Below are 127,207 nucleotides of genomic sequence, written 5' to 3' on the forward strand. Positions count from 1 at the left end.
CCTTGCTTTTATCTGTATTTAACACCAATTTAAGATCAAATAAGCGAGCCTGGATGACATCAAAAGCAGCTTGTAAAAATTCAAAAGCCTGAGTGATGGCGGTTGAACAGCAATAAATAATGGTGTCGTCTTGATCTCTTGTCCTTTCTTCACCCTGAGTTCTGCCGTGAGACACTTAACTCTATAGTGGAGAATAAACTTTATTCCATTATGGAAAGTTTTATCAAAGAAATCAAATGTTCTAACAAACATTTTTACAAAGTCATCTCCGCAGACACAGGCATGGTCCGATTGTATTCCACAACCTGATGAAAATAATATTTTTAAGAGCCATTTCCTTCAACACACTTTTGTTTTTTCCCTGACTTTAATACCTTTATGAACCACTTATTTTGGGACCCTATGAAAGCTCTTCCCTGTTTGTCTATTTGAACGATTGGACCACCCAAGAACAGAACAGCAGTACAGCATATTTTGCTCAAACTACACTCACTCGTTTTAATGCAACGCTCAAGTGACGTCATATGCAACCCAGCAATAACTATTAACAATTATAGAATTGCGCTTTACGTTGCACGCATTTGCTGTGTGTTCTGTTGTTAGCTATCCAAATCGCTATCATTAGCTAGCGTTGCCTATCATTAAATGTATATTCTATCATAACAACAACATGACTGCAAATTGTTAGTTATTTCTCTTGGACTGTTTTTATGTCTGCATGCACTTCCCACATGTATGTGTGTACGAGATGACAATCCTGAACGCTAGACTAATTCCTCTGACTGACAAGCAATTTTTATTCAATATAATTATTGTGAAAAATGGAGACATCTTTCTTTCTTTTTTTACTGTTATTTAGGTTGAATTTTTTTATTGGCATGAATTAATGTGGCTAAGTGAGGATTTCAGCTGTTAATTGGACTTCATTCTGTAACTTTTAATCAAATCCAAAGGGGCTTGATAGGTTGGTTGAACAACAAAAGTGAGCGTTTTCTTATTACAGAAGTGAGAGACAGTGTCAGGAAGATGTCACAAAGTAAGAAGTGAGTGGCTGGAAGGACCTTTTAATTCAGGGAGGTGTCAGGAGATGTACAAGTCTTGAAGCAAGTATTTGCTGGTTGGCAGCTGAAAAGAGTCAGGCAAGGGCACATGAAGACGGCTAAATTTTGACCAAACCAGACACATGACATGAGAGTGGAAGTAACTGCATTGAAATTTGCATAATGACATCACAAGGTGGCTCCAGTACACAAAAAAGCTGGATGAGTGAGTTAGTGAAGTGAATTATATTTATATAGTGCTTTTTTCTCTAGTCTCAAAGCGCTTTACCTAGTGAAAACCATTATCAACATCTTTATGCTCCTCTTGAACCAGTGAGCTGGAAATTGCGCCTGTTTTTCATCAATTCTAGCCATATCTAAGTAACAAACAAACAATCTGGCTAACTGTACATGCGTTAGCTTATGACGTGATAACTCGTCTCTGACACTATTTAAGTCCTGGAAAATCGTTTCAGGAAAACGTGCAAACCCTGCATGAATTGATTTATTACAAATATTTTTGTGACATGTGATTTTTCCATGTGGAGTCGGAAATCTTTGTTTTTTATCTCTGTAAAAAAAATTATTTTCCGTTTTTCTTATTTTTTTAAACCTGTGTGTGTTAAAATCTTGATTTGTCTCTTTGCCATACCTGCCAACAACTACAATTTCCCGTAATGAGTACGGTTTTTAATAATCCATTGGTAAAAACTACGGTTTTCCAATAAAAATGATTAGCTTAAAAATTGAAGCTACGTAGCGAAGCAAGTCCTCGTGCATGGGGCAAAATATACGGGAAACAACAATGATGATTGTTTGGTTTACATATTAGGAAATCCATGTTTGGTTGGTTGTTTTACCATGATGTGTTACGATTCGTTAAGATTAATGCAAAACAGTACGGACAGGTCAATCACAGTGCGTCTACTTGGCCACATTTGGACAAATGTATGCGTCTGGATAAAACAATTCCCAACACATTCATTTTAGTTGTTTATCATGTAGCCCAAATTGGAATACACATTTAAGAACACACATGATTTTGGCAGCCGTGTGATGACTTTTGCTACAGTATAGCCTGTCTAAATGCTACATTTCATTTTCATTGGTGTTTTACAACAAGACCGTAGCGGATATTTTCTTAATTATTTCTACTGTTTATATTTTGACATTGAATAGTTGAATCATTTTTTAAACAAACAACTTAACTGCAATATATTTATTTCATGCTATAAATCACAAATGGCTATTCAGATAAAGGAAGTTAGCTAATAGAATAAACATTGTTTGTACTCTTTATGATTTTTGCATCTGGAGCAGTTAGAAGTGGAGAGGGAATCGAAGAGACAGAAATTGGGTATAAAATTCAGGGCAGAATCCTCTAAGCAGAAACAAAACGGAAAATGCAAGCTGCTCAAACATTTGCCAGGAAGGCTCATGTTAGAGCCAATAAAGCAAAAATGCCAAAGTAATGTGTAAATAATGTAAATAACTAGATGAACCATCTGTGGCTAGGTTGTAAATACTGTATAGAGTAGGCTAACCCATGTGGTTGTGAACACAAGTTGTAATTACTGTAGTGACTAACACTGACTAAATAACGTAGTGACTGAAACAGACATTGTGATTCATTTGGATGGATGGGATATATATCAAGGGACGGTGTGGCGCAGTGGAAGAGTGGCCGTGCGCAACCCGAGGGTCCCTGGTTCAATCCCCACCTAGTACCAACCTCGTCACGTCCATTGTGTCCTGAGCAAGGCACTTCACCCTTGCTGCTGATGGGTGCTGGTTAGCGCCTTGCATGGCAGCTCCCCCCATCAGTGTGTGAATGGGTGAATGTGGAAGTAGTGTCAAAGGGCTTTGAGTACCTTGAAGGTAGAAAAGCGCTATATAAGTACAACCCATTTATCATTTATATTTATGTAAACTCTGTTGATCATTTTTCAATTCTTTAAACACTGAACCATCTTTAAATGGTGCTGTTTTTTGTTCAGTTTTGCATGTTCAATTGCTGAAAAACCAGGAGCTTCAGGGGGTTGCCTCCCTTGGCCCCCCCCCCCAATGCCCCCCCGTCCTCCCCAGTTGCGGCCCTCAGACCTCTGGCTTATTTTCAGTCTTTTTCGTTAAGTTCAAATCACATGCCTGGTTTATTTATGAAATTACTTATGATTAACAAAAATGAATGCGTGGTTTTTCATTGGTTCTTTATTGGTTTTGCATTAGTATTCACATTTTGAGTGGAACAACTCATGCAGTATATATTTTTGAGAAATTATTAGTTTCTCTTCTGCTTCAGGATGAAGACTGCTCTGGAACTCCTGTCAAAGTGCAGAAGATGGAAACAACTGTGGCGCTCAACACCGCATAGCACATGTCTATTAAACAACGCTTTTACTTCACTACTCCCAATAGTACACATTTTACACAGAGTTTAGTTCTGTCTCTTCAAAAATGTTTTTACTTCACTACTCCCAACCGTACAACTTTTACACATTAGTTCTTTAAACAAATTACATTCTCAGGGATTGTTTCTTTACAATATTATAGAATCATAATTGGGTTTGTTCATCGAAGCATTTAAATCACACATTCAGTTGCAGATTTGGGCGCATTTAAGACCTCATTTTCTTTTTAAGACTGCATTGTAAGATATCATTGCTGTGTAGAATTTCAAAAGCTGAGTTGCATTGGGCTTTTTTTTACACTTGTGTTTTTTTTTAAATAGAAGTGTATTGTTTTGCTTCATGGTGAATATGTTGAAATAAAAAAATTATTATGTATAAGTAAGTATATGTTCTTGTATTGTTGAACTTGTTTTACATGTGAGTAGTGCTACAGGAAGTCAGTGTTTTTAAGGGCCCCCCAAATTTGCACTCCATTGTACCAACTTGACCACATTGAGCAAAACAAGCATCACCGGTAAACTACTGCTAAATGTTTATTTCGACATGTCCTGCTTTTAAAACAAACCAGTTACAGCATTTGTCAAAATAGTATTCTTTATTGTAATACAAAACAGGTCCTTCACGTTAGACATCAAGCTTTGAAGACAAATAGCAAGTTCATAATGTATTTCTCCACACGCATGGAGATGCCAAAGTAATTTTTCTACTGTCCAACGTAACTTCAAAAGGACATTTAGACAAAGCAAGGAGAGTGTACAAGGTGCGACTGGGGGAGAAACTGCAGAATAACAACACACGTGAAGTGTGGAGGGCCATGAGGACCATTACTGGCTACAAAGAGAAGGGGGTAAGGTGGCCAGTAATACAGAATACTTTAACCACTTTTACAAAAGGTTTGACTCCTACCACTTTGCTACTGCTGGGACCTGGACTGCATCACCCAGCGTCTTGTCCTGCTCAACCCATCGGGTACACCATCCCTGCTGCTGCTGTGACACCTTTCACTGTGGAGGAGGTCCGTGAGGAGCTAAGAAAGCTCCAGGGGAGGAAGTGTGCTGGTCCTGATGGAGTAACACCAAGGCTGCTTAAGGAATGTGCATCAGGGTTAGCTGTGCCTCCACATACCATCTTCAACAAAAGTCTTTAAACTGGATGTGTCCCTGCTGACTGGTAAACTTCCTGCCGAGTGAAGCTGGTAGGATGCAAGGACTGCAGACCAGTAGATCTAACATATGTCATTATCAAGACCTTTGAGAGGCGAGTACTCTGCTCAAACCAGAGATATAGCAGGCTTTTGACCCCCTACAGTTTGCCTACCAGTAGGACATGGGAGTGGATGACGCCGTCCTCTACAAGCTCCATCTGTCCATTTCCTTCCTGGAGGGAACTGGAAGTTATGTGAGGCTGATTTTTCTCTGCTTTCACCAGTTTGTTTAACACCATCCAGCTTCTCTTTCTAAGGGAGAAACGGGTGAGGATCGGAATTGATCCTATTTTTACCAACGGGACGGTCACAGTGACAGGCTAGGGAGGAGCGTTTCAGAAACTGGTAAGCAATACGGGTGCACCACAGGATACCGTTCTGACTCCCTTCCTCTTCACAATTTATACCGCAGACTTTGCACACAAATTTGCTGCATGCCACAGAGCAAAGTATTTTGATGATATCGCCCTTGTGACTTATGTGAGGGGATGGGATGAAACCAACCACAATGTCCTGATGGCTGCTTTCTCAGACAGGATCAAGAGAAATTGTCTAATCCTTAACGCATCAAACACCGGGGGGGGAGAGATTAACAGTCGAAGGAGTTCCTCCCATCAGTTGGTCTAGATCAGGGGGAAAAAGATGGAGAAAATAATGTTGTTTTTTAATGTTAATCTATTTTCTGTAGGACAATAGACATGACACAAACCTTCTTAATTGTTAGAAATCATACTGTTTATGTTATACATGCTTCACTGATGAGAGTATTTGGCAAGCTCCGTTTTGTCCTACTAATTTCAGCGATCCTTGAACTCATCGTAGTTTGTTTACATGTACAACTTTCTCTGATGCTGCCACAGAAAGACATGTTTTATGCCATTCCTTTGTCTCATTTTGTCTACCAAATGTATGCTGTGTGTGAATGCACAAAGCTGAGCTTTGTTGATTGTATTTGCTAGAGAGATTATCAGGCTTATTTGGTCAATCCTTGATTGTAAGCTAATCAATGCTAACATGCTATTTAGGCTAGCTGTATGTACATATTTCATCATTATGCCTTGTTTATAAGTATATTTGAGCTCATTTAATTTCCTTTACTTATATCCTCTGTGTATTTAAGTTACATTTGCATGTCTCATGACACAATATCTGTATGTACTATTGGCTGCATTTCTGATAGTTATTTTTGTGCCATGTTGTTCCAGACCACAGCAAACGTTACACAGCTTGGAACAATTGTAATAAATCTACAAGAAGAAGACAACCTGCAGTTTCCTTAAACTTCGGCAGGCACATCTATACCTTTGACCCTTCTGAGCCAGAAGTTATCTCATTCTGTGAGAAGTCTTCATTTTACTAATGATTTCCAATGTCGCGAAAATGTGTAGAATAAAATTTAAAATACAACATTTCTGTCAACAAAGATTTGCGTCAGCCTCTCATAGCAGGCTAATATAACTACTATATACACTTATAGCATGCGTTGCCTTCATTTTAACACTTATATACGGTTTTTAATTTTTTGCGGCTCCAGACAGATTTTTATTTTTGGTCCAATATGGCTCTTTCAACATTTTGGGTTGCCGACCCCTGGTCTAGATAAATGGACAGGACATTAAATAGGTCTAGTCTTTCAAGTACCTTGGAGTCCACCTGGACCACAAACTGGACTGGTCAACAAACAAATACTTTGTATAAGGGAGGGCAGAGGAGGCTGAGGTGTTTTGATGTGAGCAGTCTGATGTAGCCAGTGCCATTTTCTTTGGTGTTATGTGTTGGGGTGGTAGCATGATCTCGAGAGACAGTAACCTGTTGGAGGGACTGTTCAGGAAATGTGTCTCTGTGATGGAGAAAATGTGGACTCTGGGATCTGTGCTTGAGAGAAGGATGAGGGCTCTCATGCAGGGCATCCTAAGACATCCTTTGTGTGACACTGTGGCTTCTGAGAGGAGTAACCGTCGCAACAGGTTCCTTCCATTACACTTCAGAACAGAAAGATTAAAAGAGATCTTTTGTTCCTTCGTCCATAAGACTATAGAACAGATCTATGTGAACTATGCATGTGCATTTCATTACTGTCGTCTGTATCTTCGAGAAGTAAGTATTTATTATTGTTGTTGGAATAAATAGATGTGCTTTTATGCTACTAAACATCTGAATTTCCCTTATTGTGGATCAATAAAGTATTTATATATCTGTCTTTTGTTCAATCAATATATATATATATATTTTTATTACTGCATTTGGTACATATTCATCAGTTTGACCCAAAAATCACTTTGTAAGTTTTGAATATGCATGTGTTCACGTTACAAAATAAGAACTGCAGAAATCTAATATAATCCACTTTAAGAAACTCCATCCATCCATTTCTACCGCTTATTCCCTTTTGGGGTCGCGGGGGGCACTGGCGCCTATGTCAGCTACAATCGGGCAGAAGGCGGGGTACACCCTGGACAAGTCGCCCTCTTCAAACTTAAATTAAGTCATACAAAGAAGAAGAACCATAAACAGTCTAAATTGATTTCATCCATCCATTCATTTCTAGATAATCTTATTGATATCACCATATGAAATATACCTTACTGCACTAATTATTATTTATTTTTAATGTTATTACTTGCCCTGCGATGAGGTGGCGACTTGTCCAGGGTGTACACCGCCTTCCGCCCGATTGTAGCTGAGATAGGCACCAGCGCCCCCCGCGACACCAAAGGGAATAAGCGGTAGAAAATGGATGGATGTTACTACTTATGGAGTATATTGGGAATAAATTGAGAACAGGAAGTTAACAGTTTTAGCATACTGCTATGTAAAGGAAAAAGGTCAGGATTGAATCAGGTACTGATTAATGTGAAGGGCTACCAGTTTGGACAGGACATTAAATATATATAATGTATATATATATATATATATATATATATGTATATATATATATGTATATATATATATTAAAGGTAAATGGAGCAAATTGGATATTTCTAGCAATTTATTTAAGTGTATATATATATATATATATATATATATATATATATATATATATATACATATATATATATATATATATATATAAATTGGTATTTATGTCTGTCTTTCCGTCGTGCATTTTTTTTCCTTTTACGGAAGGATTTTTGTAGGGAATAAATTATGAAAAAAACAACTTAATTGAACGGTTTAAAAAAGGAAAAAACAGGGAAAAAATGAAAATCTTCAAATTTGAACCTTTAAAATTCAAAATTCAACCGAAAAAAGGAAGAGAAAAACTAGCTCATTCGAATTTTTTTGAAAAAAATTTAAAAAATAATTTATGGAACATCATTAGTAATTTTTTCTGATTAGGATTAATTTTAGAATTTTGATGACATGTTTTAAATAGGTTAAAATCCAGTCTGCATTTTGTTAGAATATATAACAAATTGGACCAAGCTATATTTCTAACAAAGACAAATCATCAGATCACTAGATTTTCCAGAACAAAAATTTTAAAAGAAATTCAAAAGACTTTGAAATAAAATTTAAATTTGATTCTAAAGATTTTGTAGATTTGGCAGAATAATTTTTTTGAATTTCAATCATAAGTTTGAAGAAATATTTCACAAATATTTTTTGTTGAAAAAACAGAAGCTAAAATGAAGAATTAAATTAAAATGTATTTATTATTCTTTACAATTAAAAAAAACTATTTTCTTGAACATTGATTTAAATTGTCAGGAAATAAGAAGAAGTAATTTAAAAGGCAAAAAGGTATATGTGTTTAAAAATCCTAGAATCATTTTTAGGTTTGTATTTTTTTCTCTAAAATTGTCTTTCTGAAAGATATAAGAAGCAAAGTAAAAAAATAAATGAATTTATTTAAACAAGTGAAGACCAAGTCCTTAAAATATTTTCTTGGATTTTCAAATTCTATTTATGTTTTTTCTCTCTTAGAATTAAAAATGTCGAGCAAAGCCAGCGAGACCAGCTTGCTAGTAAATAAATACAATTAAAAAAATAGAGGCAGCACACTGGTAAGTGCTGCTATTTTTAGAACAGGCCAGCGGGCTACTCATCTGGTCCTTACGGGCTACTTGGTGCCCGCAGGCACCGCGTTGGTGACCCCTGATGTAATACTCTTCCATATCAGTAGGTGGCAGCGGGTAGCTCATTGCTTTGTATATGTCGGGAACGACGACAATGGTTTGCAGGTAAAAAGGTAAAATAAACAAAAGGCGAGTGCCGCTAAGAAAAGGCCTTGAAGCCTAAGGATGGCTATGCAAAATGAAGCTTTTGATTGATTGAAACTTTTATTAGCAGATTGAACAGTACAGTACATATTCCGTACAATTGACCACTAAATGCATGGTAACACCCGAATAAGTTTTTCAACTTGTTTAAGTCGGGGTCCACGTTGATCAATTCATGGTGCAAAAATATACTCTCAGCATACAGTCATCACACAAGTTAATCATCATAGTATATATACATTGAATTATTTACAATCCGGGGGTGGGATGAGGAGCTTTGGTTGACATCAGTACTGCAGTCATATACAATTGCATCAACATGAGAAATGAAACATTGAAACAGTGTAGGTCTTACTTAGTAGGATAAATACAGCCAGCAGAGAACATAGTGAGTTCTGATAGCATAAAAACAAGTATATACATTACAAATACATTTGATTATTTACATTAGGTTATTTACAATCCGGGGGGATGGGATGTGAACTAGCTGCAAAGTAAACAAAACAGAATGCTGGACGACAGCAAAGACTTACAGTGTGTGGAGCAGACGGCTCCCACATCCTTACATGACATGACAATCACAACAAAATAGGAGCGCAAGACAAGAACGGGGTAGAGCGGCCGGCCAGAAACCTGAGGGTTGCCGGTTCGCTTCCCACCTATTGACATCCAAAAATCGCTGCTGTTGTGTCCTTGGGCAGGACACTTCACCCTTTGCCCTCGGTGCCGCTCACACTGGTGAATGAATGATGAATGAATGACAGGTGGTGGTCGGAGGGGCCGTAGGCGCAAACTGGCAGCCACGCTTCCGTCAGTCTACCCCACGGCAGCCGTGGCTACTGATGTAGCTTACCACCACCAGGTGTGAATGAATGATGAGTCCCACTTCTCTGTGAGCGCTTTGAGTGTTTAGAAAAGCGCAATATAAATCTGATTTATTTTTATTTTTTTAAAACACTATACACAGGAAAACAGCAAAAAACAAAATAAGTCGCGGTGTGATGTGACAGGTGGTGACAGTACACCTACTTTGAGACAAGAACTATAGTGATGCATGCTTGGTTATAGTTTGAGAATGACTTTTTACTGTCAATATCGGCTGCTGAGTTTCATTTGTTTCTGCTGGTGGTGAGCCTCGGGACTTTGTCAATGAAAAAAATGTGCCTTGGCTCAGAAAAGGTTGAAAAACACTAGAGTAGAGATACTGGAAAATGTGATGTATTATGTTGTATGCATGCATGCTCGAAATGAACACAACTCAACTCAACTATATTTAGTGCGTGCCATGTACTCATCCACACGCTTGGTGGGGCTAGATTTAAATGTTTGTTCAATGGTGACATGCTGACGAAGAAGACGTCAGCCCAGCAGGCTAAAGTCGAAGAAGAATAACTGCCACTGAATTCACTATCCATCTTAATTCAGTTGTCTTTAAGGACTACAGGGATCGAGGACCATGCTGAGAGTTTGTCTCAGAGGTGCGAATTCTACACTCCAGGTAAGACAGCCGCTTGACCTCACCTGTCTTTTGTCTGCTTGTAGAACGTTGCATGTTAGCATTAGCACGGTAGTGAGAGGAGTTGTCATTCAGTGACCCACAGCCGGACTCCTATGACCGCAGTGGATTTATTGTATAATTACCTACAAATAGATAAATAAATACCATTAACGTGGATATGCGGGATGACAATAATACGACAAGAGTTAATATTTACTTATTAAAATAGTCTAATGTTTTCGCACTGGTGCGCATGACGTCACAGCTAATTGTCCCAAGTCCAATCAACGTCCATCCATCTATTTACTTCTGCTTGTCCCTTTCGGGGTCAACGATGGGGGTGGGGTGGTGGTGCTGGAGCCTATCTCAGCTGCATTCGGGCGGAAGGCGGAGTACACGCTGGACAAGTCTCCACCACATCGCAGGGCCAACACAGACAACATTCACACTCTTATTCACACACTAGGGCCAATTTAGTGTTGCCAATCAACCTATCCCCAAGTGCATGTCTTTGGAATGCAATCAAAAGTATTGCAATATTTCGCAATAGGTTTTTTCCGATGTCAGTGAACCGGAAGTGAAACAGACACAGCGATAATGGGTAGGCTCATCCATCACTGTGTCTGTTTCATTTACACCATCGTTGTCTGTTTTACTTCCGGTTCACTGACATAGGACAAAACCTTTTTGCGAGATGTCTTGCAAAAAGTATTTTGCGAGACATCTCGTAAAAAGTGTTTCGCGAGATATCTTGAAAAAAGTATTGCGCGATATATCGCAAAAAATGTGTTTCGAGATATCTCGCAAAAAATGTGTTTCGAGATATCTCGCAAAAAATGTGTTGCGTGAAATCTCGCAAAAAGTATTGCTAGATTTCTCGCAAAAAGTACTGCGAGATATCTCGCAAAAAGTACTGTGACATATCTTGCAAAAAATGTATTGCGAGATATCTCGCAAAACATTTTTTTTCCCTCCATGTCTCTTTAGGGCAGAGATGTCAAACGTACGGCCCGTGGGCCGGATCAGGCCCGCCAACAGGTTTTATCCGGCCCGCGGGATGAGTTTGCCAAGTATACAAATTAACCTGAAATTTTTTGAATGAAAGAAACAGCTCTTCTACATGTGTCTACTGAATGTTGCAACAGCAATTCTTTGTATCTCTGTAGATCAGGTGTCGGCAACCCGCGGCTACGGAGCCGCATGCGGCTCTTGGATCACTCTGATGTGGATCAGCTGCATACTTGCCGACCCCCCCATTTTCCCGGGAGGTTTTCCTGATTTCAGTGCCTCTCCCAGAAATCTCCCCAGGATAACATTCTCAGATTTTCACCCGGACAACAATATTGAGGGCGTGTCATGTTGGCAATGCCTTAAACGTCCTCTCGACCATGTCGTCGCGTCCGCTTTAACACTATGCTATCTGAGTGCCGGCACGCCACATCTAGTGTGCGGCTGATGACTCAAAGTGCAAGCGACTGCAAGGCATAGTTGTTCAACAGCCCTACAGGTTACACTGAGGGTTGTGATATAAACAACTTTAACACTCTTACTAATATGTGCCACACTGTGAACCCACACCAAACAAGAATGAAAAACACATTTCGGGAGAACATCTGCACTGTAAAGCAACATAAACGCAACAGAACAAATACCCAAAATCCATGCATCCCTAACTCTTCCGTGCTACATTATACACCCCCACTAACCACTAAACCCGCCCTCCGTGCGTCGGTTGAGGTGGGCGGGGTTTGGTGGTGCTATTAACCGCAATTTGTAAGTGGGAAAAAAAAACATTATGATTTGTACATTTTCAGAATGTGCTTTTTCTATTTTTAAACACAGAAAACAATCTGAAGGTGTCTTTATTTTTAAGTTATCGTGCAGGGATTTTACCAGTCCGGCCCACTTGGAAGTAGATTTTTCTCCATGTGGCCCCAGATCTAAAATGAGTTTGACACCCCTGCTTTATGGGCTCTGTAATTTTCCCTGTTTTAAGGTTGTAATTTTTTTGTTTAACTACGTTTGTAGAACTATGGGAGAAACCCTGTGAACAACTTGCAGCACTGCAGACACTACACAAATGGAGCAAGCAGGTAATAATGTGCACATATGATGTTAATGCTAGTTGGAAAGTATGCACAGTGTAAGGCTGTTCTTCTCTTGTCATCTAGCAGTAGTGCTGCCAAGGTGGTCACGTTGGGCTTGGTGACGGTCGGCGGTGGCGTTGGAGGAACAATACTGTACGCCAAATGGGACCACAAGTTCAGATCAGCAGTGGAGAAAAATGTTCCCTATTCAGATTGGCTTTTAGATCTTGCTTTAGGACCTGCTCCCCAAGGAACTGTACTTCCTTCCAAAAAACAGGTAAGGCCTTGTCCGGATAATCTTTGGGTAAAGGTTAGCTAAGCCTTTATCAAATCCCATTGAATAACTGTTTGCCACAGGTGTGCTTTTAAATTGTGGTAATGGTCCAAAGATGTTTTAGATCAATTTGCATGATTGGCCATAGGGACGGACTGAATTACCTCAAATCCATATTGTGATACACATTCCTGCCTCTTGTATGAACATAACACATCAGAATATATTCTTTGGCATGTAAATTATATTGCAACCATTTCAAAACAGGCTACAGAATACACATGTCTCTCCTTTGGCTGCTGACACATGTGGTGATGAGATATTATTAATACTGCCAATATTTCTGGTTTAGGAAAAAAATAGATTTTCGCGTAGAAGTTTTTCAAGCAGCTGTCTCTGACTTTGAGCTCTAAAAGAGCAGGCCATGTTATCCAACAATTAATCAGTTTTACTATTAACCGTGATGAAAAAAGTATGTTATTTATAGGCAAAGGCTCTACTAGACTGTCTGTTTCTGTCCTCCTCACTCGCGAAAAACGGACATTATGCTGCATGGAACAAAAAAAAGTTACACCTGCGTTGCACGCGTTTATACTCATCTATCGAAAGACACTAGTATACTACATTATCTTAGAAATGGCAGCAGGACAAAGCAGTGTACTTTCACTACTCAAAAAAAGCTAAAGTCGGAACATTTCGGATAACTATAAAAATGACGAGGGAGTAGTCATTGTTGTGGAATTAATTAATTCATAATAATCGTGAAACCGTGATTATTACACAGACTACATATATAATTGTACAGTCAAAATCTATAATCGTTGCATCCCTAATTGTGACTGATAATATGTGTAATCGGGAAGTAGGGTGTGCACTAACCTGGATTAGAAGTGCCTAATAATCTCCCGCGGCACTCATGGCTGGGGAGACATGATGCTGCAGCCACAAAAACGAGACTGTTGGGTCTTCTCCCTTGCAAATACACTGGTAGCATGATGTCATCTTCAGAAAAAAATATAACCTCGCAGAACGTAAAGCCTAGGATTGTTCAGCTTGTAGAAACCCTCCCTCTGTTGTCCCTGACTTTGGAACATTTAATATAAAAGAAATGTAACTCATGGATTAGTTCTAACCGCAACGAGATTCTCCTTGTCTCTTTTAGTTCTAATGATTTACAGGCAAGAAAGGACGCTAACAAGTCAAGGTTTAAAATACGATCGATTCTCCGATGCATCACAATTAGAACATGGGCGAATTCATGAGTCAATGTACACATGTTCATCATCGGTTATTTTGGTATGTTAAATAAATTAATACAGATGGTTCTAAAATGCGGCATTATTACTAAGCTTGTCTAAAAGGTTTGTACGGCAGGTAATCTGTTTTTCTAGATGGTAGTTTTTTGTTACAGTTTTTTTTTTTGGTGTGGTCAATAAACAGTTTTGCTCAATAAAGTGATTTATGGACATCCCATCCTTAAAACGTCTTGACAGATGTTAAAATAATTGAACAGCTTTGACGAACATTATTTTATCTTTTATGGCCACTTGTTGTCACCTGTCATTTACAGAGTTGCATCGCCAAATTCCATCCATCCATGTTTATTTTGTTTAGAGTTTTGGTCGGATTTTATTTTGTGTGCGGGCCGTGGCATGGATTTGATATACACACAGGGCGCATGGGCAGTGCACACTTGCACAGGCACGCACCTTAGAGGGAACATTGATTATGGGGCTCCATTCCCAAATATACATAATAGTACCCACATGTCAGAACAGTTGGTTTTGCATAATAGACTCCCATTAATGGGAAACGGATCTTTTTGGGGAATTTTTCCTATGGTTCACAATCGTTATGAAAGGCATGAAGACGATGGATTAAAAAAAAAAAAGCATTCTATATATTAAATAAATGCGATCAAAAGTCCGCTTACAATGAAGCGTATTCGAGATGTTAAATTTTGCTAGTAGAGTCCCTAAAAAACAACCAAACACCTCGTTAAGATTTTATATACATGATGTAACTATACATGTAATGTAGTAATAGGCACATTTATAATAACATTTAATATTTATGTATTTCGCTAATTTTTAAGCGTATGCGGCGCATTAATTTCAAAAGCACATCAGAGCATTTGCCTTTTTTGTTTCTTTACTCGTTTTGGTTCACTGCAGACATGAGATCCAACAAATATTATAAAACATCACTTACTGTATATGGTCTGCTGTCATTAGGAAGCTGATTGCTAGGATGTTCATACCCGCATTCCCATTCAGATGAAGAATATCTCATAGTCGTTTGGAAAAAACGGGGGGATAAGCGTTTTTCATGTCGTCCTTGCCAGCTCCAGGTCCTATATGGCGGTCAAAGTGTCCCAACTTGTCGGGTTATCTCCTCAGCCTTCTACTGTCCAGGTGTGATGCATGATTTATGATCTACAATAAACTTACAGGGACCAGGGAAGCCAGGAAGCAGCAGACCACTCGATGTAAACATAGGGCGAAACGGACGTAATCACGGCAACCGAGGTGAATCATGGCGCCGCTATAAATAGTTTGTCTGCGTTAGCGCTTATAATAACAATATCACTAACACTTGGTTAATATTTAAGTCAAGAAATGTAAATCTAGTATAGTTGGCTCTTTTTTAATGGTTATTAATCAGATTTTATGGGCGGAATAGTGGGGCTCCCATTGGCTCCGCTTTAAGCAGACTTTAATTCACGTTTATTTAATATTTCGAATGCATTAATAAAAAATCCATCCGTCGTTATGGCTTTCAGAATGATTGTAAAACGATAGGCAAACTCCCCCAAAAAGTGCAATTCCCCTTTAAAGATCCACCAAGGAAATTGCTTAATCATATTTCCCGGTGAAAATAAAAGAAAACTTTAGTTTTACATGGAATAGCAAATTATTGAATTGTTGAGAAAATATAACTGTCATTACTGTGAAAATCAATCATTTGAAATACACTCATGTGCTTTCTGCTCAGCCATATTGTCAGCACATGCGCTGGGATAGGAACTTTCTAATAACACTTGGTTGCAAGTGTGATGGGAGCTCACTAGGTTTCGAAGACTATACACACTCTTTGATCTAGGCCTTTCCCTTAACCTGTCAAGATTAAGGCACTTTAAGCAAGTAGAGGACTGAAATTAGCCAAAGTATCTGTGGCAATCAATTGTTTTTTTACGTGGACTGGCCACCATAAACCAAGAAATTAATGTAGGATAAACTCTGGCTATTCATTTGTATCCAATGCAACTATTCATGAATTAGTTTGCTGTCAACTGCACCGTGTCATACACTCAATATTTCAAAATAATCAGTGACGTGCGGTGAGGTTCATGGCTGGTGAGGCACTGACTTCAGCACAGTCAGTTATAAACATATGAACCCTATAGAGTATCTTATTCACCATTTGATTGGCAGCAGTTAACGGGTTATGTTTAAAAGCTCATACCAGCATTCTTCCCTGCTTGGCACTCAGCATCAAGGGTTGGAATTGGGGGTTAAATCACCAAAAATGATTCCCGGCCGCTGCTGCTCACTGGGGTAAACAAGGGGATGGGTCAAATGCAGAGGACACATTTCACCACACCTAGTGTGTGTGAGACAATCATTGGTATTTTAACTTAATGTAGCAGGTACTTTAGCTAGTATAGTATAAATACATTACACTTATTATTATCATTATTAGCGATAATACTGCTAACATTAACAATATTAAATAATCACATGTATGTACAAAATAACAAACACGACAGTACACAGTGTTGTCACTATGACAGGTGTCACCGCGCTCCAGCGTTAGTGTTCATTCATTGTCTTCACGGTAGCATAAAAAATGCAAATGGCCTTAAAACGCCACAATACTCAGTCACCATATTTGAGTACCCAAAATGAAGACTCGACATAAATATAAATTCAATCGGATCAGAAACATTGGAGGAAACGAGATTAAAACCCGATGCTATCTGCCCATAGAAAATACATGGGTACGGCTGGTAGCAACTATTAGTAAACAAGTTCACTTACCAACTCGGCGTAATATCTTAACATCGACACACTCTTTCGTCGCAACTCGGCCCTGATGGTCGGCCCCTATAAGTTTACAATTAGTTTTAAAAGGTTGGACGATAGAGGTCGGGTGCTATGTGAGCTGGGCGGCAGCCGAAGGCAGGGCACTTGGCGGTCCGATCCTCTGCTACAGAAGCTAGCTCTTGGGACGTGGAACGTCACCTCACTGGGGGGGAAAGAGCCTGAGCTATTGCGCGAAGTGGAGAAGTTCCGGCTGGATATAGTCGGACTCACTTCGACGCCCAGCAAGGGCTCTGGAACCACTTCTCTCGAGAGGGACTGGACCTTCTTCCATTTTGGCGTTGCCGGCAGTAAGAGGCGACGGGCTGGGGTGGCAATTCTGGTTGCCCCCCGGCTTAAAGCCTGCACGTTGGAGTTCAACCCGGTGGACGAAAGGGTAGCCTCCCTCCGCCTTCGGGTGGGGGGACGGGTCCTGACTGTTGTTTGTGCTTACGCACCAAACAGCAGTTCAGAGTACCCACCCTTTTTGGGTACACTCGAGGGAGTACTGGAAAGTGCTTCCCCGGGTGATTCCCTTGTCCTACTGGGGGACTTCAACGCTCATGTTGGCAACGACAGTAAAACCTGGAGAGGCGTGATTGGGAAGAATGCCCGCCCGGATCTGAACCCGAGTGGTGTTTTGTTGTTGGACTTTTGTGCTTGTCACAGTTTGTCCATTACAAACACCATGTTTAAACATAAGGGTGTCCATATGTGCACTTGGCACCACGAAACCGTAGGCCGCAGTTCCATGATCGACTTTGTAGTTGTGTCATCGGATTTGCGGCCTTATGTTTTGGACACTCGGGTGAAGAGGGGCAGAGCTTTCTACCGATCACCACCTGGTGGTGAGTTGGCTGCGATGGTGGGGGACGATGCCGGACAGACCTGGGAGGCCCAAACGCATTGTGAGGGTCTGCTGGGAACGTCTGGCAGAGTCTCCTGTCAGAGAAAGTTTCAATTCCCACCTCCGGAAGAACTTCGAACATGTCACGAGGGAGGTGCTGGACATTGAGTCCGAGTGGACCATGTTCCGCACCTCTATTGTCGAGGCGGCTGATCGGAGCTGTGGCCGCAAGGTAGTTGGTGCCTGTCGGGGCGGCAATCCTAAAACCCCTTGGTGGACACCAGCGGTGAGGGATGCCGTCAAGCTGAAGAAGGAGTCCTATCGGGTCCTTTTGGCTCATAGGACTCCGGAGGCAGTGGACAGGTACCGACAGGCCAAGCGGCGTGCGGCTTCAGCGGTCGCAGAGGCAAAAACTCGGACATGGGAGGAGTTCGGGGAAGCCATGGAAAACGACTTCCGGACGGCTTCGAAGCGATTCTGGACCACCGTCTGCCGCCTCAGGAAGGGGAAGCAGTGCACTATCAACACCGTATATGGTGCGGATGGTGTTCTGCTGACCTCAACTGTGGATGTTGTGGATAGGTGGAAGGAATACTTCGAAGACCTCCTCAATCCCACCAACACGTCTTCCTCCATTGATTGATTGATTGATTCCTATGAGGAAGCAGTCCCTTTGGAATTAGTGGTGAACTCTCCTATTTTTGGGGATGAGGTCGCTGAGGTAGTTAAAAAGCTCCTCGGTGGCAAGGCCCCGGGGGTGGATGAGACCCGCCCGGAGTTCCTTAAGGCTTTGGATGCTGTGGGGCTGTCTTGGTTGACAAGACTCTGCAGCATCGCGTGGACATCGGGGGCGGTACCTCTGGATTGGCAGACCGGGGTGGTGGTTCCTCTCTTTAAGAAGGTGGGCCGGAGGGTGTGTTCCAACTATCGTGGGATCACACTCCTCAGCCTTCCCGGTAAGGTTTATTCAGGTGTACTGGAGAGGAGGCTACGCCGGACAGTCGAACCTCGGATTCAGGAGGAACAGTGTGGTTTTCGTCCTGGCCGTGGAACTGTGGACCAGCTCTATACTTTCGGCAGGGTTTTTGAGGGTGCATGGGAGTTTGCCCAAACAGTCTACATGTGCTTTGTGGACTTGGAGAAGGCATTCGACCGTGTCCCTCGGGAAGTCCTGTGGGGAGTGCTCAGAGAGTATGGGGTATCGGACTGTCTTATTGTGGCGGTCCGCTCCCTGTACAATCAGTGCCAGAGCTTGGTCCGCATTGCCGGCAGTAAGTCGAACACATTTCCAGTGAGGGTTGGACTCCGCCAAGGCTGCCCTTTGTCACCGATTCTGTTCATAACTTTTATGGACATAATTTCTAGGCGCAGTCAAGGCGTTGAAGGGTTCCGGTTTGGTGACCGCAGGATTAGGTCTCTGCTTTTTGCAAATGATGTGGTCCTGATGGCTTCATCTGACCGGGATCTTCAGCTCTCGCTGGATCGGTTTGCAGCCGAGTGTGAAGCGACCGGAATGAGAATCAGCACCTCCAAGTCCGAGTCCATGGTTCTCGCCCGGAAAAGGGTGGAATGCCATCTCCGGGTTGGGGAGGAGACCCTGCCCCAAGTGGAGGAGTTCAAGTACCTAGGAGTCTTGTTCACGAGTGAGGGAAGAGTGGATCATGAGATTGACAGGCGGATCGGTGCGGCATCTTCAGTAATGCGGACGTTGTACCGATCCGTCGTGGTGAAGAAGGAGCTGAGCCGGAAGGCAAAGCTCTCAATTTACCGGTCGATCTACCTTCCCATCCTCACCTATGGTCATGAGCTTTGGGTCATGACCGAAAAGATAAGATCACGGGTACAAGCGGCCGAAATGAGTTTCCTCCGCCGTGTGGCGGGGCTCTCCCTTAGAGATAGGGTGAGACGCTCTGTCATCCGGGAGCAACTCAAAGTAAAGCCGCTGCTCCTTCACATCGAGAGGAGCCAGATGAGGTGGTTCGGGCATCTGGTCAGGATGCCACCCGAACTTCTCCCTAGGGAGGTGTTCAGGGCACGTCCAACCGGTAGGAGGCCATGGGGAAGACCCAGGACACGTTGGGAAGACTATGTCTCCCGGCTAGCCTGGGAACGCCTCGGGATTCCCCGGGAAGAGCTGGACGAAGTGGCTGGGGAGAGGGAAGTCTGGGTTTCCCTGCTTAGGCTGTTGCCCCCGCGACCCGACCTCGGATAAGCGGAAGAAGATGGATGGAGATGGATGGTTGGACGGTAGTTTTTACGACATGCAGGCAAACGACAACTTTAAAACATACCGGTTTCAGGTGTCCCCATACAGGCCTAGCAGAGTAGTGCAAGAATGATCTCTTGGATCACTAACGTCCTTTACTACCAGGAGGCCGGAGAACAGGTGGCTCACATAGTGGGTCTTCACAACCGTTTTATGATTGCTCAGCACAAGAAATACGTTACACACATACAGTTGTTGACAAAATACACTGTACATTATATACCTCAGCTAACTAAACTATATAAATGTATAATATAATTCATATAGCAATACGGTCTCACTGCACCGCAGCCAGCAGTTAGCCGAGTCATTGCGCAATCCACGGGAGGGTCAGCTGGCTGTGACTCACCGCAAGTAATTCTCAGTATTTGAATGGCAAATGTGAAAATTAAGCGATTTTGAATAAAAAATTATTTAAAACTGGTGAAGTTAAATGGAAATCAACTTTATAGTATAATCACTGGATACACATAACAATATGATTTATTTTTTATTCTTTTTACATTTTTTTCTTTCCATGATGGCAGGTGAGGCCATCAATCTGTCAATCCTTTCCATGCACTTGCATGGCTTAATCTTTGAAACAAGCATATGCTACTGGCAGTATCAACCTGACTGCATGTCACTGAAATGAATAGCCTAAAGTATTTTCTTATATTTACCTGTTGTACAGACTGAGCAGCTCCAGCCTTCGTCAATGATGGACAAAACAATGAAGGCATCTAAATCCAAGCCAGAGAAGAAGGTGAAGGAGTCGTCTGAGAGTCCAACGAAAGATACACAAAGTCTGCAGGGTAAATCTTCTTAATCATGAAGTATTATTAGAAAATGTAGTGGTCAAAGAAAGTATTGTTGTTACATGTTCAAACTTGGAAAAAGTCTGTCTTTTCTGGTATTGAGAAGTATGAATGTTTCCACCTGTTGGTGGAGGATAGAGCAGATTCCTGCCTACAACATGAAATGGAGATAAAGTAATGTTGCTAACATTATGGATACATTGGTAATGGTTCAAATGTGTGAATTTTGTTTCGTTTTCAAGCAGTCACAGACATATCTGAGGGTAAGCGGTCCTCTGATGCTTTATTGGTTTATATATTTAGTATTTATGTATGAATAGTAACTGTTCTACTAGTTTGTGTTTCTTCCACAAATGTTAACGGTTTTTGACTGACATTTAAAACACAAACAAAACAGATTGGATCCTAATTTAAAAGTCAAAGAAGTCCTCTTAGAATTCATTGCTAGCATTACTATGTTATGTCATGTAGTAAACGGACCTGATCCAAGATCCAAATGTCCCGTGCTAAACAATGTGTGCAAACTATAAAACTGTGTGTACTGTTTGTGGGCTTGTTGCGTGGGATCTACTAAGACTGCATAATAACGTGTTAAAAAGTGTCTCAGCCAGCCCTATTTAAATGAGAATTATTTTGTGTACTACTTGCATTATGTGCTCATGAAAACACTCTTTTCCCTCTACATTTGTGTTGCCATGCTGTGTACCCTGCGAGGTTTTGCAGTGTTGAACAAGCAGCACACATCTATAATCTGCAACACATTTTATGCAATATAAAATCGCAATTTACAACCGAAACTATTTTAGGACACTGACCGCATGCTTTGCAGTGTTGCAATGGACCATCACAACACAGCAGCGCATTCATGAATCTAGAAGGATCCAAATCCAAAAAAATGCACATTGCAAAACGTTTTTTCATTTCGGAGATGTATCATAATTTATTTCCTACTGTACATGAAAATGAACGGCATACACAACATCAACAGACACCAAAACATGTCAATCGAGTTTGTTTTATTCAGCCCATTAAGTCATCCAGCAGCTAGAACATTATTAAATGATATTGCTGAAAAGGTGATATGTCTGATATTTTTATACCTGGCAGGCCAAATATGTTTTTGGGCACACACACGCAGGACAGTGGATTTTCTGTCCAGCTGTATTTACAGCGCGATCCCCTTCTTTGTCACAGCCATATTCGTAACTGTCAGTTTGCACATAGATTTCAGATGTGCTTAACAAAGACGCAAATGGCACCTGCAAAATGTTTTTTTCTTGATGATTCACTTTGCGCGTGCTAAATGATTAAATTTGGATCCTCGGCTCTTGTTTTGAGCGGTCTGATAATCAGCGTTAATTCTGCATATTCATAAAGACAGACACGCTAAATGGATTTTGCTCCTCCTTTTGCTCACTCAAAAGACAGTCCTCTGCACACAAACTTAGTAGATCAGCTTTGCGAGTGCTATCAAGTTTGCAAATGTTTTAGTACGCGGAAACCTTGGGTAGATCAGGCCCTTACTGTCTAAAATACCAAAGTCATCTATGTCAACGTTTAGATGTCGTAGCAGTAGGAACTAGTCTGGCTTTATAACCCTCATAAATGAGATTTTTATGAATGCATTCATACAATTTTTTTGTATTCTATCCAGAGTCATCAGCAGAGGCGACTCATATCATTTCAGCCATCAGTGAGGTTCCATCAGTCCCCGCTCCATGCGATACTGAGTTGACACCTGTCAAAGGTAGGACCTCTTCTCCATACAGTGACAAAGTATTCATAGCCCTTGAACTTTTCCACATGTTGTCCTGTTTTGACCACACACAAAAAATATATTATTTGGGGATTTTATGTGAAACACTAACAAAAAGTGGCACATGACTGTGAGGTAGAAAGAAAGCGATACATTTATTCATATATATATATATATGAATAAATATATATAATATATATACACACAGTAATATTATATACATTTATAAGGCGCCGTTCAAGGCACTCGAGGTCACCATACAACACTTACAAGCAAGTAACAACTATAATCAAACAGTTAAAAATGTAAGCATGAATAAAGCTTGCAACAGAGCAGTAATGAAGGCATAAGCATCAACAGAAAAAACTAAAAAAAACAAACTAATTTTTTCAGATCAAGAACTATGACTACGTTTACACTGCTTATACACTGATTATATTGGGAGATTATTTGATCGTGATTAATTCGAATTCAATCAGGCATATATTGTCTCGATCAAACATGGCAGAAATGTCTGTTAGAACAGTGTTTCTCAAATGGGGGTACGCGTACCCCTGGGGGTACTTGAAGGTATGCCAAGGGGTACGTGAGATTTTTAAAAAATATTCTAAAAATAGCAACAACTAAAAAAATCCTTTATACAGATATTTATTAAAAAATACTTCAACAAAATATGAATGTAAGTTCATAAACTGTGAAAAGAAATGCAACAATGCAATATTCAGTGTTGACAGCTAGATTTTTTGTGGACATGCTCCATAAATATTGATGTTAAAGATTTCTTTTTTTGTAAAGAAATGTTTAGAATTAAGTTCATGAATCCAGATGGATCTCTATTACAATCCCCAAAGAGGGCACTTTAAGTTAATGATTACTTCTACGTGTAGAAATCTATTTATAATTGAATCACTTGTTTATTTTTCAACAAGTTTTTAGTTATTTTTATATCTTTTTTTCCAAATAGTTCAAGAAAGACCACTACAAATGAGCAATATTTTGCATTATTATACAAATTAATTAATCGGAAACTGATGACATAGTGCTGTATTTTACTTCATCTCTTTTTTTTCAACCAAAAATGCTTTGCTCTGATTAGGGGGTACTTGAATTAAAAAAATGTTCACACTGAAAAAAGGTTGAGAACCACTGTATTAGAAGATGCCGCAGTACTAAACAGTAGGAAAGCAATGATGCTCGATGTTATCCTGCATGGAACAATTTTCCTTTATTAGCTGTTATTTTTTAATGTGTGTCTAATTGTGTACGTTTACGTGTATGGCGAAAGTTAGCCTTGTCACAATGTAATTAATGTTTAATCGGCGTTGTGCCTCCTCCCTCTTACACAGCTGGTAGTGCACCCCAGAAGAATAAAATAAAGATATTTGACCAACACACGCATAGAAGTTGAAACACAACATTTAGATGGACATAATTGATTTACCTGGACCCCGTCTTTAACAAGTTCAAAACGTTTTTTGGGTGTTACAATTTAGTGGTCAATTGTACGGAATATGTACTGAACTGTGTAATCTACTAATAAAAGTTTCAATCAATCAATCAATCAATCAAAGCAACTTCAGTGACCGACTTCCGTCTCACTGTCTGGCTGCAGCTCACCAGCAGTCTTGCCCTCAATGCGGACTCGCAAGCAGGCACAGAATGTCTTTGTGACTGAACTACTCTATTGGTCCAGTCTGGGAGAATAAACATACCAACTAATTTATTTAGATAAATACATTTTTATATCTACATATTTTTTAATCAAATTTTTTGTTTTTGTTCGCCAAGATTCAACTGCTACAAACCCCGTTTCCATATGACTTGGGAAATTGGGTTGGATGTAAATATAAACGGAATACAATGATTTGCATATCCTTTTCAACCCATATTCAGTTGAATATGCTACAAAGATAACATATTTGATGTTCAAACTGATAAACATTTTTTTTGTTACAAATAATCATTAACTTCAGAATTTGATGCCAGCAACACGTGACAAAGAAGTTGGGAAAGGTGGCAATAAATACTGATAAAGTTGAGGAATGCTCATCAAACACTTATTTGGACATCCCACAGGTGTGCAGGCTAATTGGGAACAGGTAGGTGCCATGATTGGGTATAAAAGCAGCTTCCATGAAATGCTAAGTAATTCACAAACAAGGATGGGGCAAGGGTCACCAATTTGTAAGCAAATTGTCGAACAGTTTTAGAACAACATTTCTCAACGAGCTATTGCAAGGAATTTAGGGATTTTACCATCTACGGTCCGTAAAATCATCAAAAGGTTCAGAGAATCTGGAGAAATCACTGCACGTAAGCGATGATATTACGGACCTTGCAGACGGTACTGCATCAAAAACCGACATCATTGTGTAAAGGATATCACCACATGGGCTCAGGGACACTTAATAAAACCATTGTCAGTAACTACAGTTGGTCGCTACATCTGTAAGTGCAAGTTAAAACTCTACTATGCAAAGCAAAAACCATTTATCAACAACACCAAGGAACGCCACCAGCTTCACCGAGCCCAAGCTCATCTAAGATGGACTGATGCAAAGTGGAAAAGTGTTCTGTGGTCTGACAAATGACTGCACACCAACCTACAGCTCCAACCACCTAGTCAAGTTTGCGGATAACAAAACTCTGGTGGGTCTCGTCACCAAGGGCGATGAGACTCGCTACAGGAAAGAGGTGGACTCTTTGACCACGTGGTGCAACAACCTCTTGCTGAATGTCAGCAAGACGAAAGAGATTGTTGTCAATTTCCAGAGAGGCCACACTCAACACCTGCCACTGACCATCGATGGTGCTGCAGTGGAGAGAGTAAGGAGCACCAAATTCCTGTTGGTGCACATCAGTGAGGACCTGTCCTGGACTACCAACACCGCATCACTGGTGAAGAAGGCCCAACAGCGCCTCTACTTCCTGCGAAAACTAAAGCGGGCAAGTGCTCCACCACCCATCCTGACCACTTTTCACAGAGGCACCATTGAAAGCATCCTTTCTAGCTGCATCACTGTGTGGGGCGGGAGCTACACTCAATACAACAGAAGAGACCTGCAGCGCATCGTGAAAACAGCTGGGAAAATCATTGGTGCACCACTCCCATCTCTTCAGGACTTATGCACCACCTGCCCGCAAGGCACTCACGTTTGAGTGTTGTTTAAAGAAAAGGTGATGTAACACAGTGGTGAACATGTCCTTTCCCAACTACTTTGGCACGTGTTGCAGCCATGAAATTATAAGTTAATTATTATTTGCAAAAAAAAAAAAAGTTTGAGTTTGAACGTCAAATATATTGTCTTTGTAGTGCATTCAATGGAATATGGGTTGTAAAGGATTAGCAAATCATTATATTCTGTTTATATTTACATCTAACAATTTCCCAACGCATATGGAAACGGGGTTTGTAATTTAACATGCATTAAAACGCTCTGCAGACACCTTTTTTTTGAGTTTGTGGATAAAAAAACATTTTGTTCCTTAAATATTTATGAAACGTGTTTTTTGTGTTAGTACATATTATATAACACTACCTCAAATTTAAGCTGCTCTTTAATGTACTTTCATTAAATGTATGCTAGAGTATTTGAGTTAAACAAAAAAATCCACAATCTGGGTCACTGTTTGTCATCTGTCAAACACTGGTGAAAAGCACTGATATATATATATATATATATATATATATATATATTATAAGTAGTCAAATAATACAAATAATAATTAACCATCGGGAGATGTTAAGTAAATGTTAACTTGTAATTAAAGTCTTATAGTATTCAGTGCACCACTGATTCTTTGTTTACTGCAGAATGCAATTTGTGATGACAAGCAAAATAACAAAGCTATTTTTAAGAGAAGTTGTTCGCTTTGCCCCCACAAAACCTACCGAAAAAGAAGCAAAACTGTGGCACTAAAACTGAAGTACGGACCGAAGCATCGGTTACATCTACTGTTGCTCTTTTAGTAAACACAATCGTAGATATGAACAAAATTACATTTGTCAGCTGTTAGCATATATTAGTTTGATCAAACATGGTGGAAATACCTGTTAACTGATACTGCAGTAGTAAATTGTAGGGATGAAACAATACTCTGTATTATCCTGCAAGGTACAATAATAAAAAAATAAAAAATGGCGATATTAATCGAGATTGGATGGTATGAAAAACATTGCAAAAATGTTTCCTTGCTATGTCGCCCAGCCCTACCTCGACGTCACTTGCATGATAAAGTGAAAACAAAGGAAATTAAAATAAAATAAAAGTCGTTAAATCTTAAAAATGTGTGTTTTTTGTTGTTGTTTTTTTTACATGAAAATGAATGAAAGTAATATAATGTATGGATGGATAAATGTAGGAACAACTGGATGTTGTGATGAAGTATCTACTTCCACTGGTGGGCTGCGTTTTGCCTTGTGCACATGAATGACATAGCTTGCCCAAAGTCGCATTCTAATGTCACATTTGAAAATATCAGATTTTAATCGGATTTGGACTACCTCTTGATGTGGCCCAAATCTGATGCGAAAAGATCAGATTTGGGCCACATCAAGGGGTAGTCCGAATCCGATTGGAATCTGATATTTTAAGCACAGTGGAGGGTTTTAGACTGGCAAAAAAATCGGATTTGGTGTGCAGTGAAAACGGGGCTTTTTGAAATAAGTGTCAATCTTTTCAGCATTGAAGGGATCCCTTTTTTAAGAATCAAAGGACCGACCCTTGCGTCAATCTCAACAGCAGTCATTAGAATGAAATCCCCCCTCGTTAGCATTCAACCCAAAATCACCTTTCAGCTGTATTAATGGCACAAAGGGGGCACCTGAAACGGAAAGTTGTTATCCCTGTTGTTTTTTGTAAGAGGCTAAAAGTCTATAGTCTTAAGAATGAATGGTTGAAAGTACTGTGTTGTATGTAGCAGGGGCGTCACTAGACCTAATACTGTACTGGGGCACGCCTGGGGCACAAACAATTCATATGAGCGTGCAAAGTGCGCAAGCAAAAACATTTTTAGCACTTATTTATCATAAAAAATACATAAATAGTGCTTTAAACTATGAAATCATATCAGATTATGTTGTATGGATCTTTGATTAACCACCTGAAATTAACTAATGCATTTGACCTACTTGTGCACTTTTTTACTCCAGACTTCTAAACTGCTACTGGTAAAAGCAAAAAGGAAGAGCAATGAATCTTTTTGAAATATATATTGCAGTAATCATCTGCAAATTTAACATCTACAAAAGTAAAACAAACAATAAAGCACCCCTACATCTCTGGGTTCTTTTATATTATTTAATTTCCATTTATGGCAATGTGGCTAATCCTATTTCAGATACACAAAACAATAAAGCCACAGTAGTAGATTAAATGAACAACTGTTGTGTGTCTGTTCAGGGAATCATTTTCTGAGAAGTAAACTGTAACGTCTCGTTTTCATTTTATCAAAGTGGTCAATCACTCTGGACAGACATGGAAATATTACAGTAACTGTTATACAGTTGACTAGTGGTTCCCAACTGGTGGATCGTGACATAAAAGTGGATTGTGTCTCATTTTCAGTGAGTTGCAGTCAGATGTGTGCATGAAAAAAAAAGTTTAGGGAGAAAAAAATCTAACTGTGGCAACAAAACCAGATATTTTTAGCCATTTTTCTAGTGACTATTAGTGAGTATTTTAGCAAAAAGCAAACCGACTAACAAGTTGGAGGAGGACTCAGGACAGACATGGAAATATTTATTTTTCTAAATCTAAATGGGGCAACAAAACCCGATATTTTCAGCCATCTTTCTGAAAACAAATACAGAAATGTTACTATTTTTTCTGGAAACAAAACCAGATGCCATAGCTGTAGCCATTTTTCTGGTGACTAAACAAGATTATTTAGTCAAAGTCACACCGATTAACAGGACAAGTCTACTGTGCTATTTTTCGGTAAAATAAACTTGAATGATTTAAAAATTTGGTTCACGACTTCATGATATGGAAAAATGTTTTTCTTCCTGAAGATAAACCATTTGAGAAGCACTCAACTCACACATGCTTACTCCAAATTATCATTGATACAGAGGTCCTGAGCAGAACCAGCAGACAATAACCAACATTATGTTTCGTGTTCATTGGAAATTCTCCCGACAGCTCGTACAGCAAATTAATATGTTTGTCTTGATACAAGGAATAACGTTAGCCAACTTAGCATCAACTAAAGACAATTATGTTGCCAAGCGAGCTAGGACTTCACTTACATCTCTCATTCCTGCTGCTTCTTCCCTGCTGCAGGCGAATAACTTTCTGATATCCATCTGAGTTACAGTTTGAGTCAAATCAAAATCAAAATAATATAATTAACAAATTGTTGTGGGCTAACGTTACCTACCTCATCAGTGATTCGCATCCTCTCTCTCTCTCTCTCTCTCTCTCTCTCTCTCTCTCTCTCAGCTGAAGTCTCGATCCACACGTGAATAAATTACCATATTAATTAGCCATGTGCTCATTGTTACGTGGAGTGAATACAGTAGCAATAGTAGTATGTGCGCTGTAGCCTATGTCATGTAGACTTAAAACTCTGAAGCGTTTTTTTTATTGGTGAAATTTTTACTGGGGCACTGCAGATCAACACTGGGGCACGTGTCCCAGTGAAATCTGTCTGGCGACGCCACTGGTATGTAGGCAATAGGTGGTGACGCAGACTACCTCCTCTGTTTAGGGATGGCTTTCCTTACTCTCCTTCCAAACCATCCGTCATCCCTGTTGAAATAATGTACATGTTTACCTTAAAAGAGTGAGGTTTGTCTTTGAGGTGCAAGTAGACAGCGGACTCTTTACTTGAAAAGTTTGTCCATCTGTGTTGGGACATGTTCCAGCTTTTTGCTTGTTTTGTTTCTCCAATATATCCATAGATATAATACCTGGGATGGATTCAGAACGACTATAACTCCTAATTAGACCTCAAAAACAACTATTTCTAAAAATAAAAATAAAAATGCTTTCCTCCAGGCCTTTTGGGCACTTTAACTTTGTTGTAGATAAATTGGGAGGTGTTTTTACATACAATAAAAAAGCTATTAGTATGAAATCTGTTCAGATTTGGAAAAAAAGCTTAACTAGTTGAACAGTGCTCTGTGAGATGTTCAAAGCTTGGAAATCTTTGTTTAACCTAATCCTCCACAATTATCACATTAAAACCACAATAATCATTGCATCATAACCCTGACCTGTCGTGTTCCTTAGTCGTCATGGTGCTGTTTGCTCCCTCATGTTCTCCTAAAACACCTCTGAAGCTGTCACAGAACAGCCGTTTTTATACCTACATTACACACAGATGGACTTTATTTAATCGTTTCTCCAACTCATAATTCAGCAATCATCAGACAGCTTTTGAAGGCCATTGGTTTCACTCAGAGTAAAGGGGTTAAAGACTTTTTCACGCCACACAAAAAATGTGTGTGCTGTTTTATGGTGTTTTTTTTACGTAAGATTATTTCAACTACATTTTTTGTCACAAAATGCAAAAAAGTTAATGGATAGAACTATAAAAAGTGTTTCAAATATCAACTACATGCTACATACTAGCATTCTGATCCATCAATGTAGTACATACCTGTCTGTGCACTGTAGCCACCAACATGTAGTGTTGATGTTTCTATCTAGACGAGTGCAAGGAGTGCCATGGACATGAAAAAGCTGCAGAAACAGCTGCCGTTTCTACTGAATTAATAGAACCACTCCAAGAGCGTCCCGCTGAAGAGGTGACTGCTCGACTGGCTCTGCAAGACCAAGAAGAACAGGACATCCTTGCATGTAAGCCAGCAGTATAAACATTTGCTAAACTCTTACAATATACAGTGCCAAGAGCTAATTTCTGTGTGATTTTCAGTGGTGTCAGCTAATCTTGATGACTCGTTAGCCAGCTCGGCTAAAGATACACTGCAGGCCATAGGTGCTCAGGAGGCAGCCCTGCAAGCCATTGCAAGGCACACACAAAAACTGAAGGAAGCTATGGAAGCAGAGGTACTCTGACTAGCATCTACTGCTGATGTATGCTATATCCTCAGTGGCCAACTTAAAAGGGCTTGATTTAATATGCACCAGAGTTTGCTTTTTGAATGTCAAGACGATCGACATTTTTTTTTTTCAGCATCCATTATACTTATACATTTTGAATGTCCTCCATCATCCATCAAATCTTTACGCGCACACAAACACACTATTTAGATGTTGTTTTTTTACATACATGACAGCGGTCCTGGCTTTATATGATCCTCAGTCTTGTGTTCATCTAAAAATAAATGTTTCTCATTGCAGGTTCCACCTCAGGAAAAGTCGTCCCAGTGGAAGGATTTAGAAGCTTGTCTTGCCAATAGAACATCCGCTGTCGATGAGGCCAAGGCTGCTCTGCTAAAAGCCAAGTAAGAAGAGCTGTTGTTATTGATGTTTTTCACGTGGTCTCTCTGAAAAGTACCTTCAGCTAAAATTGTTGTGGTAAATTTTGGGATGGATTTATTCTCTTCATGTAACTAGTAGGGATGTGCCGATCGGGTCCTCCGACTGACAAACTAGTATATCTCCATATACAGTGTGGAGACGCTTTTTTAAAATTAATAATAATAACCGCCTTTATGGCAAATAAACTGTATTTTTTAATATAATTTTTTGTTTTATTATCAAGTATAGGAACAAGGCTAAACATGTTACACACTGAAAACAAGCAGGAGCAGGCATGCTAATTGCTAAGCTAGCCGGAAACAACACTAACAAATGTGCTTAGTAAGTTTAAAACATCTCGATGGAGCCACGTTGCAGAAGAATGTAAGAAGCAGTTATTAAAGTAATAAGAGTCTAAAGACAGGATAATATAACAACGGTTGGTGTGTCAGCATTGTCACAATCACTACACGGCATGTCAGCGAGCGGATCAATCCATATTGATTCCCGAGCGCGGCCCCCGCTGCTGCTCACTGCTGCCCTCAACTCCCGGGGGTTGGAACAAAGAGATTGGTCAAATGCAAAGAGTAATTTCACCACACCTAGTGTATGTGTGTGAGTATCAGTGGTACTTTTAAATTGGTGATGTCAACACCAAGGCTAAAAGTAGTATATGATCGATACTAGCATGATTAAATTGATATTTGTATTTTATCGAAATGTTTTTGTTAGTGTTTACAAATTCAGAGAGTAAGTTTCTGAACACAGATGGACTTTTCTCAATCAGATACAATAAGGAACTTTAGTTTAAATATTGTGTTGATATTGTTAAACTGTCAATAGCACTCACCAGAAATCCATGGACAAATTAACAGTCAGTACATGTAATTTGTATTGATATTAGTATCAGCCGATCTCATTCATGGAAGATCGGTTTCGGCAGCATAAATCCTTGATCAGAACATCCCTATTAACTAATTATCATGTGTTTACCTCCTAATCAAGTGTTCTGTTCATTTTTTTCTGTTAGCTACTTTATTCTGGGTCAGACAATGACAATGTGGGTAGCATTAAAATTTAAAGATGTATTGATTAGTTTTTTCAGGTAACCATTATTGATTAATCATTGTTTTGTTATTACCAAACATGTAGTTTATAGTTGGACTCTTGTGAACTCCAGCTAATGATGTACATTCCATTTAGCAACTTTGTATCTCTCACTTTAGTGAGTCTTTGGACAGTCTCAAAGCTGTCATTGTCAAATCCAAAGAGAAGAACGTCCCTGCTGTCCGTCCGCTTGTGTTAGCTGCTGAGGAGAATCTCCATAAGATGGTGGTGGACTTGGATAAAGTGCTTCATAGGGTAAGATAGACAAAAAGACTTGTACATGTTTTTCCTTATGCTGAAATGTTGTCTTAAAAAGACAGCAATGTACACTTTTGCCCTTATAAAACGCAGCATTTATATGCGAAAAAGCAAATATTGTCTAATTAATTTGAATTACTTGAGATAAATGAGATGTGATAAGTTTAAAACATTGTCACTTTTTGTCAAATACCACAAAAAAATCATGTTAAGAGTTAAACAGTCTCATTGATTTCACATAATTGATTTTTGTGCTCTGGTTAAATTATGATGGAAAATATAAAATATGACGTCAAATTTTTGATTACAACTATACCCGCTTCACCATATATCGGGATATCTTTATTGTCAGTCATGCACCGTATGTTGAGATTTCCACGTGGTACATTTCTCTATGAAATTAATGGTATCAAGCATTGTGGCCGCTTGCTTGTTTTACTTTTTGATCAAAAGTTGCCACAGTAAAACAATGGTACAATTTGGATTTTACACTTCATGATGCAGCACTCTCATTTATCCCGACTTGGGAGGGTACCCCTACACCACCAGGGCAAAAGTATGAAGCCTAACCACCTATTTGAATTTAAGTGGCCACATTTGAAAGATAAAGCAAAGCAATAAAAATGTTTTAAAAAAATAAGAAATAAAATGTTATTTAATTCTGTAGATTTAAATTTGTCTTGTTTTACCCTACAAACAGCACAAACTAAAACCTTATAATATTTTCATAACGAAGCCGCTTGTGTGTGTTTTGTGTAGGTGAAGTCTGCAGAGTCGGAAGCTAAAATTGTGTCTCAGTACAGTGAACTGGTTCAGGAAGCCAAGCTCCAGTTCCAGAGAGAAGTGAGCAGCCTTACACCGGAGATTCAGGCCAATTGGAAGGGACTCAGTAAGACCACACATTCACACAACAACTTCATGTAGTCTTGATGTTGTAACCCGTTCATAGCTGGTTACTTACCGCTGCATCCCAGTTACAGCTACAGTACACCTCTGTTAAAGTGTACTATAAACACTTATTCCACCGTTGTTTCCCTACTTTACATTCGAGCTAGCTTAGCGGTTAGCATGCCTTCTTGTCTTCTGCTCGGTTTAGCTGATTGTCTTGCATGCTTAGATATTCCTTGTTTAGGTGCGCTTCCCATAGTGTCTCAGAGATGACGTGTCCTGCACTTTTTAGTTTGACATTTTAATACAGTCTTTATAACTTAGCTATTTTAATAATTTAAATTTAAATGTTTATAGGCAACACTAAATTAACTAAATAAAAATAAACTACAGGGCCATATCCCTCCTTCTATTGCTGGGGAAATACTGTCTCAAGTCATGCTAAACATCCTAATCACAAACGTCAGAGAAGGAAACCTGTCCAAGACCCAGTGCCTATTTTTCCAAGTGTCGACCTGAATTTCTCTGTCCACCAGGTGCATGAGAAATGCATAAATTGAAACTTGAACTGGGTGGTGGTCTTCATAGACCTTTACAAAGGATTTTGACACGGTGATCATTCTGTGCAAGCTTAGATGTCCAGACAGGTTTGTGAATCTCATATGGCAGATTTACGACCATTTGACCGGGCAAGTCCTCTCAGGTGGAAAAATATCGGCGCTGGTCCCGTTTTTTTTTTTTATCAAGCAGTTTTTCAACTTGCATACTCACCTATGCAATCAGAGATTTTGATCTTGGGCTATACAGACTTGATGACGTACTATTTTACATGAGCCGAGGATTGTTCTTGGAACTGTCGTTTGCTGCACTCATACACAAGGAGTCTGTCCCCCAGCTCATCGTTATCAAGTTCACTGAAGTCACCCGCCTTTTTGGTCTCACGGTCAACTTGTGTAAGACAGAAGTACTGTTCGAATTAGCACCTGCCTCCACCGCTTTTCCACCGCAATCTCAAGTGAGGGTAACCATCTGAAGACTGTGGGTGACTTTAAATACCATGGTTTAAGAAATCCATTATCTGTAGAGCCATTCAAGCACTGTGTGGTTTCTGAGTTCTCACTATGAGCCAGCACAATTTTAAGCAGTCCAAAAAAAAGAGCAAAGTGAGCAGCCTCCTCTACAGATGCGAGATGTTGCTCTTGTTTAAAAGACCTGCCGCTTTAAGATTGGCTACCATCTACGGGCCATCACCAGGTAGAGGACAACGTACACGAGTCATCATTGGACTGAAAGACAACCAAGAGAAAGAGAGAGCAGATCCTTCTACATTGATGAACTGGAACAGAAACAATTACCATCTGTTCCTTCTGTCCTCATTGCTGATGTGCATATTCTCATTACTTTTGCTAAGTAAACAAATGCAACCAAAACCAGCAAGGGTTGAATGGAGGCCACTGGACTCTTCTTTTTTGTTGAAGAAGTCTCATTCAAAAAGCTTATTCACTTCAAAATTTTAGGTTACACAACAGAGAAGATTTGTTTCTTTGGACCCGTAGTCAGCAACTTATTTTTGTCTAAAAGAGAATAGGCCTTTTTTTTTTGAGGATGACAATGTCCAAATTCGGCACAGTAAGAACCACAATTTTGAAAGAGGTGTGCAATAGCAGTCTGTTCAAGTAAAGAGGCCCTCTCTAAACAGGAGAAGGTTTATGTCTCACTTATCATATGCTTATATTAATGCCCAGATATTGCCTCATTCCATGGGAAGAGTGCCAATTTAGAGGTTTTTTTTACCACCGGGCAGACCGACAAATCATTGGCTTTTTGGACCAAGGCTCACCAAAGCAGTGAAATCAACCCTAATTTGACCACCCCTAAGGAGACTACCCTTCTCCCTGAAGCCAAAATAGGAAAACAATTTCAAAAATGTTTAAGTTGAGAAGTATTTTGGCTGAATGGTGAAATGTCCAGTTGCTCCCATTCAATCCTTGCTGAATACTAAGACTTGATACTTAAACTTGGAGGATTTCTAAAATTCTTTATTGTACATTTTTCAATAAATGCAAGATGTACAGACAACTCGAGATACCTTTTTTCTCTCACTCTGTACTCTGGAGCTAATTTCCAAGCTCAAGAGAGAGACTTGCTGCTGCGTCCACATGCGCCACCATCACTAATAATAAAAGCCTAACTGGCCTGATTTGATCTTATATTGTAATCATTGGTGTTTATTCCTGGTAATAGACATGCAACCTAAAGTTTTTATGAAAATTATTCAATAATCCTTTATCATCTTCCTTACAATATGAACTGGTCCTCTACCACCTTAAATGCTTTTAATAGTTCAATTTTTGCCTCAAGCAGGCCGAAAATTTGAAGAGTCACAATCTGTCTTGAGGCAGCCTTATAAGTTCTTCCACACTAAACTCTTGCGACCACCTTGCTTTTTGTTTCAATAACGTACATATAAAAATTAGTCTAGATCGCTTTGTTGTCATTGTAAAATAGACATTACAATAAAATGTTCCAACCCTTGTTGGCATCAGTCACACCCCTATCCTTACCTCAATACGCAAAATGTATAAATGGCATGCAACATAAATCAATAAGGTGCAATTATTTGAATATTTTCTTGGTTTGTCTGGGACTGTTGAGGACATGTATGGCTGTTAGAAAGAAACTTTCTTTCATTTTCTTTGTTGTTGCTTTTGCTACTCTATACCTCCTGATAAAGAGCAGCAGCACAAATAGGTGGTGGACCATTCTGATATTATTTTCTTATAATGTATTGTAAAGTGTACATTTGAAATTGAAATGTAGTATGTATGGATATATCAAATCAATTAAATCTACTTGGATCAGTACCATCAGGGGGAGCATGTGTATATTTACAAAGCTGTAAAATAATTAACATAAGTGTCTTTTTGTATGTTAGCTGGTAAGCTGTCCACTGATGACCTGAATGCGCTCATCGCCCATGCACACCGTCGCATTGACCAGCTAAACCGAGAGCTGGCTGAGCAAAGAGTGAGGGAGCAGGTCCACATCGATGCGGCTCTGGAGCAACAGAGGTTAGAGCACCTGAAAGCCCATGACGAAAGTGTCAACACATCTCTGCAGCATATCAAGGAGGAGGCGAGGCTGCAACAGGAGAGAAAGGTACTGTGCAGAGAGGAAAACCAATTCAATCAGAATGTTATAAAACTTGATGTACTGTATGAATTTATGTGCAGCTGTCTGAGTTAAGAGAGGTAATGGAGGCAGAGATGAGGACTCAACTTCGGCGTCAGGCAGCTGCTCACACTGACCACGTCCAAGATGTCCTCAAAGTACAGGAGCAGGAATTGAGAGCCGAATCTGAGCAGGTCATTGAGCTCCACGTCACCCATGCATGCATTGATTTAGAATATTTAAGTGTACATTTTTATATAGCTTTAACCATTTGGTCTTCACCAAAGATCATGAGCATGTCCCCTTTTTCACATCATTATTGCTCTACTACTGTACCCATACACTTAGTTCAGGGTTTACAGCCTGATATGGTTTACTCAACCATTCAAACAGTATTATCTTCAAATATCTGAAACTGAAATCCCTTCTAAACTAATGAGAGGAAATAAGTGACAGTAGGTATTGATTTGTTTGCGGCAGAGATACTAATGGAAGACACTTGCATCCTGTTGACTCAATTCATGAATAATTTCTGGTACTCAGACGTCACATACAGTGTGGAAAATAAGTAACCCTAACCCTTACAAAGGTATGAACAGTTTATCATTTTTATGCTAGCTTAATCTAGCAGAAAATTGTTTATAAATTTGTGCTTGTGATTGCGTGAATTAAGTATTTGATCCCAATACAAAAGTTGACTTAGATTATTTTTGTAGAGTTGCAAACAATAACAGGAGGTATTTTTGCCCAATCTTTTTACAGGTGGGGCTAAGCTTAGGCTCGTGTTCCAGAAGTCTTGGAGTTTTTAGTTAGTTGTGCTCTTAGGCTGTCAGTAAAGGCAAAGGCTGTCTTCTTAAACTTCCTGTGCTGTCTAGATCCTAAACAGTAAGCTTCTGGAACAAGAGACCCAATACCGTCAGCTGAGCCAGGAGCAGCTGGATAACTTCACTCTGGATATGAACACTGCCCACGCAAGACTTAAAGGAGTGGAGGAAGCCATTGACAGTAAGATGCTAAATATCCATTTACACTCTACATCCTGGAAAGAAAATAGAATCCTAACGATACTATTTATAATTTACAATACTATTCTACGGTACTATTTTATAGTTAACGATACATATCTACAATACTTTTTTATAACTAACAATCCTTTTTTATAACTAATGATACTATTGTATGACTTACAATAGTATCATTATTTTACGGCATGGCGTAGTGGGTAGAGCGGCCGTGCCAGAAACCTGAGGGTTGCAGGTTCGCTTCCCACCTATTGACATCCAAATTGCTGCCGTTGTGTCCTTGGGCAGGACACTTCCCCCTTGCCCTCGGTGCCGCTCACACTGGTGAATGAATGATGAATGAATGATTGGTGGTGGTCGGAGGGGCCGTAGGCGCAAACTGGCAGCCACGGTTCCGTCAGTCTACCCCAGGGCAGCTGTGGCTACAGATGTAGCTTACCACCACCAGGTGTGAATGATTGATGGGTTCCAACTTCTCCGTGAGCGCTTCGAGTATCTAACAATAGAAAAGCGCGATATACATCTAATCCATTATTATTATTATTTTTATTATTCTGTAGCTAATTATATAGCTAACTACTATTCTCTAATTATATTATTCTGTAGCTAACCTTTTACACAATTTTCAAGATGACATGTATTTGTCAGTATGGAAAGACTGCATATTTCCAGATATTGTTTTATGTGGGATGTGTGTGACTCTTAAGGATGGAAACTCCCACCAAACATCATAATGTAACAACTTAAGTTCCTGTATGTAATATTTCAGTGTCAATCAGATATGGTGAAATGGTTTCAAGCTTATCCGTAAAAGTAGGACTTAAATTACTTTGTTGTGTTGTTAGTTTGTATCAGTTGTCTTTTTTTCAGTTTGTAGGATAATTGACTAGTACTACTTAACCTACAGTGGGAAACATGACTATCGAGATTTGTCAATGGATTATCTCATATATCAGGTTCTTGTATTCTGTGGCGTGTTCAGACTTTTTCAAGGGTGGCACCCATAAAACAGTCAGTCTACCCCAGGAGCAGATCTAGCTACTATTAGTTTAGCATGGTTACCACCACCATAGATGGCGTGAATCTTCTGGTAAGACAATTGCTAACATTAAACAATATTGCAAAGTATTGAGCTATGACAGTACATTAGACAACTTGCAACAGTTGGTACAAAATACTAATAGAGTATTTCAACCTTCCTCTTTAGTAAGGTAAAATTATAACAAGTATAAACTTGTACCGGTATTTACATTCAAAGAGATTGGGTCCTAATTCAAATTGACTCTTTACATTGTTGTCTATATAATACCTTAATTTTTTACACAGTGTGCCTTTAAAAGTATTTGGCAAAAACAAACTGGATTGAGTAGAACTAAAATCGCGGTGGAATGACAAAAGATGGTGGCGTTCAAAACGGATGAATGCGCCTGTTCTTGTGTTGTCAGGCGAACACTTTAATAAAATCATCCAGGTTCAAGTCCTTAGCTCTTTTGAACTCAATGCTTAGGATACCTAAATGGCCAACCCTTGTGTCAACCATGAGTTTTTATGAGCGTTGAGCTGAAGAGCTATGTTTACATGCAGCACTGCTTACAGGTAGGGCTACAGCTATTTTACAAGATCTAAACGATTCATGGAACACTTCCTGATAAGGTTTTAAAAACACAGTCAGAACCATTATGCTCTGACAGAAAATCATACACACGTCAATTTCAAAAGCGAAATATCAGTTACTGCTAAAAGTAGCAGTTTAAACATGCTTGTTTGAAAAATATATTGTAACTAAATGACTTTAAATGACTTACGTTTAGTCAATAAAGGACCACGGATGTCTGGAACCCGGCTGCTCATCATCAGTCAAAAGATAATGCCCGCCACCCGGACATGCACGCGTCGATAAAGATTGTGCACCAATATGTGTGCACACTGCACGTTGGATACGATTGCCCGCGCGCCGGCCGAATCAGATGATTAATTTTGGCTGCCGACAAGAGTGCGCCGCATAAGATTGCCCGCCACTTCAATATGAAATATAAACGATGAAACATTGAATATTAACAGTATGTGAACCATTGCTTACTGCCCAGACGACCTCCACGCTACAAAGTTTTGTAATCAATCAGACGTTTCTAGCCATCCATCCATTTTATATCAGTGTCCCTATTGTCACTTAAGCAACTGAAATGCATCATACATATCCAACCAAGTATGTAAATTGTTTTGCATATATTACCCATCAGGCCAAGCAAACGTTTTTTTAAATGGGTGTATTTTTGAATTGTGTAGGGTACTGTTCGACATTTTTTATAATGTCCACATTGTTCAGTGAGCAAGTTGTTTTTGTATCCCATATTTTAACGTTCTGTGTTTGAAACTCATGGTCTAATTAATCAAAAAAAAAAACATAAGTACCTTTTTATATAGAGTATGTGCACTTGCTCCTTGTGTAGTACATGATAATAATAATTAATGATTCTAGTGGCTCTCACTTCATGAATATATGCATGAATATTGCACTCCATGTAACTGTGGACAACTCATGTACAATAGATTGGGGTCTCTTGATCCGACATAAGTAATTATTTGGCATAGCACTAGCCGCAGCTTAAGTCCAACACTCACCACGGTTTAAAAATCCCTGTTTCAAATCTTTTCGCCTCTGACTTGGGTGGTACCTAGGTAGTATTCCACCCCCAGACATGCCACTGATCGTTTTCGCACAATGTTCAATTGATAGCAACTAAACTGTTCAGCAAAAAAAATGTTATTTATTCATAATTTCCTCTTATTATTAAATAAATGATAAATGGGTTGTACTTGTATAGCGCTTTTCTACCTTCAAGGTACTCAAAGCGCTTTGACACTACTTCCACATTTACCCATTCACACACACATTCACACACTGATGGAGGGAGCTGCCATGCAAGGCGCCAACCAGCACCCTTCAGGAGCAAGGGTGAAGTGTCTTGCTCAGGACACAACGGACGTGACGAAGTTGGTTCTTGGTGGGATTTGAACCAGGGACCCTCGGGTTGCGCACGGCCACTCTCCCACTGCGCCACGCCGTCACCATAATTAATGTCATTAAGCTTTTTGAGCCTTAAGTTATTTCTGTAAAAAATGGCAGATTTGTATTTTTAGTTTTTGTAGTGAAAATAAGTAAATTTACCGATGGCTTAAAGTGTGTTACTGAGTGTGTTTGTATGTGTGTTCAGGTCACGTAGTGGCAGAGGAAGAGGCTCGTAAAGCCCACCAGCTTTGGCTCAGTGTGGAGGCTCTCAACTACACATTGAAAACAGCTGAAGCCGCATCGCCCACCAAGCCACTAGAATGCGCCGCTCAGGCCGTGCTAGACAGTTGCCAAGACAACACGTTTGCCTCTGCTCTGGCTGCAGCACTTCCCCAGGAATCTCTGCAGCGTGGCATCTACAGCGAAGCCTCTCTCCGCGCACGCTTCTACGGTCTGCGCTCGCTGGTTCGCAGAGTCGCCCTCATCGACGAATCTCACAACTCCTTATACCAGTACTTCCTGTCCTATCTGCAAGCCGCACTGCTGTTTGAGAATAAACAGGAAGCACCTCCCGCCCAGCTAAGCAGTGAGGATTTAGACCCGTTCAAGCTGCTGTCGTACGCCAGTTACTGCCTGGAGCACGGAGATCTGGAGTTGGCAGCTAAACTGCTCAACCAGATGACCGGAGAGGCCAGGAGAGTAGTAGAGGACTGGCTGCATGAAGCCAGACTCACCTTAGAAACCAGGCAGGTGGTCACTTTGTTGTCTGCTTACGCTAACGCTGTGGGCTTGGGAACCACACAGGCTCCATAGTCTCACGTTCCATCTCAGAGTTCGATTTTACACGCTTCATAAGTACTCACGATTTTCAGTCAATGATGTTCCTCTTTAAAGCTGCCTAAATTTCACGTTAAACGTCAACCACATATTTATTTCGTCTCTGTCTAAGTGGAAAACAAAGTGTAATTCATTCTAATCTTGCTTAAATATATATTTTTCTCAATAATGCACATCACAATAAATCAGTAATGAAAAGGTGGGAGTTGTTTATTTTTCAGTCACATTTCAGTCATACAGAAACATCTGAGAGGAAATCAACATTTCTGATTTTAAATAAACATAAAATATATAAGTACTGTATTTGTATGGAATAAGTATTATATTTGCAAATAAGTACATACTTTTTTTGCTGCAAGGTAAATATTGTATTTAATAGATGAGTATTGTATTTGCTAGGACTGCTCTTTTTTTGTCCTTAAGGATCACAAGAACCAATTAGCAAATGTACATTTAAGTGGTGTATAACGCCTCACTTGGAAGAGTTATTAAAAGTTGTAACATAATCACACTTTAATAAGCGTACAACTCACTATTGCTGTGTTAGTCTAATAAAATTGGTTAGTATTAACAGCTGAAGGGCTAAGGACAATATGATTATGAAGTATGATACGTGCTATGCTGAAACGTACAAAGTTGTACTTGTATCGACTTACCATACGACCTCTTTCCCCCGGACATGTCCTCTTTTGCCGGGATGTCCGGGCGGGGTTTCTGAAATGCCTCAATTGTCTGGCGTTTTGAGTCAGGGTTGCATGTCTTTCCAATGTACGTACAGGGTTAAGAAGAGATTAATAAACAAAACAAATTGTGAAGGTTTGCGCACGCAGCAGAATTCGTGAGGGAGGGGTAAAGAGAGCGAGGCAGTGGCTTGCTTGTTAATCATGCATACTTGGTCAACAGCCATACAGATCACAGTGAGAAAGGCCGTATAAACAACTTTAACACTGTTACAAATATGCGCCACACTGTGAACCCACACCAAACAAGAATGACAAACACATTTCTGGAGAACAGAAACACAACATACACACAAAAGAACAAATGCCCAGAATCCCTTGCAGCACTAACTCTTCCGGGTTAACTCTTCCGGGATGCTACAATATACACCCCCCCCCCCCCCCCCCCACCTCAACCCCGATTATGTCGCATCAAATAGTCCATATTATTTAAAAAATTATTTTGGTGGAAGATTTTACATTTTTTGTGTGTTTGCCATAAAAAAAACATAGTTTTGTTTGACAATACAGGGCGGAAAACAAACAAACACAAAAACTAAAACATTTTGAAATGAGGAATAGATCTTAAGATGATGTAGACTCCAGAGATTTAAGCATTAAATATAAAATGTATGTATGCCATGGCACACCATTATCATTATTTGATGACCAAAGCAAAACACTTTTTCCACATTTACACTGGCCAAGTCGCCGTCAAGAGAGGGCGCCCACCACCACCACCACGGCCGTGGGTGGGTGTTGGGCGATGTCATCCTCACAGACTGGTGCCAGGCTCACAGAGGGCCGCAATGAAATTCTCACCTTATTATCTGAGACAGTCATATCACAGGCTTGTGTTGTGCGAGGAGTGGGGCGTCCGGGTACTCCGGCTTCCTCCCACTTCCAAATACATGCACCTGGGGATAGGTTGATTGGCAACACTAAATTAGCCCTAGTCTGTGAATGTGAGTGTGAATGTTGTCTGTCTGTCTATCTTTGTTGGCCCTGTGATGAGGTGGCGACTTGTCCAGGGTGTACACCGCCTTCCGCCCGATTGTAACTGAGATAGGCGCCAGCGCCCCCCGCGTCCCCAAAAGGGAATAAGCGGTAGAAAATGGATGGATGGGTGTGAATTTGAGTTTGAATGTTGTCTGTCTATCTGTGTTGGCCCTGCGATGAAGTGGCGACTTGTCCAGGGTGTACGCCGCCATCCGCTCGATTGTTGCTGAGATAGGCACCAGCGACCCCAAAGGGAATAAGCGGTAGGAAATGGATGGATGGTTACTGGAATAAATACACCTACAACTTATTAAATTAAAAAAAATAGAAACAAACAACCAGCAACGGTAAAGTTTAGATCCATGAAGGAAAGAAGAAAGTGAATGAATGTTTAAAACTGAATACATTTACATATGCATACAAATATGTCTACTTTTTTAAATTTCTTTTAATTAATTAACGTTTATGACAACCTTTTCCGAAACACTATATAGAATGTGAGATATCACAGGAAAATGCATATACGTTTATCATTTCTTTTCAAAACACTTACAAAAAAAGTGGGACCCCAAAAATTTACTGTGGGACCCCATTCTTATGACTTGATGGGGTCCACAGGACCCCATTTTGAAAACTCCTAGGGCCTACACTGCCATCAACAGAGGAGGCAAAATGCTTTATTTAAATAAATATATTATTGATAAAGCAAGTTTAAGTATTTTTGCACATTTTCACAGAGTCCCGGCCTTGGCGTGCAAGGCGCAAGTATGTGTCTTCTTTTTGGGATTTCAGAATATGGTCAGCCTAATTTATGTAATGAATAATTCAGTGTAAAAACTATTATAAGTTGTACTTATATAATGTATAATACAGTGTAAATACTGTTATACTTTCTACTTGTGTAATGTATAATTCAGTCTAAAAACTATTCACAACAGCATGTCTGTCTGAAATGTTTTAGCAGTGCCACGAGATGGCAGCAGTGCAACAACAAACCTGCAGAAGAAGAAAGAACAACGGAAGCCATCTTCTTTTCCATGACAACCAATGACGAGGTCGGCTCCTATTGGCTGCCGTCTTAAGGTCGAGATCATGCGAGCTAATGCTATTTTTAACACGGAGATAAAGAACGAGGATAATTACCCTAAAATGTTGTTATATGTCACGAAAACATGACATAGTTAATGGACTAATAAATTAAGAAGATATTTGTGTCAAACGTTTGATGGTAGGAAAAGGAGACATGCTCGGTGGACGAGGAAACACGGAGGACTTTGGCTGCTACAGTAAATGTGAGTTAACTTGGTTTGCTTCTTAACTTAATTGTTGTAAAGTAGTATAATAGTGGTTTAGAATCCACTATCTTGTACCTTCATACGCATATTCCAAACCTGTCGAACGTAGAAATACTAGTTGTACCATCATCAAAATCTTTCCATGTTTTGAAATGTTTTTTTTTTTATAGATTTATTGTCAAAATTTAACATGTCTGCCGCATTTTAGAAGCTTCCAAAACATTGTCATCTTTACTTCAAATCTACTTCTTTTTTGTACACAGACGAGCCTGCAATGGATGAAAGTAATGTGGACTTTGTCAGACATCCTGATGTAAGAGCTTCTAGAACAGGTGATCCATTTAACATATGTTCCTTTGGTGTACATTTATCATATAGTAATATGTCAGTGGATATATGTTACTTTGGGGCACATTTAACACATTATGACAATGTAACATTGAATATAGAGTGCATCCGGAAAGTATTCACAGCACTCTCTTTTTCCACATTTTGTTTCATTACAGCCCTATTCCAAAATGGAATGATATTAATAATATAATATTTTAAATCTTTGGGCAGGTTTTAAATCTTTGGGCAGGTTTGCTCATTCCACTTTGAAGCATCTCCCAAGCTCAATCAGTTTGGATGACAAGCGTTGGTTTCCATCCAGAATGTCTCTGTACATTGCTGCATTCATAATTGCCTCTATCCTGACAGTCTCTCAGTTCATACCACTGAAATTATCCCCACAGCATGATGCTGGCAACACCATGCTTCAATGTGGAGACGGTATTGGCCTGGTGATGAGTGGTGCCTGGTTTCCTCCAAACATGATGTCTGCAGGGCTTCACGGTGGCAGAGGGGTTAGTGCGTCTGCCTCACAATACGAAGGTCTTGAGTAGTCCTGGGTTCAGTCCCGGGCTCGGGATCTTTCTGTGTGGAGTTTGCATGTTCTCCCCGTGAATGCGTGGGTTCCCTCCAGGTACTACGGCTTCGTCCCACCTCCAAAGACATGCACCTGGGGATAGGTTGATTGGCAACACTAAATTGGCCCTAGTGTGTGAATGTGAGTGTGAATGTTGTCTGTCTATCTGTGTTGGCGACTTGTCCAGGGTGTACGCCGCCTTCCGCCCGATTGTAGCTGAGTTGTCACCAGCGACCCCAAAAGGGAATAAGCGGTAGAAAATGGATGGATGGATGAATGATGTCTGCAATCATGCTAACAATTTCAGTCTTTATCTAATCAGCAGATTAGTGAAGTGAATTATATTTATAAAGCGCGTTTTCTTTAGTGACTCAATGCGCTTTACATAGTGAAACCCAATATCTAATTTTTACATTTAAACCAGTGTGGGTGGCACTGGGAGCAGGTGGGTGAAGTGTCTTGCCCAAGGACACAACATCAGTGACTAGGATGGCGGAAGCGGGGATCGAACCTGCAACCCTCAAGTTGCTGGCACAGCCGCTCTACCAACCGAGCTAAACCGCCCCCAACAATAAAGTCGTTTCTCATGGTCTATGAGTCTTTCAGGTGCATTTTGGCAAACTTTTGACTAAGAAATGCTTTCCGTTTGGCCACTCTACCATACGGGCCTGGTTAGTAGATTGCTGCAGAGATGGTTGTCCTTCTGGAAGGTTCTCCTATCTCCACAGAGACATGCTGTAACTCTGACAGAGTTACCATTGGGTTCTTGGTCACTTCACTGACTAGATTGAAATGAATCCAGCCGTGTACAGAGACGTCCTGGGTGAAAACCAACACTTCCCATCCAATCTGAGAAGTGCTGCAAAAACTAATGGGCAAAACGGCCCAAATATAGGTGGGCAAAGATTGTGGCATTGTATTCAAAAAGACTTGAGGCTGTAATTGCTGCCTAAGATGCATCAAGAAAGTATTGAGCAAATGCCGGGAATACTTATGAACATGTAATTTTAAGATTATATATTTATTGTTATTCATATATATATATATATATATATATATATATATATATATATATATATACGTGTGTGTGTTACTTAACTGGAAAACAGTAAGGGAATTCCAAAATGTAGCTTTATTCAGATCTGATCTATTGTATAAAAATTAGATACTTCTGATCAAGTTATTTTATTACAGAATAACAAAAAAAACATCCCTGTTAATGTTTCAAGTATTTCACTTGTAAAATAAACTGAATACAAGTAAGAAAAGTTTATTTCAAAGTTGATTTAGTATTTCATGATGGAAGTTTCTCACAATGCAAAAACATTGTATGTTAGCAAACATGGTCACTTTAGCGCTTTGACTGAATATTGCACTCATATTTGGTCATCTGATGACTCTTGGGATTTTTTTTTCCTCTTTCAGGAGAATCTGAATCTTCAGATGGGGAGAAGGTTTGTGTTTTTTGTCCAATAAAATACATCAGTTCCTTTGTGTAATAATTATTATTGAGCTTATTTCCAAAGTATTACACTCAGGATTTACCATAATAGCCCCATAAGGGACAAGCGGTAGACAATGGATGGATGGATGTTCATCCATGCATTGAAGACATATTCACTACCAATAAAATATTACAGTATTATTATAGTAATATACATTGTTGAAATATTTAGTGAAATAGAATAAACAGCTTCAGACAAGCATACATTATTTTGTTTAGGTCAACTCCTAGAGGGAAAATAACAGAATAAAATGGATTGATAATATCATAACAATGATCAATAAGTGCTGTCAAGACTTTAAGATATGTTGCTCCTGATGAACCATAACCTCCAGCCTTCCAAATAAATCATAATGTTGTTGCTGAACAAAATCACAATATCCACAAACAACTTTGCTCCACTTCTGTTGTCTCTCTGCTCACCTAAACCTTCTCCACACTACCAGCCTTTTCCCATTTTTGTACTCCCCACTCTGTTGGAAATCTCTGATCTCATCCATGAATCCAAATCCCCCACATCTCATTTAGATTCCCTTCCCACTACCGTGTCATTTAAAAAAAAAAAAAATAGCAGCTGTTTCTCCAATTTTGAAGAAACCTGGTCCAAATCCCAACTATTACAATAACCTGCGTCCCATTCCCAAATCACCTTTCATCTCAAAAATTCTCAAAATAGCTGTTGCATCCTTGGCCCTAGTGTGTGAATGTGAGTGTGAATGTTGTCTGTCTGTCTGTGTTGGCCCTGCGATAAGGTGGCGACATGTCCAGGTTGTACACCGCCTTCCGACCGAATGCAGCTGAGATAGGCTCCAGCACCCCCCGCGACCCCAAAAGGGACATGCGGTAGAAAAATGGATGGATGGATGGATCCCAATTGCCCCTTCACCTAACCTGAAACTCCCTCTATGAACCTTTCCAGTTTGGTTTTCGCCCCCGTCACTATACAGAAACTGCCCTATTAAAAATCACGAACAACCTCCTGACTACAGCTGATTGTAGACTTCTCGCTATCCTCATCCTCCTGGACCTGAGTGCAGCCTTCGACACCATCTCTCATCCAATTCTCCTCAATTGACTCATCCATTTGCACCAACACCCCACTGGACATGTTTCACTCCCAGCTCACAGGCTGCATTCAGTTCACACATCTTACATCCTTTAAATTTGATCATTCTACAGTTGTACCAGGTGTCCCACAAGAATCTGTCTTAGACACCCTTCATCACTTACCTTCTTCCCCTTGGCCATATCTTTTGTGAATTTAACATTGACATCCACTGCTCTACTAAGCCTAATGTCACACTTCCACCCTCACCTCCTGCTTATTTGAAATGAAATTCTGGTGCACCTCAAACTTAATTAAATTAAACAGTGATAAAAATGAAATTATTGTTATTGGTACAAAATCCACACATTTTAAAGTCAACAGTTTCTCCCTAACTATCGACCACTCCCCAGTTTTCCTCTCCCCTTAAGAGTTTGGGTGCCATCTTAGATGCTGCTGTGTTGGATCCGCTTTGGACTGGACTCTCGCGACTGTGTTGGATCCATTATGGATTGAACTTTCACAGTATCATGTTAGACCCGCTCGACATCCATTGCTTTCCTCATCTCCAAGGTTCTCATAGTCATCATTGTCACCGACGTCCCACTGGGTCATTATTGTCACCGATGTCCCACTGGGTGTGAGTTTTCCTTGCCCTTATGTGGGCCTACCGAGGATGTCGTAGTGGTTTGTGCAGCCCTTTGAGACACTAGTGATTTAGGGCTATATAAGTAAACATTGATTGATTGATTGATTGATGGTGCACTGTCATTCCAGTCTCACATCAATAACATCACTTGTTCTGTTTTTTTCCACTCCGTAATATTAACCGGCTTCGCCCTTCTCTTACTGTCCATGCTGCCAGCACCCTTGTTCAATGTCTGGTCACTTCCCACATTACTGCAACTTCTTTCTCTTCAGCCTCTCCCAGAAGTCCCTCCACAAGCTCCAACTGCTTCATAACTCTGCTGCATGGATTTGTAACCAAAACCCATTCATTCCATCACATCACACCCATCCTGCAAAGACTTCACTGGCTCCCAGTCAGGCAAAACATTGACAAAAAAATCGTTCTAAATACCTTCAAGGCCATCCACAACTTCACCTCTCCTTATTTGTCTGACCTCCTCCACTTCGCTACTCCAGCAGGCTCCCTTAGATCCTCATTTTCCATCTACCTTGCTGTGCCATTAAACCACCTCATCCCCATGAGAAGCAGAGCTTTCAGTCACTCTACTCCCAAACTGGAGCTGTCTCCATTCCGACATCCGCAATATTGACTCAATTCATTCATTAAAATCTAGACTTAAAACCCACCTGTTCAAAATTGCATACTCACCATAAATGCCTCTGTCCTTTCTTTGTTACACATTGATTTTGTCCATTGTTGTTTTATCATTACCTTTTAATTATTGTATCTGTATATTGTAAAGTATACTTGGGTTTTTTGAAAGGTGCTTATAAATATATGTTTCATTTGTCAGTCTGAAAAGACATCACAGTTTTGTTTTGTCTTTCAGAAGACATGCACATCCTGCACAACGGCAGAAGATCACAACACGAATGGTATAGTGTAAATACAGTATTTATTTCATCTTGGAAACTGTACATACAGTTATGTACAATCATTGGATTATGAATCATTCCATCCATCCATCCATCCATTATCAGCTACAATCGTTCATTATTTAAAATCAGGATGCAATGATTACACTCGCATGATGCACTCTAATATTCATTCCATTAGATCATCTTTACCTCTAATTACAGCACACATTTGCTTCCGCTTCCATTATCTTGTATTTATGATTTGTAGATCTGCACAGTTTTGGACCAAAATAAAATGCAGATTTTGTTCTCTGAATTTTCGATAACTGTTTTGATTTAACTAGGGCTGCATGATTGTGAAAAAACAAAAACAATTGCAATTGTTATGCTAAATATTGCAATTGCAATTGAATTTTCCTTCGCTTGGAAAGGAGCCAGCTTAGGTGGTTCGGGCATTTTGTGCGGATGCCACACGAGCGTCTGCCTAGGGAGGTCCTCGTTGCACGTCCCACTGGGAGTAGACCCTGGAGCAGGCCAAGGACCAGATAGGGGGATTACATCTCCTTTCTGGCCGGGGAACGGTTTCGGGATCTACCAGGAGGAAGTTGCTAATGTTGCTCTGGAGAGGGAAGTCTGGGGGTCCCTGCTGGAGCCGTTGTCCCCGCGACCCGATTCCGGATAAGCGGTTGAAGATGCATGGATGCATGGATTCAATTTTCCATTTTTAGTTTTGATATACAGATTTTCAATGCATAAACTGCGAAAAAAAATTAGTTAAGGAGGTCCTTCTATTTTTGGACTGTACAGTGCCTTTTAAAACTGATATTTTATTATAATATGTACTGACTTAAGAGGAAAATTTGAAATCATGAATACCACATTTATATCCATCATGACTGTAAAAAAAACATAACTAGTCAGCATTCAGTACTTTTCAATTGATTGTAATGTGAATTATATTTATATAGCGCTTTTCTCAAGTGACTCAAAGCACTTTACATAGTGACACCCAATATCTAAGTTACATTTAAACCAGTGTGGGTGGCACTGGGAGCAGGTGGGTAAAGTGTCTTGCCCAAGGACACAACGGCAGTAACTAGGATGGCACAAGCGGGAATCGAACCTGCAACCCTCAAGTTGCTGGCACGGCCACTCTACCAACCGAGCTATGCCGCCCCTAATCATTTAATGTGTCCTATGAGTCTCATTACTTCCTTATAAATGTCTATCTCACAGGTTCATGGTCACAGAGGACCATCTCTCGTTTATTGCAAAGCACCTTCAATCCCCGTATGAGATGGCTGTTCCCTGGCCAAAGCATCGATTATAGCGAGGAGGATGAAGAGGAGGAAGAAGGAAACTTGGTCATGGCTTACAACCTTGTGTCCCGGTCCTCTGCACGTCTGCTACGTTTGCAGCAGGTGCTTCTGAGTGTACCAATGTTGTGGCAACATGTCAGCGCTTCTTCCAAGGTAAGCTTTTTGTAATTTTGCAATATATATAAAATACCACTTTTGTTCTGATTTTGCAATGTTTGAAACAACATAAGCATTACAATTCAAGTGACAATAGAAATACAATGTCTTGAAACACTTTGCGTAATTGCTAGGTATTCTGAAAAAAATCAATTCTCATCCAAATCGTAATCCGTACTTAACCGATTCTAAAAAGATTAATAATTTTCAAGAATCAATTAAAAAAATATATATGTGTGTGTGTATGTATATATAGATTAATTGCTACTTCAGCAATGAAGGTTGCCTTATACCATTCAGCATATACATATATATATATATATATATAAATATACATATATATGTGTGTATGTATTATATATATATATATATATATATATATATATATATATATACACACAGTATACAGTTGTGATCAAAATTATTCAACCCCCACACAATTTTGGTGTTTTAGCAAGTTGGACATTTATTCCGTATTTTGTTTATAGTCATATCAAATTTTATTTTGTTTATAGTCATATCAAACCCCGTATACTGTATGGGGTTTGTCCAGATGATTTTTGGCATACTGGAGTCTATTTTGCTTGTGCCTGGTAGTCAGAAGTGGGGTATGCCTGGGAGTCCTGGCATGGAGGCCTTTATCTCGTAGTGCGCGCCTTGTTGTCTGGGACGAAACCTGCGTTACACCCTCTGCAATGTCCTGTTGTAGTTCCTCAGCTGTTACCCGGGGGTTTTTCACCACTGTACGCTTCAAATACCGGACAGCATCCTCTTTCTACCACGCCCAGGTAGTGTTTCCACTGTGCCTTTAGCTTTAAACTTGCGAATTATGCTCCCAACTGTGTGTCTCTTGGAATGTGTAATGTTTTTGCTATTTTCTTATATCCATATCCTTTCTTATGAAGAGAAATTACCTCCTCTCTTGACTTCTTTGACCACTCCCTGGACTTCACCATGTTGCAAATACACCATTGACCATCTATAAGAAGCTGAGCGTCACAGTCTTTTTCAATCAGTTTAATTGTTGCTCGTTATGGTTCTAATCACATCTACAGGTGTTTTCAACACCTGATTGAAAAGACCTTATTCAAATTATGTTCTTAAAGGTTATGATCTTCAAGGGGTTGAATAATTTTGTCAATGAGATATTAAGAGAAATGACACTGTTTGGTATGTTACAAAATATAATGTTGTAATTCAAGTTGCATTTGTCTATTTAATGCATCTTTATTTGATATGACGATAAACAAAATACGGAATAAATGTCCAACTTGCTAAAACACCAAAATTGTGTGGGGGTTGAATAATTTTGATCACAACTGTATATAATAATAATGTTTATATATGTCTTCCCCAAATGTCTTGAGGAGCTATAACCTGTTTTGAAAATATTTTATTATAAGTTTTATATCTAATAATTTATTGCGAGAATTTGGTGAGGGTTTTTGCTGGGTACTCCGACTTCCTCCCACATGCCAATAAAATGCATGTTAGGTTAATTAAAGACAGAAAATTTTCCATAGGTTTGAATGGTTGTTTGTCTTTATGTGCCTTGTGATTGGCTGGCGACCATGGTGTAGCTCGCCTCTCGCCTAAAGTCAGCTGGGATAGGCTTTAGTTAACCCGTGATAAGCAGTGTAATGGATGGATGGTTTGAATCGAGGATCGTGTTAAATCGGGAATCAATTTAGAATCGAATCGGAATTAAATAGAGAGTTGTTGTAAGATTAACATAAATAATTACAGTTCATAGTGTTTGTGTGGGAGTCATCGGCATGGCACATATTAGCAATATTTCCACAAAAGTGTTTGAAGTCTGTCAAATATTTTATGCACAGGATGGATTATTTTATTTATTGTATGATACCTGAGAATTCTTCAGTGCAAAGGTGTTTCTAAGCCCCGACGTTTCCTGATGTGAAGCTGAAGAAAGCAGTATGCTTCTGTAAGTTTCAACCCAGCTATAAAATCTTAGCAAATAGCAATGTTCAAATATTTGGATGTTTCTGTAAGTTGTAGTTATCTTATTGTTTAGCTCATTTAAAGGGGTCATGTTGAGTTTTTTTTTTCTACATCTAAAATAATTTTGTGTGTGTCTACATAACAAGTAATGGTGGTTCTTTGGTCAAAATGTTGCATAGATTATGTTTCACAGACCATTTTCAAGCCACTTTCTAACCATCTCTTCAGGATGCGCCCATTTGTTGGTTTTACCCAATAGGTCCCCTCTAAAGTAAATAAACAAATTATATTCAGAAATTTAATTACATTTCAATGTGAACAATCCAAGGTTGGCTTAAAGTACCATTCGGCAAATTATTTGAAAGAGTTGTTTTGACTGGTTCACCACACATTTTCTCCTTCTCCTTTTTCCAGGTCTGTGTCAAAGTCTGTTCAGCAGGCAGCAACATTCTTTTGAACGAACAATACCGAGCTCTGTGTAAGCTGATGGAGCAGAGATCATTGCTGCTGTTCATTCATGAATACTCCAGGAGGGCTCGTCTCACTGCTGCATACATCTCCAAAGTGGGCCATCTACTTGAAGATCTTCTGAGGAAGTCACGCTTGACTTCTAAGCAGGTCTGGTGCAATGCATGAGGTTTTAATGCTCTGTTAAATGGTGTGAATGTATGTGAAAGCCACCACTACCATCAGACTGATGATGCCAGTGTCACGTGAACAATTAAGAAAGAAAAATGTTTGGAAAATAATAAGACTCCGTGGAACTTTGCTTTAAATAACACAATTCTGTCTTCTGCCTAACACAATTCTATCTTCTTCAGACTCCACATTTGTGCTCTTCAGTCAGGGTCCATCTTAGCTCCTTGTGCCAGGAGTTCCGGCTCCATGTCAACCACTGGTCTTGTCTGTCTGCAAAAGTCCAGTCAGACCATTATCTGAGGCGAGCTCTAGGCCAGCAGAACAAGTTGCTGGGAGACATCCGACAGACTCTTGACTTGCTTGGACTGCAGGCGCTGGTTTTGATGGAACGTTATGTGCATGCTGTCCTGTCTGCTGTAGCGCAGTCTGATTTGGACCACATTCAAAAAGACATCCTGGCAGATATTTTGGATAGTACAGACCTGTACAGCCAGGTAGTGGAGGAGCAGAGATTACAACACAGCATCACTGAGCTGAGAAGTCAGGTATTACAACAAGGATGTTATCCCACCCAGATGACCTGTCAAAGACATCATCCCACTACGGTCTCAGTCAAAGACCTATTGCATATCTTTTCAGTCCAACATGCTAACACGGCAGCTATTCAGCTCCATAGCTGGGCCTCCAAGCAGTGTGTGTGTGTGTGTCAGTCACTAACTAAACAAGGCAGATTTCCTTCACCATCAAATTGGGTGCACGACACGTTCTTTATTTCTTGCTCCTCTATTGGGACGTGCCATCCTTACACTCCTGAACTTCATGTGGAAAATGAAAGACATCATCCTGATTCAGACAAAACCAGCTTTTCTCCTGTCAAAGAGTCCAATGTGAGTAATGTCTCCTATTAGTGCCAGAAGTGTCTAACCTATTAAGAATGAGAAAGCTCTTTAAGAAAGTCAGCACATTTACCACCTGCAACCTGCAAGTCTTTATTAAACATCCCTCTCTTCCACTTTTGCCAACAGGACCGCTCCAAAGTAGAGCTTCTTATTAATATGCTTGCTTCCTCCAATGATCTACTGGCTCCACTGTTCCGCCAAGCAGACTCATCACTAGCAGAAGCTCCAAGTATACAGATGTTACCCAGTGCTGTAAGCAATGGAAAAGCAGATCCAAAACATTCAGCGTTAAAACAAAGCATCAAGGATTGCACTATTAAAGGAAATGTCCAAGAAGTTGTTGAACTGGAGATTACCTCTAGGCCAGCAGTCCATTACAGGTAACTGCTGCACTCCTTACAATAATAATACAGACTGTAATATGATGTATATTGTATGTATCCTGTACACCAAGGGCCTACAGCATGTGCAATCTATAAAATAGAGTGCACCATTAGTAACTCGTGTTGCGTGCGATCTAACATTGCACGTGCTACTTATAACCTACTTATTCAAATTAGTTTTTGTGTGTACTATGTGGATTTCACCATGGAGACACTCCACCATATACTGCACATTCATATTACCATGTTCTCCTACCCATGGCGTTTTGCTATGTTTTCAAACAAGCAGGAGACATGTTCCACTTGTTATGGGCATTTTAGAAGCAGTCCTGCTTTGTATCCACAATGAAACCCATTTTTTTGTGCAATCAAGATGCAAAAAATTGTTTTTTTTCCACATAGGAGATATTTTAATAATCGTTTTTCTATGTGACAAAATATAACACCATTTAAAAAAAAAACACTACAGGACACCAAAACGCATCAATTGAATTTTTTTTATCGGCCCATTAAGTTACCCAGAATGCAGCTATAAAATTATGAAAGGATATTACTGAATAAACAGTACGTCTAATATGTTTTATTTCGGACGGTCCAAATGTGTTGACACACACATAGGACAGAAGTATATTTGTCCATCATCTGTCTTTGCAGCATGAGCACCTCCTTTCTCACAGCCATGTGTTTAACTGTCAGTTTGTACTTACTTTTCAGACATGCAAAATAAAATGCAAAATGGTGATCATTGTTGATTAATAACATTCCGTGGGCATTCGGTATAATTTATTAGCGTCTTCTCCTCTCAGTATTGTAAGTATTTTGATGATCAGCATATATTTGGCATATTCCTGAAGACAGAAACGCAACTTAGATTGCACGCCTTAATTTTCTAATTTAAGAGACACAATCCACTTTAGTAGATCAACTTTGCGTGTACTATCAAGTTTGCACGTGTTTTAGTATACGCAAACCTTTAGTAAATCAAGCCCCAAGTCTGACATTGACGTAATGTTTTTGTTCATAACCACATGTAGAATGGAATATGAATGAATATATCCCATTACTGCAAACACATGACCTCATCCAAACATATTGTCTGTTGCTACTCTTCTACAGCTCAGCCTCTGGACAGCATGGCCCTGTAGAGGGTGTGGGAACAGATGGTAAAACAGCTGAGCATGAGAATGCTGGGCGTCCTCGCTCCGTTCAGTGGTCGGACCTGGGTCAGTCAGAGGCGTTTGATGATCTGTTGGGACAGTACCATGCGTTGCTGTGGAATCACTGCAGAAAAGCACTGTGGCTGCAGATGCACGTGCCACAAGCAGGAAGACGTGCAGGCAGCTTCAACCTCCACGACAACCACAGGAACTTTCAAGTCCTGCAGATGATTAGCCAGGCCTCAAAGACAGGTGAGAAGATGTGTTTGGATTCAAATATTCACAGTACCAATAAAAAAATGCTTTGTCGTTCATCTGCTTGCTTGTACTTTATAAATGGAAACTTATACAAATTATTGTGTATCTCATTTAGGACATTTACATCTTTAAAAATTTGATTTCAAAAAGTGAAAGTCATATATTGTATTGATTCAATTTATATAGAGTGAAATATTTCAGGACTTATGTCTTACACTTTGTATGATTATATCTTACAGATCATGAAAAAAAATGCAATACCTGTAGATATTGTATTTCCCAGCTCATTGGATAGATTGAATGAATAATACAGCAATGATCCCATCATATCGCCTCAAATAACATGATAATGTACAGATTAGCTCTGATTTCATGCCTATACTGTGTTTATAGTCCCCAGGGGGCATATTTGCATGATACAAATATATGATCTTAATACAATAAATATGATATTATTGTACATTGACATCCCCCCTACTTAAATAAAATACATTACATTACACAGGCTGAAGAAAGTTATGTGGAAAATATACATTCTATTGCTGCTGACTAAAATTTGTCATTTTGCATATATATTTTTTTTATGACAAGACTGTGCCTGCCATAACCGTATGTCACTGCATATTAATATAGTCTCAGATTAATTTATTTCCTGTAGTGCTGAAGTAAAAAATATATATCATATGATATTTTAGCATGTCTGCAGTAAAGAAGATATTCATGGAGCTCTACACTTAAAATCACATTGGCTCCTATCTTCTGTCCTAAATATAATTTTTATTATTCTTATGTATTATTTTTTATTGTTATCAGATGTTATTTGTATTGCAGATGAACTTCCAAAGGAGGGCAGAGCCATGCTGGAGGAGTTCAGTCTAAGCATGTTAGTCAGCACAATACATGCTCAGTGGGACTACGGTTAGTGTCTTTAAAACACCATTTTTTTTTACCTCATTACTGACTTGGACTCAAGTGAGGTTACATCATCTGCAGCAGGAGGCTTATTTTCTTAATAGGGGGCGGGGGGATACTTTCTGGCTGTCTTTTTAATGTAATGTGTCTTGTCTTTCCTCAGTGGCGTGCAGAAGTTTAGGTGTAGCTTTGAAAGACAAGTGTCAAACATGTGTCAGTCAGCGTGGTAGGCCTTTGATGCCATCAACAAATCACAACGACAGCATGATGTCGATGACTGCGGAAAAATTGCTGCAGCTTTTTCCACCTCTACTGTCCTCTGTGTCCTACTGCAGCACACCAGGTAAACACACACACACACCTGTGTTATTACTTTGGTTTGGATTGGTAGCAAGAATACAAAAAGGATATATATCTAAAATCTGTATCCTCCTCAGGAGTCAGTAAGCATGTGATAATCAGTAATTAAATAATCAATCAACGTTCATTGGTGTAGGAACATACAACATCACAATGGTGCCCAAAGTGCTTAACATTATCAAATCATTTGACGTCACCTGTTCTTTAAACACACATCAAAGATTGACATCTGAAATTAAAAATGATACCAAGTTCCATCTGTTAATAGTGTTAATCTTTATAAAGACACCATGTAATTTTGGGGTTTGGCAGCAATATTTTAAAATGTTCTGTTACACTGCACTCGATAAGACAGTTTAACTCTTTGTTCAGGTTCTTTTGACTTCTTCCCATCATGGAGCACTCTCTGCAGAAGGACCATTAACTTGATGTTAGCCACAGTGCAACTATCCACTGTGTGGATCATGTCTAAGGCCTACCAGTTTCTCTCTTCGTGGAGCCTAAACAAGTTCTTACTCATTACACAAGGAGACCTCAATGTAAGATGCCAATCACTATACTTGTTTGTGTCCATCTTCTCCGTTGCTTCTTCTTCCCGGTTGAAGGGTAGTAGGCCCAGTAGGGAAACCTGGACTTCTTGATCTCCAGCCACCTCTTCCAGGTCCACTGGTGGACCAGCTGTGAAACATAATCCCTCCAGCCTGTCGTAGGTCTACCCCGAGGCTTCCTCCTGGCTGGTCATGTCAGGAACACCTGACCAGGGAGGTGTCGAGGAACTAGATGCCCAAGCCACCTCAAATGGTTGTTCTCTTTGTGAATGAGCTCCTCGCCCTATGTATAAGTGTGAGTCCAGACAGCTGGCTGCTTGTATCCGTGATCTTGCTCTTCTGGTCACTATCCAGAGCTCATCACCAAAATTGAGGGTAGGGGTTTAGATGGACCGTTAAATTGGGAGTTTTGCCTTCTGGCTCAGCTCACTCTTTACAACTATGGTCTGATACAGCGACCGCATTACTGCAGAGGTGATGCTGATCCACCTGTTGATCTGGCGCTCCAGTTTTCCCTCACTTGTGAACAAGACGCCGGCATACTTAAACTCCTCGACCTGAAATAAGCCCTCACTACAAACAAAGGGTGCCATTCACCATTTTCCAATTAAGAACCATGACCTCTGATTTGCAGCTGCTAAGTCTCATCCCAGAAGTTTCACACTCAGTTGTGATCCCATCTTTCTCAAATAGCTCAGACAGGGTCCTAAAGTCCCCAAACTGGACACCCTCAACACCTTGGCCATGTCTACAAATTCTGTCTCTAAAATTATGAAAAAAAACTGTGATAAAAGGCAGCCCTAAGGAGGCCAACCTTCACCATGAACAGGCTTGACTTGCAAAAAGAACCAGACTCCTGCTTTGGTTGTGGAAAGAACCGAATGTCACGTAATAACCGTCAGTCATGTCCTCAGACTCTGCTTCCTCTTCGTAAGATGTGTCAGTGGGGTTGAGAAGAGTCTCAAATCATTCCTTTTACTCCCCAATTATATCCTCATTTGAGGTCGGTAGGCCTCCGTCCAAACTGTAAACAGGGTGGAAAGGACATCCCCCTCCTGTTGTCAACAAGAACATCTTTATAACTGGCCAAAAATCATACTCATGATCCTCAAAGAACGACTCCCACACCCATGTTTTTGCTTTGTTTACGACCTAAGCCGAGACTGCCGGTACAGTGCCTGTTAGCTGTTTGAGGAGTCCAACAAGCCAGACATGCTTGGTAAGCTTGATGGTTTCCATAACCTTAGGTATCCACCATCGAATTTGAGGTTTGCCACAACAACTGGCAACCAACCACCTCGTGACCACAGCTGTGCCTAAACAATGGCGTAAAGTGTGGGGAGTGAGGGGCTCACTCAATTATTTCAGCTCCCAAGTAACTCCTCAAACTGTTTTGTTGCACAAAACAATTTGGACCTTCTTGTCTAAGTCACCGTCCGCCGCCTCAGGAAGGGGAAGCAGTGCACTGTCAACACCGTGTATGGTGCGGATGGTGTTCTGCTGACCTCGACTGCGGATGTTGTGGATCGGTGGAAGGAATACTTCGAAAACCTCCTCAATCACACCAACACGTCTTCCTATGAGGAAGCAGTGCCTGGGGAATCTGCGGTGGACTCTTCTTTTTCTGGGGCTGAGGTTGCTGAGGTAGTTAAAAAGCTCCTCGGTGGCAAGGCACCGCAGGTGGATGAGATCTGCCCGGAGTTACTTAAGGCTCTGGATGCTGTGGGGCTGTCTTGGTTGACAAGACTCTGCAGCATTGCGTGGACATCAGGGGCGGTACCTCTGGATTGGCAGACCGAGGTGGTGGTCCCTCTCTCTAAGAAGGGGGACCGGAGGGTGTGTTCCAACTATCGTGGTATCACACTAATCAGCCTTCCTGGTAAGGTTTATTTAGGTGTACTGGAGAGGAGCCATACGCCGGTTAGTCGAACCTCGGATTCAGGAGGAACAGTGTGGTTTTCGTCCTGGTCGTGGAACTGTGGACCAGCTCTATACTCTCGACAGGGTCCTTGAGGGTGCATGGTAGTTTGCCCAACCAGTCTACATGTGCTTTGTGGACTTGGAGAAGTCCCGTGTCCCTCGGGAAGTCCTGTGGGGAGTGCTCAGAGAATATGGGGTATCGGACTGTCTGATTGGGGTGGTTCGCTCCCTGTACTATCAGTGTCGCAGCTTGGTACGCATTGCCGGCAGTAAGTCGGACTCGTTTCCAGTGAGTGTTGGTCTCCGCCAAGGCTGCCCTTTGTCACTGATTCTGTTCATAACTTTTATGGACAGAATTTCTAGGGGCAGTCAAGTCTCTGCTTTTTGCAGATGATGTCGTCCTGATGGCTTCATCTGACCGGGATCTTCAGCTCTCACTGGATCGGTTCGCAGCCGAGTGTGAAGCGACCGGAATGAGAATCAGCACCTCCAAGTCCGAGTCCATGGTTCTCGCCCGGAAAAGGTTGGAGTGCCACCTCCGGGTTGGGGAGGAGACCCTGCCCCAAGTGGAGGACCTCAAGTACCTAGGAGTCTTGTTCACAAGTGAGGGAAGAGTAGATCGTGAGTTCGACAGGCGGATTGGTGCGGCGTCTTCAGTAATGCGGACATTGGATCGATTTGTTGTGGTGAAGAAGGAGCTGAGCCGGAAGGCAAAGCTCTCAATTTACCAGTCGTTCTACGTTCCCCTCCTCACCTATGGTCATGAGCTCTGGGTCATGACCAAAAGGACAAAATCACGGGTACAAGCGGCCGAAATGAGTTTCCTCCGCCGGGTGGCAGGGCTCTCCCTTAGAGATAGGGTGAGAAGCTCTGTCATCCGGGAGGAGCTCAAATTAAAGCCAGTGCTCCTCAACATCGAGAGGAGCCAGAAGAGGTGGTTCGGGCATCTGGTCAGGTTGCCACCCGAACGCCTCCCTAGGGAGGTGTTTAGGGCACGTCCAACCGGTAGGAGGCCACGGGGAAGACCCAGGACACGTTGGGAAGACTTTGTCTCTCGGCTGGCTTGGGAACGCCATTGAAGAGCTGAACGAAGTGGCTGGGGAGAGGGATGTCTGGGCTTCCCTACTTAAGCTGCTGCCTCGGATAAGCGGAAGATGGATGGATGGATTTGATTGTTTACTAATGTAAAAAAATAATTCATTGGGTTTTATGTACGGTATGTGCACGACATGTAACAGGTGCAAAAACTAAAACTAAATGATAAAATACTAAAACAACCATATCACTTAGACCAAGGGGTCTTCAACGTTTGCCAGGCAAAAGACCCCCAAACTGATGGACAGAAAGCGGGGACTCTACTTATATATCCTGTATGAAATTGTGATTGTGTTTTGATTTAAACTGGTTCTAAAGGTAGCTTGTCATTGTGCAATACTAGAATATTCAAATAATACGGTGCTGAATTTCCCCCAGGGATCAATAAAGTACATTCTATTCTATTCTATACAGTATGGCGCTGCTAATCGCGAGCCGGCCTTGAGCACACTAATTGCAAGTTAGAGACTTGTTAGATTTGTGCGCTTATCTCTGGCTACCTTAAATCCTGACGTGAATATTATAATACAAACACTCAGTAGTGTTATTATTTTAAACCTGCAAAGTACAGTGAGTAGGGTGGTCATGCCACTGCCATTGGTAACCATTGTGTTGGAGAAAGGTTTAAGGGGACCTTTATGAATTTCGTCTTTTCTAAATTATGTGTGTTTCAATGTTTGACACTTGTGTCAAACAACACCAAATAATAAGTTTTGCGCGCATTTTTAAATGCCTGGGTTCGCATGGTTTTTGCTGTCTGGCTACGTTATGACGTCTCAGCGAGATGAATGTACTTATTTGGACAATAAGTCAAGCTCTCAGCCATAGGGGGGATAGCTCTTTCTGGCTCTGTTTCAGGCTGAGGAGAAAAACAAAGCAACCGACGTGCAACATGCAGTGACGTAAATTATGCAGCTCTGAATCAATCGGAGCGTTTGCAGATGTATATAATGTTGTGACCGCTATATTACATAAAATAAATTACACACTAAAGCATATCCAATACATATTATCTAGAGTTTAGACAACAAGGAAGTGTGTTAAATGTACATTAAAAATCATCATAGATTCCCTGTAATGTGTATTCAAAGACATGTAAATTTGTGGAATAATTGCCGTGGGAGTATAATTCTTTTTTTATATTTATTACACGACCCTTCTGCAGTACCTCTGCAGACCCCTGGAGGTCACGCACCCCTGATTGAAGAACTCTGACTTAGACAAGAAGGTCCAATCTGCCCTGTCCGTCAAGCATCTTCCCCCGCAGTCTAAACCAATTCATCACCATCTGGTGATCACTTGACAGCTCAGACCCTCCCCTTTCCCGTGTGTCCAAAACAACAGGTCTGATGATACACTATAAAGTCCATCACAGACCTGCGACCACAGGTTTCCTGTTTCTTATAGACATCCTTATGTTGAAAGACGGTGATTTTTATGGACAAACTGAGGTTACCACAGAATAACGTAACACTACACAGCGTGGCTCGGGTGGTAGAGCGGCCGTGCCTGCAAGTTGAGGGTTCCAGGTTCGATCCCGGCTTCCTCCATTCTAGTCCTGTCTGTTGTGTCCTTCTGATGGGTCGTTTAGGGCCTTGCATGGCAGCTCCCACCATCAGTGTATGAATGTGTGAATTTGGAAATACTGTCAAAACGCTTTGAGTACCTTGAAGGTAGAAAAGCGCCGTACAAGTATAATCAATTTACCATTTAAACATGTTTTGATCAGGGAGGCTCTTGAATTTGTATTTGTACCAAAATGACAATATATTGCCTCATGCACAGAGGTCACAATGTCAGTTAATACCAAAGGTGTTTGATGTGGTTAAATAAGTCATTCTGGATGTACTGTAGTATCAAGTCCAGGAGAAATTAAAGTGTCTATCCCTCCCTTGATTACTCTATGAATGACCTGCAATGTAATACATATGTTTTTTTTTTTCAAATAACTAGTGACTTGTTTTTTTGGCTACAGGTGCTGAGAGAGTCACTTGACACAGTGGTGCTACAGACTAAGTCCTTGATGCTGAACTCCAACCATCTGTCCACTCATCACATTCACTTGCAGCTTTTACTCAAACAGCAGTTCACAAAGCTTGAGAGTGCTGTATCCCAACTGCAGGTGACTTCATCCGCTCTACTTTCTATGCCAACACACTGTAGGTGAACGTCTTACAATGAAAAATAAGGAGCTGAGCCCTCTGCATCTGTGATTTCGGCCATGACTGTGAAGGTGCTTTGTGTCGGCATCGTGGTGGCCGTTGTCTTTGAGCTTCTGGTGCAGATGGTTCCTCTGATAATGTTTCTTTACCAGGTTCCTCTATACTTAGCCATACATTTGTGTGTGTGCGCGCTTGTGTATGTGTCCGGTGGTGTGGTGTATGGGGGGGGGGTGGGTCATCCGAGCAATACGTTTTTAGTCTGTAAAGCACATTGTGTTGTATTTGTTTTATGTATGAAAAACGCTTTATAAAAAGTGATTGATGTGTTACTACTTTGTTTTTCCCCACATCATCCACTGCTGATTATCATCAGGGCTTTTCTTCTCTGGTTTTGGAGACGTTTTCCAAAGACTGCAAAAGAATATCTGCTGATGTCTTTGAGCAAACCATGCCCTCTGCTGGACACTGGAGACCTAACCACAGGCCAGGTACTCAACTCATGCAATTTGGCTGAATCAGTTCTTGGCCGATCCTACTACTACTTCACAATACTACTACTTGATGTCTACTAGGTCCATATTGAGAGTAAGGAAATAAAAAGGCTTTGTTTTGTGGAAGTGCAATAGTTGATGTACTTGAGGTACACTTTGACTATATAAGCAGACTGCCATTTAGTTTTAGCTGCTTTTATTGTCACATCCATTAAGCTGAGACATGCTTTACATTGAAAGAATGTTCTTTTTTTGTTGGCGTCGTCCCGTGGAACACTGCTAAAGCTCTAATACCTCCTGATGTTTTGTGGTCACCGTGACTTATTATCCATGCTATGTTCTTCTATTTTATGAATTCATTGAACACTGTCTTTTGCTAAACAGAGTTTCCAAGCAGTGCCAGTGAGTATGCATCTCTAGCAGCTCAGAATGTCATTGGTCAGGTTTTGGAGGGTGTGACATCACTGTCTGATGACGCCCGCACCCAAGCTCTCAGTTTAAGCATGACTGCCTTCATGGAGGCATGGATGGAACACATCCTGAAGCACAAGATCAAATTCAGGTACGTCCGACACTCACGTTACCGCTGTGCGATATAGGGTGAGTGAATTGTGTGCTAACATGTTCCCTGCTTCCTCACCAGTGTCCAGGGAGCGCTCCAACTCAAGCAGGACTTTGATTCTGTCAAGGAATTGATCTGCTCAGACACATACGCTCTGCCAGAGGAACTCCTTCGCCAAATACTCTGCCTCAGGTATCGCTCCAGCAAAACCTTAGTGATGAACTCCTGGGGATTATTCCAGAAATTGGTCAAATAATAACTCTGAGCAATGTTCCCTCTAACTTTTCATGTGTGTGAGCAAACACAAAAATTCCCTGAGCATTCAGTAGAGTACATGTGACATTAGATGTGCACACTCTGGCCATACCGGCAGCACACCTGTCCGAACACCTGACATCCTAACAATTTAAATGTCTTATTATTATAATCAAATGACGGAATATTATTTTCTAATAATATAGGTGTGTTGGCCCACTTACAATGAAAATAACAAAAAAATGTTCTTCATGAGCTATGTACCAGTATTGTATGTCTGGGTGGGGGTTTAGAAATAATGTGTACCCCTTTCAAGGAGCACATTTAGTTCCCCTTAAAATACTGACATGTTGCACATTTAGATGTAAGCATTGGGTAAAGTGTACATTTCTGTTACTCTCTGTCTATGAAATATATTTTTTATGAGCATTTATGTAATCGAGTAACAGCATTTCCTGATTAATATCCATAAATTACCATTCTTAATAAATGACAGTAAAATCTCTTGTGACCACTTGGTGTCACCTCTTACTCACAATTGCATTGCAAAATCATACACAATAAATGATCTGTTTAATTTGTTTAGAGTTCAGATGGGATTACATTTTGTGCGCAGCATAGATTTGCTGTGCACATAAATGTGTGAGCAGTGCTCAATTACGCAGACGCGCACATTAGAGGGAACAATGACTCTGGGTATGTTTTCCTCAAAATGAGGGAAACTGGCTGTTCATTTCAGAAAGCGTTAGGTAATACTCACCAATCAATCACCATAAAGATTAACTCTCTGCCTTACCTGCTCACGTTCAGCCTTTTTTTCCAAGAAACCCCAACTTCAACTTCTCTTTTCTTCCATTATTCCTGTCACACCTCATTTAGTTTCTTTCAGCTCACTCACTATCTTGCTTTCTTCCAATAAACCTTCTATTTGGTTTCTTTGCTCTACATTTTGACATTATACCAGGAGACGCTTATAACATTTCAATATCTCCTATTTCCTTTATCTTCCATTTCATATTATTAAGCTAATGTTGAAAAATCAACATCTTCAAATTTCAGAAAGACGGTTTTCTATAAACATTTTCTTCTCATGAACTCTTTTAACATTTCTTGTTCTCTTGTTTCTTCCTCTTTCATTCCATATTTTCCTCCAACATACTATACAATGTACCTTATTCTCCTGCTTAGGAAAACAGCCACAATGACCGCAGAGTAGGTCAACAGGCATTCAGTGTCAACAAATGCAAACTGTATTGCACATTACACTCTCCTCTTTTATCTCCATACAGTCACAGCAACCTTCCCAAATCTCAAATCTTTGCAAAAAACAGCCTGACGGGTAAACTAGCGACCTCTCGTGTCACGCCCAGCTTGGTGACTTAGCTTTATTGATCATGAGTCTTTAATGTGGTCCTAACTCAGAGCCAACATACTCAGAATCGATTAAACTAACTCACAGGAGCTGTTCTAAAACCCCAAACTTTGTGTTTTCAATCTTAGGGATGTCGACTCAGGGTTCAGGGTTACTGTAGTTGCCCCATGTATAATGACATGAAGGTGGTTTGTGACTATTCAAGACACTTTAATGTTTGAATGTTGTTGTTTTTAAATTAATAATAATAAACTGTGTTGTGCAAAGGTTTTCACGGGTCACAGCAAGGGTAGCGACTATCCAATCCTGCCATTTTAGTGGCTTCTAGTTGCAGGGGATCCAGGTCACATCCTGCGACCACATCATTTCCTTCCTCCAAAATCTCCTCTGGCTTCCAATTCAGCATCACGTACAGTTTAAAATATTCTTACTCACTTTCAAAGCGCTACACATTCTGGTTACCCTTGACCCCACATCATTTCTCCACCTGCACTCCCCAACCAATCCATCCCCTCTGCTTGTCTGGCGCCAACATCTTGTTACCACCCTCAATCAATGGCCAAGCACCAGACCTGAGGCAACAGAGCTTTTTGTTTCGCTGCACCCTCACTTTGGAACTCTGCTGTAACGGGTCCACTTTCAAGATGAAAGCTTTTGATCAAGCTTTAAATCTTATTTTATTCAAGACATACTGGAGTTGTTTTCTGTTGTTTAGAGAATGACTGATATTTTCGGTATTTATTGCCTTTTTGTATTGTATTATTTCTACTTTTATTGCTTATTGTTAAGTGCCTTTGAGTTTTTAGAAAAGTGCTCTTAAAGATATGTTGTTGCTATAACACGCCCAAAGAAACAATTTTGACACAGAATAATGTGTTTGTGGTATTTTACACACAAATAGATGAGCAGATCTGATCAATGGCGGCAGTTTGGATTTACAGTATGCTGAGGACGCAGGTACAGTACGGTGTAGTCTAGTTAGAGTGTGGATCAGTAAGGCCAAACCATGCCATGTCAGCAAACAAACTGTCCACCCCTTCAAAATTATCCCCCATTTTTCACCTTTAATCAAACAGTGAAGCCAAATACGCTTCACTTTTGTCAACAATTTATTTAATCATGTATTTGGTTGAAAACAGAAATGTAATGGTAACTTTTTCACAATACATGAAAACAACTTTGATTCGGTTACTATTTCCTTTTGTGTGCAGAGTTTTTCAGCAAGTGGATTCTGCAGTTTTGTGCTTGCTTCAGCAGCCTCTTGTCAAACCATACTTGCACAGCCGAGTCTGGGAGCCTTTCACACACTGCTGTGAGTCCTGCATTAACCCATAGGAACACCAATTAAGTCACTAATGCAATCCATGTACATGTGATCTTTGTAGGTGCCTCTAAGAGCAGCACCGATAGCTTGAATGCAGCAGTCGGGAGCAGTATTAGCAATCTGAGGGGGGTGGACAGAGACTACATGACCCAATCCAACCCTTCAGTTGTGACAACTGACATCCCCTCAGTGGATCCATTTATTCCTGGAGAGCCTTACCTTGCCCCAAGGTTATATGTTGACGCTTGTATGACTTTAAACATGTTTAAAATGTTGTTAACATGAGATTCCATTTGTTGTTTTGGTGCATGTCAATAATAGAAACTGGATACTACAAAAAAAGTTGAATTAGGACACGGAGACCTATTAAAAGCGCAGTAAGGTTCATTCTTTGGGTAGAGCATGAACCAGTAGTTAACATTTTTTGCATTTTATGATGTGGGTTTGTACTGGCTGCAGGTTGTAATCAATGAAATGATTAAGAAATAAGTCAACCTTGAAATATTTCATTGTGTGTGTACTAAGTAGTGAATCTACGTAATAGAAATGGTTCAATTTTGAAGTTGAAACACTAAAATACATTTATTGAAAGACACCTGAATATTTAAACTTGTCTGCATTTGAATGTTGTGAAGTAAGCCAACTTTTCCTGTGCTTCCAGCTTGGCTCTGGGTGCTCGTCAGCAGCAGTGGTTAGACTTAAGAATTCAGAACGGTTGTCGCCGCTGGAAGTTGCCAGGACTACAGTGTCTTTCCAGGTCGGATCCCTAAACAGAACTCACCCGAACACAGCTAAATGGTGCTTAATCCCAGGCAATAACAATCACTTGAAACGCACTTTCTAATAAAAATAGTGTTAGATCTTAGGACCGTTGTTTCATTGAACCACAAATAAACATTTGAAATGTTAAGGCTTTCATATGAGGTCAAACATAGAATTTCTAACAACGTTTTGTGTTTGTGTATTCATTTCTGATGTTGCTGACCCAGAAAAAAAAGAAATTAGGTGTGATGTTGTTTTGATGTCACTTTAGAGCAGGGGTAGAGAACCTATGGCTCTCGAGCCAGATGTGGGTCTTTTGATGACTGCATCTGGCACTCAGATAAATCTTAGCTGACATTGCTTGGCTTGATAAGTAATGAAAATATTGCTGGTAATCACAGTGTTAAAAAATAATGTTCAAAATATAAAACATTCTCATGCATTTTAATCAATCCATATTTTTCTACCGCACCTGTTCAGGAAGTCACACTAATGGTTTGAAGTATTTTATTTATTATTAGTTCGCTTCAGAATAACAATGTTATTTAAAAAGAGTATAATACTTATTATACTCTAAAAACGTTGCACTTACTTAAAAACGGACACATTTAGTTGTATTCAGTGTTAAAAAAAATCACATGGCTCTCATGGAAATACATTTGAAAATATTTGGTTTTCATGGCTTTCGCAGCCAAAAAGGTTCCCGACCCCTGCTTTAGAGTGTATTTATAGATGCATCATCTTGCTTGTATTCAAGAAAACTACACTAAAATACTTAGAAATTCATAGGCCCTTGTTCTTTTCTAATTTCACACTCCAAAAAATTACATATAACAAAGTTGACAGTCAACAAGCTATTTGGCTGATATGTATACATCACAAGTGTCAAACTCAAGGCCTGCAAAAGCCTGGAAAAAATGTGTGTCAATAGCTACTTACATTGTTATACTAAATGCATTCGTTCTTTAATTACCACTAAACCAGGGGTGTCCAAACTTTTTCCACTGAGGGCCGCACACTGAAAAATCTAAGCAAGCTGGGGCCATTTAGATATTTTTATTTTAAAAACTAAAACAATATATGTATAAAAAAATATACATTTAGGCCTCCACTCAGGCTTGATCCCGGGGACACCAAAGGGTTTTGGTCTAAAAAATATTCAAACGTGTCATTATTCAGTATTATTATTATTATTATTATTACTATTATTCAAGGCTTAAATCTCTAGATCAACATAAGTTGTATGCTCTTTTTGCCAAAGAAAACCATTTTTGGGGGGGGGGGGGGATGCAGTATTTTCACCCAATAAATTTTTTAAGTGGAATATTTTAAATTACATAATTGTAGCTTTAAAAAGGTCAATAGGTCATAAAAACATTGATTTTGATTCATTATTATTTTTTTTAGCAATGGCACTTAAAAAAATCACACTAAAATTATTGGGGATCCAAAACAGTCCTATTCATTAAAGTGTTAAAAATAAATTATATATTTTTTTGTTTACTTTTAACACATTAATCTCAAGATCATCGTCAGATCTATCCGTCAATTTTAACTTTTAATGTTGTTTATGTTTTTTGATTGTTCATTTTAAAACAAAAACTCATGGCAAACACAAAATATGCAGCCTTTTACCACAAAAATATCTCAAAGTGCAAAATTTTATGTGACGTAATTGAAGCCTTGAATAGGTCAATAATTCATAATGACATTGATTTTGATTAATTATTTCTGTTTTAAGAAAGAAACAGCCTGCATGGCAGCTTTGTGTTATAAGAGTCAAAATTGCAACATTTTATTGTTAAATTTCACCTGTTTGCTCCTTTATACCACTGTGTTTTGTATTTTTTTAACCGTATTTTTAGAACGTGCCGTTGGGCCGTTAAAAAATTCCCTGCGGGCCGCACTCTGGACATCCCTGCTCTAAAGGCTTTGTGGCCACATGCGTGGACAGAACTTTTTAGTTCTTATGTCCAAAATTGTGTACAGGTACACTACTGAATTGGGGTCCTATGGACGCTTATGTGGACACTTATACTGCCATCTGGTGGTGTCAGAAGAGTATAACATACAATGCAATTTGAAAAAATAAGTGTAAAAATAAGAATTAGCATTAAGTGCTGGGCTATCATTAACAATTAATGTAACTAAACATGATGTACATGTTTGTGTACTTATGGACTAAGTACATAACATAAAAAGATGATTATTAGTTTTTATTCTAATTAGGGTCCAATAAGCCCAAATAGCAAAGATTACGGCGTGGTGCAGTGGTGGAGTGCCCGTGCAGAACCCGTGGGTCCCTGGTTCAATCCCTACCTAGTACCAACCTCGCCAGTCTGTTGTGTCCTGAGCAAGACACTTCACCCTTGCTCCTGATGGGTGCTGGTTAGCGCCCTGCGTGGCAGCTCCCGCCATCAGTGTGTGAATCTGTGTATATGGGTGAATGTGGTAGTGTCAAAGCGCTTTGAGTACCTTGAAGGTAGAAAAGCGTTATACAAGTACAACCCATTTATCATTTAACAATCTGATCATGCCAAATATGCTATTTACTGTACTGCTAAAATAGCTTTGTAAAATTAGTTAAATGTCTGCCTGTCACCGTTACTCATGATTTCAAGGCAAGGTATCCATTAATAAGTACATAAAAAATATATAATCAAATCCTTAGGCAATTGTGTAATATCAATCCAAGGTGATAAAGTAATATATAAGTACGATATATATATAATATAAGTACAGACAATATCAGTGCTGTCTCTGCGCTGCTAATCCGCCTCTGCTTGGGATGGTTTCCTGCTGGCTCCACTGTGGACGGGACTCTCTTTGCTGTGTTGGATCCACTTTGGATTGGAATCTCACGGTTGTGTTGGATCCACTATGGATTGAACTTTCACAGTATCATGTTAGACCCGCTCGACATCCATTGCTTTCGGTTCCCCTAGAGCAGTGTTTCTCAAATGGGGGTATGTATACCTCTGGGGGTACTGGAAGGTATGCCAAGGGGTATGTGAGATTTATTTAAAAATATTCTAAAAAGAGCAACAATTCAAAAATCCTTTATAAATATATTTATTGAATAATACTTCAGCAAAATATGAATGCAAGTTCATAAAGTGTGAAAAGAAATACAACAATGCAATATTCAGTGTTGACGGCCAGATTGTTTGTAAACATGTTCCATAAATATTGATGTTAAAGATTTTTTCTTTTGTGAAGAAATGTTTAGAATGAAGTTGATGAATCCAGATGGATCTCTATTACAATCCCCAAAGAGGGCACTTTAAGTTGATGATTACTTCTATGTGGAGAAATCTTTATTTAGAATTGAATCACTTGTTTATTTTTCAACAAGTTTTTAGTTATTTTTATGTCTTTTTTTCCAAATAGTTCAAGAAAGACCACTACAAAAAGGAGCACTATTTTGCAGTTATACAATTTAATAAATTAGAAACTGGTGACATAGTGCTGTGTTTTACTTCTTTATCTGTTTTTTTTTTCAACCAAAAATGCTTTGCTCTGATTAGGGGGTACTTGAATTAAAAAAATGTTCACAGGGGGTACATCACTGAAAAAAGGTTGAGAACCACTGCCCTAGAAGGGGAGTTGCCCACATATGCGGTCCTCTCCAAGGTTTCTCATAGTCATCATTGTCACCGACGTCCCACTGGGTTTGAGTTTTCCTTGCCCTTATGTGGGCTCTACCGAGGATGTCGTTGTGGTTTGTGCAGCCTTTTGAGACTCTAGTGATTTAGGGCTATATAAATAATCATTGATTGACTGATTGACTGTCAAATGTTTTTCCAAATCACATATGACATACACATGAATCTCCTATAACAGAAAATATGAAGGGTGTGTGGCGATACTTACCGTTATCCCATCCCATCTTCTTCCGCTTATCCGAGGTCGGGTCGCGGGGGCAACAGCCTAAGCAGGGAAACCCAGACTTCCCTCTCCCCAGCCACTTCGTCTAGCTCTTCCCGGGGGATCCCGAGGCGTTCCCAGGCCAGCCGGGAGACATAGTCTTCCCAACGTGTCCTGGGTCTTCCCCGTGGCCTCCTACCGGTTGGACGTGCCCTAAACACCTCCCTAGGGAGGCGTTCGGGTGGCATCCTGACCAGATGCCCGAACCACCTCATCTGGCTCCTCTCGATGTGAAGGAGCAGCGGCTTTACTTTGAGTCCCTCCCGGATGGCAGAGCTTCTCACCCTATCTCTAAGGGAGAGCCCCGCCACACGGCGGAGGAAACTCATTTCGGCCGCTTGTACCCGTGATCTTATCCTTTCGGTCATGACCCAAAGCTCATGACCATAGGTGAGGATGGGAACGTAGATCGACCGGTAAATTGAGAGCTTTGCCTTCCGGCTCAGCTCCTTCTTCACCACAACGGATCGGTACAACGTCCGCATTACTGAAGACGCCGCACCGATCCGCCTGTCGATCTCACGATCCACTCTTCCCTCACTCGTGAACAACACTCCTAGGTACTTGAACTCCTCCACTTGGGGCAGGGTCTCCTCCCCAACCCGGAAATGGCACTCCACCCTTTTCCGGGCGAGAACCATGGACTCGGACTTGGAGGTGCTGATTCTCATTCCGGTCGCTTCACACTCGGCTGCGAACCGATCCAGCGAGAGCTGAAGATCCCGGTCAGATGAAGCCATCAGGACCACATCATCTGCAAAAAGCAGAGACCTAATCCTGCGGTTACCAAACCGGAACCCCTCAACGCCTTGACTGCGCCTAGAAATACTTACCGTTAGATGGCAGTATTAGCCATCTTGTTGTGGTCCTCAAAACGAAGAAGACCGATGCCGGAAGTGGAGCCAATATGGCGGCGTGTGGAAGTAGTAACGGTGTTATACAGGACCAGACTTCTGACACTGAAACTCCCAAATTATCGGACTTATTTGATCGAGGATGGAAGACATTTGTGGAGATAGACAACACGAATGACCCTCTCGCTTGTAACAGTATTCAAGTGCGAGTTAAACGTGCCATCAACATGTTAGAAGAAACGTCCAGAATGGCGGCTCAGCTGAACTTGTTCAGTCCCAATGAAGAACTGGACGAGGTTGCCACAGCAGACTTGAAGTATCTCCTGTGTCCTGCACTCTTAGGAGCTCTCACCATGAAGCAGACCGGCCGAGACAAACGATTAGAGATAGTGCGAGCGGCCCGCGTTTACTTTATGGATTTTTTGAAGAGATGCAAAGACTATAACGTATCCCAATTTCATCTGCCAGAGTCCGTCAATGAAAGTGCAGCAGAAAACGTCCCCTGTAAAGTAAGTGCACTAAGTATTTAGATTCACATTCACCATATTGCAAACAACCATATTTTACATCGGGAAAATAATCACACGACTCAATTTTTTCCGCTTGTGACAGCATTAATCCAAAAGGCGATTAATTATTTTTATTCCTCAAACTTCTACACACAATTCCCCATTTATGATAACATAAAAAAACGTTTACTAAATGTTTTCAATTCGTTTTAAAAAAGTAGTGCTGGAAATCTTGGACTATAGCAATGTTAATATATGAACATTTCATATCAGTTATTATTAGAACAGTATTGTTGAATGTGCTACATAAGCTTAAATACTTTAATCAAGGCATATAGTATGCGCCTGCCTTGAATTACTGCCGGGTCAAACTTGCTTCCCAAAATAATTGGCGCATGCTTAGTATTACCGCCTGGTCAAACTCGTGACGTCACGAGTGACACTTCCCCTGCCGTCATTTTCAAAATGGAGGAGGCTGATTTCAATACCGGTAATTTGAAATCCCATCAAAGGAAGAAGATTAAGAGCTATTCAGTAGGATTTAAGGTTGAAGCTTACATCACACTCAAATTTTTACTGCATACCTTTGGTAAGTGCCGGAGTGAAAGGAGGTTTTAAAATAATTAGCGCATGCTTACTTTTACCGCATGCCTTTGGTAAGCGCAGGAGCGAGAAGAGGTATTAAATTAATTAGCGCCACGGCAGCAATTCAAGGAAATATGGTACTCAAATTATTATATATATATATATATATATATATATATATATGTATACATACATATATATCAACACTGTTCTCTACTCCAGTGGTTCTCAACCTTTTTTCAGTGATGTACCCCCTGTGAACATTTTTTTTATTCAAGTACCCCCTAATCAGAGCAAAGCATTTTTGGTTGAAAAAAAGAGATAAAGAAGTAAAATACAGCACTGTGTCATCAGTTTCTGATTTATTAAATTGAATAACAGTGCAAAATATTGCTCATTTGTAGTGGTCTTTCTTTTTTATTTGGGAAAAAAAGATATAAAAATAACTAAAATCCTGTTGAAAAATCAGTGGTTCAATCATAAATAAAGATTTCTCCACATAGAAGTAATCATCAACTTAAAGTGCCCTCTTTGGGGATTGTAATAGAGATCCATCTGGATTCATGAACTTAATTCTAAACATTTTTTCACAAAAAAAGAAATCTTTAACATCAATAGTTATGTAACATGTCCATAAAAAATCTAGCTGTCTACACTGACTATTGGATTGTTGCATTTCTTTTCACAGTTTATGAACTTACATTCATATTTTGTTGAAGTATTATTCAAAAAATATATTTTTAAAGGATTTTGAACTGTTGTTATTTTTAGAATATTTGTAAAAAATCTTACGTACCCCTTGGCATACCTTCAAGTACCCCCAGGGGTACGCGTACCCCCATTTGAGAACCACTGCTCTACTTGACAAAATAAGCATTTCATATTGTTCTGGGTTGAGCCATATCAATATTTGATTGTTTAAATCTGTATCTTTTTCTGTTTTCAATTTGGAAAGGTTTTAGAATGGTTCTCACCCCTAATTTCCACTGAATGCATAACGGCTGCTTAACAAAACCAATACAGAACAACCCAGCCATCCACAGTCCGGCAATCCCCACCACCTCTCTGTTTCGGCTTCGTCGTGAAGCAAAATAGTGCTGACTTTTATGAGATCTTGCGAATCTCTGTCTAATCAGAAGATAAGAAGAGTGGTCGTAAAACAAATCACAAACAGTTTATTCTGTCCTTCCAGAGAAGCAGAAGCAAATAAAGTCAGTCCTGCCCACAATTAAGAAAAAAGAATAAAGGTTATCAAAAAAAAATCCTGTTTTATTTCAACTATTTTCCCTATTATATGCATGCAGGCTAGAAAGTCTGTTTTATTTACTTACTCAAACGAAGGAATTAATCGATTCCTAAAAATATTTGATAGCTCCAAACTTAATTTAAAATAAAAAAATAATCACAATTATCCTTTTGGCTGTGATCCTGAAGCCATATTCACAAGGCGTTTTTCTAAAGTTGACAGTGTACTGTAAAAAAGCAGCTGTTATTAACAACAATATTACTTCTTTTCCCAGCCTATGCCCACTACATCAAACTTGGCAGCCATGGCTGCACAAAGACAAGCTAAAATTCAGCGGTATAGTGAGAAGAAAGAGCTGGAAGCCAGACTGGCTGATGTGCAGAAAGCTGTGGAAAGTGGACACGCCGACGACGAAACCAGCCGCGATTTTTACTTGCTGAATGTCCGCAAATGGGTGATCGCCTGTCTGGATGAAATACAAAGCATAGACCAGGAGATAGAAATTCTGAAAAATATGGATGGTCAGCATGGTGTTACACCGTCTGCTGGACCAAGCAGACCCCCCATGAAGAATTTCATCCTCACCAAGGACGCCATGCAGGTGAGACTGCAGGAACACTTCTTGTTAGCGTACATGACACTTGCGGTGAACATTTTTCACTGGACAAATTTTTGATACAATGTAGCGTAGTCAGTGTACAGCTTGTATAACAGTGTACGTTTACTGTCGCCTCAAAATGAGTCAACACTGGAGTTGCACAACACAGACAATATACAATATACATATGGCCGACAATAGTGCTTTTAATACTATTGTTATGTATGTGTAAATGCATGTTGATGACGCATTCTAGTGGTGTCACGCAAATTTGACCGCGACAAGTAAACAAGCGGTTCATCCTCAACGTAATGTAGCAATTTTGCTCGCGGCTAAAGTCCCTACCCAATCGGCCGGGCTCTATTATTGACACGGATATTTGGTATTTTGACGTATATTAGTATCTCTTTTCTTTAGCAGTATTGGCTTTTTATTTTGATTTAACTTTATTTACAACTAAAACAGAAATACATCACCACATACAATATGACAACAGTCATTTTCCCTTTTTCTAATGCAATGCTAGTTGCCTACAGTACGTCTCCTCTGCATACCTGTCAAAACTTCCCAATTTTGCCAGGAAATCCAATTTTTTTTAAACTTCTTTCCTGACATCTCTTGGCCCAGTTTTGTTTGTTTTCATTCCTACAGTGATCAAGTCGCTCGACAAGCCTCTGTCCACTAAAAATTAAAGGAGCGCTGCGATTTTCATGTTTCATGATTCAGTCAAAAAACAATGCGGCAGAGATGGATGGACATGAAGACGACAGAAAAGATATCGCTGCCAAAAATCCAAAGTTTGTGCAAATATCTTGACAAATAGAATACTTACATATGTAAAAAAGAGCAGGCAGCAGCTCACACATTGTCATAGATTCTGTAACATCGAGAGAAATTATGTCAGCTGGCTTAAAAAATGTTTCAAATATATGTTACTATGTATTAACTCCATGAATCGATATAAGATTTTAGAGCATTTTCTATATGACAAGTTAATGTGATATTTTTGTAAATTTTCCCAAAAGATTTCCCACATTTTAAATGCTAATGTTGTTGCTCCTCCACTCGCATAATTAGACACGTATAAGGTCTTTGTGAAACCCCCTGATATTTTTGGGTTGGCTAATCAAATGGCATCTAGTGTACAATTAATATTCCTGTTTAAACAGTAAATGTGCTGTTTCGCATCGTAAACGTAGACAATACAATAATTTGAAATGATTACTTACTTGTGTTGTGACGTCTACTTGAGGACGAGTTGCTTTCGATGGGTATTTTGTTCCTGGAAAATAGTTGAAATATTTGCGTTTTTGTGGCCATGCTCAGTAGCAGCTGGCTGCGGAAATCGACAGAACACCACCACCATATTTGACATTGAAGATGGTGTGTGCAGAGTGATATGCAGTGTTTGTTCTGCACCACACAAAGGGTCTGATTTACTAAGATCCAAACACCACACGGTAATAATGCAAATGTTTTATATACATTTGAAAAACAAATGATACTATTGATCGTAACATATTTTTTCTTATATTTATGAAATCATCTTTATTGGCCAAGTATGTTTAACACTGTGGTGGGCTGTCAGGGCCAGTAAGGCCTTCTCTGTTGGTCTAACATAATCAGAAATCAGGTTTATAATTAAAGATAAAAGTATTTTTTTTATTGACTTTCCCTAAATATCTAATAGTATTCATATTCTCTTCATGTCATATTATGCTCTTTCTAGTGTTGTTGTTTTTAGGTTATTGAGTTTTTAATCCAATCAGAATTCAGCTATTTTATTATGCCATGTTGTACGAAATCTGCCCGAAGCCTTCAGAATCAACAACGCTAGCGTCTGTGCACTGTAAGTGAACGGGCACATACAGTTGACATACAGTTGTGACCGCCAATCAGATTACGAGTTGTTGTCAGTAAGGGCCTGCTAGCTGGCCTATGGCAGATATGTATTTTGATGTTATGAGCTAGGTAACATAAGAACTCCATTACCCAGCATACCACAGCAGTGAAAAGCATGCGCAATAGCCGTGTTTAGCTATGCCGACAGCCGGATGTTTTTGATAAGCACACTTTAAGGACTCAGCCATTATGGCTCGTCTGCACATTTTATGATTGGGACAAGACAACACATATGTTTGCAAGGCCATTTTCAAGAAGGATATTTAAAGAGAAACTACATCTTGTGAGACGATGTCAGCCAACCCCGAAAGCTCAAATGGGTTCTACAGATTGTGAGTTCAGATATTTTATTTATTTATTTTTTCACATTTAATGTTTTTTTTTGCAATCAAAATTTTACCACATAAGATATGTTTTAATTGCTGATGCAAGTTTGTTGATTTTTAAATGCGACAGAAAATAACCCGTTATGTACACTGTTGGTGGTGATTCAAGGCTCAGTAGTGTGTAAATATGTTTCTGTATAGTATTTCTCCAGAATTGTAGTGGGGTGACATAAATTATGGTGATATTTCCAAATGGAGGTTCAAAGACGCACACGGGCGTAAGACGTTATTGTCGGTAGTAATGTCAAAAGAATGAGGGTAGTTTACACAGGCTCAAACAAGAAAGGCCTTAATTAATGTCTAATAGATAGATAGATAGTACTTTATTGATTCCTTCAGGAGAGTTCCTTCAGGAAAATTAAAATTCCAGCAGTAGTGTACAGAGTTGAGATCAATTTAAAGTAAAAAGTAAATAATGGGGGTTTAAAAGGAAACAAAATAGAGAAATATTACAAAAAGAATAAAAACAATGGGAATAACAATATAACAGTAAAATAAGAATATAACAAGACAAAGTAGGCAGTAGTGACCATGTTATGAAAACGTATTGCACTGTTAATGTTTTGCATCCCCTGTCATCCTAATACCCCCCGTCCCCCGTCCCAGAGAGGAGTTGTACAGTCTAATGGCGTGTGGGACAAAAGAGTTCTTGAGTCTATTAGTCCTGCACTTGGGATGAAGCAGTCTAGCACTGAACAGGCTCCTCTGGCTACTGATAACGCTATGCAGAGGGTGACTGGCATCATCCAGGATGCTCACTAGTTTGTCCACAGTCCTCTTCTCTGCCACCGTCACCAGTGAGTCCAGTTTCATTCCGATTGTAGAACCGGCCCGCCTGATCAGTTTCTCAAGTCTGGAGCTGTCCTTCTTAGATGTACTGCCCCCCCAGCGCACTACCATGTAGAACAGAACACTGGCAACCACAGACTGGTAGTACACCCAGTCTGTGGATAAATATGTTCCTCTTCAACTTTATCTCTTTACTATTGCTGGGTATCAACTCCGAACAGGTGCGCGACCAGCTGTATCGCTCCCGACAGGCGATTTGGAGGCACATGTTTTTTGTTTTTGTTTTTTTGTAAAATAAAGCAGAGCGCAACATTTTTGTGATTTCTGAGATATTTTTAAACATTTTTATGGTCAATAGTACAGAAATTATAGACTATATAGTATATCAATTGATATGTATAACTTACATTTGTGTGTGTGTACATATATTTATGTTGCCATGATACACATTAATAAGGGTTACAGTCGTGTATAATGGTGTGTATATGTGACTTGTGTGTGATTGACAGGCCCAAGTGTTTGGCGCAGGTTATCCCAGTCTTCCCACCATGACGGTGGATGACTGGTACGAGCAGCATAGCAAACATGGAGTTCTACCTGATCAAGGTGTTCCTAGGAGGCTCGCTGCAGAAGAAGATGCTCACTCGAGAGAGGAAGAGGAAGAAGAGCAAAAGGATGATAAAGAAAGTGTGATGAAAGCCAGGAAGTGGGACGACTGGAAGGATGATCATCGCAGAGGTTATGGAAATCGTCACAATATGGGCTAAAAGTCAGCAAAACGTGATTGGTTGGTCAATAATAACTATAACAACAGCCATTTAGGAATCATGAAGTCCTAAACCTCAAATGACAACAAAAATAGGAACTTTTCATCCATCAGACTTTATTGTAATTGATGTGTACCAGTCATTGATCCAATGTACTGCATATACTGTATGTATGTTTCTTGAGTATTCTTAACTGTGTGTTCTATACTTTGAACAATTAAAGCTACGGCAGATTAAATTAAGAAAATAACACACCTCTATTATTATTGCAATTTGATATTTGATGGCAAGTTATTTTATTAAGTTCTGCACCATGTAATAAGTGACACATTTAGTTTAAAATAGAATGAATGAAAATGACTATGTATTCAATATAAAAAAATTAAATTTACTCCAGCGCCCCCCGCAACCCCAAAAGGGAATAAGCGGTAGAAAATGGATGGATGGATGGATACTTCATATATTTAACATATTGAATACAAAGTGCATTAAATACTTAATATATAATAAATTTAAATAATATATTTTGAAATACAACAGGAGACAAGTTCCAATCTAGTCTGCTGTCTTTTAGTTTATGTTGGCAGAAGAACATGAACAGTTATATTCGGATAATGGATAGATTTAAACCATTTAGATGTGTATGCTGCCTAATGATGTATTTGTTAAGATATAAGTCATCACCATGGAAGGAGGCTGTCACTTTTCAAACAGGTAAACTATGCATCCAAATATTTCATAATAATTGGACAGTTTGTCCAAGGAGAGTCAATATATTTTAAAAAGTGAATTATTCCATCCATCCATCCATCATCTTCCACCTATCCGAGGTCGGGTCGCGGGGGCAGCAGCCTAAGCAGGGAAGCCCAGACTTCCCTCTCCCCAGCCACTTCGTCCAGCTATTCCCGGGCGATCTCGAGGCATTCCCAGGCCAGCCGGGAGACATAGCCTTCCCAACGTGTCCTGGGTTTTCCCCGTGGCCTCCTACCGGTTGGACCTGCCATAAACACCTCCCTCGGGAGGCGTTCGGGTGGCATCCTGTCCAGATGGCCGAACCATCTCATCTGGCTCCTCTCGATATGGAGGAGCAGCGGCTTTACTTTGAGCTTCTCCCGGATGGCAGAGCTTCTCACCCTATCTCTAAGGGAGAGCCCCGCCACCCGGCGGAGGAAACTCATTTCGGCCGCTTGTACCCGTGATCTTGTTCTTTCGGTCATGACCTAAAGCTCATGACCATAGGTGAGGATGGGAACGTAGATCGACCGGTTAAAGTTAAAGTTAAATAGATAGATAAATAGATAGTACTTTATTTATTCCGTCAGGAGAGTTCCTTCAGGAAAATTACAATTTTCAGCACAATCCCATTCAAGATCAGACAAACATTACAGGGAGACAGAACAGGATCGCTGACGGGTCTGCCGGCTTCCAGCGCTCCTTACAAAAAAGATGACATACAGGTAAACAAGGGGGGTGGGGGGGGGGGGGGAAGAAAAAAAATAGAAGATTAAAATAAAATTAAAAAATTGGTGTTAGCCTAGGCCTTGGAGTGGGGGTGCAGACTGAGGCCAAGGGGGAAAAAAAACAACAACTCATAGCCATAGTACACATCCCTCTTCCATGTGTGTAAGAGGGAAACATCAAAGAACACAGAGGACATTAAAGACATTAAAGCAGCAGATACAAGCAGACACTTCTACATACAGCTATGAATAAAAAGTAAAAGAAACATATCCACTGTGGTGGCCTCTGCGGTGTTCCACGCCATTGTCCGCTGGGGTGGAGGGAGCATGGGCAGAGACAGAAGCAGACCCAACAAGGCAACCAAGACAGCCGACTCCACTCTCGGCCAGTGTCCAGTTCGCATGGATGAGCGAGGATACGTCCAAGGTGACTGAGGTGTCCGACACCTGCTCACCCAGTCGAGACACCGCGAAGCCTCTCCGTCCCAGTAGCTCAGTGCTAGCTCCACAGTCCTGTCCCCTCATTCGCATCTCCTCCATACATCCAAACAGACTCTGGTGTAGCAGAGACCCTGCAGCTGGTCTTCATGGCCAAAAGGCTCCCGGGAGACAGATCCAAAAGTCCACAAAAAAAGCACCACAGAGGTCACGAAAGGGACACCCCTTGTCACACAGCCTCAAAGGGTCCCGGACCAAAATGCAAAAAAATATAATACCACATGAAAACAAGAGGGAAACACAAAAGGATGACACAAGAGCACAGAGCTCCTGCCTACAGCAGCCACTACAGCAGCGCCATCTTGGAAAAAAAAAAAAAGTACCAATGATTGTCACACACACTAGATGTGGCGAAATTATTCTTTGCATTTCACCCATTACCCTGGATCACACCCTGGGAGGTGAGGGGAACAGTGGGCAGCAGCGGTGCTGCGCCCGGGAATCATTTATGGTGATTTAACCACCAATTCCAACCCTTAATGCTGAGTGCCAAGCAGGGAGGTAATGGGTCCCATTTTTATAGTCTTTGGTATGACTCGGCCGGGATTTGAACTCACGACCTACCGATCTCAGGGCGGACACTCTAACCACTAAGCCACTGAGTAGGGTGAATTGAGAGCTTTGCCTTCCGGCTCAGCTCCTTCTTCACCACAACGGATCGGTACAACGTCCGCATTACTGAGGACGCCGCACCGATCCGCCTGTCGATCTCACAATCCACTCTTCTCTCACTCGTGAACAAGACTCCGAGGTACTTGAACTCCTCCACTTGGGGCAGGGTCTCCACCCCAACCTGGAGATGACACTCCACCCTTTTCCGGGCGAGAACCATGGACTCGGACTTGGAAGTGCTGATTCTCATTCCGGTCGCTTCACACTCGGCTGCGAACCGATCCAGTGAGAGCTGAAGATCCCGGCCAGATGAAGCCATCAAGACCACATCATCTGCAAAAAGCAGAGACCTAATCCAGCGACCACCAAACTGGAACCCCTCAACGCCTTGACTGCGCCTAGAAATTCTGTCCATAAAAGTTATGAACAAAATCAGTGACAAAGGGCAGCCTTGGCGGAGTCCAACCCTCACTGGAAACGTGTCCGACTTACTGCCAAGCTCTGACACTAATCGTACAGGGAGCGGATCGCCACAAGAAGACAGTCCGATTCACCATACTCTCTGAGAACTCCCCACAAGACTTCCCTCTAATGGGCTCACCACCCATAACAGGGGCCATAGAGGTCGGGTGCAATGTGAGCTGAAAAGTGAATTATTATTTCAGTTAAAAAAATGTAAATAAAATTGCTAAGTTGATTCCTGAATAGGCTCTTTTGGAAAAGATGCAGTTAGACGCGAGGCCTGAGGGTGGCAGTAAAGTGACGTCGTTATCAATGAAGTACACAGCTAAAGAAGAAGTCATTCTGTGACGTCTTATCGTAACAACTGTGTATAAAGGTCTCTGCTAACTCCTTATAGCAACGCACACAACGTTCATGCTCAACGTGAGGTAATTTATTTATAAATAGTCAATCTCTATCAGTAAATGTTTACTTTGCTGAAACTTTATCCTACGGACACACTGAAAACTACAATGAATGACCAATGCTCAGCTAATGCTAACCGTCAATGCTACTGGTTAACATCAACTTTAACAGCCGCCATATGTAATGTGCTGCCTTTACTTCTTGATATAAACGTGCTTGATATGAATATTCAGACACATTATTGTTGTTACGTTTTGCTTTGCGCTTGCCGTCTATACTGTCATTACGGTAACTCCACTCTAGAAATTCTGATTAAAGGTCGCCAGTTCCACACGCATGCGCTTCTCAATCACAAGACTATATGTGTCAGGGGTACACTGCTTTTGGTGAATGCACAGTGAATCATATCGTAATATAATGAGCACATGACTATATATTTGTTATACATACATTAAAAAAATTACAATCTACTTCCTAAAAAAACAACGCCCAACATCAGTCTCTTAAATGTCAACTTACACTACTTTTAGTGAGGAAACAATAATAATTTACAAACATTTTTTTTCCAAGATACGACAGTTACAATGTGCTTTACTAAAATACTTAACAGACTTTCGGGGCTCTCCCTTAGAGATAGGGTGAGAAGCTCTGCCATCCGGGAGGAGCTCAAAGTAAAGCCGCTGCTCCTCCACAAGCCAGATGAGGTGGTTCCGGCATCTGGTCAGGATGCCACCCAAACGCCTCCGTAGGCAAGTGTTTAGGGCACGTCCAACCGGTAGGCCACGGGGAAGACCCAGGACACATTGGGAGGACTATGTCTCCCGGCTCGCCTGGGAACGCCCCGGGAAGAGCTGGACGAAGTGGCTGGGGAGAGGAAAGTCTGGGCTTCCCTGCTTAGGCTGCCCGCAACCCGTCCTCGGATAAGCGGAAGAAGATGGATGGATGGATGGATGGACTAAACAGACTTTCACGCAGCTGAGCATAAATTATTAGAGTTTTCAGTGTCAAGAATTGATTCGAAAAGGTGCGTGATTGTCAAATAGGCTGATTTTACAAGCATTTGATGGTGTTTGCTGAGGTCAGCATGTTTTGTTGCCATGGTGAACACAACCTTTTTATTTAGAAAAGAGGCAAGGTCATTTGACAGTGTTTTTTGTCAACTGTGATGATGAAATAATGCAAGCTCATGGAAATGTTGTTTGTTTCCTGAGATGCCTGCTGCTGGTCCATGGGTGTGAGTCGACTGGATGTTTTTTACAGAAGGCTGCTCCTCACCAAACTCTTCATCGGAGGATGGGGAAAACCTGAAGACCTGAAGAGGTAGTGAAACAATACATGAACGTCACAGAGGTATCAGCATTTACAGTACATTACTATTATCTGTGTTGGCCCTGCGATGAGGTGGTGACTTGTCCTTAAGCCTGAGTGAAGGTGTGCCCGCGGCCCTGAGACGAACAAGTGGTAGAAATGGATGGCTGAATAGTATAGATGTGCTGATCTATCAGCCATTGATTAGTATCGGACAATTTCCCTGAAAGTATTTAAATGATAAATGGGTTGTATAGCGCTTTTCTACCTTCAAGGTACTCAAAGCGCTTTGACACTACTTCCACATTTACCCATTCACACACACATTCACACACTGACGGAGGGAGCTGCCATGCAAGGCGCTAACCAGCACCCATCAGGAGCAAGTATGAAGTGACTTGCTCAGGACACAACGGGCGTGACGAGGTTGCTACTAGGTGGGGTTTGAACTAGGGACCCTCGGGTTGTGCACGGTCACGCTTCCACTGCGCCACACCATTGCTGATTTATGCCAATCACAAACGGGGATCCTTTCTGTCTGACACTAATTATTTTTAGTCCCTCGAAATACCAGTGGCTAGCAGCCAAATCATGTGTCTCCATACCCCGTGTGGAGCATTTTCCCCTTAGTTAAAAATGATCACCTCGATAATGGAAAATAAATTGCATTTCTTTTGATTTTGTCAAATTATAAACAGTATGTTTGGAGCAAGTTTAAAAGCAGACAAGATTGTTTTATAAATATCAACGCCACCACAAGGTGGTTAGATTTTAGCACATTTCTGTGACTTATGGGGATCCCAATACACAAAAACAGGTACCAACAGGTAAGACAAGTTGGTTTTGCATAATAGGACTCTATTAGGTCAAGGGTCAGAGGTTTAAGAGACATTTTTAACATTTAATATACAATATATTTTTGTCAGAACCACAAATGATACATCATAATAGAATATTATTGCGATATATGATAGTCTGGCTGTTACAAATATCAATTTAGACCAAATTGACCCAAAAACTGTCACATACCTGTAATGACATCCAAATTATGTATGTCCCGATCCAAATTTTTGGTCTACAATCTGATTCAATTTGTAGTTCTGATCCAATACTTTGACATTATTATATAGAACTGAAAATGTTTTAGAGCAAATAACTAAAGTAAACACAATAAAAAAAATGTATAAATTTACAATTAGCTAGTAATGATGTAAATAAGTGGATTAAATAAATTTGTGGTATTGAATGATACATTCAATTATTTTAACAAAATAAAGTGGCTGGTGCACAATAAGTAAACCAAAGCAAAAACTAATATTGGCTGCCATTTAAATCCTTTGGGTTTTGTAAGGAAGTTCATTTGTGTCCTTATTACAAAAGCTTTTTTTGACACCAAATTTATGTAACTGATTTTTTTGCGTTTGAATTTTGTGAACTGAGATTTTTTGCTGACAATTTAATTAAAAAAACATTTGTGAAAAAAAATGTGTGTATTTAAAAATTATGTGTTTTAAAATTCAGAGTATAAAAATTCAGAGTAAAAAAAATTCAGTGTAAAAACATTCGGCGCTGAAAAGTTGAGTGTTCATAAATTCAGTGTAGAAAAATTTGCTGCTTCAAAAAGCAAGGTTACCTCCAGTAAATTAAGACTGCAGCAACCGATCCTGTCTCAGAACCAGCCAATGAAGTGTCAAGTTTAAAAAAAACTTGACACGAGTCTTGCACAACAGCATAAAAAAGGCAGTTAACTTGGTTACCTGAGCTTAATACAACATAAGCAACAGTTCAATGCCACCCACTGGATATTTTTAAACTATAGAAATGATTCCAATGGTTGAAATCTGCACTTTTGAGTGATATACGGGTTACTATAAGAAGCTCCGCTTCATGCAGACAAGGCCCGGGAAGAGTGGGCTGGGCTTCTTTACACAGCAACAAGCTTACCGCCTGAATACAGCTGAAATAGGCTCCAGCACCCCCAAACATAACCCCCCGCGACCCCGAAAGGGACAAGCGGTAGAAAATTGATGGATGGAAGCCTGAGACGCGGGTGTCAGACGGAGGCAGGTTTCTACAACAAAGTTCTGCAGAACAGTGATATATCAAATACGTGGATGTTTTTTTCTTACTTTGCGTTTATGTTTTGCTGTTTTTGTTGAATCATGGTTGCTTTTGTTCGATTATTGAATATATCGATCAAGGAGGTGGTCTGGAAAGGAGAAGAGCAACAGCAACATTCATATATCCTCAATATTCAGTGTTGTTCATAGTTCATATTGTAAATCTTTCATTCTGTATATTTAAGTACATTCTGACTGTCTTATTCAGTAAAAACTAAAATGTAATTCCTTTTTTCGAGATTGTCTATAATGTTTTTAGTAACAACTCTTATTGTGTGAGTATTGGTATCACCATGTGATCAATTTTTATCCGTTTTTGTGGAATATTTGGGATTTTTTACTAATATACAGCAATATACAGTGTTTAAAGTGTTCATAAAAATAGATCCAAGCACATACAGTACATTAAATGGCCTGTGATACATAGTGCTGCATATCCTGCCTCTTTGTAAGACTCGTGTCACATGACTTTCAATTTGACACCTCATTGGCAGGTTTTGAGAAAGGATTGATTGTTCAGTCTTAATTCACCGAAACTGCGGTAGAAAATGGATGGATGGGTCTTGCGTTTTGCAGTTGCACAATTTTCTGCACTGAATTTTTCAGCACTACATTTTTTTATACTGAATTTTTAAACTCAACATTTTTAAAACACACATTTTACTAACACATTCTTTTCAAATAAAATTGTCAGCATAATTTGATGCAAAAAAATTCAGTTCACAAAATTCAAACACAAAATATTCAGTTACATAAATTCAGCGTCAAAAAAAGCTTTTGTAAGAAAGACACAAAGTAACTTTCATAGTGTAGCGCTCAAAGCCTTACTGTAACCTGACTTTGCCAACAATAACATAACAGCAACAATAATTATAATAATAATCAGAACAAGAAAAAGATAAATATCAATCTGAATAAGTTTGTATCGTTTATACACTTATGCCGTACTAGGTATCGAGTGTATCAACATCTGGATTGATCACCTCTACTTTACATTGGATTTTCAGCAGTTATCCTCTTGTGTCGTCTTGCTCGGTATGAGTGTGTAACATGCTTAGCTATTCCCTTTCCCCCAGTCTTCTACTGATTTGAAATTAATCATATTTCTTATTGTTAATATTATTATTTTCCACTATGGTGGTGAGGAATAGTAACTTAAAAGTGCTTCTCACTCTGGATAGACATGTTCGTTGCAGCTTGCTCTCAAATTACACTAGGGCTGCATGATTTTGAAAAGAAAACCTACCGCTACTTGCTAATTACTGCCAAAAATTGCATTAGCGATTTGATTTTAAGCACACGAAAGTGCTTAAATGATAAGTGAAGGAAGTCAGTTAACTGTCTGTCAATCAACATATTCTTGTCTCAAGTAGCCACACTTTAAAACAATATGCAATAATTTACTTTAAACAATGTTTGGGTTTATGTATACAACACTCATGTTTGCTTACACTGTTCTTGGCCGCTTGTCATTGCTTCTTTGTCGTCTAGTTACCAGGCCTCTTACTGCTTTGCCGTAGAAGTTCCTTCAGGCATTTTACTTTGCCACCATTAAAAAGTTTGCATGTCCTCCCCATGAAAGCGTGGGTTCCCTCCGGGTACTCCGGCTTCCTCCCACCTCCAAAGACATGCACCTGGGGATAGGTTGATTGGCTACACTAAATTGGCCTTAGTGTGAATGTTGTCTGTATATCTGTGTTGGGCCTGTGATGAATTGTCCAGGGTTTACCCCGCCTTCCGCCCGATTGTAGCTGAGATAGGCACCAGCGCCCCTCGCGAACCCAGAGGGAATAAGCGGTAGAAAATGGAAGGATGGATGGAAAATAAATCAGATACTTTACAGTAATACAATGCAAGTATTGTTTGTTATTAGCACACTGACTGCATCGGCTGCAGCGCACACAGAGCTGTTTCCTGTAACCACTTTTGATTGGTCAGCAGGGCAAGGATGCAAGGCTTTATAATTCAGATTCAGTTGAAAAGAGAAAATTAAAAGACTACAACCTTTTGCGATTGATAATTGCAATAGCTAAAACCTCAATGTCGATTCAATGTGCAACACTTACTTGTGTCTAACAAGGTACATTATATGAAATGTAATTATGTTTCCCTGAGAGTGTGCATCTTTTTTAAAGGAAATCTTTACGTGAGTAAAAGCTTTAGTCCCGCAAACACTGGGACACAGTTGCCAAAGAGATTGACTGTGCTTGTCAGCTCATAAGCCGATCGCCAATCAGTCAAAAATGGCAAATATGGCCGCCGATGCAATGATTATTGTAGAGTAATGCAACGCAAGTGGCGTTTGTTTTCAAGACAGTGTCTGCATTGGCTGCAGCGCACAAAACTTGCTGTTCCTTGTAACTTACCCGGTGCTCAGGGGTGCAAGGCTTGACAATTCCGATTTAAAGACAGAGGGGATAAAAAAACAACAACCTTTGCCTCTTGCAGTTTTGCTGGAATTAAAACCTTGTGCAATTCTACTTCCTTCACTTGTTTGACAAGGAGATTCCACCTGAGATGTGCAAGATATATTTGAACTGTTGTGTTCCACAGAATCTTTGAGTTCCGTAAGGTGATAGCAGACAGGGAGAGATGTAAATCTTTGGTGCCCAAGGACTACCCCGTTTATATCAACAAGGTAGACATATTTTCCATAACCATTGTGTGTTGTTATAGAATGTTGTATGAGTCTTCTTTTGTATTTTTGAACAGACAGAGGAGCACACAGATTGTTACATCCATGACGGTGTCTTCATTTCACCTCTCGACCACTTGGTGCCTGGAATTCTGCCTCCAGAGGCCGTAAAAGCAAGGTATTGATACGTTTTTGGTGCGATGTAGAAACGTTTCATGTTTTGTTTGTATACAGCGAGGTGGACTTTGTTTAGCTGTGTTATTATCTCTAAAGTATGTTTTGTTTGTACACTGCTAGCTTGTCTGTGTATTCATCTTATTACGAACCTCACTCTTCTTGTCAGTTAGAGCTATGAATGCAGACCTTACGCAGTCCAGAAAAGGCGACTTTGAATAATTATGATTATGATTACAATTAGTATTTATCATAAAACAATTGAGGTCCTACTTTATCAGTAATGACTTTTGCTGTTGTTGATTTATTTTCCTCGTAACAATCCATCTCTATATTTGTCTCATTAGTGTATCTTTCATACTTACAGTCTTTCATTTGATATTGTGTTAGGCCGAAATATACAAAGACTGCTCTTTTGGAATGAAATCCTAACAGCTTCTGGAGATCATTTATTGTCTCCAACATGCAGAGCCATACAAGAGAGCAGAGAAGACACAGCTCTGGTATACCTCTTGTTAATACTGCTGGATGTGCCGATGCTGAATTTTCCGTTGCACAACTTACTGTTGTGCAGACATTTAGAAAACAAGGAAGCTCATTTTAAAAATAATCCACAGGATTTTTTTGAGACCCAGCTAAGGCTAAATAATAATACAGACCACGCTGTCATCAAACAACATGGTGTCTTGGCAATTGATAACCTTCAAGACTCCATCATTGATTTTTTTAATTCATTGTCTTGTTTTCTGTTTCTAATTGCTATCTCCTATAATGTATTGCCTTATTCTACATGTTATTTATTTGCATTCCTTATTGTAAAGTGTCATTGAGTTATCAGAAAAGCACTTGTAAATACAATGCATTATTAGGTTTATTACCTCATAGCTGGCTGTGTAAACAGATACAGCAGTCCTCGAACATATCCTGGTGTGTATGTGCGCACTTTTATGCGCTTCTGCAAATATTTCCCAAAAAAGTGAACTGTTAAACCCCACAGAACTCAAGTAAAGTACTCCTGCAAACTTAAACATCTACAGGATGAACCCCCTATACCTAGTAGGGGGCATATGACATCAGGTCAAATGTCTGGTAACTACTGTGCATGAGCTCAATTCAATTTAATTATTTATTTAGAATAGGGACAGCACATATTAGTGAACATACATGTATAATGTAAATAGGTGATGCAATACGAAATGTGAGACAGAGTAGTTTTCCCCTTTGGATGATGTGTTTTTGCATTAGTAATTCTTGCAAAAAGTTAATTACCACCTGTAGTTTCAAGACAGGTTGGTGTATACATACAATCCAACGACAATAATACTCCAATAAAACAGACAATAGTCAGGATCAACACAGCGGACAAAATAACATTCAGGTAATATAAAGGATAGTTAAAAAACTGGTAATTACTTTAAAAATAACGGAACAATTAAATAAAAAATAAAATAAAAAGGAGGAATGTATATGTATTGCTTTGCACATTGCCCAGATAATGTGCCAGGATATATTGCACACGGCCCAAATAAAGTGTCATGATGTATTTTAATGTCAGATGTAAATGTGTAAATTATTTTTAAGTGCTCATTTTATGACATTGATTACATTTCCTTTTATCGTTGTGTTTATTTGTGTGATCACAAATCTGTTAACCTTTGCACCATTCATTGGACTTTATGCACTTAAAGTAATTGAGAGCTGACTCTGTCCTAGACTGTCCACTATACAAGATGGATGAGGTGGCTGACATAAGGATGTAGGCTAAGTCGACATCCATAATGTTTGATCCGTCTCACTCCATGTTTGACCCTGTAGAGACCTGAGTAGTTCCTTCAGCAACACAGTTAGAGTCACAGTGCAGGAAGGAGCGCTATCACAGGTCGTTTCTACCTACAACATCTGAGTAGCTCCTTCAGCAACACACTGTTACATTCACTGTGTAGGAAGGAGCGCTATCACAGGTCATTTCTACCTACAGCCATAATAGTCAACAGCACACTAATGTGAATTATGAAATTTTGCAGCGTGTGCAATATATAAAATAGCGTATACTATTAGTAGGCGTGTTGTTTGTGATTTACTAACACTGCATGTGCAATTGTAAAGAGTTGCAGACCACCTTATCTAAATTAAGATTTTGTGTAAACTAGACAGGGCATCGGCGACATTTATTTACTGCACATACATTTTATCATTTTCCTACCGATGGTGTTATGCTATGTTTTCAAACATGCAGGAGACATGTACCACTTTTATGGGAATATTAGACGCAGTATGGCAATTCATCTTCTTTTACCACTGAAGGTGCACTCATTGGTGAGAGGCTGCACTTACTCCTCAAAACGCAAAAAAAATGCATACTAAAAGGCGTTTTTTTTCATATAAGAAATATTTTGATGATATATATTCCATGTAAAATAAACATCATTATAAATATTAAATTACATCAAAACACATAAATGGAATTTGTTTTAATAAGTCCTTTAATACTCTAGCAGCTATAACATTTTAAAAAGATGTTGCTGAATTGACAAGATGTCTAATATTTTTTATTTCTGACCGCCAAAAATGTTCACACACGTAAGACGGAAGATTTTCATCCGTCCATCGTCTGTCCGTGCAGCGTGTGGAACTGTCAGTTTGCACGTCCTTTTGACACGTGCTAAATAAGCCGCTAAATCGTGATGAACGTTGATAAATCACAGTGCGTGTGCAAAATAATTATATTTGCATCTTCTCCTTCCAGTATTGTGGGTGTTTTTATGATCAACATAGAGTTTGCATGTCAATATAGACCAGTGTATGTAGCACTTGGCTTCACTGTAACCACAGTGGGAGACAAGGAAAAACTGATGTGTTGTTTCGTTGAATTTGAATAAACTTACAATGTTATGCAGAGGTATGTTAAAACTATTTTATAGGCAAATTATACTATTTTTAGTCACGGTGGAAAGTGAAGGGCTCAAAATATTTTCTTCCTGGGGGTGGCTTTGCAGAAAATATTTCAGAAGCACTGATATAGACAGAGACACGCCTTATTGTGCTCACTTAACAGAAGCAATCCACTTTGCACACGTTAAGTAGATTAATTTAGCGTGTGCTATCAAGTTTGCGCATGCTTGAGTCGAATACACAAAAACCTTTAGTAAATCAGGCCCAATGTGCGTTGTTTGGATCCAATGTTATTATTTTTACTCATTTTATTTTTTCATTGTTTTTATTATATTACACTTTTTCACTCTTGGTAAAATCTGCCCTGCAATCACAGAATTTCCATAATGGAGTTTGGGTAAAGTCTATACGAATGTATCTATGGTGGCTTATTTTGCAGCTCTACTGAAACAAAAAGCAAAAACACTGAGTCACTGGGTGTTTAATCCAACTTAAACCGAGACAGTGTAGGAAAGCTCAATACATTGTATTTTGCACCTCAAACTGAATCATACCAAAACTAGGGTGTATGAAAACTGAGGTAGTACTGTACTTGTATTTCTTTTTCAGGTTTCAGTTCATAGTACCAAAGAGATGGCAATGCAACAGGCCAGTATGCATCCACCTGGCAGGCACTGGCGACCATGTAAGATCCTTTTTATGTATTTATTTCAATATCCCATGTATTTATTGTATTTAAATTCATGTATTTCTACTCCATGTTTATGTTCCATGTGTTTATTGTATTTATATTATGTTCATGTCTTAATTTTTTTATTGTAGTTTTTCTGGCGTCGAAGGACGCTGATGGCCCGACCCATGATCAAAGAGGCAGGAATGGCTTCCCTGCTTCTGGAGAACCCTTATTATATCCTTCTTTATTTAAATTATAACACTGTAACACACATTTTAGTGACTGTATAAGTTGTTGTTGGACTTTCAATGCATAGTCTTGATTTGAAACGTTTGTGAGGACACGTAAAACTATGATTATAGTGATAATCTGTCTTATATTATATTCACTCTTTTTGATTATAATAAATGAAACACCACAAATATTGATTATGAATAAATTATATTAAATTTAAAGTAATCCAACGCGACACTGATTAATCTTGTTAAATTTTCAAATCATCTGACAGCATTACACAAACATTATGCTAACAACATGGACCCTTGTTTTTTAAATAAATGTTGCAGAAGTATTTGACTGTCATCTGAATTCTGCTATGTGTGTTTCTGTTGTCCACTTCCAAATTGTGTAATCTTTGACACGTTTTCCACATGGCTATCGTAAACCAAAGGACCAGAGGTAAATTTCAAATGCTCAATCCCTGACACACACAAACATTTACTCTCATAATTACTGTTTACACTCAGCCTTACACAGTGGTGTGTCGTCAACGCCAGGAAGGCCTTCCCTGTTGGCCTAACATAAATCATGATCACAAATTATTAAAAGTTTATTTTATTTGTAATTTACCTACCATACATATATAAAAGTATTCATCATATTCTCTTCATGTTATATTAAGCTCTAGTGTTGCTTATTTTTACGTTAGAGCTTTTATTCAATCAGCGCTGTATGAATGCTGCCAGAGGCCTTCTGACTCAACATTAGCAGCGGCTGTGCAGTGTAAGTGAACAGAGGACATCTAATTGATAGACAGTTGGGATAACCAATCAAATCACAAGTTGTTGACAGTAGCCCATCTAGGTAGCCTTACGTTAAACGAGACTGTGATCTGATACTCACTTGTCACTTCAAAGTAAGTATCCAATCAAAAGTTGTGATTTGCGAAAGCAGGAAGTAGCACCGCAGCCAAATCACTGGTATGCTCCTTTTCAACCAAAGAAGGAGAGCAAAACATTGATTAGGTCGCAAATATATATTTGTAAAACTATTTTCAGGAAGGTTATTTAAAGGGAAACTAGATCTTGTGAGAAGGGACCTTCTCTGGAAGCAAGCTAAGCTGTCCCGGAAGTGAAATGGTTTGGCCGCCACTTTCACTCAAATCAACCAACTACAAGCTGTACCACTGGCTCATACAGTGTCTAATAGGTTCTACTAATTGTGAGTTCAAACATTCAATTTATGTTTTTCACCTTTAATACGTTTTTTACAATTATTTTAGTTTTGACAGTACCAAGTAATATATGTTTTAATTGCTGATGCGGGTTTATTGATTTTTATATGCACCGAAAAATAGCCCGTTTTCTACACTGTTGATTTGATTCAATGCCCGGTATTGTGAAAGTGTGTTGCAGTATAGTATTTCTCCAGCTGTGGTCATGTCGTGACATAAATTATGGTATTTCTAGAGGTATTTATTGAAGTCGGACTAAGTAGGACATCACTGAAGGACTAGGTGGGAAAAGCACGGCCCGCCACTGGCCTTACATAACACATTACAGTAACTACTTATTACCAAGACAATCAGCCTTACATAACACCAGAATTACCAGGAACTACTTATTAATAGGACAGTCTGCCTCATGTAACATCAACATGACCATGAATTGATTAATGTGGACCCTGACTTAAACAATTTATAAAACTGATTTGGGTGTTACCATTTAGTGGTCTATTGTACGGAATATGTACTGTACTGTGCAATCTACTAATAAAAGTTGCAATCAATCAATCAATCAATGACCAGGAACTACTTATCACCAGGACAATCAACCTAATGTAACACCAACATTACCTACAACTACTTATCACCAGGACAATTTAACTCCAAGCGACCCCGAGCAGGACAATTATCCAAACACAACACCAACATGACCAGGAACTTCTTATTACCAGGACAGTTGGCCTCATATAACACCGACATTACTGGGAACTTGAACTACCAGGAATATCTGACATTTCCTGAAAGTTAATAAAACTCTGCCTATACCATTTTGAGTTATGTTGCTTCGTGTTTTTGTTCATCACAAACATAATCACATGATGTCATCTGTTTCAGGCGATCCTGTCTAAAAAATGTGTCAGACTTGTTTGTGATGGGAGGAGCTCTGATCTTGGAGTCCTCTGTGCTTCTTCATTGGCTGGAAAGTGAGGGTTACTCTCCTGTGGGAATGACGGGCATCTCTATGGGAGGATATGTAAGTGAAACATCATCAGATGCCTCTGCAATTCTTCTCAACTAAGCTGTATGCTGGAATTTCAGCTATTAATGGATTATATGTTTTATATGTAGTGTTGTACAATTGTATATATATATATATATATATATATATATATATATATATATATATCGACCCCAAAAGGGAATAAGCGGTAGAAAATGGATGGATGGATGGATATATATATATATATATATATATATATATATATATATATATATATATATATATATATGAATATATATATACATGAATATATATATATACACATAAATATATATATTTATGTGTATATAAATATATATACATAAATATATATATTTATGTATATACGACCCCGAGAGGGACAAGTGGTAGAAAATGGATGGATAAAAATGTGTGTGTGTGTGTGTGTGTGTGTGTGTGTGTGTGTGTGTGTGTGTGTGTGTGTGTGTGTGTGTGTGTGTGTGTGTGTGTGTGTGTGTGTGTTTGTGTGTGTGTGTGTGTGTGTGTGTGTATATATCCATCCATCCATTTCTACCACATTCCCTTTGGGGGGGCGGCGCTGGTGCCCATCTCAGCTACAATTATATATACATACACACAATTGTTGGTATGATAAAATTTTCCTCTATTCAAGCTTTGATTTAAAAAATATTTGTGTTTGACCCAAGATGTCATCATTAGCAGTGACGAACTGGCCAAAGCCCATCCCTCTTATTCCCTGCCTGTCCTGGTCTACTGCCTCCAGTGTATTCACCACGGTAGTTATGCTCCGCCTCCTACACCACATTATTCCTCATATTTTTATACAAGGCTCAAACCTATGATTATTATTATAATCAAAAAGGTGGGAATTACATTCCATATTATCTAACAAGATGGAAGAAACTATGATTTACATTTGCCAAATTTAGGAAGATTCCAAAATAATAACACACCTTCAAGCATAATTTCACATACATGGAATTCATTCTTTTTCCCAAAAATATTTTTTCTTCTGTGTGTTTTTCTAGGGTGTGCTGAGTAAAGCAGTCAAATGGACGGAGCTGGAGAAGCAATATGCTATTAACTCTGTGTATGAAGAAGAGATAATTAATCTGTTGGAGTATTGTGGGGTTTGTTGTCTTCCTTTTTACACATCACACACTATTTGAAATTAAGTATTATTCTGTATGTACATGTCATCATAGCCAATATATATGTGTATTTGAAATCAAGTATTTACACTATATGTACATGGAATTGTAAACAATATTTTGGAATCAAGTATTTACATGTTTAAATGTAATTACATACAATAACTTCATTAATTTCTGTTTTAAATCAAGTATTTACACATTTAATTATTGACAATATTGGCTCTTTGTAAAAAGGCAACTTGTTTAGAGATTGACAACTTTTGGTTTTCATCTTTGTTATAATCAGGCGGACTCCTTCAAGATGACTGAAAGAAATGCGAAGGACTCTTTGATGGGTTCTTTAGAGCATGAACTGAATCTGCCGAGAGAAGTCCGAGTGGGTCAGTACTGCAGACCGGAAGGAAAGATGGAGGATGGAGCAAGCCTGTGGATTGGTGAACATTGTGGAGACAATGTTGAGCGTTTATTATCAGTGGACAACACCAAAACAACTTCAGACATCTTACCCAGGTGATCATGCCAATATGGTTAATGCGCATGCATGATGGATATTATTTTCTTTTGTCTCAAACGTGTTTGCTTTTCAGTGCGTTTGAAGCCAACAAAGTACCTAGTGGGACTCATTTGGTGAAAAACTGCCGACCGTCATTACACAGGGAGTCCATCGGCTTCATGAAGGGAGTAATGGACGAGTGTACACACATGGCCAACTTCTCTGGTTAGTCATTGCCATTTGCTTCATGACTTCCATGATTTCATTAGTGTCAGACTCATATTAATCCTACTCATTTCCCTGCTAGTGCCTGTGGACACCAGTCTCATCATCGTGCTGCAGGCCAGAGAAGATGCCTATGTCCCTCGGACAGGAGTCCTCAGCCTGCAGGAAATTTGGCCCGGATGTGAAGTTCGTTTTCTGAATGGAGGACATATCAGCGCTTATCTGTTCAAACAAAGCATCTTCAGGTATCAAATAAAGTTATCTTGATAGACAGCAATATTCAGTTCATTTAACATAAGCTTTACACAGTCAGGCATAAATGGAAAATTTGGACTTAAAATAACTAAGTCACCTTTTCCGCACCACCTTATATATGTGCATGTATGTATTTACATGTATACACAGAATAGTACATGTATGTATTTAATTATTAATAACAAACAAAACTATTCAGTTGTATCAATCTTTAGTGGTTTCAGGTGATCCCATGTATACCTTATATATGTGCATGTATTTATTTACATGTATACACAGAGTAGTACATGTATGTATGTATGTATGTATGTAATTATTATTAACATTGATTGATTGATACTTTTATAAGTAGATTGCACAGTTCAGTACATATTCCGTACAATTGACCACTAAATGGTAACACCCGAATAAGTTTTTCAACTTGTTTAAGTCGGGGTCCACGTTAATCAATTCATGGTACAAACATAACTATTCAGTTGTATCAATGTTCATTGGTTTCAGGTGATCTCATGAAAATGGTGACAGTAGTATTTGTAAACAAAAAGAATGATTATAGCTATTACTGGTGAAATTAACAATGCGGTGAGCTAGAGTCTATCCCAGCTGACCTGGACAAAATTGACCCTGGACTGGTCATCAGTGAATGACCAGACACATATGTTATACACTCATATTCTATAAACACGCTTTCACACTCACACAGTCCGAGTGTGAAGTAATCCCATGTTAAATGCATGAAAGTGCTGACTGAATCACTACAATCACGATGTTTTGCATTTTACATGCTTTTTTGTAAGGTGCCTTGCAAATGTAAGGTGCCTTTATTTAAAGTTGACTCCTTTATTTTTAGTGTACTTATTGTTGACTCGTGTTTTCATTTTAGGCAAGCCATATATGATGCATTCAACAGATTCTGCCAGAAATATCCTAACATGGTATAACTATGGCAACGTGATCTCCCTGTGACATGTTCAGCAAGATGGTACTGAGTGCGTGTGTGTGTGCGTGCACATGTTTTTTTTTATGTGCAATGTAATCATGTGACCATAAAAGTGGAATTGGCATACATTTTGATACTATATGTTGTATTGCAGATGACAGTCATCCACTTGCATGTCATGACTTTTATAACAAACAGAATACGTTTTTAAAAGTTTCATTTGCTTGAACTTGTGATTGTGACTGCCCTTAAACACACATTTTGCCAATTGAAGCCATTTGTGTACTTGTCTCTTTTTATAGAATACTCTTTCTATGACTCTCAAAGATATTCATACCAACGACGCAACCTGTTCAAGATCTAAATCGTAGAAATTATTGTTGTATTATGTTACAGTGGCCCAAAGTGCAAACCATAGTTTACATTTTATGCAGAATTTTATGCCCAGAATTACTGGGCTTCACGGTGGGAGAGGGGTTAGTGCGTTTGCCTCACAATACGAAGGTCCTGCAGTCCTGGGTTCAATCCCAGGCTCGGGATCTTCCTGTGTGGAGTTTGCATGTTCTCCCCGTGAATGCGTGGGTTCCCTCCGGGTAATCCGGTTTCCTCCCACTTCCAAAGACATGCACCTGGGGATAGGTTGATTGGCAACACTAAAATTGGCCCTAGTGTGTGAATGTGAGTGTGAATGTTATCTGTCTATCTGTGTTGGCCCTGCAATGATGTGACAACTTGTCCAGGGTGTACGCCGCCCTCCGCCCGATTGTAGCTGAGATAGGCGCCAGCGCCCCCCGCTACCCCAAAAGGGAATAAGTGGTAGAAAATGGATGGATGCAGATTAAGTTAACAAATGACAAAATATATGTCAATTACAAATCAACAAAAGTCAAAACCACTTTCAATTTAAAAAGTGAAAGTGAAAGTAAGATGAAAATGAAAAAAGATAAAGAATGCAGCCCATAAGAACAAGAGGAAAGAAGTGGCAAGATAATTGATAACTCAAACAAATCATATTCAGAGGCATTAAGGGAAGCAGAAGAAGATGCAAATGTAACCCATGCTTCGAAACTATATAATACTATTATTTACATTAAAACAAAGTGAATTAAAAGCACTTGAAGCCATTAAAGCCCTTGAACAACCAACAGTGTTACATTTTGGTAGAAACAAGTGCATTGAAACGGTTAAAACAGTTTAGAAATGGTATCTCAAGTAAATCACATTTGGTTTTGCTAAATATGTCCATATGTGTCAATTAAAATGGTCACTCTAACATCCATTTACTGTTGTATGTAATAAGCTGCAGTCAAAGCTTCGTGAGACATACTTTTACACGAGCCAATCAAATTGGATCAGTTTCCCTGTTAGCCAATCAGCGAATCCTGTGAGCCAAAAGAACCATATGACGTCATGCGTTCGCTTCCTGTTATTGTTACTTCCGGCTTTACGACCGGTGTTAGACCCATCAATCGGCGGGAAAAGGTACATTCTATTCCAACCACTACGTAAGACACACAAACAGTTTAAATATATGTTTACACATCCTGGGTCATGTTTTAGCAGTCGATAATTGCTATATGTGTTGTGTTTAAACTGTAGAACTAGAACAGTGTGTGTGTGCTACACATGTGTACTGAGCTCAGCTGGCGAGGTGAAACGCCATAAAAGTCATACATTGACTCAAAGGTGAGTAAGCACGTTGTTTAGGAGATTAGTATGTTTGTTTTGGGCTGTTCACTGCGTGTATTTCATCATGTTGTACTTCAGCTAAATATACTGTCCCATTCCAAGGAGTGTGACGTCACATAACACATAAATAATGTCATATCTCCAAGGAACTACTGGATGTTGTTACTGCAATTAATGCAACTTTGAAGCGAACTCAGTTGCAAATGAGTGCACACATAAATGCTCCTAGTGCAGTTAGCTAGCATTGATCGCTAGCTGGTAAAGGTGGGGAAAATTATCGATTCTAAATCGATGGACAAATATCGGATATTTAAGTATGTTAAAGTGATACAGACGCTTCTAAAATGTGGCATTAGTACTATTTAATGTTCTCTAAATTGGGTACAAATATATTTTAGAAGAGTGGCTGTGCTGCCAACTGAGGGTTCCTGGTTCAAACCCCACCTTCTACCATCCTATAGTCACGTCCGTTGTGTCCTTGAGCAAGATACTTCACCCTTGCTCCTGATGGGTCCAAGTTAGCACCTTGCATGGCAGCTCCCGCTATCAGTGTGTGAATGTGGAAATGGTGTCAAAGCGCTTTGAGTTCCTTAAAAAGGTAGAAAAGCGCTATACACAGGGATGGAAAAATCCGCCGATTTTGGCGCCGCCAGGGTCATTTATATAAAATAATGCCAATGTGTGAAGGCACCAGATTGCTTAGCTCTACTATCAGCTGACATCAACCAATGACATTTCCCGTTAAAAGCGTCTGCACACGTCGTTTGCCCACAATATCTAGTCCCTGATCCTCAATTATTGTGAGCGTTTCTTAACTCGTATTCTGTTTATATTGCTTGTGTTTATCAGCGACTAATCTGGAAAGAAAACACAGTAGCTCTCAATTAACACGTTTCTTTATTGACAAAACAGTTTCAGACATGGTTAAGCTTATTCAAGATAGGAATGCTTCATTAGCGAAAGATATTGACAAGGGCGTGAGAAACAAGTGGAACTGGGCATGGCTCGATATATCTATCAAACTGAAGGTGAAGATTAACAACAATATCGTAGAAGTAGACGAACTGATCAGCGATTTCATCGCAAAGTGCGATGAACCGTTACGTGTTCAGTGCTTATATTGCAAGGACATTGTGAACTATGAATCTCGGGGAAATGTCGCACTCTTTGACCACGCGAAATCGGCAAGGCATCTAAGTAAAGTGAGTTCACAGAGAAGTAATTTTTCACTGGGATCTGCCTTCAAGCTGAAGTCAAACATCGTCACAAATGCAGCCTCAAATCAACTATCGAAGCCTCCCACCTCCGACTCGGCTCCTCTCACACCAATCTACGACAGACGAGTCCATTCAGAGGTTCAATACACGATCTTATGTATTTCAAAATTTTTATATTTTGAATTCTGGTTAATCCATTTGTAGGCCTATTTTTGTCTATAGTCCAAAAGTGCAAGAATTTGATATATGTGTAAACTTGTATGCATAAATTTCATCTCATGATACATTTTTATGAAAATATTTGCTAATAAATGTGAAATTTTTGACAGGAGAATATTGTTAGATTTTGACTCAAAATTGCAGGAAATGCATCCTAAGATAACATAGATTTCAAAATTTTTGTGGGGGGGCATGCCCCCAGACCCCCCTAGCAGGCGAGTACACTATGTGCACTCGGGTGGAGCCGCTATGCGGCCTTCCGCAAAGCAGTGTTTTAGGATTAAAATATTTTCAGCTGATTTTGTAAATCTTCATTTACCATTTAGAAGCAGATATTTGTATCGCAAATTTGATGATGGAATTGCTCGGATGGATAGGAATACAGTCATAGATGTAAAGACTGAAAAGAAAGGGGCTCAAAACACAGCCATGCAGGGCACAGGCGCTGAGGGTTGAGGAAAGATGATGTCCGACCTTCACTCTCTGAGGGTGGACTGTAAGAACAGTGGTTCTCAACCTTTTTTCAGTGATGTACTCCCTGTGAACATTTTTTTAATTCAAGTACTCTAATCAGAGCAACGCATTTTTAGTTGAAAAAAAAAGCTAAAGAAGTAAAATACAGCACTATTTCATCAGTTTCTGATTTATTAAATTGTATAACACTGCAAAATATTGCTCATTTGTAGTGGTCTTTCTTGAAGTATTAGGAAAAAAAGATATACAAATAACTAAAAACTTGTTGAAAAATAAACAAGTGATTTAATTATAAATAAAGATTTCTGCACATAGAAGTAATCATCAATTTAAAGTGCCCTCTTTGGGGAGTGTAATAGAGATCCATCTGGATTCATCAACTTAGTTCTGAACATAACTTCAATATTTATGGAACATGTCCAAAAAAAATTGAGCTGTCAACACTGAACATTGCACTGCTGTATTTTTTTTTCACAGTTTATGAAGTTACATATTTTCTTGAAGTATTATTCAAAAAATGTATTTATAAAGGATTGTTTTTTTTTTTTTTTTTTTATTAAAAAAAAATAATCTTACTTACCCCTTGGTATACCTTCAAGTACCCCCAGGGGTACGCGTACCCCCATTTGAGAACCACTGCGTTAGAAAGTCTTTGATCCAGTAGCAGATCTGTTGAGACAGGCCTAACTCCAGCAGCTTGGGAATCAGTCTGCTCGACAGAATCGTGTTAAAGGCACTACTGAAGTCCATGAAGAGCAGCCTGACATAGCTCCTTAGCTTTTCCAGGTGTTTAAGTGTGGAATGAAGAACTGTTGCTATGGCATCCTCTGTAGATCGATTTACTCTATATGCAAACTGGTAAGGGTCAAGTGCAGATGGTATGATAGCGGTGATATGGCTTCGGACGAGTTTCTCAAAACACTTCATGATGGTTGGTGTAAGAGATACTGGCCGGTAGTTGTTTGGGCTGCTAGCGTTTAACTTCTTTGGCAGGGGGATTATTGTGGAGGACTTTAGGCAAGGTGAAATCTCACCCTGTGATAGGGACTGGTTGAACATCTTAGTAAAGACATTCACCAGTTGGTCCGCACAGTCCTTTAGAACCCTTCCTGTCATATTAACCCTGTTGGGCTGCAACAATTATTGTTTAAATTGATTAGAAACAGCTTTGATTTATATTTTGTTACTTAGATGAATCATTTAAACAGGGGCATCGCCAGACATATTTCACTGGGGCACGTGCCCCACTGTTGATCTGCAGTGCCCCAGTAAAAATTTCACCAATAAAAAAAAAAGCTTCTGAGTTTTAAATCTACATAACATAGACAACAGCGCACATACTACTTAGTATGGTAATTGATTGCTACTGTATACACTCCACGAAACAGTGAGCACATGGCTACTTAATATGGTAATGTATTCACGTGTGGATCGAGACTTCGGTTGAGAGAGAGAGAGAGAGGGGGGGGGGGGGGGATTCGAATCACTGCGTGAGGTAGGTGACGTTAGCCAACAACAATTTCTTAATTACAATATTTTGATTTTATTTGACTCAAACTGTAACTCCTAGATGGATTTAAGAAAGTTATTCGTCCGCAGCAGAGAAGAAGCGAGGAATGAGAGATGTAAGTGAAGTCCTAGCTAGCTAGGCAACATCATTGTCTTAAGTTGATGCTAAGTTAGCTAATGTTATTCCTTGTATCAAGACAAACATATTCATTTGCTGTACGAGCTGTCGGGGAATTTCCAATGAACATGAAACATAATGTTGGTTATTGTCTGCTGGTTCTGCATCAATGATGATTTGGAGTAAGCATGTGTGAGTCAAATGGTTTATCTTCAGGAAGAAAACATTTTTTCCATATCATCAAGTCGTGAGCCAAATTTTTAAATCATTCAAGTTTATTTCACAGAAAAATAGCACAGTAGACTTGTCTTGTTAATCGGTGTGACATTGACTAAAATAATCTTGTTTTGTCACCAGAAAAATGGCTACAGCTAAAGCATCTGGTTTTGTTTCCAGAAAAAATAGTAACATTTCTGTATTTGTTTTCAGAAAGATGGCTGAAAATATCGGGTTTTGTTGCCCCATTTAGATTTTTAAAAAATACATTTCCATGTCTGTCCTGAGTCCTCCTCCAACTTGTTAGTCGGTTTGCCTTTTGCTAAAATACTCACTAATAGTCACTAGAAAAATGGCAAAAAATATCTGGTTTTGTTGCCACAATTTGATTTTTTCTCCCTAAACTTTTTTTTTTCATGCACACATCTGACTGCGACTCACTGAAAACGACACACAATCCACTTTTATGTCACGACCCAGCAGTTGGGAACCACTGGTCAACTGTATAACAGTTACTGTAATATTTCCATGTCTGTCCAGAGTGATTGACCACTTTGCAAAAATGAAAACGAGACGTTACAGTTTACTTCTCAGAAAATGATTCCCTGAACAGATACACAACAGTTGTTCATTTATTCTACTACTGTGGCTTTATTGTTTTGTGTATATTTTATAGTTTTGTGTATCTGAAATAGGATTAGCCACATTGCCATAAATGGAAATTAAATATTTTATAAAATAACCCAGAGATGTAGGGGTGCTTTATTTTTGTTTTACTTTTGTAGATGTTAAATTTGCAGATGATTACTGCAATATATATTTAAAAAAGATTCATTGCTCTTCCTTTTTGCTTTTACCAGTAGCAGTTTAGAAGTCTGGAGTAAAAAAGTGCACAAGTAGGTCAAATGCATTAGTTAATTTCAGGTGGTTAATCAAAGATCCATACAACATAATCTGATATGATTTCATAGTTTAAAGTACTATTTATGTATTTTTTTTATGATAAATAAGTGCTAAAAATGTTTTTGCTTGCGCGCTTTGCACGCTCACATGAATTATTTGTGCCCCAGGTGTGCCCCAGTACAGTATTAGGTCTAGTGACGCCCCTGCGTTTAAAGATCAAATAAATGTCTCATTACAGTACATAGTTCCAGATTGATGAGGCTTTCTTTTTAGCAGAAGTAATGAAGAGAAAAGCACTTCAATGGGATGCCCTCGGTGTCATTCCCTTGTTTGTTGGTCAAGCGAGTGGCTGTAGTCAAAGCGTTTTGGACTTTCTCAAAGAAAATTCCCTTGTGCCTACATTTTTTTAGGCTGTGGGAACCGTTCAAACCACAAAAAGGATAACAGTTTTTTCGGAGTTCCTCGAGAGGAAATCAAGAAGGGCGATAGCTTGCACGATTTCACAAGACGACGATGCGAAACACAACTGTGGAGTGATCTCTTTGTTAACAGTTTATTTGATATAAAACGCATTTTTGCTACAAGTGTTTCGTAAAGCACCAACTCGGCAATTCTAAATAAAAGAAAGCGAATGTGAGCATAAGAGTTGCTTATATCAAAAGCAGAAATCATAAATTAAGCTTTCGACACGGACACAACGTGTAGATTCCTAAAGTAGCCTTAAGCTTGACGCTCCTCTACTATCACATTCACTCCGCTTGCTGCGGCAACAACAAAACAAAACTCCAGGCGTTCTTCTTCGTTTGTATGGTTTACTTGTGATCTTAATAATTCAAAACATAAAACAGTCACGATGTGGGAACAAATGAATGACAAAATAAAGAGAGTTTGTTGCACTACTAGTTAGAAAAAGTATGAATGAGAATAAGTATGAGTGAGGTCAAAAAACTGTGTGGCTCGATTCCACCGCACCTGACAGCAATTACCCACGACACCTTGCGTCCAAAAACCCCCTTACCACACAGATCCTTCCGCCATATATGCAATTAAAACAGTTACGTCATCAAATCATTTTGACAAATGTAATAATTACACCTAAAGTGAGATTTATATAATTACTCTAAGCATTCAATATATACATTTTCTTATCATGCAAATAAAGTAAATAGTCCCCTTCTGGCTGAATAAACATAAAGCACCTTCCATAAAATGTAAAATAACTGAAACAGTATTTAGGCTCCTACATTACCGGCCCCTAATTGTTATCAATGTCCTTGAAACAATTACTTAAACGTGTTAACTCAAAATTTAAGGTGCCTAAATAGCCTTAGTACTTCTCAAAAAGCTTGTAGTCCTTGCCCCATTCCACTCTGGGTCTTTGCTTCGTCGCCATACTTTAATTATCTTCAGCTTCCTGAAGAAGACATAGCTTTGTAATAGGGCGATGAAGCTCGTTAGTCTTAGTCTTCACTTTAACCTGACGAACAAGTCCATCTCCACCAGGAAAAGTCTCTAGAATTCTTCCAAGTGGCCAGGAATTTCTGGATGAGGTTTCGTCCACGATCAGCACCACGTCTCCAACACGAAAGTTTCTTTTAGGTGAAGACCATCGCTGACGTTCTTGAAGCTGCGCTAGGTATTCCTTACACCAGCGTTTCCAAAAGATATCCGCAAGGTATTGCACTTGTTTCCATCTGCGACTGGCGTATTGGTCGCACGGATGAAACACTCCTGGAGGTAGCTCAGGTTTGACCTTCAGCAATAACAGATGGTTGGGTGTGAGAGCCTCCAAGTCGTTGAGGTCTGAAGAAGTCTTTGTTATGGGTCTGCCGTTTATGACTGCTTCAGCTTCACAAAACAAGGTACAAAGACCCTCTTCACCCAAAACTTGTTCCTTTACGGTAACACTCAGTATTTTTCTCACTGAACGGATTAGCCGCTCCCAGCTTCCTCCATGGTGAGATCCTGCTGGTGGATTGAAATGCCACTGGACACCTCGTTGTAGCAAATGTTCGTAAATCTTCTTGGTGTTCCATTCTTTGATGGATTTCCTCATTTCGCTGTCAGCTGACCGAAAGTTGGTTCCGTTATCGGAATACATCTCTTTGACTTGTCCTCTCCTGGCGAGAAATCTTCTGATTGCGTTAAGACAGGCATCGGTGTTGAGTGAGGATGCGACTTCCAGATGTACGGCTCTTAATGCAAGACACGTGAAGATGACGCCATACCGCTTTACATGTCCTCTTCCCCTCCTCACTTGGAACGGACCAAAGTAGTCCACACCAACTCTTGTGAAAGGTGGATCGTCAGGTAGGACCCTGCATGTTGGTAGATCTGCCATGAGTTGCTTTCCAGCAGCTCCGTGGAGTCTTTTACAAATGACACACCTGGACAGAAACCTGATGGCTCCAATGACTCCAGGTATCCAAAATTTTTGACGTAGATTTGCCATCATGTGATTCCTTCCGGCGTGAGCTGTTAGCTCATGAATATGTCTCAACACAAGCCTTGTGATGTGTGAATCCTTAGGCAATATAGCTTGCTGCTTGGAGTTGTTAGGCATTGCTGCACGGCTCAACCTTCCGCCAACTCTCATAATTCCATCTTGAAGAATTGGATTTAACTTGAAAAGTGAACTACTTTTCTTTACTCTTTGATTTTTCTCCAGCATCGCCCAATCTTCCTTGAAACTTTGTCTTTGGCAGAATTTCACAATTTCGGTTTCTGCTCTAGTCATGTCATCACAAGTCAGACACTTTCCTTCAATATCTTTCTTGAATTCAAGCATCTTACTTTCTTCTCCCGATGTTCTTAGTTCTTTTCTCTTTTCCCTTAGCTCTTTCAGTAGATCTTTGAGTTTTAGAAACCAGGCTACAGCACGCTTCAATGCTGTCCAAGAAGAATAATGGTTTATCCACTGATCCACAAAATCTTTGGCTTCTCCTGTTTGAATGGCATATGCATGAGTCACTTTTTTGACCTCTAGGTCGTCCATATCCAGCATTCCAGGATCTGGATTTTTAGGCCACTGGTCTTGTGAGCTGAGCAAGAAACTTGGTCCTGAGAGCCAGCTCTCATTTTTCAAAAATGCTTCCATAGTCTGTCCTCTTGAAACGTGATCAGCGGGATTCAGAGTGGTGTTAACATATCTCCACTGAGATGTTCTAGAGTGCTCCAGGATTGCTGCAACCCTGTTTGCAACAAACGTCTTGAATCGGGTACACTCACTGTTTAAGTACTTGAGCACCGCCGTGCTATCTGTCCAAAAGATAGACTCCTGGATTTCCAGCTCAAGCTCTTTTCTCAGAAGCTTATCCATCTTTGTCGCAACTGTGGCTGCAGTCAATTCCATTCGAGGAATAGTCTGAGATTTTAGGGGCGCCACCCTTGTCTTTGCCATGATCAAGGTGGATTGAGCTTCACCTGTTGAAAAGCGTGTCAGCAAGTAGCTTGTGGTTCCGTAGGCATCTTCACTTGCGTCAGCAAAATGATGAAGCTGCGCAAAGGCTGGCACACCAAACTTCTTCAACTTGACGCATCTGTCAACTCCAAAATTTTCAAGCTGTGCCAAACTTGAGATCCACTTTTTCCATCTCTCAATCACTGTGTCAGGCAGGTCTTGATCCCAATTATATCTTTACCGACATAGATCTTGCAGAATTATTTTAGCAGGCAATATTACTGGAGACAGAAAGCCCAAAGGATCAAAAAGTGAACTTACTATGGAAAGCAATCCTCTCCTTGTGTATGGTCTATCTTTGAGGTTGATTTTTAACTTGAATTGGTCTGATTCGGCACACCACTGGATGCCTAATGTTCTCTCCATTGGCAGGTAATCTTCGTCCAAGTCCAGATCTTGAAAGCCCTGTGCTTTTTCCTTTTCTGGGATCGAGTTAAGCAACTTCCTGCTGTTGCTTGACCATTTTGTCAGCCGAAATCCTCCTTTTGCCAACATTTTCCTCAACTCAGCACACAGGGTAATGGCTCTATCTTCATCAGCAACTGACTTAAGACAGTCATCCACATAAAAATTATTGTTGACAGACCTTGCCGTATCCTGTCCAAACTCATCCACAAAGTCTGTAGCACATTTTTGAAGTGCAAAGGTTGCAACACTTGGTGATGATGTCGCGCCGAAAATGTGAACTAGCATCTTGTGTTCAACGAGATCCAGCTCGTAGTTTCCATCAGGCCACAAGAGAAACCTCAGGAGATCAGTGTCTTCATCGCTTACTCCAACCTGATGGAACATGGCTTCCACGTCCGCCATAACCGCCACAGACTCCTGGCGAAATCTTATAAGGACTCCTAATAGTGAGCTGGTGAGGTCAGATCCCTGCAGAAGCTGTTGGTTTAATGAAGTACCTTGAAAGCTTGCACCGCAGTCGAAGACAACACGCAACTTCTGTTTGGTTGGATGTCTTACTCCATGGTGAGGCAGATACCATGTTCGCCCCTCAGCAGATTTGCGCTCTTCACTTTCAAGCTTTACTGCGTAACCTTTTCTTAAAAGGTCATCCATGAACGCCACGTACTCTTGGTAAAACTTGACGTCTCTCGAAAATCTCTTCCGTAGGTTCAGTGCTCGTTGCTCCGCAATTGCCCTGTTATTTGGCATAGACAAAGGCTTCTTCTTCACTGGAAGGCAAATATTGTAGTGCCCATCTTTAAGTACTGCAGTTTGAGACATCATACTGATAAACTGATGGTCGTCCCTGGACATCTCAATGTTTTCATTTTGTCCTGCATCAGGAAAGTCATGCTTGAACTGCAGCTGCCAAAGCTCCTCAAGCTTCACCACTGAGATCCTGTTTGCAGTAATTCCTGTCCATTTGTCAATTGCACTTCTGTCACTTCCACCTCCGAGTGGTCCATTTACTGTCCAGCCAAGTATCGTTCTCACAGCGTATGGTCCATTATCCACACTTTTAACCACTTGCAGTGGCTCCATCGCTTTGGGAACGTTTACTCCGATGAGTAATCCAATCTTGGCTTGAATTTTAGGTATTCTCACCTCCTTTAGGTGTGGCCACCTATCAATATCCTCTTGTTGGGGAATATTGTCCTTAGAGACAGGAATGTCTTTCTGTGAATACACTTCCTCTAGTTCCACAAACTCTTTTCCGTCCAAGCTGCTGATTTCCAAACCAGTCACGATGCTTGTGTTCACAACAGTGTCATTTCCCATTGTTCGCAATGAAATGTTTACATTGCGTCCACTCACATTCAGTTGGTTTATCAGTGACTCTGTGGCAAAAGTAGCTGAACTACCTGGGTCCAGAAAGGCATACGTGAGCACTGTCTTGGTTCCTTTCTGTGCCTTGATGTACACTGGAAGAATCGAAAGAACACAATCTTCTCTACCGGCCCCAGTGACACCACAGGTTTCAGTTGTTTGTACAATGGCACTTGATATTGATTGCTGTTCACAATTGTCCTTTCCGGTTTCTTCTCTGGAGTCTTTATGACCAATGTGTAATAATGTGGGATGCAGTCTCGAGCATTCTTGACATTGAAGTTTTTGTTTGCAGCTACTACTCATATGTCCATGCTTTAAACATGCAAAACACACACCTTTGCTTCTCAAGAAGTCAATCTTGTCTTTGTGGAGCTTGCTTTTGAATTTCTTGCAAACTGTGAGGCTGTGTTGCTCTCCATTACAATAAACACAAGGTTTTCTGTCCACCAACACTGTTCGTGTTTTTGTTATGATGTAGTTATCATTTTCTGTCTTGGGGGGCACAACGACTGTTGTAAACACCTTTTTTGGTTTGAGGGTTTCTACATATTGTGGTTTTATTTTTTGTCTCCCAGAATCTTTCGTGTTCATGGTGGTTTCTTTTATGTTCCCATAAAGCGGGTTCAAAAGATACTTGACTTGCCGGTTTACAAAGTCCACAAAATCCTTAAACTTAACTCTTGTTTTTGTTCTTTCTTGTAAGTCGCATGCAAACTTCCTCCAAGGTTCTCTGAGTTTATATGGAAGTTTGTTTACCAGTGCCTTTATATTGGCTGTGTTGTCCAAGTCCTCCATGTAGGTAATGTCTGTCATTGTGTTAGAGCAGCCTGTGAGGAATAATGCAAAGGACTGAAGGGCAACACCGTCTTCTGGCTTGATTGTTGGCCACTCCATGGCTTCTGTTATGTAGGCTTCGGCTATCTTAAAGTCATCACCAAAAAATTCCTTTAACGTTTGTTTTGCTTTAGTGTATCCTGCTGAAGATTCCATATTGGTGCAGCTCTTTACCAACTCATGTGGTTGTCCACTTGTATATTGTAGTAAAAATTGAAGACAATCCCGGTTGTCACTTGTGCGGCTTTCAATTCCATGTTCTATAGCCCCAATAAAAGATTTGTATTCCAGGGGGTCACCCTTGAATGTTGGAATGGAAAGAGGTGGAAGTAGAGATGCCTTGTGACTCTTCACGAGATACTCTGTGACGTTGGCTTGCTGAGATACTGCTTGGCAAAGCCCATCAAGTGTTAATGTCTGTTGTTCTATAATTTCAGTCCTTGGCGCAAATGTAGTCATTTGAATAGATGTGGGGGGAGCATTATGTTTAATGCTACGTGTTGGTAAAGTGGGTGGTGGTACTTGTGTGTTAGGACTAGCAAGTCTTCTAACATCCTTTTTATCAGCTGTATTGATACTGTCTTCTTCTTGTGTGTTTTCATAGTTTTGTAAAACTTCCATTTTAGCGTCACATTCAGCGAGTGCTGTTTGCATTGCATGCATTTCTTTTCGCGCTTTTATTGCAGCTTCTTCCTGTTCTATGGCCAACTTTTCTTGTAAAGCTGCCGCCTTTGCTCTCAATGATACACGCTCCATTTCCGCCTTTAATCTGACAGAAGATGAAGAACATGAACTTCTGCTTCGTGATCCAGCTTTACTTTGACTTCTAGCGGTCCTCTTTATTGATGTAGACCGACTATCTGCAGGTGACACTTGTTTATTGCATTCTTCCGCTTGCTCAACACGCTTAAAAACATCTTTCATCCACTCCTCACATTTCCAGAAAAAGTCCTCCATCATTTTATTTTTTGGATCAAACCAATTGTTTTGATCTTCCACAAACTCCTCCTCAGACATGAATTTCTGAACATCAGCATTAAGATCCAAAAATTCTTGCTGCAAGCCACTAAAGTCCACACGAAGCTGATTTTTTACAGCGTCCACATTAACATCCTCCTCCATTAAGTGCTCAATCTGCGTCATCAGGCGAGTCAATTGAGCCAGTGAGCTCTTGCGTGCCTGCATCTTTCTCACCTTGTGCATTTCTACAGCCTTCTCGGTCATTTTTACTGTCCTTTTTCCACTGTCTTGTGCATCCATTACAAGCCAATATTTCCACAACGAGTCAATAAAAATGCCGATGTGCCGCAGCGTCGCACCGGGACGAGCTCTCTCTCTCTCTCTCGTTCACTTTCAAGCAGCGTGCACTCACGTACCTGTCACCTCCTCTTGCAGCCTTGTTCCTCTTGATCCTTTACAGTCAGGCAGTTCCACGTTCCGTTTACTCCACAAAGAGCAAGTTTTTTGACTAAAATGTAGATTCCTAAAGTAGCCTTAAGCTTGACGCTCCTCTACTATCACATTCACTCCGCTTGCTGCGGCAACAACAAAACAAAACTCCAGACGTTCTTCTTCGTTTGTATGGTTTACTTGTGATCTTAATAATTCAAAACATAAAACAGTCACGATGTGGGAACAAATGAATGACAAAATAAAGAGAGTTTGTTGCACTACTAGTTAGAAAAAGTATGAATGAGAATAAGTATGAGTGAGGTCAAAAAACTGTGTGGCTCGATTCCACCGCACCTGACAGCAATTACCCACGACACCTTGCGTCCAAAAACCCCCTTACCACACAGATCCTTCCGCCATATATGCAATTAAAACAGTTACGTCATCAAATCATTTTGACAAATGTAATAATTACACCTAAAGTGAGATTTATATAATTACTCTAAGCATTCAATATATACATTTTCTTATCATGCAAATAAAGTAAATAGTCCCCTTCTGGCTGAATAAACATAAAGCACCTTCCATAAAATGTAAAATAACTTAAACAGTATTTAGGCTCCTACACAACGTATGGATCCATAGTTATATTAAGATACGGACGGGGGAACCCACGCATACTCGTAATGGCGTGTCTAACAACATCAATAAGGCAACAAACATACCCAAAACTTATGCAGTTACAGCAGTGCTTCACAAACTGTTTTCACCAAGTACATAATGACCAACATTAAAGGCCTGCTGAAACCCACTACTACCGACCACGCAGTCTGATAGTTTATATATCAATGATGAAATCTTAACATTGCAACGCATGCCAATACGGCCGGTTTAGTTTACTAAATTGCAATTTTTTATTTCGCGCGGAAGTAACATGCTAAAACGTTGCGGTATGATGATGCGTGCGCGTGACGTCACGCATTGTAGAGGACATTTTGGTCCAGCACCGTTCACAGCTATAAGTCGTCTCTTTTCATCGCATAATTCCACAGTATTATGGATATCTGTGTTGCTGAATCTTTTGCAATTTGTTCAATTAATAATGGAGACGTCAAAGAAGAAAGATGTAGGTGGGAAGCGGTGTAGTGCGGCTGCCTCTAGCAACACAAACACAGCCGGTGTTTCCTTGTTTACATTCCCGAAAGATGACGGTGAAGCTTTACTATGGAACAGAGCGGTCAAGCGAACATGGTTCCGTACCACATGTCAACCGGCAGGTTTCGGTGAGAAAATGGAGGTAATAAGTCTGCTCTTACCGTAGACATGAGCGGAGACCTTGTGTCGTCCCGCACCTGTCAAAGAGGCAGCTGCGGACTCTCTTGCCTCCTCCCACCGGCCGCCCCCGACCGTCGGATCCTTCCAACGTAAAGGAAGCATCGGCTGCCTTCGCCTCGTCAAGAAACGTTGCTTCCCTCGGAGACACTGGCGGTCACCACACCCGTGGCAACACCCCTCCGACCTTCAGGTTATACAGGTACGACCATATAATCTCACTAAAACACTAGTAACACAATAAGCAGATAAGGGATTTTCCAGAATGATCCTAGTAAATTTGTCTAATAACATCTGAATCGCTCTGCTGTCTAGTTTTTTTTTTCTTTTTTTTTTTCCTAGTCCTTCACTCTCACTTTCCTCATCCACAAATCTTTCATCCTCGCTCAAATTACTGGGGAAATTGGCGCTTTCTCGGTCCGAATCGCTTTCGCTGCTGGTGGCAATGATTGTAAACAATGTTCAGATGTGAGGAGCTCTACAACCCATGACGTCACGCGCACATCGTCTGCTACTTTCGGTACAGGCAAGGCTTTTTTATTAGCGACCAAAAGTTGCAAACTTTATCGTCAATGTTCTCTACTCTTTTCAGAAAAAAATTGGCAATATTGCGAAATGATCAAGTATGACACATAGAATGGACCTGATATCCCCGTATAAATAAGAAAATCTCATTTCAGTAGGCCTTTTCAAATACAGTAGTGTAGTAGGACTAAGTATTCAGTAAAAACAAGGCAGAGGTTTTATTTAACAAATATATTCGTGGCCATTGTAACATTACACACTTAACAATACTGTATTTGAAAGTAGGAACATAAAACACTATACTTTAATGAAGTTATTCCACTAGTGTACTGGTGGTGCAAGTACCACAGTCTGAAAATGACTGAGTTACAGTGAGCTGTCTTCTTTCACAACCAGCTAGGTCTTCAGTGGTGTCTCAGATTATCTTTGAGTGGTTAACATAAAAGAAAAAAGAAAAAAAAGTGAATCAAAGCTATCGAATGCTATTTGCAGTTTCTTTACAAGGGCGTGTCCTCCTAAGACACAAAGTTAAATCGTGGAATATAACCTTACCCGAGCAAAAACGATCCGTCCTTTTCCAAGTTTTCATCTGTTTTGTTGTTTAGAATAATGTTTAGAGCACCAGACAGTTCGACATGTCTGGGAACGCGACCGATGGATAAACCTTGAGATAACTTGACTAATCTTTTTTTTGATAACATGTTACCATTCCAGTACATAGCTTGATTTTTTTAGGGCAGTACGGTGAAGCCAGTGGTTAGCGCACGTGCCTCCCAGCGAGAAGTGAAGTGAAGTGAATTATATTTATATAGCGCTTTTCTCAAGTGACTTAAAGCGCTTTACAAAGTGAAACCCAATATCTAAGTTACATTTAAACCTGTGTGGGTGGCACTGGGAGCAGGTGGGTAAAGTGTCTTGCCCAAGGACACAACGGCAGTGACTAGGATGGCGGAAGCGGGAATCGAACCTGCAACCCTCAAGTTGCTGGCACGGCCACTCTACCAACCGAGCTATGCCGCCCCTTGGTTCGATTCCTGGGCTCCCCAGAAAATGGATGGATGGAGTTTGATTTTTTTGGTCATATCTGCAAGCGTACTAAGATAGTTTGCACTCTATTTGCTGCACAGTAGCCATGTTGTTTGGTAAACCACCACTTCATTTACTTTCGTTTAAAGGTCACATGACTGAATACAACCTATTGCCAGTAATCTCTTCCATTTGACTCAAACCTCGATTAAAAAAAAAAAAATAGCGAGGTAGCACAGTGGTCATAAGTTTGAAAACTTCTTTAACTGTATTCAACCAATCAGCATTCCTCCCTTGCTGGCAGGAACTAAAAACAGTTCATGCGGAACTAAATCTATCCAGGTAGTTTTTGGTGGAAATACGGGGGGGGTCTTTATTTACCCGGGTAAATGGGAAAGTTCTTGCAGTGGAAAAAGCCCTAATGTCGCATGTAAATTAGCAAAGCTGCACTTTTCTAAAGCTTGCCTTTGTCTTCTTGTGTTCTGCAGACATCAGTGAAGACTTTTTTTTTTCCCTGAACGGCGGAACATGAAGCAACCACAGCCCCCCCACCTTAAAGAGGTTGAGGAGGTGCCCTGGCGCCCCCACATTAAAGAGGAAGAGGAGGAGCCACAACTCCCCCACATCAAAGAGGAACAAGAGGAACACTGCATCAGTCAGGAGGGAGAGCGTTTGGAAGGATTGGACGAGTGCCCAGTAATTTGTGTCATTGTGAAGAATGAAGAGGATATCAAAGGTGAAAGTGAGGAGAGAGAGGTGAAGCCTCCAAACAGTAGCTCAACTCAACACATGACAAGAGAAGCTGATGGAGACCACTGTGAAGGAACTCAAGCAAACAACCTCTTAGCTCCACTATCAGAGAGTGAGGACACAACATCACACTCTTCTGACACCGATGATGAGAACTCTAAAGCGGGTATGACATGTCATAGTGACAACACACACTTTAAATGTGCTCACTGTGACAAAACCTTTAATTACCATTCTGATCTAAAAACCCACATGAGAAAACACACAGGAGAGAAACCATTCAAATGCTCGGTTTGCGGGAGACGTTTCACTCGTAAAGGATCTTTGACAACACACATGAGAATACACACCGGAGAAAAACCATTCCTGTGCTCAGTTTGCGGGACGAGTTTCACACGCAAGGGAAATTTGACAACCCACATGAGAACACATACAGGTGAGAAATCGTTCGTATGCTCAGTTTGTGGGAAAAGTTTCACTCTCAAAGGAACATTGACAACACACATGAAAATACACACTGGTGAGAAACTTTTTAAATGCTCAAGCAGGAACGAAAGTTTTATTGAAAAACGAACCCTTGCCAGGCACATGACAAAACACACTGATAAACCTTTTTCGTGTTCAGTATGCAACAAAAGCTTCAGTGGACGAGGAATCCTTGTGACACACATGAGAATACACACCGGCGATAGACCATTCATATGCTCAGTTTGTGGCAAAGGCTTCACTCATAAAGGAAACTTGACAACACACACAAAAATACATACTGGAGAGAAACTGTTTAGCTGCTCAGTATGTGGTATAAGTTGTGTTCAAAAAGTTCATTTGAAAGAACACATGAGAACACACACAGGTGAGAAACCTTTCGTATGTTCAGTATGTGGTAAAAGTTACACCCAGAGAGGAACTTTGACCACACACATGAAAATACACAACGCTGTGAAACCTTTTTCATGTTCAAGCTGCCACGAACACTTTAGTGAAGAAAAAGACCTTGTAAGACACATGAGAATACACACTGGAGAAAATCAATTCATATGCTCCGTTTGCGGTAAAGGTTTCGGTCGGAAACCTCAGTTGAAAAGACACATGAGAATACACACGGGGGAAAAACCTTTTTCGTGTTCAAGCTGCAATAAAAGGTTCAGTGAACGCACAAACCTTTTAACACACATGAGACTACACACTGGTGAGAAACCATTTATATGCTCAATTTGTGGCAAAAGTTTCATTCAGAAAATAAGTTTGACAACACACACAAGACTTTTTCATGTTCAAGCTGCAGCAAAAGCATCAGTGATCTAGAATCCTTGTGATACACGAGTGCACACTGGTGAGAAATTGTTGAGTTGCACATAGGGATGGGCAAGATGGCCCCAAATATATAGCATGATATATTGCAGCCCTTTGCAATGACGCTAGGTAGGAAGTTTTGTTTGAAAAACAATACAATAGCATGTACAACAGACAATCAGATTCATGAAATAATTGAATGATATTATTCTGCATTTACATAAGGAACTAGACTTGTGTGGGTGTGTACCATTATGGAACTGTTATTGCTGGTTAGCTTGCCCACGGACGTTTTTGAGTGACGGACCAAAAAGTCAGAAATGACAGCAAGCTGTCTGTGTATTAAAAGGTAATGTTCCATTGTCCAGAGACCAGAATTAAGTAAAACGCCAAACAAAGCTTCAGCAGCTTCTCCATATTTTCTGTCCTTTTGACGTTTGTGGCAGAGGCTGTCTCTGACTTTGTGTGATGCAGACTGACCAGGTGGGCTGCTAACATGTTTTAATGATTTGTTTCTCTGATTCGGTTGACCTCTTTTTCTGTTTCTTCTTCTCAGAACTAACTCAGTTTTGGTGTTTGAAGGGCAGGATCATGGCGATCCCTGGCTGTGGGCTGTGGACAAATACTATTTTAACTGGTGGCGGGGAGGCTTGGCACTCCAATTATACTTGCAACTAAAAGCATAACAAAAAGCCGATAGACTGCTTGTATTGAAAAATACTCAAAAGTCGGGGTACTTGTAAGTTGGGGTTTTGCCCTTAAAGCCCTCCTGTGACCAGCAACTTGTTTCCTGAATTTGAAATCAGTAACCAGAAAAAAATATTTTGCCATACTGGAAAAAAATACAGTTTTTATCACTGTAGTATTGACCATATGGTGACACTGTACTTGGTAAAGTTACTGCCGCTCTTTGTTTTTTCAAAAGCTCGAGCTTAGTAGTTAGCATGGCTTTCAACGTTAGTGAAGCAATCGATGCCTTGTGAAAAACAAGGAGTGATGCTGCGTCCCTCAACGCCTCGATATGTGTGTGGCACTTAAAGAAACGTGTGACTTTTTACCGTCAAGCATCAACAAGAAGAGCTTGTTTTATCACACAAGTGGAACTAAGGAAAAGGACAATTTCCGAAGTCTGCAGTCATTTTGATCTGACGGCGGCAAATAAGGGAAATGGTGTTTTACTGTTTACAATTCGGCTCATTATTGACATAGTTAAATGCTTCATATTCTCTTCTGTAAAAAAATCAATATTTATGTTTTCCAAGTATTAAAAGTGCTTTTTGCAAACTTGATGCCATCCCTTGTGACCTTGTGCCTTTCTGACCCGTTCACAGCAGTTGAGTTTGGTCCAGTTTTTGATGTTTGTAGTCTGTTTCTCTGGGCCTCCATCATCCTCTCCTCATGCATCTTGCCTTCTGTCAGCTGTTTTTGAATACTTTCTATATTGATTATACGCTAAAAAATATTTTAGTTAGCGCGTTTAGTAGTAGTATATTACAAATTACCCTTTCTAAAATTTGGGTTTTGTTTCGAAATCTAGACCACGACACTTTAAACATTCTTCAATTATATAACCAAAGCTCAAATGCTTCTCATTTTGTTGATAAAGTTTTAGTTTGAGTCCATGTCTCTCAGTACAGTAAGTTAGACCAGGTGTTATTAGTTTTGGTATGATTTTCAGGTTCAATCACTGATGACATCTATTAATTAGACAAGAAGCAAGGAATCATGAAGAGACAGAGTTCAATTTAGCTCATGAGGAGACAGGTATTTCGGGCTGTATTCTAGTGGGGGCGGTCTGGCGTAGTGGGTAGAGCGACCGTGCCAGAATCTTAGGGTTGCAGGTTCGCTTCCCACCTATTGACATCCAAATCGCTGCCGTTGTGTCCTTGGGCAGGACGCTTCACCCTTGCCCCCCGTGCCGCTCACACTGGTGAATGAATGATTGGTGGTGGTGCGAGGGGCCGTAGGCGCAAACTGGCAGCCACGCTTCCGTCAGTCTACCCCAGGGCAGCTGTGGCTACAGATGTAGCTTACCACCACCAGGTGTGAATGAATGATGGGTTCCCACTTCTCTGTGAGCGCTTTGAGTATCCAACAATAGAAAAGCGCGATATAAATTTAATCCATTATTATTATTACAGATCCAAACTACGTTCTAAAAGGCAAGCCTGCGCGCTTCCTCTATTTATTTGGAAAGCCCTGTTACATCACTAAAGCTATCGCTGAGGGAAGCGGGTAATCTCGAAAACTCCAGTTAGAATATATGATTATAGAATAAATAACAAATAGGTGACACAGGTCATATCGCCTTGTCTCTGCTCTGTCTGTCTCACGGCGGTGTTCGGCCTTGGCCATCAGCAGGCCGAATCTGGACACAACACATATAAAAACAACTGGCAATCTTTTGGATTGCCAGCTTGTATAGATACAAAAATACCACTTCAGCATAAATGACAATAATTTATATCAACGGCCCTTAAGCATAAAGTTATGATGATAATATATACATAATTATTTTAACAATGATTTCCAGGCAACATAAATAATTTTAATTTGATTGTCAGTTCTTACATTCTCAAAGTGCATCTGACCAAGATACATATATCTTATTTGATACTTGTTTTACATGTCTGCCATCTATTGTGAGGATTATTCCAGGAACTACTTTTTTGTTGTTGCATACTATCATTGCTTTGTTTTTGTCACATTCATTTCCATTCCATATAGTTTGTCTTTGTCATTTATTAGAGTGAATAATTGTTGTAGGTGAGTTGTGTTCAGTGCTAAAACAAGAGTAAATCATCAGCATGACGTAGATTGTTTATGTTAAGATATCTTCTGTACTTCTCTGAAAGTGTTTACTATAAACAGACTTGGTGACAAACAATACACACATTTGCCTTACTCCTTTTTATGAAATGAAAATGTTCCGTCATTCCCTAAACAGTTCTTATGACTGCTCATTGTTCCCAACTACTGTATGTCACGACTTGTAGCTCTTTCCCACATATGTCAATTACTTCAGGGCAGCATGATTGATGAAATTTCCAGTTTTTCACTTGGTCGGAGGAAATAACATCAACGGAAGCAACCGGAATTAAAATGTTTGGAGAGTTCACTGTAACGAGAACTTTCCAGCTGTGTCCTTGGCCAGTCTATTGGAGGCATATTTGGCTTGATCTAAAAGTTCGTAGACCGAAACGGTCTTAAATTGAGGTTCAGCTGTATGAGCGATAATAAAATGTGCTGCTTTGCAGGCCCATAAGAGATATAAGCATTATTAAAATAGGTTGCTTTTCTTTGCAGCAGACCCATTACATATTATCATTATTTATTAAACAATAATAAAATAGGCTGCTTTGACAGGCTCATAATAATATGAGCATTAGTAAAATTGTCTGCTTTACTTCGCAGCAGGCCCATAATAAAGAGAAATAATAAAATGGCTTCACGGTGGAAGAGGGGTTAGTGCGTCTGCCTCACAATACGAAGGTCCTGCAATCCTGGGTTCAATTCCAGGCTCGGGATCTTTCTGTGTGGAGTTTGCATGTCCTCCCCGTGAATGCGTGGGTTCCCTCCTGGTATTCTGGCTTCCTCCCACTTCCAAAGACATGCACCTGGGGATAGGTTGATTGGCAACACTAAATGTTCCCTAGTGTGTGAATGTGAGTGTGAATGTTGTCTGTCCATCTGTGTTTGGCCCTGCGATGAGGTGGCGACTTGTCCAGGGTGTACGACGCCTTCCGCCCGATTGTAGCTGAGATAGGCGCCATTGCCCCCCCCGACTCCAAAAGGGAATAAGCGGTAGAAAATGGATGAATAAAATGGGCTGCTTTGCCAAGCCCAACGTAAATATTAGCCACAATAAGCTGCTTTGCTTTGCATCAGCCCATAATTAACTTTAAAAGATGTGTGTAAGCATGAGAGCACATCCATGTGATGTTCCTGACACCTAGTGACCAGTGACCACTACATATCCTTTTATTTATTCATCCATCTGGACAACTCACCACCTCGTCGCAGGGCCAACACAGATAGACAGACATCATTCACACACTAGGGCCAATTTAGTGTTGCGAATCAACCTATCCCCATGTCTTTGAAGGTGGGAGGTACCCAGGGAGAAGCCACCCAGTAACAGGGAGAACTCTTTTTTTTTAAATTAATGGCCATGTTTTCGATTGATTGCCGACTATGGGCAAAATCTGACATCAGATTTGACTCCGAAAATCCTTAGTCCGAGACAGTTCTAGTTTCATGTGCATACGGCCCAGAGACATCTTCCAGCTTGTGTCGTTAGAGTGTCGTGGATAGAAATGCAGATGGCAATGGTGACAGAATAACAAACGGAAAAAGCAAACAAGAAAAGAAAGGGGTGAAACATTAGAAACATGTTGCCTTCGATGTGATGAAAATATGTGAAAATGAATAGTTCTAAGTTATGTATGAGGTAAATAGGGTTGGACTTATATTTTAACCTCATATTTGCGACTTGTCCAGGGTGTACCCCGCCTTCCGCCCGATTGTAGCTGAGATAGGCGCCAGCGCCCCCCGCGACCCCGTAAGGGAGAAAGCGGTTGAAAAATGGATGGATGGATGGATTTTACTTTGCCGGGTTCCTATTAGGTAAGACAATAATCCAAAGCAAAGTTAAACAATTTAATGTTTCCACCCTAACCTTAAATTGTTATCTTAATCCATCAAATTTGAAAGTTAAAGTTATAATTGAACTGCTTTATGAGTTGCCAGTCACTGTGGCTCTGAGCTGTTCAACGATGCCAACCTGCCACAAACAGCCAGGGGATTTGTGTGATTGGACATGAAGGGCCCCTCATAAAACCAATTCAGATGGATAAGATAATGCCACCTGCTCAAACCTTCTGCTCTAAAGGACTATGAAACATCCACTTAGACCAGTGGTTCTCAAATGGGGCTACTTGAAGGTATACCAAGGGGTACGTGAGATTTTTTTTAAATATTCTAAAAATAGCAACAATTCAAAAATCCTTTATAAAAATATTTATTGAATAATACTTCAACAAAATATGATTGTAAGTTCATAAACTGTGAAAATAAATGCAACAATGCAATATTCAGTGTTGACAGCTAGATTTTTTTGTGGACATGCTCCATAAATATTGATGTTAAAGATTTCTTTTTTTGTGAAGAAATGTTTAGAATTAAGTTCATGAATCCAGATGGATCTCTATTACAATCCCCAAAGAGGGCACTTTAAGTTGATGATTACATCTATGAGTAGAAATCTTTATTTATAATTGACTCACTTGATTATTTTTCAACAATTTTTTAGTTATTTTTATATCTTTTTTCCAAGTAGTTCACGAAAGACCACTACAAATGAGCAATATTTTGCACTCTTATACAATTTAATAAATCAGAAACTGATGACATTTATTATTTTACTTATTTATCTCTCTTTTTCAACGAAAAATGCTTTGCTCTGATTAGGGGGTACTTGAATTAAAAAAATGTTCACAGGGGGTACATCACTGAAAAAAGGTTGAGAACCATTGACTTAGACAATGGAAACATTAATGATGTTTCCTGACATGTTAGACCTATCCTGCTGGTTGTTGGCTACTGAGATAAGTTATTCACTATGACAGGAATATTCGACTAAATTGTTTTGGGGGTTCACATTTCCAGAAAGGTAAGGACACAGGTGGACTTCTCCCTTCACTTTTAGACCAAAATAAATGATCTATTGTAGAGGCTCTCTGGAATAATACAGGATTTATTTCAGGGGTGTCAAACATACGGCCCGCGGGCCGGATTAGGCCCGTGAACCGGTTTCATCCGGCCCGTAAAATGATTTTGCCATGTATTAAAACTAGCTAAAATTTTTGATTGAAAGAAACTGCTCTTTTAAATGTGTCCACTGCATGACGCAATAGCAATTCTTCGTGTCCCCTGCCGCAGGTGTGCGCATGACTTCAGAGGGGACGGAGCTACGTGTCCAGTTAAGATAGAGGACTGGGGACACATTACCTGGGCGCACATAAACATGCTGAAATTACATGTATCCCCTTCCAACTTCATGTGTGATTCATTACATGAGTCCAAATTCACAAGTTTTGTTGTAAATGATGCTATATGTGTACAGAAATAAACCACATGAAGCTAGTACACCAGTTGTGGAAAATGAGGAAATTACATTAACAACATCCTGTAATTGGATTTTGATATTACCATTTATTGCATCTTCTGATAGATTGAAATTTTACACCAAAAGAGCATTTTAAAACTCTGCCAGACTCACATCTATTTGACCGATGAACATTATCACATCATATATTCAGAAATGATATATCACAACAAATGAAGATAGACTTCTATGAACAGCAAAATGTAAGTGTGAAAAAAAACAAAAACATTATGATTTGTATGTTTTGAGATTGACTTGTTCCATTTTTTTAAACAAAGAAAACAATCTGAAGTTGTCTATATTTTTAAGTTATCATGCCGTGATTTTACCTGTCCGGTCCACTTGGGAGTATATTTTTCCTCTTTGTGGCCCCTGGGCTTAAATGAGTTTGACACTCCTGATTTATTTAGTCAGAGTTACAGGATGATGTGTTTAAGGACCTTGTGCAAAAAAGCAACAATCTTTATAATGGTGTTTTTAAGAACATTCTGCAAAAATGTGAGTCTCTTGAAAGTGTTTTGAACCGGACTCGCAAGCCACCAGTTAAATAGCCCAAAAGATGAAAAAGAGGACCTAAAATGGAAACTTGAGGAACATTACTAGTAGGTGTGCACAACATTTGATTAATTCTTATTTATCTGTTTCTAAATCGATTTCTCATTTTCAAAAATCAATTAAAATAAAGGATTATTAGAAATACATTTAGAAGAAGCTTTTCTAAAATGTAAACTGTTTTGAAAAAGTTTCATTATAATTATTGTACGAAACAATACAATGTAAGAATCGGTTTGGATCCACAATTGTATTGAGTCAAGACTTGATTCGGAATTGAATCGTCACCCCAGGAATTGGAATCTGGAATGAGTCGTGAGGTGCCCAAAAGAGTCACATCCATAACTACAAGAAGAACTAAAGAAGTTGAACAAATGACTACTGACTGCATCTGAAGTAAACAGGCTACATCAACAACTTAGTAACATAAATCACATTACGAAACGAATGAACCCTGACAAAAAAACTATTTTAACTGTAAAAATAAGAAGTCATAAAGTGCCTTGAGGAATGCCCCAATTATGTAAATCACAAGTTTAGACCCCGGTGTTCTATGTTTGCTAGCAAGGTTAAAATGTCAATGCAAGGATCTGCCAATATGTTAACACTGGCCCAACTTCCTCTATACACAGGAGCACTCTGGTGTTTTTAGGAATCTGCTGCAAATATGTTTGTCTCCAGTACCCCCCGCGACCCCAATCGAGACAAGCGGTAGAAAATGGTTGGTTGGATGGATGGATGGATTTTCGTCTCCCTAATTTTGAACTGACGGTATGGCCGTTTGGTGTCATTCCTGGGCCGGATTTGGCCCCAGTGCTGCTTGACCTGATGCATAAAAAAATATTGGTGTTTACAAATCATATTATTGCCTTGCTGATGAACAAAACTGTCACTTATGTTTATAATTGATGTATTTATGATATGATCAAAGGATAACACTGAAGACTGCTTATGTTCATTCCATACATCAAAGAACTAGTGAGGCTCAAAAGACAGTGGCTTGAATAAGCTGTACTTTTTGAGGCTCCATCTCGCCCTCATAGAGTAGGAATCCTAGCATTAGTATTTAGCATAGTGTATACACTCATGATCCAAAATTGAAGACAAATGATTTACATTTTGCATCATTGGATCTTAGGAAGTGTCTAAGTAGAGTTTCAAATTGCAAAAAGGAGCTCAACATTCCGACAGTGTTCAAAAAGAGAACTTTTTTTGCCTTTGCCATCAACAGATCATGAAAGTGTGAGTGCCTGACAAAAATAACATTGAATCCAAACAAATTAGAAGATTTTGGCCTTTAAAAATACGTTTAAGCTTTTATTAGCTGATGAAAAGCCTATTTTAATTCAATGCTTGTTTGCACTAAATCCCTTACTGAAAGGTTTTGTTTGTTTCACTCCCATTTTTTATATTTTTTTAGACCCAACATTGCAAAATATGCATTTTTGCAATTTTTCAACTAGCCTTAAAAAATGACCAGGAAAGTATTAGTATACTGTATATATTTTTTCAAAGTAAAATACTGCAGACCAAAAAATCTGTATTGCAGTCATGCAGTTGTAGCTCCGGTGAGTGTCAGGAGAGCCATCTATATGCAACATGTTCTTTGTATCTCTATGTTCTATGTATCTCTGTGCAACATGTCCTATGTATCTCTATGGTCTATGTATTTCTATGCGACATGTTCTATTTATCTCTATGTTCTATGTATCTCTATGCGACATGTTCTATTTATCTCTGTGTTCTATGTAGCTCTATGCAACATGGTCTATGTATCTCTATGTACTATGTATCTCTATGTCTATGTATTTATATGCAACATGTTCTATGTATCACTATGTGCTATGTATCTCAATGCAACATGTTCTATGTATCTCTCTGCAGCATGTTCTACATATCACTATGTGTTACTATGTTCTGTATCTCTATTTCCTATGTATATCCATGCAACATGTTCTATGTATCACTATTTGCTATGTATCTCTATGCAACAATTTCTATGTATCTCTATGTCCTATGTATTCTTATGCAAAATGTTGTATGTATCCCTATGTTCTATGTATCGTTATGCAACATGTTCTATGTATATATATGGTCTATGTAACACTAATACTATGTATCGCTATGTTCAATGTATCTCTATGCAACAACTTCTATGTATCCTTATGTCTATGTATCCCTATGTTCTATGTATCGCTATGCAACATGTTTTATGTATACCTATGTTCTATGTATCACTATGCAACATAGAATAGAATAGAATAGAGTTTTATTGTCATTATTGCAATGAACAGGTTCAAAGAACAACGAAATTGGAGCAGCTCCTCCTAAGGTGCATATACAATATGGTAGTATAAATTTAAAAAAATAAATAAAATAAATAAATAAATAAAAAATAAATTAAAAAAAAAAGATAGAGATGACAGATGTATCTATGTATACATACATAAAACATGGTCTATGTATCTCAATGTCTATGAAAACCTATGTGCTATGTATCCCTATGCAACATGTACTATCTCTATATAATTATTTCTATGCTACATGTATCTCTTTGTTTTATGTATCTCTATGCAACATATGTTCTATGTATCGCTATTGCCTATGAATCTCAATCAATCAATCAATCAATGTTTGCTTATATAGCCCTAAATCACTAGTGTCTCAAAGGGCTGCACAAACCACCACGACATCCTCGGTAGGCCCACATAAGGGCAAGGAAAACTCACACCCAGTGGGACGTCGGTGACAATGATGACTATGAGAACCTTAGAGAGGAGGAAAGCAATGGATGTCGAGCGGATCTAACATGATACTGTGAAAGTTCAATCCACAATGGATCCAACACAGTCGCGAGAGTCCAGTCCAAAGAGGATCCAAGACACAGCAGCGAGAGTCCCGTTCACAGCGGAGCCAGCAGGAAACCATCCCAAGCGTAGGCGGACCAGCAGCGCAGAGATGTCCCCAGCCGATACACAGGCGAGCAGTACATGGCCACCGGATCGGACCGGACCCCCTCCACACGGGAGAGTGGGACATAGAAGAAAAAGAAAAGAAACGGCAGATCAACTGGTCTAAAAAGGGAGTCTATTTAAAGGCTAGAGTATACAAATGAGTTTTAAGGTGAGACTTAAATGCTTCTACTGAGGTGGCATCGCGAACTGTTACCGGGAGGGCATTCCAGAGTACTGGAGCCCGAACGGAAAATGCTCTATAGCCCGCAGACTTTTTTTGGGCTTTGGGAATCACTAATAAGCCGGAGTCCTTTGAACGCAGATTTCTTGCCGGGACATATGGTACAATACAATCGGCAAGATAAGATGGAGCTAGACCGTGTAGTATTTTATACGTAAGTAGTAAAACCTTAAAGTCACATCTTAAGTGCACAGGAAGCCAGTGCAGGTGAGCCAGTACAGGCGTAATGTGATCAAACTTTCTTGTTCTTGTCAAAAGTCTAGCAGCCGCATTTTGTACCAACTGTAATCTTTTAATGCTAGACATGGGGAGACCCGAAAATAATACGTTACAGTAGTCGAGGCGAGACGTAACAAACGCATGGATAATGATCTCAGCGTCTTTAGTGGACAGAATGGAGCGAATTTTAGCGATATTACGGAGATGAAAGAAGGCCGTTTTAGTAACGCTTTTAATGTGTGCCTCAA

The 127,207-nt window shown here is 39.8% G+C and overlaps 6 protein-coding genes across 18 annotated transcripts in view; all 6 read left to right on the forward strand.

Moving 5' to 3' along the window:
• slbp (stem-loop histone mRNA binding protein) overlaps nt 1-3,826 on the forward strand; it is a 13,884-nt gene extending 10,058 nt beyond the window's left edge. For both annotated transcript variants that reach the window (XM_061901594.1, XM_061901593.1), the window contains exon 8: nt 3,340-3,826. In XM_061901594.1, the coding sequence (XP_061757578.1) occupies nt 3,340-3,411 (72 nt within the window). In that variant the 3' untranslated portion in view covers nt 3,412-3,826. The remainder of the gene's footprint in view (nt 1-3,339) is intronic.
• Nucleotides 3,827-10,192: 6,366 nt separating this feature from the next.
• Nucleotides 10,193-41,402, forward strand: immt (inner membrane protein, mitochondrial (mitofilin)). 2 transcript variants are annotated; one of them, XM_061901595.1, is made up of 14 exons: nt 10,193-10,373; nt 12,402-12,466; nt 12,545-12,737; nt 20,603-20,723; nt 22,381-22,473; nt 30,138-30,287; nt 30,364-30,497; nt 30,792-30,895; nt 32,138-32,273; nt 33,036-33,165; nt 36,100-36,323; nt 36,398-36,529; nt 37,211-37,340; nt 40,573-41,402. In XM_061901595.1, exons 1-14 carry the CDS (start codon nt 10,332-10,334, stop codon nt 41,178-41,180), a joined length of 2,262 nt encoding a protein of 753 aa, XP_061757579.1. In that variant the 5' UTR covers nt 10,193-10,331; the 3' UTR covers nt 41,181-41,402. The 2 variants fall into 2 exon arrangements, with proteins under 2 accessions (XP_061757579.1, XP_061757580.1); XM_061901596.1 differs by having other exon boundaries at nt 12,548-12,737.
• A 2,555-nt stretch (nt 41,403-43,957) lies between these two features.
• On the forward strand, nt 43,958-67,943 carry ccdc142 (coiled-coil domain containing 142). Of its 4 annotated transcripts, none has more exons than XM_061901598.1 (19): nt 43,959-44,214; nt 44,481-44,549; nt 46,550-46,578; nt 49,197-49,239; nt 50,458-50,693; nt 53,073-53,276; nt 53,480-54,184; nt 54,323-54,576; nt 55,696-55,988; nt 56,826-56,912; nt 57,070-57,249; nt 57,639-57,805; nt 62,805-62,951; nt 63,365-63,479; nt 63,867-64,044; nt 64,126-64,236; nt 66,883-66,983; nt 67,057-67,225; nt 67,657-67,943. In XM_061901598.1, the coding sequence occupies exons 1-19, from the start codon at nt 44,148-44,150 to the stop codon at nt 67,763-67,765; spliced, it is 3,264 nt and encodes a 1,087-aa protein (XP_061757582.1). In that variant the 5' UTR covers nt 43,959-44,147; the 3' UTR covers nt 67,766-67,943. The 4 variants fall into 4 exon arrangements, with proteins under 4 accessions (XP_061757585.1, XP_061757582.1, XP_061757581.1 ...); XM_061901597.1 differs by having other exon boundaries at nt 43,960-44,214; nt 49,194-49,239; XM_061901599.1 differs by lacking the exon at nt 46,550-46,578 and having other exon boundaries at nt 43,960-44,214; nt 49,194-49,239.
• Nucleotides 67,944-72,549: 4,606 nt separating this feature from the next.
• Nucleotides 72,550-79,572, forward strand: igbp1 (immunoglobulin (CD79A) binding protein 1). Its single transcript, XM_061901610.1, has 3 exons — nt 72,550-73,047; nt 75,153-75,479; nt 79,063-79,572. The coding sequence occupies exons 1-3, from the start codon at nt 72,592-72,594 to the stop codon at nt 79,318-79,320; spliced, it is 1,041 nt and encodes a 346-aa protein (XP_061757594.1). The 5' UTR covers nt 72,550-72,591; the 3' UTR covers nt 79,321-79,572.
• A 3,049-nt stretch (nt 79,573-82,621) lies between these two features.
• Nucleotides 82,622-98,364, forward strand: abhd18 (abhydrolase domain containing 18). Its single transcript, XM_061901611.1, has 14 exons — nt 82,622-82,780; nt 83,969-84,077; nt 88,739-88,823; nt 88,898-88,998; nt 92,496-92,571; nt 92,709-92,793; nt 93,210-93,237; nt 94,898-95,036; nt 95,711-95,800; nt 96,053-96,154; nt 96,465-96,688; nt 96,766-96,896; nt 96,979-97,141; nt 98,035-98,364. Exons 2-14 carry the CDS (start codon nt 83,986-83,988, stop codon nt 98,090-98,092), a joined length of 1,374 nt encoding a protein of 457 aa, XP_061757595.1. The 5' UTR covers nt 82,622-82,780; nt 83,969-83,985; the 3' UTR covers nt 98,093-98,364.
• Nucleotides 98,365-99,509: 1,145 nt separating this feature from the next.
• Nucleotides 99,510-119,718, forward strand: LOC133553419 (gastrula zinc finger protein XlCGF57.1-like). Of its 8 annotated transcripts, none has more exons than XM_061901602.1 (4): nt 99,510-99,596; nt 99,691-99,777; nt 113,223-113,435; nt 115,273-119,718. In XM_061901602.1, the coding sequence occupies exon 4, from the start codon at nt 115,313-115,315 to the stop codon at nt 116,837-116,839; it is 1,527 nt and encodes a 508-aa protein (XP_061757586.1). In that variant the 5' UTR covers nt 99,510-99,596; nt 99,691-99,777; nt 113,223-113,435; nt 115,273-115,312; the 3' UTR covers nt 116,840-119,718. The 8 variants fall into 8 exon arrangements, with proteins under 8 accessions (XP_061757586.1, XP_061757589.1, XP_061757591.1 ...); XM_061901603.1 differs by having other exon boundaries at nt 99,529-99,573; XM_061901605.1 differs by lacking the exon at nt 113,223-113,435.
• Nucleotides 119,719-127,207: the final 7,489 nt, after the last annotated feature.

This window comes from Nerophis ophidion, linkage group LG05, assembly GCF_033978795.1.
Source record: "Nerophis ophidion isolate RoL-2023_Sa linkage group LG05, RoL_Noph_v1.0, whole genome shotgun sequence".
Taxonomy (NCBI): domain Eukaryota; kingdom Metazoa; phylum Chordata; class Actinopteri; order Syngnathiformes; family Syngnathidae; genus Nerophis; species Nerophis ophidion.

What these genes read in the sequence shown, in the direction of transcription:
- immt (XM_061901595.1), top strand. Translation starts at nt 10,332, where the DNA reads ATGCTGAGAGTTTGTCTCAGAGGTGCGAATTCTACACTCCAG. An exon ending in TACTTCCTTCCAAAAAACAG is followed by an intron (nt 12,738 to 20,602) that starts GTAAGGCCTTGT and finishes CCTGTTGTACAG; the next exon opens with ACTGAGCAGCTCCAGCCTTC. An exon ending in AGGAAGCTATGGAAGCAGAG is followed by an intron (nt 30,498 to 30,791) that starts GTACTCTGACTA and finishes TTCTCATTGCAG; the next exon opens with GTTCCACCTCAGGAAAAGTC.
- LOC133553419 (XM_061901602.1), top strand. Translation starts at nt 115,313, where the DNA reads ATGAAGCAACCACAGCCCCCCCACCTTAAAGAGGTTGAGGAGGTGCCC.
- igbp1 (XM_061901610.1), top strand. Translation starts at nt 72,592, where the DNA reads ATGGCGGCGTGTGGAAGTAGTAACGGTGTTATACAGGACCAGACTTCT. An exon ending in CAGAAAACGTCCCCTGTAAA is followed by an intron (nt 73,048 to 75,152) that starts GTAAGTGCACTA and finishes TTCTTTTCCCAG; the next exon opens with CCTATGCCCACTACATCAAA. An exon ending in TCACCAAGGACGCCATGCAG is followed by an intron (nt 75,480 to 79,062) that starts GTGAGACTGCAG and finishes TGTGATTGACAG; the next exon opens with GCCCAAGTGTTTGGCGCAGG.
- abhd18 (XM_061901611.1), top strand. Translation starts at nt 83,986, where the DNA reads ATGGGTGTGAGTCGACTGGATGTTTTTTACAGAAGGCTGCTCCTCACC. An exon ending in AAACCTGAAGACCTGAAGAG is followed by an intron (nt 84,078 to 88,738) that starts GTAGTGAAACAA and finishes TGTGTTCCACAG; the next exon opens with AATCTTTGAGTTCCGTAAGG. An exon ending in ACCCCGTTTATATCAACAAG is followed by an intron (nt 88,824 to 88,897) that starts GTAGACATATTT and finishes ATTTTTGAACAG; the next exon opens with ACAGAGGAGCACACAGATTG.
- ccdc142 (XM_061901597.1), top strand. Translation starts at nt 44,148, where the DNA reads ATGGTAGGAAAAGGAGACATGCTCGGTGGACGAGGAAACACGGAGGAC. An exon ending in AATCTTCAGATGGGGAGAAG is followed by an intron (nt 46,579 to 49,193) that starts GTTTGTGTTTTT and finishes TTTGTCTTTCAG; the next exon opens with AAGACATGCACATCCTGCAC. An exon ending in CGCCAAATACTCTGCCTCAG is followed by an intron (nt 64,237 to 66,882) that starts GTATCGCTCCAG and finishes TTTTGTGTGCAG; the next exon opens with AGTTTTTCAGCAAGTGGATT.